This window comes from Setaria viridis, chromosome 9 (genome assembly GCF_005286985.2).
Source record: "Setaria viridis chromosome 9, Setaria_viridis_v4.0, whole genome shotgun sequence".
Taxonomy (NCBI): domain Eukaryota; kingdom Viridiplantae; phylum Streptophyta; class Magnoliopsida; order Poales; family Poaceae; genus Setaria; species Setaria viridis.
Genome location: NC_048271.2, coordinates 14706414 through 14831531, shown reverse-complemented (window position 1 = coordinate 14831531; position 125118 = coordinate 14706414). Strand labels below are relative to the sequence as shown.

The 125118-nt window shown below is 47.6% G+C and overlaps 10 protein-coding genes, 1 non-coding gene and 1 pseudogene across 17 annotated transcripts; 8 read left to right on the top strand and 4 right to left on the bottom strand.

The window, feature by feature from the left end:
• Positions 1-21642: 21642 nt before the first annotated feature.
• LOC117840238 (aquaporin TIP3-1) lies at positions 21643-22929 on the top strand. The gene is made up of 2 exons (XM_034720707.1): positions 21643-21946; positions 22023-22929. The coding sequence occupies exons 1-2, from the start codon at positions 21799-21801 to the stop codon at positions 22661-22663; spliced, it is 789 nt and encodes a 262-aa protein (XP_034576598.1). The 5' UTR covers positions 21643-21798; the 3' UTR covers positions 22664-22929.
• Positions 22930-25006: 2077 nt separating this feature from the next.
• LOC117840863 (uncharacterized) lies at positions 25007-28662 on the bottom strand. The gene is made up of 6 exons (XM_034721398.2): positions 27992-28662; positions 27239-27358; positions 27066-27119; positions 26391-26554; positions 25571-25747; positions 25007-25492 (listed from the first exon to the last, which is right to left on the bottom strand). The coding sequence occupies exons 1-6, from the start codon at positions 28481-28483 to the stop codon at positions 25276-25278; spliced, it is 1224 nt and encodes a 407-aa protein (XP_034577289.1). The 5' UTR covers positions 28484-28662; the 3' UTR covers positions 25007-25275.
• Positions 28663-31416: 2754 nt separating this feature from the next.
• Positions 31417-34511, top strand: LOC117835963 (alpha-galactosidase). Of its 2 annotated transcripts, none has more exons than XM_034715300.2 (14): positions 31417-31706; positions 31844-31905; positions 32066-32122; positions 32234-32268; positions 32390-32493; positions 32620-32695; positions 32815-32873; positions 32994-33059; positions 33155-33262; positions 33364-33428; positions 33526-33608; positions 33719-33809; positions 33908-34101; positions 34200-34511. In XM_034715300.2, the coding sequence occupies exons 1-14, from the start codon at positions 31543-31545 to the stop codon at positions 34293-34295; spliced, it is 1260 nt and encodes a 419-aa protein (XP_034571191.1). In that variant the 5' UTR covers positions 31417-31542; the 3' UTR covers positions 34296-34511. The 2 variants fall into 2 exon arrangements, with proteins under 2 accessions (XP_034571191.1, XP_034571192.1); XM_034715301.2 differs by having other exon boundaries at positions 31422-31706; positions 33179-33262.
• A 5372-nt stretch (positions 34512-39883) lies between these two features.
• LOC117835319 (uncharacterized) lies at positions 39884-40760 on the top strand (the record flags this gene model as incomplete). Its single annotated transcript, XM_034714677.2, has 1 exon — positions 39884-40760. A coding segment is annotated over one exon (774 nt), but the record flags the coding sequence as incomplete, so codon positions are not given.
• Positions 40761-44671: 3911 nt separating this feature from the next.
• Positions 44672-51325, top strand: LOC117838494 (alpha-galactosidase). The gene is made up of 15 exons (XM_034718540.2): positions 44672-44984; positions 46311-46369; positions 48657-48713; positions 48802-48836; positions 49174-49277; positions 49441-49516; positions 49628-49686; positions 49778-49843; positions 49929-50012; positions 50100-50164; positions 50260-50342; positions 50431-50521; positions 50597-50646; positions 50761-50901; positions 51000-51325. Exons 1-15 carry the CDS (start codon positions 44770-44772, stop codon positions 51081-51083), a joined length of 1269 nt encoding a protein of 422 aa, XP_034574431.1. The 5' UTR covers positions 44672-44769; the 3' UTR covers positions 51084-51325.
• Positions 51326-57721: 6396 nt separating this feature from the next.
• Positions 57722-61043, top strand: LOC117840796 (WAT1-related protein At3g02690, chloroplastic). Of its 2 annotated transcripts, XM_034721333.2 has the most exons (8): positions 57722-58485; positions 58621-58668; positions 58782-58904; positions 59426-59575; positions 59935-60106; positions 60210-60270; positions 60356-60392; positions 60510-61043. In XM_034721333.2, the coding sequence occupies exons 1-8, from the start codon at positions 57889-57891 to the stop codon at positions 60585-60587; spliced, it is 1266 nt and encodes a 421-aa protein (XP_034577224.1). In that variant the 5' UTR covers positions 57722-57888; the 3' UTR covers positions 60588-61043. The 2 variants fall into 2 exon arrangements, with proteins under 2 accessions (XP_034577224.1, XP_034577225.1); XM_034721334.2 differs by having other exon boundaries at positions 57730-58485; positions 60356-61043.
• A 374-nt stretch (positions 61044-61417) lies between these two features.
• LOC117841214 (U6 spliceosomal RNA) lies at positions 61418-61527 on the top strand (annotated as a pseudogene).
• A 741-nt stretch (positions 61528-62268) lies between these two features.
• Positions 62269-66375, bottom strand: LOC117840263 (uncharacterized). Its single transcript, XM_034720741.2, has 6 exons — positions 65828-66375; positions 65110-65327; positions 64820-65021; positions 64651-64736; positions 64208-64299; positions 62269-62960 (listed from the first exon to the last, which is right to left on the bottom strand). The coding sequence occupies exons 1-6, from the start codon at positions 66329-66331 to the stop codon at positions 62692-62694; spliced, it is 1371 nt and encodes a 456-aa protein (XP_034576632.1). The 5' UTR covers positions 66332-66375; the 3' UTR covers positions 62269-62691.
• A 26970-nt stretch (positions 66376-93345) lies between these two features.
• On the top strand, positions 93346-98541 carry LOC117841035 (ABC transporter G family member 11). Its single transcript, XM_034721600.2, has 10 exons — positions 93346-94062; positions 95708-95997; positions 96083-96254; positions 96345-96467; positions 96563-96691; positions 96788-96982; positions 97092-97178; positions 97261-97533; positions 97732-97839; positions 97990-98541. Exons 1-10 carry the CDS (start codon positions 93628-93630, stop codon positions 98329-98331), a joined length of 2154 nt encoding a protein of 717 aa, XP_034577491.1. The 5' UTR covers positions 93346-93627; the 3' UTR covers positions 98332-98541.
• Positions 98542-100443: 1902 nt separating this feature from the next.
• Positions 100444-103475, top strand: LOC117840267 (E3 ubiquitin-protein ligase HAKAI homolog). Its single transcript, XM_034720748.2, has 3 exons — positions 100444-100798; positions 101606-101664; positions 102163-103475. Exons 1-3 carry the CDS (start codon positions 100481-100483, stop codon positions 103259-103261), a joined length of 1476 nt encoding a protein of 491 aa, XP_034576639.1. The 5' UTR covers positions 100444-100480; the 3' UTR covers positions 103262-103475.
• A 724-nt stretch (positions 103476-104199) lies between these two features.
• LOC117841213 (U6 spliceosomal RNA) lies at positions 104200-104302 on the bottom strand. Its single transcript, XR_004637236.1, has one exon. It is a non-coding gene; the product is annotated as a U6 spliceosomal RNA (small nuclear RNA).
• A 415-nt stretch (positions 104303-104717) lies between these two features.
• LOC117837798 (katanin p80 WD40 repeat-containing subunit B1 homolog KTN80.4) lies at positions 104718-111554 on the bottom strand. Of its 5 annotated transcripts, XM_034717566.2 has the most exons (19): positions 111340-111554; positions 110291-110421; positions 110072-110189; positions 109740-109966; positions 109453-109555; positions 109217-109287; positions 108513-108536; positions 108292-108366; positions 108055-108198; positions 107851-107974; positions 107491-107760; positions 106897-107412; positions 106755-106810; positions 106536-106661; positions 106340-106414; positions 106158-106270; positions 105383-105499; positions 105218-105301; positions 104718-105121 (listed from the first exon to the last, which is right to left on the bottom strand). In XM_034717566.2, exons 1-19 carry the CDS (start codon positions 111365-111367, stop codon positions 105043-105045), a joined length of 2481 nt encoding a protein of 826 aa, XP_034573457.1. In that variant the 5' UTR covers positions 111368-111554; the 3' UTR covers positions 104718-105042. The 5 variants fall into 5 exon arrangements, with proteins under 5 accessions (XP_034573457.1, XP_034573459.1, XP_034573455.1 ...); XM_034717568.2 differs by having other exon boundaries at positions 106897-107760; positions 109740-109783; XM_034717564.2 differs by having other exon boundaries at positions 106897-107760; positions 111340-111553.
• Positions 111555-125118: the final 13564 nt, after the last annotated feature.

Sequence of the window (125118 nt, the reverse complement as noted above, 5' to 3'; positions counted from 1 at the left end):
TGTGAGCCAGGCTGAGTAAATGTATGTGTAGCTAAGTTAAGATAGTACTCCCTCTGTTCAAATTGTAGGTCGTTTTGATTTTTTAGTTCATAGATATTATTATGCACTAGACATGAATCTAAAAAAGCTAAAACGATCTACAATTTGGAACGGATGGAGTATTTGGTTTGTTTGCTTGGATGAGAACCTATGTACGATGAGATGAAAAATAGATTAACAATCATCACATGATATATATATTGCTGCAAATATACTTTTACAGATCTTAATTCAACTTATTAATACTCCTAATTAGACTATATTTAATACTCCTAATTAGTATCCAAACATCCGATGTGATAGGTTCTAAAATCCAATAGTCGAAAGCATCACTAGCTTACACTCTAACCCAAATAGCATGGGGTACGTGGAATCCAGTGTGAATCAGTAAGGATCACATTAGTATCACGAGGGAAAAATGAAAATAACCCCTAGTGGTGGGTAGTGAAATAGAATACGAAACCGTACTGAGCTCCTAAGCAGTGGGAGGGTAAAGTGGTCTTTGACCACGTGCTTATTGAAGAATGAGCCGACGACGCATAGGCAGTGGCTCTATCAAGGAAATGGAACCCTCTAATTTAGGCAGGCAACAAGTAGGTATACACATGAATTAACTTATCAACTACTCGAACATTATTATAGGAACCCGTACTGAATATTGCCTAGGATCCCATAGCAAATACGCATTTCCATTTATGTATTTGCTCATATAATCGTACTAAAAAGGATGAAACTATTTTCATTGTTAAGAAGTACGTGCAACACATCATCAGGAACTTGCATCCCATCAGGCTAGATAGGGCAAACGCAATCAATGACCCACGACTCATGCGCATAGTTAAAGATTTCCAAATGGGCCAGGCCCATTGGGTGGCCCGAGGCCCGATACTAAAAACCACGGCACGAGCACGGGCCCGGCACGAAGTGAATAGTGCTAGGGCTGGCCCGGCACGATGATAGTGCCAGGCCTGGGCCGCCTCCCCGGCACGCTAGGCCAGCACGAGCCCGGCATGATTTTTGGGTCGGCCCGATGTGGCCTGATCTAACTACCATATAAATGCAGAACCCTACCTTATCCTTTCAATTTTCCCCCATTTGGCCATCCACCCGTCCGCCTCCCAGGGTCCTCCCACAGTCCCACCTTCCTGCTTGCTTGGGACGGTGGCCGCCATGCCCACCGCAGGGGGCCAGCCGCCGCCGCCCGAGGCCGACGCGGGGGGCCGGCTGCCGCCACCATGGGCCGCCGTGGGGGGTCGGCCGCCGCCGCCACCACCGCTCGGGGCCGACACGGGGGGGCCGCCGCCGCCACCGCCGCCGCCAGGGGCTGACGCGGGGGGCCAGCCGCCGCCGGGGGCCGACTGTCGCCGTCCTCCAGGGGAACTGGAGCCGGCCGCCGCTGCTAGTGCCGGGCCGGGCACTAGCACGACATGGCCCGTCATGTTGTGGGCTGGCCCGGCCCGATAAAAAGGTCGTTGGGCTGGGCCTGGGCCGCCTCCTCGGCACGCAGTGCCATCCCAGCCCGGCATGAAAACCCTTCGGGCCTAATAGTGCTGGGCCTATTAGTGCCGGGCCAGCATGGGTTAGTGCCGGGCTAGGGCCAGGCGGCCCATTTGGAAAACTATATGCATAGACAATGAATCGTTCTCTGTTTTTTTTTCAAGCTACATCCATTTAGCGTGTTTGCTCTACCATGTGTAAAGATGGCAATGGGTAAATTCCCATCGGGTATGGCCACCCTAGACCCATCCCCGCTATAAAAATTTGAGACCACCAGAATCCCCGTATCCGGCTGTGGGTGGGGAATTTCCCTAGACCCATACCCGGCGGGTCACCCGTACCCGCCAATAGTTTATTTAAGCACATGAAAATCAGCACTTTAGCAGCAACCACCAGTCACAGAACACATAAAATTAAACAAATAATATATAATAATCTCTACTGCAATCACCACTCACATAACACCATCACACAAGTTATTCTATCATTACATTGCATAGCCAAAGGATGTAGGAGCGACCCCATTATTGGGCTTGGATGCAGGAGCACTGGCGGCACCGACGCTATTCTTAGGATCCAATGCAGGAGCGCCGGCGACGACGTCTTCAGCTTGGGCCTCTGGATCTTGCAGCTTTAGAGTGTCCACGGCGTCGACGAGCTCGGGATCCGATGACTTTAGTAGGCGGTCAGCGTCATCCTCCTCCTCCACGATGTCCCTTGATGGAGTGAAGGAGCTAGTTAGTGCGGACTGTGGAGTGAAGGAGCTGCAAAGCATATGAAAGGGAAGCAAGATTGTCACCGTCCGTTGACGCTGCCGTGCTCGGTCGCCGACATGGCGTCGAATACGGCGATTTCTAGTCGCTTGGATTTGGAATGGAGCGAGGGGGCGGGGGCTTGTTCGGCTCTTCTTGTAGCCTGTTGTCTTTTTGCGGCGGCCGGCAGTGGACAGGGGTGGGAATGTGGGGTTGGGAGGGGTTGGGGAGAGGATTATATACTTAAGGTTTCACCTTATGGGCTGGTGCCTGGTGGGCTTCTTTACTTTTGAGCTGGGCCACGAGTTAACGGGTATGGGGACTACTGGAACATACCCATACCCACGTACCCGATGGGTGAAGGGTTTGGTCCATTTATGTACCCATGGTAGTGTGTTTAGTCCATATTCAAATCCTAATGGAGAAAATACCCATCGGGTATCGGGTCGCGGGTCCCCATTGCCATCTTGAACCATGTGCCTTCGTAAAACACTACGAGCAATCGATATCCAACAAATCAGTTAATTCCTTGCCAAATAAAGTAGAATGACACGATCAATATATACACGTGATTAGACATGGTATTTGGACTGTGTCCTACCGGCAGCATGACTCTTTCATGCCTCGTGCGGATTCGAGTCCAAACTTTTAGACACGCTAGACACGCTGGGCCATACTGGCACAGCACGATAAAACCTTGGGGATGTATAGACAACATCCGAGTGAAACACAGGTGCTATACACTCAAATTTTTTCGACCGTCGGATCAGCAACCGACACCTCTGCTTCATCTCCTACCTTCTGATGCTACTTCGTCTCCTACCTCTCGATGCCGATGCCGCTTTCATCTCCCCTGAGCTTCCTGGCCCCTACTGCTGCCCCCACATGGCTCCACCCTGCCGCGGGCGGGCGAGGATCTCTCTGGAGCTCCGTGCCGACCACCTTTCCTACCCATCCCATCGCCACCTCCCAGTCTTCCACCACCGCCGCCATCGTTGCAAGCGTGGATAATTCGGTTCAAAATGCTCGGGCACGATTTAACTTTTCCCTAAACTTTTACCTAGATCTAAGAACGACCCTCTGCATATATGCTCCGACCATTCATCTACTAGTGGTCTAGCGTATGTAGATTTAAAATTAGTGGAAAAATGATCTTGATTATATATGGATATTGCAGGTGAACTTTAAAATTATCCATGACCAAGCTTTATGGAATGACATAAACATGATATCTATTCTAACGATTTATCATGATGTGTTATGTTTTAGATCATATTAAAATACCATGTATGCTTTGAATGGTTTGTAAATAATGGTTTAAATCCGGTGTAGCGAACATGGCCTTGATAAGCCATTTGTTCATGATTTTGGTGATTCAATGATAACATGATCATTAGAACTAACAAAGTGTTTAGAACATGCCTTGAAGATATTCTAGATCCTAAGGAATCAACCACAACCGAAGACAAGAAAAGAACCAAAGAAATCCATGAAAATAGCACCATCGGATGTTCCGACAACCCCTAGAATAGCGTCGGAGCAAGCATCGGAGCAATTGGTACGCTTCAAAGAAATTGAGTCAAAGATAGACCGTCGGATGTTCCGATGACCTCTTTTCTAGTAGCGTCGGACGAATTCTGAGAGGCAAGCTTGAAAGATGAAGAAATCTCTATAGCACCGCATGATCCGATGGTAGGTCAAAGAAGAGCGTCGGACAAAACATATTTTCTTTGATTCTTTACAGAAGGTTTTGGACAAAAACCCTTCAGCACTGGATGATACGATAGTACCATTGGATGAAGCGTCGGATGAATTTTGGATGAGTTAGTGAAAAACTTGGACGCGGGGAGTCCAACGGCTAGTTGCACTGGATATTCCGATGCAAGCCAAAAATAGACCATCAGAACATCCGATGGTATACTTTTTCACTAGCCATTGGAGTAACGGCTTTTTGAGCCCTTGGGGCTATTTATAACCCCACTACTCGCCGATTTGGAGTTGCTGGAGTGTCTAGGGATGCATTGAAGACCAAAACTCATCAAGAACATATCCCAGCCACCAAAAGTGCTTAAGTGATTTATCAAAGGCTTAGCACAAGCTTAGGAGAGTGATTAGTGCTAGGATAGGCCTAGAGAGAAGTGAGTGCAAGGTGTGCCAACCTTGTGATCAGGTTCTAGAGTGAACCACCGCTGTACAAGAGGTGTGCTAGTGCCTTGGAGCCTTGGTGGCTCACTGGCAAGTCTTCGACCCTCCGGCTTGGTGTGGAACGGCGTCAATGACCTTGTGCGGGGGACGTGGAGACCCCCTTCCTTCATGGAGAAGCTCCTTAGTGAAGACGGCATCAAGGTGACCGAGGGACTTGGAGTGAGCCTTAGTGGCCGAGCCTTTGTGGCAAGTCAAGGGGCACCTTGGGAGAGACTTGATGATCGGGAAACAATACTCTTGTATGAGTGCTTCAACAGCGTGGACTAGTGGTGGCTTAGTGCCTACCGATACCACGGGATAAATCCTTGTGTCAAGAGTTTGCTTCCCTTCACCCCTCCTTACGTTTCCGCATTTGTTTTTATAACTTGGGTGACTTTACTTTCCTAGAGTAATATCTTGATAGGATTAGCTGTAGGTTACAAATTTATTTTGGGATGAGAGTTTCGCACTAGATCAACCGTATATTGCACATCTAGATAGCATGATCTAGTTTATATTTTGATGCAACTAGTGATGCAACATGTATGGCTACAATGTCTACTTGAGAGAAGGACGTCATCATCAACAAGTGAAGATCATGAAGATCAAGCACAAGAAGAAGAAGAAGGAGAAGGAGAGGAAGCCCAAGCAAGAAACACTCACCGTCATCCGTGAATGGATAAGTGATGGAGAATCAAGTTCTTGTAGCTCAAGTGATGAATCAAGTAAGAACTTCACCACTCTCTTCATGCAAGGTCCCTCATCATCGTCATTACAATTTTGCCTTATGTCCCGAGATATGGAAAGCGATGTAAGTGACGATGAATCCGATTCTCCTTCTATTGATGATCTTCTTGAGTTAATCCATGAGCAAAAAGGAATCATTAAGAAACAATCTAAGCAAATAAAATAACTCAATACTCTCAATGATCTTAATGCTACCTTTGCTACAAATTATGAAAATCTATTGTGCAAATTCAATTTGCTTAGCAAGGAGCATGAAGAGCTCAAATCTAAAATTGAGAGCATTGAAAATGAAACTAAGGATTCCTTGGAGCTAGATGAATCATCTATCCTTTGTGCAATTCCTATATCTAAGGTAGATGTTTCAATTTCTTGCATTGATATAATTAATGAATCTTGCTCACCATTTTGCAATGAGAAATGTCTTGAGAATATTGTTGTAGAATCATGTGATAATCTCATTGCCAAGGAGAATAATGAGCTCAAGCAAGAAGTGCAATGGCTCATGAGCAAATTAGCCAATTTGAAGGGCAAGGACAACGTAGACAATGTACAAGATTCTCAAGATAAGAAGAGCAACATCCAACCTTCTCAAGATAACCGTGACCACATGGTGAAGAAGTTTGAGAAGGGAGCTACCGTGACTTGCTTCAAGTGTCATAAAGAAGGCCACAAGTCCTACAAATGCCCTCAAGTGAAGAAGATGAATTTCACCATCAAGAGCCCCCTCATATACACCAAGCCCAATCGCAAGAACAAGGCCAAGAGCAACACATACGTCATTAAGAAGAAGACCAATGGTAAGGTGATTGCACATAAGGTTGGGAAGATGAAGAACGAGTGGGGTGGGAACCGACCCATTTGGATGCCAAGGAAGTGATCACCAACATGAAAGGGCCTCAAATGGGTTGGGTTCCAAAAGACACGTGAAGGCTATAATCAGCCACGTGGAATTTGGAGGCTTGGCTCACAAGAAGATGAAGGTTCAAGTCTAAGGAGCCAACGTCACAACAATTGACATATATGCCTAAATCCCCCATCCAAAGGTAATGGTAGTTAGAACCCAACTCAAGCATCATTGTAGCTCCATTGCTATGTCTAGGATTGTATTGTGTTTTCATATGATATATGTCGCAATGCCTAGTTGTTTTCATATGGGAGGTTGCTTGTGTATCTCTCTAACCCATAAGCAAACTACATGGTTTGATATATATGGCTCTTTCATGATACATGCTCTTTCATTTAGTATCTTTTATATCATGAGCACATTCTATAGGGTTAGCTTCCCTTGTTGTCAAAAACAATGTGCATACTCTTAGTTGGTGATTCAAACACTAAATGCACATATTTAGGGGGAGCTTATCCTATGGTTTGTGATTTTGAGACTAACTTGTTTTCAAGCTCATCTTGTGTAGTCTCTTAATGGCGCATTCTCGATCCGGTGCATCACTCTAAGATAATGCTATTTCACTCTCAATGTGAACTAACAACTCTATAAGAGTGACTATAGCAATATTAGCATTCATGCTTACCGAGTCATGACCTTGCGAGCTTACATTTCATATATAAGTTCAAAGGCAATGCACTCATACATTCCTTATCCTTGTGGTACCTCATGTGTTTCCCTTGATATCCTCTTTCAAGTGGTGCCATCAAGGTAAGAATTCCCTCGGAGGTATGCATTGCTTATTCTTCCAAGTGGTATGCTATAAGCTTCATTTGCTCTCATATCTAGTTGTGCACTTGTTTTTCACACTATCTTGTTGTGCACGCACATCGGGGGAGCTTAGCTTGTATCATGCTAGTTTCACGAATTGTTGATCCATCCTAATAGTCTTGCAAGTGGTATCTTCATTGGTATCATCTCATATGGATCATGGTTCATGAAGATATCTTCCTAGGCTACTATTGTTTTCTTTTGAGCTATGTTTGCAAGGTCTTTAGGCTTACAAATGGAAGAGATTGCCTTTTTGGCGATTTGATTCCAAGGGGGAGAAATGTGGAATCAAAGTAAGAGCTAATGCAAGAACCTATGTGTGAACATACATAGGGGGAGAAATACAAGAAAAAAGGAGAAGTGCATCAAAGGGAAAGGTTGGATGATGGTAAGCATCCAAGCAAGTGTAAGTGGTTCAATTGATCAAGTCAAAAACAATTTTATGCTTACTTTGATTATGTTGTCATCAATCACAAAAAAGGGGGAAATTGTACAGAACATGGCCTTGATAAGCCATTTGTTCATGATTTTGGTGATTCAATGACAACATGATCATTAGGACTAACAAAGTGTTTAGAACATGCCTTGAACATATTCTAGGTCCTAAGAAAGCAACCACAACCAAAGATAAGCAAAGAACCGAAGAAATCTAGGAAAATAGCACCATCGGATGTTCCGATGGCCCCTAGAATAGCGTCGGAGCAAACATCGGAGCAATTGGTACGCTGCAAAGAAATTGAATCAAAGACAGACCATCAGATGTTCCGCTAGCCTCTTTTCTAGTAGCGTCGGACGAATTCTGAGGGGCAGGCTTGAAAGGTGAATAAACGTCGAACGATGGGTCGCAGAGCTCCCAGCCGTCCTTTGGAGCCTAAGGACAACCCCGAACCAGTCGACAGGGTTCACTCCCTTCTTCCTGGTGTACGGCGCTGAGGCGGTATTGCCATCCGACCTCGACTACGGTGCTCCAAGGGTAAAGGCGCTCGACCCCGATCAAGCTGCGGAGGCTCAACAGGACGCGGTCGACCTACTCGAGAGGAAGATTCAGGGAAGAACCCTCGAGGTCGTCGACCTCGTGCTCCAGAGGACCCAAACAACCAAGGACAAGCACAAGCTTTCTCCTACAGCCAAGGTGATCCGACCGGGCGCTTTCCGACTGAAGGACGATGACGGCAACACTTGCTCCTACAGCACCCTAGCCCGAGCACTCTAGGCCTGGGTTGCTCGAGGGCTCCACGAGGGTGTGGCACCACCCCCTCTTTACTTTTTGCGTAACCATGCACCTCACCCGAATGAAAGGGCGCGCCCGAATGAAAGGGCATTCCGTCCTCTAATTCACCCGAAAAGCAACTTATGCTCTAGCTTGCGGACCGATCGGACCCTGCCATGGCAACGGTTATGAGCAGCTGAGCCTCGCGGGCCATGCTCGGGTCCTTAATGTTGTAGCCTACGGTCAACGGGCTGGTCTGAAAGGAAAAGGGCGAAAAGCAGAAATTGCTTAACAGCAAAAACGAGGATGGGTGGGACAAGCTCCCCATCACAATCACAAACGAATTTAAAATTGTTCACTCGGGGGTTCACATTCCCCGCAAATTTCTTTCACACACAAAGAAACTAACTACCCCTTTTCTACTGCTCCCCCTCGGCCGGGTCAGTTGGCGGCGCAGCTGACAAGGATGAGGGCTCTCCAGTCGCAGTCGGGTCGACGCTCGGGTTGGTCTCTATCGGGACAATGCCCGGCTCCACCCCGGCCTGCACCACTGTATCAGGATTGGTGTCACCCTCCCGACTCGCACGTGCGGCTATCCACGAGCGGTGAGCCTCCATGACCCACGTCGCGGTCACGTGCGCGGAGATCGTTCGCGCGCCCGGGGCCAAGCTCCGACCTAGTGCCCGGATCTCCTCGAAGCTCCTTCTGCCAGCTTACCCTCTGCAGATTGCCTTGAAGTCCAGGTCGAGGTAGTGGGTCACCACCGACATAAGCACCCTCAACGCCCCGTGGAACACACCGTCAGAGATAAGCGTTTGGACCATGTCCGAGACCACCGCAAGCTGGACGGCGGGCCTACTGGTACGCGGGCCCGACCCGAGCACCTCAGTGACCACCACCTGCGCTATGTCGCGGAGTTGGTTGAGCTCATCCGTGAGGGAGGACCGTTCTTCCAGGGACCGAGCCAACGCCTCCGTGTTCCAATTGACTGTCGCCTAGGTCGTCCTCAACTCCCTCTCCAGGACTACACAAGAGACCAAGTCAGCGGAAGGAAAAAAATGGGTATGACCCCGGCTCAAACTCTCGAGATGGTGGGACTTACTCTCCATCGCAGCGACGACCGTGACGCGCCCCTCCTCTGACCACTGCAGCTTTTGATGCAAAAGGGCATTCCTCTCACCCAGATCTTGACTCGCGCTCTCAAGGAGGGTATGCCCCTCTTCCAGCTGGGTCACCCTCCCTTGTAGCTGAGCGGCCTCCTGCTCGGCATGCGCTCGAGCCGCTCGCTCTGCCCCCAGGGCCTCCTACGCCGTGGCGAGTGCCTGCTCAGTGGCAGTCGCCCACTCGGCCGCCCGGCGCTCCACCTCCTGGCGCTCTCGAGCCGCTACCACGGCCTCTGCCAGGCGAGACTCCGTCGCGGCAAGCTCCCACTCGGCAGCAATCTCATGCTCCTCCACAACGGCCGCACATGCCACTTGGTCCTGGGACTCGCGATGGGCAGTCTCCAGCTCGCGAGCAAGATCACCGACCTGCCGCAATGCCGCTGCGTCCCATTCCTAATGACCATGCTCCTCCCGGAGGAACTGGGACTTACTGGCCAATATCATCTCCAGGCTCTGCAAGATAAGGGTAGGCGCACTAAGGCAACAGGCTGAATAACAAAAGACCAGGGACGAAGTTAGGATTGCAGAAGGCTTACCTCTCCGATATGCGACAGGTCGACGGACATGGCCCGATTGGTAAGGTCAGGTTCCTCCAAGGCCTCCTTCAACTTCGCCACGACGGAGGTGAGGCCTAACCGCACCGATAGCCCGCCGCTCGCAAGAAGGTCCCAGAGTTCCCGCTCTCTTCCATCGCGGAGCATGAACCGGGCCTTCCCCGGCTCGCCCAGCTGAGGCCACACCAGGTCGTCAGCCGCCTCCGACCCGCTTGAAAACCTGACCGCCATGGTGCCTAGTGATGCCAGGATCATCGCCGCTCTTGAGACAGCGGGACGCTCGAATTCGCCACCCTGGTGACCTCCCCTCCATCGGAAGGAAGGACCACCACCGAGATGTCGCGGCCTGCCAACAACGGCTCTTCCTCCATTCCAGTCGCCTCCAACACGCCAGGCGGGCTCGGGAGGGTACTCACCCAAGCATGGGCCTAGGCCAGCTCGGGGGACATGTGAACCTCCGCTGCTTCATCGGCAGCCTCGACCCTGGGTTCTCCGCTCCTCTCCAAATCCAACCAGGAGGGCGAGCCGAGGGTGTACGCCCCTCCTCCGGGTGAAACGGAGAGCACGGGTTCCTCCTTCACCTCCTCCGCGACCGATAGTGGAGGGAGTGCCACGGTTACCGCCACCGCAGGATTCGCCATCACCGCAGGGGTCACCGTCGTTGCAACCACCAGCGCAGTCGCAACCGACGGGGAAGGAATGAGCCCCATAAACATGGGATGGGCCGACTCCAGTCTACTCATCCCATCGCTTGCACGACCCGATGCAGGTTGGGCATCCACTCCATGTGTTTGGGAGGTGGCGCGATGACCAGAGGAGCTGACGACGGATTGCTGCAAAAAAGAAGAAACGGGAACGGATTATTCATGCCGAAAAACGCGTTCACACGGGCGAGAAAGGCTACAATCACGTACATGACCGGAGGAACCAGGAAGTCCATTGAACAACAATCACTCGAGGGCTGCCGCCCGAACTGCTCCAAGACGATCGAGGGTAGGGGCACCCCGACCGAACCACGGTCGGCCAGTGGACGGCTGTGGCCACCGACCCGTGGCAGATCCGCCGGAGCAACCGGTGGAGCATCCCTTTGCCGAGGACCAGGTGTGTCCACCGACTGTTGGGCCGCAGGCGTATGACCGCGTCCCTCTAGCCGACCGTCGCGCACCGTCGTGCTCGCTATCGGGGACTACGACGCCGGCGGCTGTGGCGGAACCGCCCCAAATTAACCTGACTAAAATGCACTTACATCGCCTGACACACGATCATGCACTTTAAGCAAGTCAACTTTGTCGTCCGTCGAATTTCATACGATAAACCACTTACTCATGATCGAGAAGCATTGCTCACACGAAGGTGAGTGGCACAGAGATTACAACATTCCCATCATATTAACATAGTTTAATAATTTATTACATCAGAGTTTACAAAAATTCAAGCAAAGTTTGCAAGGTTGTAAACAACAAAGAAGTAAAACAAGCGGAAGCTACACGACGATACATAATACCATGGCAAAGCCGACCATGATATCCATTTCAACGATCCATGCTGTCTGAGGTTGGTTTCCACTCAACCGACCAACTCGGAGGGAGTTGGGTCGGCCAAGTCAAACTGGCAACCATTTCCTCGAACTCAGCACTACCTGAAAACATAGCCACATGCAAGGCTGAGCAACTAATACTCAGCAAGACTGACCCGACAGGTGATAACTACTTCACCGACTCCTAGACGTGCAAGGCTTTTTGGCTGTGGATTTGTTTTTGCCAAAAGCATCTAAAGTTGGTCCTTACTTTCAATATTTTAGCCCAAGTTCTAAGTTCATTAACCAGTCTAGATTAGGCTGATACTAAGCAAGCATTGTTTCCAAACAATTAAAGGACAAGTATCAAGATTAATATCATCATCATGTTCCATCTTTACTCAATGCGGAATAGCGATCAAGCAGTCCTAAACTGTGAGAGGCAGACGAATCGATTTGAATTTATTAACCATGCATGGCGAACCTAATCCCACGAAGGGTCGCTTCACTTGTTAGCCATCCCCATCGATCCCTAGGCACGTGTCAGGGCCAAACTTCCCTTGGCATGCAATGCTCCACAGTCCCGGCTTCTACCGTACTGTGACCGCACTTGCACCCACATGATGCACCATGGGAACCTCGTTCCAGGGACAGCAGGAGTATAAGCCACGCCCCAGTTCAATCAGGTACTAGGCTTCCCCATCCCATACTAGTTATGAGATTATTACTTTCAAACACTTAATCACGAACGCCGACACGTTTTGACCTTAGCAACTTCATTACTACACAGACGGGGCAAACCACCACATTGGAACCATTCCCGGTCCCGTCCGTCATCCTTGTAGTTGCAGTATGAGTAAACAAACAACTCCTATAACTCACGAGTGACACGCAATCACTCGACTTTTACCGAGTCCTATTTAGCACAGCAACTACTCGACCTTAGCAGAAGTGTTCAGATCAAAGGTACTAAGTTCATGCATCTACGGTTTCAATCAACTCCTACAAACATAAATGCACAATCATAAGTATCAACATATTGCATAAATTTAAAACAGGGAAGCATGCACCGGGGCTTGACTTCAGGTTCAGAAAAAGTTAGCGGGTCTTCGGGGTCTTGATCTACCTCAGGCTCAACTTCCGCGTGATGTAGTTCTGCGGCGGGTTCCTCTTCCGGCGTAGGGTGGAGCTTGTAGGTTCCGTCGGCGATATTAGCTTCTACACGACATGCATATGCAGAAAGTTTAAAATTTCCATGCTTTCGTATGAAGGATGTAAGATATGACTTATTGCTAAGATGAAAGTGCATTTCGACCGCATTTGCTGAGATGTGTTGTGGTTTAAAACTCGGGGTTGACTTTGATGGTGATTGTGTACATATATAAGATTTCACAACTTAGACTTCACAAGGAAGGTGCGGGTCGCTTTTAGGATCATTTGGGGTTCGTTTGGAAAGTCATTTATTTCTGAATGTTTTTTGTACCTCTTCCAAAAATTACCAGTTAAGTTTACTAGGATTTATATTTCTTTATTTATTTAAAGCGGTTCATCTTCCAAAATTCATTTTCACAACCAGACAGTAACATATGACACTGAGAAATTTACAGCACCTTACTTATGTCATCAATGAGTTACTGTAAAAATTTAGGATCCATTGGACTAGTAAAAAAGAAATAAATTATTTTATTAACCAAAGGTAGCGTGTACTTAACCATTTTTATCTCAAAACCTACAGTGATTTTGAGGGTGAAACTTAATCAGTGGATTTAAGGTGCATTGCAGAGACTTAGGTGAATTTTTCATGAGTTTTAGTGAAGGACAACTATTTCCCATATATTAAGCCTATTTCTCTTTCTCTAAAAAGAAAAGTGTGTTTCTTTCTGTTTTTGACCAGGTTCTATATTTTATCTACAAACTACACTTCACAACTGACCTATTCCAAAAAGTTTCACATTTTTATCTGATAGCTTCCATTACTTATGCAACACGAAAGATTTAGCCTTAGATTATAAATATAAACCTAAAACATTGATTTAAAGTTCTACTCCAGGGTCTTAACTATTTTTCTAAGCTACCATACTCAGAAACATACACCACAGAGTTGGATTTATCTTTTTAGCATTTTTATTCGATTTACTATGATTTCAAAGGCCTAGGCAAGAAATAAAACTATAGGGTATTATTTTCAACAGTAACATGGGCAAATTATTTTTATAAGAAACTAGACAGTTCACTGAGTCCAACAAAATTTATTTGGCATTTTTCTGATTTTTCTACGATTTATGGTGCATTTACAAAGTTTAATCTAATTTCTACCAATTTAAACAATAAATCGAGGCAAACTTACGAGCTAACCCTCGCGTCTAAAGTTTAATCATGTAGGGGTCCCTAGTTCTTACGCTAAGTCCCCAGGAAAAAGATGGGAGACGCAGAGAAGTCCTTGCGGCAGCCGGCCTCCTGGGACTTTTGGCATCACTGTGTTTCAGCATTTTGGCCAACTTTGGCTAAGTTTTTCAGTGGCTTCCAATTTGAATCATGCCAAGATGTAATTGAAGGAATTGTTCTTTGATCTTAGGACTCCATCTCCTAGTAAGGACCTTTCTCGGGTTCAGTTCAACTTTTAGGGGGAACGGGCTTGCCAACATGCACGCTCTGGGTGTTCTTCCAGACTTAGCGCAGAAATGCATTTGTGCTGGTTTGACCGATTTGGCTATGTTTGATTGCATTTTTGATAACCTTTTGTGCATATTTTGGCCTAACTCTTTTAATCAAAGTTGTAACACACTTCCAGCACTACAACTTCGATTTGGGGTCTGACTCGGGTTTAGATATAGAATTGTGAGATAACAGGTTGCAAATTTCAGGAAAAATATGAATTCTAGCACTTAGGTTATTTGCAGGATTTTGATGTACTCCTGATTTGATTCTTGTTTTTGACCTTCTCCCACTCCAAATTAGCCAAAGTGGTTATTTTCAGAATTTTGATGTACTCCTAAATTGATTCTTGTTTTTGACCTTCTCCCACTCCAAATTAGCCAAAGTGTTATTAACAAAAGTTGTTCGAAATTAAAATATTTAGAACTCCTATTTGGGCAAAAATTCCAGTTTGTATATAAAATCTTAAGTTTCCTAGTTAACTCCAAAATGAGCTTTTTAGGGGATTTTTGGACCTTTCACTACCTCTACCTAGTGTCTAATGACTTTCTTAAGTTTAACTACGCCTAATTAAGGTAGAGTTGTTACAGCGGCATCACCAAATGGTGTGGCGACGACCGCACCCGCTTCGCCTCCCGCTCGTGGGCAACATCCCCGCCTGCGGCGCGCTTCCTTGACTTGGGGCATCGGAAGGTCCCCTCGTACCACACGCTTCGCCAGAAGGCGCGGCAGCGAGCTCACGGTGCCCAGTCGAGAACACGATGGCACCCCGCTCATCTCGTGCCCTGAAGAGTTTGAATCACCTCCCGACCCTGAGGGGTCGGAAGACTCAAGCTCCACCTCTACAGCTGACAGGAAACCGCCACCACGAACCCGATGGCTGATTTCTTGCTGCCTCGCCTCCCGCCTCTGGGCCTTCGCAACCTTCTTCTTCTTCCTCTCGTCCGCTGCTGTCTTCTGGGTAGCCTGACAGGCCGCGCCCTCCGACCCCTTTAGGAGGATCGGTCGGGACTTGTAGCGCTCAAGCCCCTGCGAGGTGAATGGCTCAAAATCGGTCGGAAGGTCTGGATGAGGAAGAAGCATGACGTGAGGAAAGAGACATACCAAGTCGGGAAGCCTTCAAGTTTGGAAGGGCTCCGGCATCCCACTGAGGGTCACGTCACCTCCCAACTGAACAACTTGATCGAGGTGCGCCTCGATCTCATTCTTCGGCAACTCCACTGACGACACGTGATCGGGATCCGACGGATCAGAATACTTCTACATTGGCCATGTCCTGTGCCCAAGCATAGCAATCCACCAATGGATGAAGGTGTCGAAGTTCCGTAACCCATTGAGGCCCTCCTCTACACGTTGCCGCAGCACTAGCTCGAGGACCTCCATGTGTTTCTTCTGCTTCGAAGTGGGTCCCCACACCCAGCTCTCCTGTCTCGTCGGCCTCCCTCCGGTGAACTTCGGGAACGGCGCCTCCGTCGGGTTCCGGATGTAGAACCACTTGTTGTGCCATCCCCAATTAGAATCATTGGGAGTGTACGGTGGATAGGCGACCTTGGGCTTCCTCTGTAGCGTGAACCCTCCGATCGGGGCTGGCAGGCTCGCCTTCCCCCTTTCCTCGGACCAGACTCGCCCAGAGAAGAACTTCACGAAGAGGTCCACGTGCGACTCCATTCCGAGGAAGGCCTGGCAGACGGTGACGAAGCCGGCAATATGCAGCACCCCGTTGGGGTTGAGGTGCTGCAACTCCAAACCCCAGCGGTGAAGGAGCCCGCGCAGGAACCAATGCGCGGGGTATCCAAGCCTGCGCTCGTGGAAAGCAAGGAAGGAGATGACTTCGTCGAGCTCAGGTCATGGGACGACGGTCCCCACCTCTAGTGCTCTCCAACCTGCAACTGCATTCGGCAGCAGCAACAGCCTTCTCACACAAACCTTGAGCAAATTCTCCTTCACGATGGTCGGCCTCTAGTTCAACATCGTGCAACATCCGCCTTTCCCCCTATTTAATAGGGAAGGGGTCGCGGAGCCCTGACAGAAAGGAGGCAACTAACGGAACGCGACCCTACGCGACAGGGCGTGGCCCGGGAGGGGCCCACCTACTTCTGCAACGAAACCGCAAAAAACAAGGCACGACCGCACGCAAGCGCCCCTTCGCCTTTTGAGGCACAGGAGCGGAGGGACCCACCATCAGAGCCTCCATCGAACCGAGGCCAGTAGGTAGTCGGGTCGGTCAGACAGAGTGAAGGGACCCACCGTTAAAGCCTCCATCGAACCGAGGCTAGCGGGCCACTCGGGTCGGTTGTACGGTTTAGGCATCCAACGGGAGACAGGTAAAAAAAGTGGAAATCTAACATGTAGGACATGACGACCCCGTCACGAACGACAGATATGGATTCCACTCGGGCCTATCCACTGAGGGTGCCTCGAACCTATCACTTGAACCATCGAGATAAGCAACGCTAGCTTAGCCCCTTCGGTTGCAGAAACTGCGGATAGGGTGATGCCTAAAAGTTCAACCAAGGTAACATCACCGACCCCCCGTTTACTTGCTCTATAAACAAGCACTCATTCATTCATCCATCTCATGCATGCATGCATTCATTCATGCATCATACATTCATCTCATACATGTAATCATTGCAATCCAATTGATTTGCGTCGCGTCACAAAGCAATAGCGGTTCATTCAATATGAGCTGCGACCGACCAGGGTTCAAAGGCTGGCTCGCGAAGGGCTTGAGGCCGCCTCACATCAAACAAAGTCAGGAGGAAAATGCAGATGAAGCCCAAATGGCCTTCTCCTGACTCGCTCACAAGCAGACAGGATCATCTTAACCTTCTCATTCGATCCTGACCTCGAGCCATGCCCACCGAATCTCCATGGAGGGGAGACCAGCAGACCACCTGAGTCAGTCTCCGGAACGGCTCGGGCATCTGCCAAGAGGCGGGTTAAGGAGCAATAGAATGCCACACGAGTCCGACCCCGCTACGAATGACAAACTCGGATTCCACTCGGACGTGCCCGTTGGCGAGCTCACCGAGCACATCACTCAGGCCATCGAGGCAAGCGATGTTAGCTCAACCCCTTCGATCATGGAGACCGCAGACGAAGTGATGCATGAAACTCGACCGACGCCGATCGAGCCCAACAGGCCTCAGGGGCTCAGGCCGCCATATCCCGACTAGGGAATACGACCGACGACACAAGTTGCGATCGGAATGAACACAGGCAGGCACCCCGACTTTCCAGAAGGACCACATCATCCCAACCGACAGGGACACCAAAGTCTGCGGCACCAGAAAAGAGTACCTAAGTGCTCAGCCTTCGACTGACTCTCCAGTTAGCCTCAGGCTCGGGGGCTACGCCCACCGGGTGCGCTCATGCGTACCCGGTGGAAGCCGGACTGGCAACAGATCCCCTCCTCGGGAGAAGGGCGCTAGTGTCCACTCAACTCGCTTCTGGTCAAGGGGGTACCAAAGTGCTCAACCTCTGACTGACTCCTTAGTCGGCCATAGGCTCGGGGGCTAGACCCACCGGGCTCACTCGTGCGAACCCGGCAGAAGGTGGACAACAAGCAAGTCCCCTCCTCGGGAGGTGGGCACCCTCTGCAACTCGGCGCGCCCCTGGGGCCCACGCCAGTCATCTCCTTGAGAGTTAGGCGTCAGTATCTATCTGACGCGCCCTACAGCCTCTGTCGATCATCCCCTCAAGAGCTGGGCGCCTTTACCTACTCAGGGGCTAGAACGCCTGAACCTACTCATCTGCCCTACGCAATGCGACACACAAAGGGAAAAGTGTCAAAAGTCCGGACAACAATCTGCCTCAATAGCGCGATGGGAACAAGAATCACATGTCGAATATAAGCTTTCATTAAGCTAAAAATAGGAGCCCAAAGGCTTTACAATATCATGTAAAGCGTACGAACATAGGAGCTCAAAGGCTTTACAATATCATGCAAAGCGTGCGAACACGAGAGCCCAAAGGCTTTATAATATCACGCAAAGCGTGCAAACACGGGAGCCCGAAGGCCTTACAATATCACGCAAAGCGTGTGAGTACAACCCAGGGACTACCCTATGACACGGGACCAAAAGAAACAAAAAGAGCGCATGCAATGCAAGAAAGCTACACTCGAAACCTCTCTCGTCGACCCGTCCTCGCCGATTCTTCTTCAATCTCCTTCTTCCAAGGGAGGAGCGCCGAGGGCCGAAGAAGGTAAAAGAACAGAAGCAGCTCAGCTGCAAAGTTCTCTCCTCCCTCTGTGGTGACCAGGATAAAGAAGAAAGGGCATAGAGGGAGTGCGAGAACCGTGTGCCGGACACCTGGGTAAACTGGCTCGAAGCCGCGCGCAGCTACCGACACCTACATATTGCCGCCGTGCACGCGACAGGTCAAGATGATGACCTCTGGAGATCGACGGCCTAGGGTACGAGCGCGGCATGGAGGACAAGGAGGCCATGCTTCCCCTTCCTCCTGAGGCGGTGCCCTCGTCCTCTCATCCAACCTCTCATTGCACAACGGATCTACGTTATGAGATTTCCTCTCGCATCATGGCACCCGAACATGCCGGAGGAGGCTGCGATAGGGAGGAGGAACACCTATTACAAGAGATCTTATGGCATCATGAGGAGCGGCCAAAGCCACCTATGGTGAAGAGCAAAAGTCTCAAACCTACTGGATCTACAACCCGAGCCATGGGGACTCTAGATGTGGAACCCCTCCTATTTATAACCGAGCGGCCGGTAACCATCCGGGAACGGTTACGATGCGCGTTCATGGACGCACGATAAAAGTGCCTGGCATCAAAGTGACGGTTCAGCAACCGCGCACTAAAGGTGCCTGGCTTTGAAGCGGTGGTTCGACTACCACGCAATAAAAGGCGTTGGAAATCGAGGTGAAGGTACCGGGCCACGAGGCAACGGTACGATCCCCACGCGGGAGCTCGTCCTTATCATCTTGGATATGAGGCTGGGCCCACAATGTGGCTTGCCCACTTTGCAAACAAGACAAAGACAAACAACACCCCCGTGTGTTTCTCCCTGACAGGACATTCTGACCGAAAGCCCCTTCATGGATTCAACAAAGCCCAAAAGGGGCTCAGGGGCTCCTGACGGGTCCATAGACCCGGGGTCCCCAACGGGATAACCTTCCCACAACACTTGGCCCAACAAAGGGCACCGCAATAACGTACACCTGGGCCGGGCCGGCTACGCGTAGCCAGGCCGAGGCCCCGATCCGGCCACCGGCTGACTCCTCCGACCAGGAAGCCTAGTCGGCACCCCGACCAGAAGGAGCCATCGGGGGTGAAGCCACTGTCCGACCCCAACTGAATTCTCCCGACCAACTCCTCCCGACTGGGGATGCACCGTACCGCCCGTACCGCTCTCCCTGAGCGACTCGATCGAGGCCGACTGGGACAACCGATCGGGGATGCCCGCCTGGTGTGGGCTCAGGGAGCAGGTGGGATGGAAAACGAGGAAGCGCTCAAGTCAGCCGACCGTATGCAGAACCGTACCGCGGCACGCCCTGCACACGTCTTGCACAGTGCCACCGTAAACCTACTCGCTACGACGAAGTGGCCTGACGAGGAGAACAGGGACCGAGGATGGAGGTCATACCGCACCAGGCGACGTGGGCTTCAACAAGACTAGGCAGCACCTATACACTCACTGTCTTATCTTCTCCGACTTGTAAGGTTGTTCCCTTTACTATAAAAAGGGACGGACCCTCCACTTCTGGGCACTCGGACGTTCACACATGCACTCTTACACTTTCACACTCTCACACACTTAGCGCACGTCTGAGCTCCTACCACTCTCTTCCACTGAGACGAGAACAAGGCCAGGACTCAGGCACCCCCCTCTCATACTCCTCTCGTTTGTACCCCCACTGCAAACTTTGAGCACCTGAGCTCAGGAATAAAGTCAACCGACTGACCCCGACTGGACGTAGGGCGTGTTGCCCGAACCAGTATACATCCTGTGTCATTCTGTGCTAAGCCATATCCGATCTAATGCACGGTAAAACTACAAATATTTACTTGTCGGCCAGATTTCGCACCGACACTTAGTGACCGAGCCTTTGTGGCAAGTCAAGGGACACCTTGGGAGAGACTTGGTGACCAGGAAGCAATACTCTTGTATGAGTGCTTCAACAACGTGGACTAGTGGTGGCTTAGTGCCTACCGATACCACGGGATAAATTCTTGTGTCAAGAGTTTGCTTCCCTTCATCCCCTTCTTACATTTCCGCATTACTTCTTGCAACTTGCGTGCCTTTACTTTTCTAGAGTAGTATCTTGATAGGATTGGCTATAGATTGCAAAACTTATTTTAGGATGAGGATTTCACACTAGATCAACCATAGATTGCACATCTAGATAGCTTGATCTAGTTTATATTTTGATGCAACTAGTGGAAGCCATAGGTTAAGGTTTTTAAGTTGCCTAATTCACCCCCTCCCCCTCTTAGGCTACGAGCACCGACTCCTTTCAATCTAGCATGGAGGTTTCGGCGACTACATGAGCGGGAATGTTGGTGGGTGCCACGGAAAGGCTTCGGCTTTGCTGCCGTTTGGCGGGCGGAGTTAAATCCGCTTGAGATGTGTTGAGTTCGGCATGTGTTGATGTCCCAATCCAACCGGCTGATGTGTTGTTAAGTTGAGTTAACTGCGATGGCGTGGTGCGGCATGTGTAGATGATCCAATCCAACCTTCCGATATTCGTGTTTATCTCGTCCAGTCTTAGGGCCTGTTTGGCTCACTAGTGTTAAAGTTTAACACCCGTCACATCGGATGTTTGAATACTAATTAGAAGTATTAAACATAGGTTAATTACAAAACTAATTGCACAGATGGAGTGTAATTCGCGAGATGAATCTATTAAGCCTAATTAATACATGATTTGACAATGTGGTGCTACAGTAACCATTTGCTAATGATGGATTAATTAGGCTTAATAGATTCGTCTCGTGAATTAGAATAGGGTTCTGCAATTAGTTTTATAATTAGCTCATATTTAGTTCTCCTAATTAGCATCCGAACATTCGATGTGACACTGTTAAAGTTTAACACCTCGTATCCAAACACCCCTTTAACTTTATCTTCTTTTTGATATAACTTCGTTTAAAAAAGTTTTAAATCCGAACTCTAAGCGTGAATGCACTGCATCAACCAACCGATCGAACAATAAGTGCACTTCAAGGCACGGCCATACACACAGCTTCAGCATGCAGAAATAGACTAGCTAGCATCATCCCATCATGGCACTGAACAGTGAACAATACTTGCTTCATGCATCGACCACGAGAGCCTCTGGAACGAAGTGGCGGCATGGCGACACGAGCAATCGCCATGGCGAACGGATAGAGGGCAGCGCGTACGCATCCGTGGGGAAAACGCACACCTACTCGCCGTGATGTGCCCGTGACCTGGCGCGCGGGCCCCACCGGTTACGGATCAGCACGAGAGCTCCGAGCTCGTGAGGCACGCATGGACGGTCGCCCCCCGAGACGTGCCGCCCAGCTGGCCCGCGGCGCCTCCACGTGGCGCGGCCGCGCGCACGGCCTGGCCACGTTATAAGCCACGCGCGCCGGCCGTCGCCGCACCTCCTGACCGGGCGCTCGCCTCTTAACGCTTGCTACCGCGGCGAGTCGGCAACAGCTAGCACACACTTGGTCTCGGCGAGTGACAGAGAGAAGCACAGCAGAGACGAAGGAGAGGTAATCGAGGTAGCAACCAGCTGCAAGCTAGCAGGTAGCTTTGGATCGGCGCCGAGATGAGCACGGGCGCGCGGCCGGGGCGGCGGTTCACGGTGGGGCGGAGCGAGGACGCGACGCACCCGGACACCATCCGCGCCGCCATCTCCGAGTTCCTCGCCACCGCCATCTTCGTCTTCGCCGCCGAGGGCTCCGTCCTCTCCCTCGGTACGTATGCATGGTCTCATTGACAAGTGATGATCGATTATATGCACATATATACATGCGGTGCCCGTGCATGCAGGGAAGATGTACCACGACATGAGCACGGCGGGCGGGTTGGTGGCGGTGGCGCTGGCGCACGCGCTGGCCCTGTCGGTGGCCGTGGCCGTGGCCGTCAACATCTCGGGCGGGCACGTGAACCCTGCCATCACCTTCGGCGCGCTCATCGGCGGCCGCATCTCCCTCGTCCGGGCCGTCTTCTACTGGGTGGCGCAGCTGCTGGGCGCCATCGCCGCGTCGCTGCTCCTGAGGCTGGCCACGGGCGGGATGCGCCCGCCGGGGTTCGCGCTGGCGTCGGGGGTCGGCGACTGGCACGCCGTGCTACTCGAGGCCGCCATGACGTTCGGCCTCATGTACGCCTACTACGCCACCGTAATCGACCCGAAGCGGGGCAGCGTGGGGACCATCGGGCCGCTCGCCGTGGGGTTCCTGCTGGGGGCCAACGTGCTGGCGGGCGGGCCGTTCGACGGCGCCGGGATGAACCCGGCGAGGGTGTTCGGGCCGGCCCTCGTCGGGTGGCGGTGGAGGCACCACTGGGTGTACTGGCTGGGGCCCTTCCTCGGCGCTGGGGTCGCCGGGCTCGTGTACGAGTACCTCGTCATCCCGTCCGCCGACGCCGCCGCGCCGCACGCGCACCAGCCGCTCGCGCCGGAGGACTACTAGCTAGCCGCCGGCCGCCGCGGTGGCGTCTCCTTCCTTAGTCCGATCGGGTCTTGTGTTTGTTGTGCATGTGTCGGGACAGTGTGTGCGTGTGTGTTTGCATTATATTTTGTGTGTCGTGTGAACCAGTTAATAAGGGGCCCGTACGCTACGTACCCTGTTGATTGCCCCCGTGTTTGGAGACGGTGAATCAGGCGGTGTACATTGCACGGTGTGAGTAGCAAGCGTGTAATAAAATCCGAGGTAAAAGGAGCAACACTACTTGTATATCTGTGTGACTCTTGTCTGAGTCCTTGTTTACTTCCCTCCAAACTCCCAACTTTGACACTATGCAAAAAGAAGATTCCCCATCACATCAAACTTGCGGTACATGTATGGAATACTAAATGCAGACGAAATCAAAAACTAATTGCACAGTTTTGTTGTACTTTGCGAGACGAATCTTTTGAGCCTAATTAGTCAATATTTGAACAATAATTCACAAATACAAACGAAACGCTACAGTGTCGTATTTATGGCAAAATGCTAATTTGGCACCTCCCACTTGGGAAGTAAACAAGGGCTGATTATCTGCTGGATGCTTCTGGGCTCTAGCATCGAAGTCTGCTCTCCTAGGAGTACCTTGTCGTAAGCTTCTCTAGATTGCCCGTTCCATCTTCCTTTTTTTGTTTTTGACTGACTGACTATGTGTTTAAGTGTAACCTTGTAGCAAGATCACCAATGGGTTAGGAGAAGCTAATAAGCAACGGTGTACCCAGACAGAGGAGCCGGCTAAAACCCATGGCTTATCCACGCCATGCGGTCCGAATGGGGAGCAAAGGGCGGTCCGAATGGGGGAGCGGAGGTTATATCGGATATGTATATAAATGTGGTAATTAATATCACAATTAATCTATTGGATATGTATATAAATATGGTAATTAATCTATTGGATATGTATATAAATGTGGTATGCGTAGAAAATTATATGTACAATTAATCAATTGGATATGTATATAAATGTAGTACAAAGTTAATTATCTATAGTTAATTACCCATTGAATATGGGTGAGCTTGGGGAAGGTGAGCTTGGGGAGGGTGAGAGTGGATAATAATTATTTAGATTTGGATGTGAACAAGAGGGTGCGGTTGGATGTTGCCGAAGACCAATAACCCTCGTCTACGGCTCAGCAGAGCTGCCTTCTCCCCCGCGCCGCCCTTCAACCTCATCTCCAGCGGCTCCCGCCCCCGGATTCGCCTCCACGATCCACTGCCGTCATAACCCAACTCCGCCTAGATGCTGGCCGCGACGCCCCCGCCGACTCCATCACCGACGGCCGGCAGCACCCCACCGTCTTGCCACCCCACCCACGACCTGCCGCCGCGCTAACGTGGCGACCTTCCCCGTCTCCTCCACCATCTCCGACAAGCTACAGGCATGCTCCCGCCCAGTCCCTAGCCCACCGCTTGTCCACCTGCCACCCCCGGCTGGCGATGTCCCTGCCGTCGCGCTACGTTGCCCCGCAACCCGCCTCCGCCGCCAGACCTCCCTGCCTCCTCCCCCTTTCCTAAGGCCGCCAGCCATGAACCTCCCCTCAGCAACCCCGAACCCCCAAAACCCGAAATCCTAATCCGGATGCTCACCGGCGGGGACGCCGCCATGCCGCGCCGCCCCGACAGTGCGCTAGAAGGCGACACGCGGCTATTTTGTCGCCGCCGCATTCCCCGGACATTTTCGGGCTTTTCTTCATGCGCTCATGAATAAAACGGTGAGGCGACCCGCACGGAGGACCTTGGATGCGGGGCCCACGCGGCTCAGGCGGCGCGTCGAGGGACGGGCATAAGAGCAAGGAGAGTGGCTAGTATGTCGGATGCGATCATACCAGCACTAAAGCACCGAAGCAGTTCCAATTCTTCCCCAGCGGCGGAACAAGAGTGGGTTTGACCATACCTCCCATTAGCAGGCCTACTGCTGGCGTCGGCTGGGCATGAGTTGGGGAAGAATTGGAGTGTGGGTGACAGCAAGCAAAGGGGAGAAACCGAGCAAGGGATGTCTGAACTCTGAACGAAGTTAGGAGAGGCCACATGCCCTCAAACAGTCTGAATCAACATACATCTGAGTTTTTTTTTTTTTTTTTGATAAAGACATACATCTGAGTTAGGAGTAAGACGGAAGTCCCCTTCATTCAGACAGTCTGAATGAGACAAGTTTTACCAGGAAATCCCATTCACACAAGCCCTCAAACAGAAAATCGGATTCAAAAAAATGCAAGCCCAACATACCAGAATCGGGGGATTAAAGCAGATTTCTCAGTGATTTCGCAGGTTACAACTTCATGACTGGAGAGTAAAATGAGGCTGGTTAGATAAACAGAATAAGATATATGTCACTATCTTTGCAGCAAGGCTTTGAAGAATCTTATACACATTATTCTAATTTTTCAACATACATCCAACACAGGCAGGCGCTTCCTTGGCCACAAGTCTATGGTAAGAGTGGGAACAAAAAAATAAAAAAAATTCATGTACAGGTAAAACGTCAATCTCTCGTTTTCCTCCAGGTAAATGCAGGCTCCAACACCGTCCTGATGGGACGGACTGCATCCAGTTTGGCAAAACATGAACTCTAGTAGGGGTCAGTGGAACTTATGGTACTTTGCAAAATGCCTGGCAACCCACGGCGCGAGCTGTGTGTTCTCGGGCTCCCTCTTGTTCTTGTTGTAGTAGTCCGACCACAAGGCTGGATATATTTCAGGGTTGAAGCCGTCACGGTATACACAAAATGGTAGCCAGCCTTCGCCGTTCATTCTCCGTTTTCTTTCTCGGGGGTATGCCAAAGGAGCTTGTACGTACCTACATTGGAGGGGATTTATATTGTAAGAGTTAGGATAAGCATTTTGCATCTTGATCTTACAATGGACGGATCAGTACCTGATCCCATCGACAACAGAATCCCAACAGAAATGTGTGTGCCCAAAAACATGGCAAGCTGATCCATCTTTTCTGTTACTGTGTATATCTCTCAGCCTCCTCTCCAGGAAATCAGAGCCGATGACCTTTGGAAGGTATGGGTAATAAAGCATCCGTTTCTCCGGACACAACTCTTGCCTGCAGAATTGTACAAAGGACATCACTTTCGGACCATGAGCATATACATGCTATGCTGAAATTTTAAAGTAACACAGGAAACCCCAAATATAGTGGGGGTAAGAGAGGCCAGTAAGAAGACTTAGAATATGCTTCACATAGCAGATGGTTGTGCAATTTTAATGTAATTAGACAGTTCTCTTTTCCTCTATGTTACAGAGCATAACACGCCAAATGGCTAGTTCAGACAAAACTGGCCAAATTGAAAACCACTGCTGCAGCTATAAACTTTGTTGTTCTAAACTGGCACTTCAACAAGACAACAAAAGGAGTACATTTGCTAAGAATGGTACAGCAGTTTAAGGTGTTCTCATCATAAATAAATAACAAAATACGACAAGAAAGACACTGCAATTGCTAGGAATGATTACTAAATAAGAACGAGACACACAGTGAATTTTTTAATAGAAGGAATGTTACCCCTAAATTAAGCTCCATTGTGCAGGTGTCATCAACTTACAAATATTAAAGAGCTTACATAGATTAGATCAATTGATGTACACTAAGTAATGCAATCAAAGAATACTATCAGAACTAGGGATCAAACAAACTACAACAGGCTTCTGAACTGGAAGGTCAAGATAGGAGGAAAAAAAGAACTCACCTTGGTACAAAGTGTGAAAATGTTAGTATCTGTTTGCTGCTATTTTTTACTTCTTCAATAGCATCATGATTCTTGTCGTTCAATTTGTCAAAGTAAAGAGCAAGAGACTCATCATCATTTGCCAGGTCTGAAGGCCATTTACAAGCATGGAAATCTTTACAAGCCTGATCAAACAAAACCAGAAATTATCAGTTCATAGATACAAGGAATTTCAGGATTTATTGTGCCAAGTTCTTTAAGAAGAAACTAAGAAAGAGGGCAATGATGGCATGCCTAACCATTAAACTGTGCTTCAGTGTGTGTGAATGCAATATTTCTCATTGTACAGCATAGTATGAATACTCAGACAGTGAGTTTGTTAGTGGCCGTGATGGAAGACCTGGTTTGTGGTATCCAATTGCGCAAAATAAATCAAGTGGTCCTCTTGCTAATATGGAATCCACATAACATTGTAAAAAAGGCAAATCTAATTATGGTATTGCCACACAAGGTCAAAGAATAGGTCCTGGGTCATGTCAAGATGTAAAACACAGATGATGGAATTTCATAGTTGACAGCTCATCATCTATACCCAGAAAAAAACAAAATTTAAACTGCACTAATTGACAATAATTGGTAACACTGTAACAGTTATTAGCAAATGAGGAATATGTATTGAGGGAAAGACCATCATACCATCTCTAGCGAAGGAACGCGCACACTGTTAACGTCCTTCTCCTTGTCAAAGCTCTGGAGAGTCGAGACAACCAATTAAGAAAGATGAGAAAAGCAGGATAATCCTAAGAATGCAATGCATTGTAATATGGCTTTAATATCCACTGTTACTGAAGCAAGGAAAACTAAACGACCTTGTGATACCATGAGAACAATGGTATGATTCCCAAGTCACCTATCATTCTTGGGCCTGTATCCACACCCAGCTCACTACACGCATCAAGCAATGCAGTCAGTTTCTCCAGCGAATCCATCTGGAAGGAACAATTTGAGTAACTGAGAGAGCCTCAACAATGATACAGGAATTCTGTATTGATTCGATAAAAAAAGGTAAATGCTGTACTCAGAAGTAGAATATCGTGTACTTAATATACGCTTTAGCTAAGAATACAACCCCATATCATCCCTTTCAGCTGTGTACTAGCTAACTAGCTAACAATCTGCACAAGTTACTTAAGAGCTCTCTCTCCCAAAACCCAAAAAGTAATCTGTAGGTAGCAATTATCTAAGTGCAATGCTAACCCTTTCTGTCAGCATATAAATAAATACATTCATAAATGAAATGTAGCTCAGATGGACAGGAATGCTAGAAAGCATTGAATAAAATCAAAACCCCATTGGTATACTTTGCCACATCTAAAATTAGGCCTCTAAGCAGCTTACTAAACAGGGGCAAGCGCCAACCAGGCTGCTGCTGCTGCTGCCAAACGTTACAGTGTACCGTTGGATCAAATCCAGCTACGGCTAGCTGTATCGATGGTTCAGGGTGGACTAACCTACGCCGGAACAGCTACGGCAGGGCATTTCGTCAAACACCTTGCTCGCAGGGCATGGAAGGCGGATGGAGGAGCTGGGAGGGGAGAAGGAGCGGAGGAGGATGGACTCACGTAGCGTCCGCCCTCGCGGCGCAGCCAGAGATCGTGGTTCCCGGGCACGTAGAAGACGGCCCCGAACCGGTCCCTGAGCACCTCCATGGTGCGCGCGAAGTTGTCCCTGGTCTCGGCCACGTCGCCCGCCACGACGAGCGCGTCGACGCCGGGGCCCTCCCCGGCGCCGACCTCGGCGGGGAGGCGGCGCACCCAGTCCATGTTCTCCGGGTAGTCCGTGTGGAGGTCGGACACGACGAAGACGCGCGTGGTGGCGGCCGCCGCCCGCGCCACAGGCACCGCGGCCTGCGGCGCGGGCGCCGCCGCCGCCGCCGCGCAGCAGCGGACGGGGGCCGCCGAGCGGGGGCGGAGGCAGCCCGGCACCCGGCGGCGCCTCCGGCGGCGTTGGTGCGGCGAGGACGGCGGCGCGGCGGCGGCGTCGAGCAGGTGGTGGTGCGCCGCGGCGGCGCGGGTGGAGGAGGAGGAGGAGGCGGTGGGCAGATGCGGTGTCATGTCGGGGCGAGGAAGGTAGCTAGCTGCGCGGAGCTGTGGGGGTCGGTCGCTGCCCGCAAAATCTGAAAAATCCTTTTCCCTTTCCCCTCGCCTTCCCCTTTTTTTTTCAACGAGAGGGGCAGTTTGGCGAATTTTGCGAGGACGTGGGGTTGGGGGCGGGCGGGCGGTGGTGGTCGCTCGGCGCGCGGGTGGATATATACGGCATCGCCGCGGCGAGATGCGCTGGGCCTAGCTGGGTGTCCTCAACTCGCCGGTGAGTTGGTGGGGAGGAAGGCGGCCGCGGTGGGGTGACGACGTGGCAGCGCCGCGGGCGGTGGGTGCCTGCCTGGGTGGGGGCGCCGAGACAGGCAGCTGCGGGGATGGACTGGATAGTAAAATAATAATCCGGGTCATTAGCGGCGTCGCGATGGTTATCGCTGCGCTGTGCGGGCTACTAATAATCATTTGCCGCCGCGCCGCGCCACCGGCGCGACCGCTGACTGACACGGGATCATTGCGGTGCGCGTTATCATCAGATGTGATGAGAGCAGCCGTTAAGTTAATGGTTGGCGCGGCCCCGGATTGGCGGTGGCTGGCAGGTGGGACCCGTCCCCACCCAACCCCCACGAGGCAATTGCGAAGCTCGCAGCCTTCCCTTGCTGGCTTGTAGGTTATTGTTGTGGTTGTGGCCTTGTGGGGGTGGGTGCAAATATGGAGTGGAGCAGTGCATGGTCAAGCAAGCGTGGCAGGAGTACGCGTGCAGTGTGCGTCAGTTGCCGCACGATTTCGTTCACGGAACTCGTGCGTCAAAGGAGCGGCACACATCTGAACGACGTGTTGCAGGTGCCGGTTCCATGCTGTCGACTACTTTTCGGTACAGACAGAGAAGCTTGATAGCTCGATATAGAACCCGGCGGCTTTTCTTAACTTAAAATGGGCTTAGGGTACAACCCGATCGAAGTCGACGCACGTTCAACACCCTGCCAAACTGATGCTAGAAGCATTTTAATTCTGGCGAAGTCGTGTGTCGCAGGCTCGCAGCGTTAAAGGAAGCTCAACCCTCGGGAAAAATAAAAATAAAAAGGCGAAGTACACTTTTGGCTCCAAAGCGACTGGGGCGGTCACGCTATCGACCCCATAAAGTAATCATGCGAGATTAGGACCTGCCCGGCAGCTGTGTTCATACGTCAAAGAATGGTTCGCGTGCTCGTGCCCCCATTAGTATTCTCCCATTAGTATTCTTAGATTCTGTTTGTTTGGAATTAATCCACCTAAATTAAATTATATAAGTTGGATTATGCAGCCGTTCTCTTCTACCAAACTCTATGCTTGACACATGCAACAACGGCCTCTTGATAACTTCGCGGTTTCCATCTGGCAAAACTTCGTCATACCACAGTGCAAGCACTCCCTATACCTCATGCATCATCACCACCTTCCTCCGGTTGCATTGTTGCATCACCGGAATATTGTGGAATTTGCCGCTTGTGCCTTCTGCGACGCCTACGAAGATCAACACCACCTCCTGTTGCGTTGTCCCCGAGCAGCTGCTGTCTGGCGCGCCATTGGTTGGATTGCCGCCCTGCACTTGACCTCCTACCGCAACCTCTGGACTCTTTCTGATCTGTCTGACGACGCTGCCCCGGCGGCACTCTCGGCAGTCACCACGGCGGTCCTTTGGAACATCTGGAAAGCATTACATTGATGCGTCCAAAACACTTTGCAATGTTGCAGCTGATCTTTCCTATGGGCACACAGGTTTAAACGAGTCGAGCAGCTATTTTTACTTGTTTTTGTTCACAAGCCGAGCTGCTCAGCTAAAAGGCTAAAGGTCCAACATAGCGCCGAGATGTGAATTAGAAGAGTATACACTACACTAGGGTTAGAGTGTAGAAGCCATTACCTTGCGGTGAAATATTTGTATGACTATATTAAAAAAAGGTGAAGAAGTATATGGTCAAGGTCCGTACAGACCGTTAGTTGATAAAGATAGGTTCGTTTATTTCAATCGATATGTCTTTTATTGCTTACTCGGATTTCTATAATAATTGCTATCTTATTTTATTTATAAAAATTATTTAAAATTATTTATTATATTTTAAATTATACACGTGCCACGGCCCACAAATCATTATGGAAAAGGCTGACGAGATCGCCTGCACGGAGTACGTACGTTCGGGAGCTGCCCGTAAGCTCCCGCTACGTGTAATGGGTCAATCATTGGCGTGTGACGGGCATAACATGATCAGATCGTTGCGGGTTCCTCGTTGGCGCGTGGCGTGTGATCGCGCCCAACCAAGAACGTATAGTGATTGGTTTGAGACTTCCAGTATGCAGCTGCTTGAGCTCTGCTCGAGTTATCCTATCTTATCCCATTATCCCAAAAGCAAAAGCCTCGATGTTCCGTACGAGATAGTGACGTCATGCGCCGGGAATCCGCGAGCTCAGCTCCCGAACCCCGATACGTGTCTAGTCCTGCGCAGATCCGTGCGAGCCCTTTCCGCGAATTTATGTATGATCACAAACTTTGTTATGGTAATCCATGACTTAACGGTATCCTGCCATACCCTGCTAGCCTGCTACGCACGAACTGAAAACACACAATGACGCAAGAGACGAGTCCACATCACGTCGCGTCCTCCGGATAACGTTGCGCTGGCCGCTGGGAATCAAACCGGTGGATCGATTCCGATTCGTCTATCGTCCTGGGCCAGTGGGCCGCTTCTCTTTACCCGTGGGGCATCCTTGACGGGGCGCCCATGCCGAGTGGGCCCATGCTTAAAAAGCCCACGTGTACACTCTGCCCGCCGATCACGTGTGAGGGAGCCTGGGCGCTTCTGTGCTCCGGTGTGCCCATTTCCGACAAGGCGAAGGCGACACGTCGGTCGGCGTCCGTGCTGGAAAAATTCGATAAAGCGCCCCTCATCAATCATCAGTCGCGGGGGGTCTATAAATGGCGGGGGGAGCACAAGTGTTGGTCCACGAAGGCAAGGAGCGACGAAAGTCCGAGACGAAGGCACGAGTGACAAAGTCTTGATCTCGTGCGGAGTGAAGGTTTTTCTGGTTCGGGGAGGGCAGCGATGGCGGGTGGTGGCCGTCGTACTGGTCCGTCGCCGGCGAGGCTGGCGCTGATGGTGCTGCTTCTCGCGGCGGCGGTTGCGGCGGAGGCCAAGGTGGTGCACGTGGAGGAGCCGCACCGGCGGAGCATGCTGGCCAATGGCCTCGGCTCGGCACCTCCCATGGGGTGTGACCTGCAAGACCTCTATCTTCTTCTTCTTCTTCTTCTTTTGTGGTTCCTTGTGTAACCTTGGCATCTTGCCAAGTGTGAAGTGTCAGCCTTCGTCGCGCGAGAGTTGATCCGAGTCTGATTCCTGACCGCAGGTGGAACAGCTGGAACCACTTCCAGTGCGACGGCAACGGCGAGGTGGTCATCAGGGAGACCGGTACTTGCTCAGCTTCGTTTTAGGCCCCAGCTCGTGTGTTTCAGTAGCAGTCGAGCTCGCCTTCTGATTCTGAATTGAGCGGCTGGTGAAGTGATGATCTTGCTCTCTCTGTTTCTTTCTTTCTTGCTTGATTGATTGCCTCCCATGTCTCGATCATCAGCTGACGCACTCGTGTCGACCGGGCTCGCTGCTCTCGGCTACAAATACGTCAACATCGGTGCGCCAGCTCACCCCACTATAGCCTTCCCGGTTCTTCATCCTTTCCTTTTCGGCAAAATAATAATAATTCTTGCTTGAACTGGATAATCATGTGTTCTTTGTCTGTCAGATGACTGCTGGGCAGAGCCAAAACGTGATGCAATGGTAAGCACAAGCCGATTCGCTGGTGTCTGAACTTTTTTTTTTTGGAATGGTGCTGGTGTCTGAACTGAACTGAGCAGAATTAACCTTGCATGTTGTATCTTCGATCGCCGGCGGGATGCAGGGCAATCTGGTGGCCAATACCAACACGTTCCCGCACGGGATCAAGGCGCTCGCGGATTACGTCCACAGCAAGGGGCTCAAGCTCGGGATTTACTCCGACGCCGGGTGAGAAGCGATGCTCTGTCTCTGCTCTGGTCGTCAAGCGATCCCTTCGTTTCTCTTTCCTCCTGCACTGCACTTGGTGTAAAGTGTAAACCACTGTTCTCTTCTCCCGTGCGCAATTCTCTGCAGGTTCCAGACCTGCGCCAAGGTCCAGCCGGGCTCCCTCGGCCATGAGGAGCAGGACGCCAAAACTTTCGCGGCATGGGTGAGTGTACAGCACCATCTGCTGATACTACTACTTTTCATCAAACAGGAGAGGATAATGTGTGATTTGACGATTCGAGTACTGTTTCGTGTCCCGTTTCCTTGGCTCTGTCCTCGCAGGGAGTCGATTACCTCAAGTACGACAACTGCAACAACGGCGACCTCAAGCCGCTGGAGAGGTGCGCGACACAAATGGCCTGCCCTGAGCCTCCTGACTATCTGAGCGTCTCCCTGCCTGACAGTCAGATGTAGGCAGCCGAGTGAGTGTACCTGCTGACAAGTTTGTGGCGAGTGAACAGGTACCCTGAGATGAGCAAGGCCCTGATGAAGGCGGGCAGGCCCATCTACTTCTCGCTGTGCGAATGGTACGTTGCCACGGACGACGTCACTGTCCTCAGTAATCTAACCCTGAATGACTAGAATCCATGGATATCATGCACTGTTTCCTGACATGTTCCAGTGATCGATCGTATTCGTGGTTCAGGGGCGACATGCACCCGGCGCGGTGGGGCGCGGCCTACGGTAACAGCTGGAGGACCACCAACGACATCGCCGACACCTGGGAGAGGTCAGGCAGCGTTCGTGTTCATCTCCATGGCCGTCGTGTTCTTCTTGCCGCATCGCCACCGTGCCGATTTTGTTTACTTTGTTGCCTGCGTTTCACTTCAGCATGATCGCAACGGCGGACCAGAACGAGGTGTGGGCGGAGTACGCGCGCCCCGGCGGCTGGAACGGTCCGCCCGGTTTCTCCATGCCATGTGCACCACTCATTTCAGATCCTAGAAAGTGTTCTTCGATGCCATGAATTCGTCGTCTTCTTCGATGGTGCAGACCCGGACATGCTGGAGGTGGGCAACGGGGGGATGAAGAACAACGAGTACGTCGTGCACTTCAGCCTGTGGGCGATCTCCAAGGTGACATCCATTTCCTCCGCATTATTCTATCGCAGAACAAAAAAGTTAGCATTTCCTTCTCTGAACCTTTCCGTCTCATCGATGATCGAACCCATCCGATGCGTGTTCAGGCGCCGCTCATCATCGGCTGCGACGTGAGGCACATGCCGCAGGAGACGTACGACATCCTGGCCAACAAGGAGGTGATCGCCGTCAACCAAGGTGAGCGCTGAGACCATGCTGTAGCGTTTCCAGCTTCAGTGGCTCGTGTTCAGTTTACTGACGGGGAGGAGCTCCTGCCCTGTCCCGGCCTGGGACAGATCCGCTCGGCGTGCAGGCGAAGAAGGTGAGGATGGAGGGGAGCAGCGAGATCTGGGCGGCGCCGCTGTCGGACTACCGGACGGCGGTGGTCCTGCTGAACCGGCACGCGACGGACGAGGCCACGATCACCGCGCGCTGGGACGACATCGGCCTCCCCGCCGGCACCGCCGTCGAGGCCAGGGACCTGTGGCTGGTACGTAAACGCCGCGCGCGGTTCCGCGTTGGCTCGTCGGGACGTACGATCGCCGCACAGCGGATTGACATTGTTGCTGTTGTTGTCGTCGATCGCAGCACAAGACGCTGGACACCGCGTTCACGGACAAGATGGCGTTCGACGTCGCGGCGCGGTCGTGCAGGATGTTCGTGCTCAAGTCCAGGCTCCGGTAGAAGCAGAGCGCGGCGGCCCCGGTCCCGTGGACGGCGCACGATGCCGGTCGGCGGAGATGACGTGGCGTTGGTAGATATTGGGCGATTTGCTCGTACTGCTACTTGCATAAATGCCTATTAAGGATCAGGGATTTAAGAATGTGTTCCTTTTAGGGGACGATGATATACTTGTAGTACTGTACTATACATTTTTTTTAGACCTAGTACAGTAGTATACATGACTTTGCACACTGGTACCGGTGGGCCTTCTTTACCACGGCCGACGATACCTTGAAGCAAAAAGCCGGGCTGAATCCGGGCCGAGAACGCCCGATTTGGCGGCCCATGGGCTGTTGAAACGAAGTTATACGGCGGGGCTGACGACAAAAGAGCGTTAAGAGCATTTCGGCCGCAAAAGTTCAGGGATTACGCCGCTTTACGTTGAATTCCTGCAAATTTCACATGAAGTACTGAAATTCCTCCACGTAATTAGATTAAACCACGCGGCGTCGAGTGCTAACGTACCCAAATTTCTCGGGCACCAATCATAGTGCATCTCACTGGGTGATATAGGTCAAGATTGAACTCCTCAAAATACTCGAAGTCCAACGTGACAACTAACCACTGCTTGAAAAAAACAAGGGCAGCTCGCACCAAACGACGTCCTCGTCGACTGTCGTCACTCTGTCAACCACCACTCGGCTAGGTGACGGACAGCATGCTGGCAATCAGGCCAGGCTGTCTTGTTCTGAATTTTCTTCTCAGAAAAAAGAAGGCGACGAGACGGGATAGAGGATCCCAGTCCGCACAAACATTTTGTGCAGAGACCGATCGATACAGACATACAGTGCCGAACCATCTCCACCGTGCTCTGCTTCCCAGCCCAGCAGTGGCTGAGTAGTCAGTGGGCCCAGGACCCCAACCACATCCCACTGCTTTCATGTCTTCTTCTCGCGCGCCATCGCGTCGCGTACATGCTGAACTTATAAGCTGGCTGAAAAGTTAAAACGGCTGATTTGTTGTAAGAGAAAAATACTGTTCAGTGGCTGATAAGCCGACTGAATAAGCTGAAACGAACAGGATATGTCGAGGCTAAACAAAGCAAAGGAAGCCTAAGCCCTAGGCTCGCTAGCTAGTAAAACCTTGGAAACATTTGATGTGACAAGAGCTAAACTTAACACGTCCTAAACTAAACCTCACCTTATCGATATCGCTGTCTTGTCATCCATCACTTTTATAGCTGATCCGGCATTTATGTTGTGGGATGACGCTCTTCATGCTTTTGCTTATCCTTGCAAGAAACGTCGTCCATTTGCGGATAAGCAGCCCATCCAATCCAACCCATTGCTAATCGCCTGTCACTAGCAAGTTAAGGCTGCTGTGGAGGTCAAGGACAGAGACGGCGAAGGCGAAGACGACTTGTGAATTGTGATGATCCTTTTCCGTTCCGCTCACTTATTGAGCTCGATTGGGATCCAAGCGATCGAGGAGGACTCAGGAGATGATCGAGGTAAAAGCGTGCTGACGATGATGCCGACCGCGCGCGTCGGAGTTTCTAGCCCTGGCCGACACTAGCGCATAGCCACTAGCGTTTTCTAGCTCGTGGCCAATCATTGCCGATCATATATACCATGGACTGTAGCATGTACGTGGATCGATCCCTTGGCCACGAAGCCATGGTCGGTTCGATGGGATTGTGGGCTCAGGCGCCAGGTGTTGCGGGCACAGCCGCACAGGGCACACCACCTATAGAGCTTCGTTCGACTGTTCAATCGCTACCTGCTCACGCTGGCACTATGTGGATGGAGGTAGGTAGGCGATCGAGGCTAACCAACCTCGGCCGGCATGGCTGGAAACATCGTTTCGTGCACACACGTATGTGCATGATTGGAGCTAGCAGGCAGCTAGCTTGGGATCAGAGAGACGTTCCGCTGAAAATTGAAGGTCAGAGGGATCTCCACGCATGACAGAAGCTGCCACTTGGACATATAGCTACTACGCAGATCGGCATCGGCTGGGTCCGGCGGCAGTGCGCAGGTCGGCCGCCCACACCACACGACGTTGAGATTTGCAACGTAGGCAGAGTAGGATGCACGAGTGCTTCGATAAAAGAGGGAGATAAAGAGCAGCCGCGCCGCGCGCGCGTCAAACCGCGCGCGATCGGCGCCTCCTGGCCCGGCACGCATGGCAGCCAGCTCGCAGCAGCCTCGTCACCAATCCCGATCGTTGCCGGCCATTATCGCGTGGAGCTAGCGCTGGCGTACGTGTATCATCCTAGCCCCATTCCTTGGCCTTGAGAAGCAGCACATCAGTACCGCGTGCTTGAAAGACTAGTAAGACGCAGCTCCTAGTCTCCTACCAACCGGCATCGTCGTCACCTGTCAACCACTCGATGATGGAAGACACGCCGCAGTCAATCAGGACAAGTTTTTCGCTTCTGAGCATTTAAGGGTCTGTTTGGTTCTAACATATTAAAGTTTAACATCCGTCACATCGGATGTTTGGATATTAATTAGAAGTATTAAATATAGACTAATTATAGAACTAATTGCACAGTTGGAGTGTAATTCACGAGACGAATCTATTAAACCTAATTAATCCATGATTTGACAATATGGTGCTACGGTAACCATTTGCTAATGGTGGATTAATTAGGCTTAATAGATTCGTCTCGCGAATTAGCACAGGGTTCTGCAATTAATTTTATAATTAGCTCATGTTTAGTTCTTCTAATTAGCATCCGAACATCCGATGTGATACTGTTAAAGTTTAGCAGCTCGTATCCAAAAGGTAACAGGGAGATACGAAGAATCCCGCTGAGTACAAACTAAAAGCATTTCGGGCAGAGATACACAGGACCGTCACTCTTCACAGTGCATGTATGCTTTCCAGTTCCCAAGCAGAAGGCTCGAGAGTCAAGGGCATGTTGCTCTTGTCTCGTTCAGTCCTTCCCCTTTGCTTTGGGACACCGCATTATTCCCGTCGCAATGCCAAACAAATCCAAGGGTGGTTACTAGTGGCTTCTTCCATTCTGGTCAGTTTTTTTTCCTAACAGAGAGCAATGGGACAGTTGGCTAGCTAGCTAGCGTTGCCTTTCAATAAACTCTCCTTGCATCACTTTGTGCAGTTGTAGCTGTGGGGGCTGGCCACATCGCGGCATGATGAGTTCATGGCTGATGGGCATTCTCTCAGAAAGATGCTGAAACTTTATTATCCTTGGGTTGGCTGCTATGAGAGTTTCAACATTGCGCGCGGATGAATGGATGATAGAGCCATAATTGATTGCCGGTTACAAGCAAATCGATCCAGAAGTGGTACGTAGCCTCTGAAGCCGAACGACAGAGACGCCAGCAAGCAACGATGAAGAACGAAGCCTGGTACGTACGGTGATGATTACCCTTTTTTCCCGTTCCCTACTTCCCTTGTGCTCGAGCGGGCTGGGACATACAGGTGTTGAGCTTCCAAGCCAGACAGCGTGCATACGATGAGATCGATGGCGCCTCCCCGACACTAGCCAGACCGGTCTCAGCGCCAATCATCACATCGAAGAAGCAGCGCAGGCGTACGTGTATGAGGCCTGGTTTGGTTCCATTTGCTTATTTTTAAGCAAGTGTCACATCAATGTTTAGATACTAATTAGGAGTATTAAACGTAGACTATTTACAAAATCCATTATATAAGTCGAGGCTAAACGGCGAGACGAATCTATTAAGCTTAATTAGTTCATGATTTGATAATGTGTTGCTACAGTAAACATTTGCTAATGATGGATTAATTATGCTTAATAGGTTCGTCTCGCTGTTTAGCCTCCACTTATGTAATGGGTTTTGTAAATAGCCTACGTTTAATACTCCTAATTAGTATCTAAATATTGATGTGACACTTGCTTAAAAATAAGCAAAGGGAACCAAACACCCCCTGAGTGTATCCTTAATTGGTTCCTTGGCCTTGAAGGCATGGTCGGTTTGATCATCATCAACTGTTTAATCATGGCCACTTTGATTGAAGAATCATGGGCTCTTGCGTGCCAGGGTTGTGTTGCATGCACAGTAGGTGTATAGTAGGATGCACGAGTGTCTGGATAAGGAGACCGATGACGTGGTGCAGGCTCAAGCTTCCGTCGAGCGAACTAGAGTCAATTTGAGCGAGCATGCGTCGCGGCCCATGTCGGACAAGGACACGGCGCCGGCGGCTTGCTCGAAAATGATGGGTCAGTGAGAGGATAATAATACGCGCGAAAAGGCTAATATCGCTCCTTCTCGGATGCAAAGTTTTTGTGCAGTTTTAACTTTTATCTAAGCGCTGGAATGGAGATTTGAACCTGCGTCGTCGTTCCGGGGTGCATCCGTGCATGCCATGACGCACGGTGCGCGTGTACTCCGTGTAGCCGGCTGCCAAGGCCGCGCCGGACCGGCGGACCGTCGCGGCGCGTATGGCAACCACCTCGTAACGTATGTATTAGCCGGGCTCCAGCCCGGCTCCGGCCGGGCGCGCGCGCGTTCCTCTCGATCGCTCTCCTCCGATAGCTTCCGCGGCGCCGCGGCACGCGCGCGACGGCGCGAGTGCGAGAACCCTGGCATCTCTGCCGCCCTGGCGTGTCTGCCGCGCCGGGGCCCGTCCGGGCGGGATGGCAGTGCCGTACGTCACCCGCTGCCAGAAGCAAGGGGCGCGCGCGCAGCGCATGTGTTGGTGGAGGGGCGGGGTCGGCGCGCGCGGGCGCAGGTGCGCCCTTGCCATGCAGGCGCCTGCGCGCCGGTGCCGACTCGGCTCTCCGCTACAGCACAATCGGCGGCGCTGCTACGAGACGGAAGCCCCAACCAATCAACCCCCAAAAAAGAAGGACGCCGACCTAAAAGAAACTACAATGTACAATCCCCTCCCACTCCTAAGGTTTCGTGCAAGCAATCAAAGCGAGTCACGCTCCAGTCATCAGCATCGATTGGTTTCGTCAGTCGTCACCCTGCTGGATTCGTCACCGATGCCAACCCATCCGGCCATCCGGCCGGCCGGCCTTTGCTTCGATCCCCAAGGATCAGGATCAGATAGGGGGCGTGTGGCAGCCTGCTCCGGCTCAGCCAGCCCATGAGCCAGGTTCTGACCAGCTCAGCCAGGCTGACGAGATGCAGAGATGTTGTTTGACAATTTTGTATTTGGTGGGTCTGGCTCATTTAAAACTTTGTTTATTAACTTGTACAAATTGGTGGACTCACCTTACATCCTAGCTGTGGCAGACTTAGGGCCTGTTTGGTTAGCATTGCTTATAAATAAGCAACTTATAAATAAGCAAATAAGTTGCTTATAACCCAAACACCCTTGCTTATAGAGTTGCTTATAAGTTGTTTATGCATAAGCAAATAAGCAAGTTTGGAGCTGCTTATTTTGCTTATGGGGTACTCTTTACCCCCTACCCTTCCCACTTTTCTCTCTCTCCTCCCACTTTTCTCCTTTCCCCAGATCCCCTTCTCTCTCTCCTTCTCTCCCCCGGCCCGGCGCTCCCACCCCGCCCACCGGTCCCTCCCCGCCGCCGCCCGCCGCCGCCGCTCCAGCCCGCCGCCGCCGCAGCCCCTCCCGCCCGCCGCCGTCGCTCGCGCGCGCGCCCCCGCCGCCGCCCGCCGCCGCTCCCGCCCGCCGCCCGCCTCGCGGGCCTCACCGTCCTCGAAGGCGAGGGCAGCCTCACGCTCCGCACCGTGGCCCTCGACAAGCTCGACGGCGAGGCCTACGTCAACATCCGCAAGGGCAAGGTCATCCCGGGGTACGAGCTCTCCCTCACCCTCTCCTGGGAGGCCGAGGCCGCCTCCGAGTCCGGCGCCGCCAAGGTCGCCGGCGCCGCCGAGGTCCCCTACCTCGCCGACGAGAACGCCGACGAGGACCCCGACCTCCGCGTCACCGTCCGCGGCGACGAGACCCCACTCGCGCGCCGCGCGAAGGACGCCTTCCTCGCCCGCGGCAAGCCCCTCGTCCTCGAGAAGATCCGCGAGTTCGTCGCCGCCATGGCCAAGGGCGGCCCGGCCAAGGACGAGCTCGAGTCCAAGAAGACTCCCGCCAAGGCCGGCGCCGCAGCGCCTGGCGCCGCCCCGGCTGTGAAGAAGGAGGAGCCCCCCGCTCCTGCGCCGGCTGCGAAGGAGAAGAAGGCCAAGGGGAAGGACAAGGAGGGGTTCAAGACGATTGAGATGACGGAGAAGTTCTACTGCCGCGCCAAGGACATATATGAGATCTTGATGGATGAGAACAGATGGAAGGGGTTCACACAGAGCAATGCGAGGATCAGCAGAGAGGTCGGTGGGGAATTTAGCCTATTTGATGCAGTAGGCAAATGTGAGGGTAGAGGGAAATGGGATGGCAGGGGCAAATGTGTCAATAGCAGTCTCATTTATTGCAAATAAGCAACCCAAACCAAACACCTAAGACTTATAAATAAGCAACCACAATAAGCAAATAAGCAACTTATAAATAAGCATCCATAACCAAACAGGCCCTTACCACGCTCGCCCATGCCGCACCTCACGCCGCAGCTGCTTGCCGCGCTCGCTACCTCCGCTTGGTGCTCGCGCCACCAGTCACGCACCGCTGCTCGCCGCCCACCACGGCCACTTGCCTGCGCCGCACAACCTGCTCCCACCAGGGCTTCCTAGTCAACGAGCTCGCCGCCACCACTATCGCTGCGAGGAGAAATCGGGGAGCGCGAGCGTCGTCATCCCCCTCGGCCCTCACAAACTTGCTGCCGCCACCACCAGCAAGGGAGCCGACATTGCTGTAGATGCCGGCTCGGCCCTCTTGACACTGCCCCTTCAATTTCTTCCTCACTGAGCATGGGGCGACGGTGGCGCATCAGCGAGGCTGCACGCATCCATACATCGTCATTGGTGTGGGCTGGGCGGCCGTAGGGGAGCTCCGGCAAGGGGCACGATGGGTAGAAGTTGACAGCCATGTGATGCTCCTGCTCGCCCATCGTCTCCTTCATGTAGCTCGGCTCCAGACCCAGGCTCTCCAAGAACCTGAGCTCCCGAACCTCCGTGCAGTAGTTGCTCATCATACGCCTGCGTGCCATCAATCTCAGAAATACAACTACTACTTCTTTCAATAATCGAAGAATTTTAGCTTGTGCTTGAGCTCGTCCCTGGTGGGTGGCGGGCCGGCGGTTCCAGGAGGTATGAGCTCAGCTCAACCGCGAGGCGCATGGCAGGAGCTTGGCCAGCGGCGGCTTGGCCGGCGGGGTGGCTGAGGGCGCAGGTGGCGGGCACACAGGCAGTCTCCAGGACGAAACGGTGATGGTGCTCGGCTGGAGGCCATGGCACGGCAGCGCTCCAGCGTCGAGACGTGCAGGGCTGGGTCGCGAGGCACCGGAGATCACCGTAACGCTACTGCTTGGGCCGACAGAGCCTGCACCGCGTGGAACGGTCGATTTTGGCGTTCCACGCTATGTAGGCTGGCTGGCCTTTTTTTTCACCATCTCAACCTGATAAGTGACCTCATCCAAGCTACCAAAAAGCTAACCTGCACCAACTAGGCTCATCCGGGCTACCAGACGAGCCATACACTAGCCCCGCCTTGCACTTCTCACATGGATCGGAGTACGCTGCAGCTCAAACGTGCGGGAATGCAGTGTTGTCCTGTCGAAGGTACCAAGACTCCGCCTGTCACTGGTTTGGTTGGCCCCTTGCCTTCTGTAGATGCTAGCATCGTGCCATTTTCCGTGACATCAAAACCGCAGTGAGTCTAATTCAGGCAAACTATGGAAGATCGGGAATGGGAAATTGATTCGTCATTGAAATTCGACTGATTAATTAATTAATTCCTTGTGATATTCCACTAGCGTGGAGACTGGTGAAAAGCAGGACTCTCCGGCAGTGTTGAAATTCTAGCAGATTTTGTACCCCCTTTCGCGGATTTGTTGTCAGGGAAGCGAAGTCGGCGTACGTATCTATCCGGTGCTTACAATCACCACCAAGGGATCAACGAATGATGGAGCACCCTCCAATAGCTGAAGATCATCACGCTTTCGGCGTTGATGCTCCCCACGATCATGCAGATTACAGAGGTGAAACCACACTCCCAAGTGCACTCATAGATCCACAAGTGATAGACATCAACAATACTACTGTAATGTTTTTCCTCTTCATTTTGAGCGAGATGATAAGCATCGAGTTGATTGCTACACCACCACATCGCTCTCTCTCTCTCTCTCTCTCGTCCAATAATGCAGTGCGCAGCGCAACGTTTTCAAGCAACCAAATAAAAAATCACCCAATCCAAGGCCTTCTTATCTATCTGCACATTTGCGGCTGGCGATGGGACTCCTCCCACGACGCTACCAAGTCAACAATGCGCTGTTCTGCCATTTTTATCCAAGGTGTTGTTGGCCAACTCCGTTTTTCTGTGTTTTATCGCAGCATCTGCCCCCCTCTCCTTTTCGTTTCACGTCACATCCGCTACAAGCTAGAGACCACCATCGGCACGCAGTGGACACCTCGATATGGTTACTTACTCGGATTTGTTAATGGGGAGGAGGAAGGATTAGAGGCCAAGCGATCAGGTGATCAAGTGACGACATCGTCCACTAATGCGACTCGGAGCGGCGACCAGGGGCCGGGATCACCGATCGATCACTGCCCACTAGCAGCTCTGCTGCAGCGAACCCCATCATTAGCCACCGGTAATGATGGTCCGAGCTCTGAATCTCTCTGAAGGTCTGAACACGCTCCATGGATATCCGGCTCTCCAGGAGCAGCAGATGGGATCCGTGGCTGGAGAGTGGGGACAGAATGGCCTTGTCCCTATGTCGTGCGTCAACGTCCGGTTTTACATGCCCATCTTCAGCGCCGCCGTGTATGCCCACTCGGGTGGCCGCCATGGCGAGTGCTTTTGGGTATGCACGCATTGGAGTCCTATATATGAAACGATGATCATCGAGCATTACCAGTGGTAGCAAAGCTTCTGGTTTTATTTCGTTCAAAAAAGCTTCTGGTTTTATCATCAAGCATTAGTCAGGGGGATTAATAAACATAATTGGTCCCCGGAAAAAATAAACATAATTGATTAGAAAAGTGGTTATAGTTTGTTCATTATTTTTATAAAGTCTGCACTAACTTTTTGAGCACCAGATTCACATGGAGGTCGGTACACAGTGTGTTGGTCGAAACTGGCATAAAAGGCTTGATATACTGAATAATAAAAAGCAAAAAGGCCACCTAAGGGAAATGTTTGCATTAGAGATAATTTAGTTGACCACTTTCAACCTCTCCAAAAGATTTTTTTTTTGAAAATAACATCTCCAAAAGATCACACACTAAAAAAAAGGTGAACCCCGCAGCACACCTGCATGCATGGCGCCGAAAAGGAGAAAAAAGGTCGGAAATTGTTGCTTGAAAATCGTCGCTTTTGCTCTGGGTGCGCAGGAAAGGGGATGGGTGGGCTTTTCCCCGAATTAACAAAGTCACTAGTACTAAGTACTAACCATGAGGTGATGAGGATACAAACACAAAAGAGATGATGAAGTTATGAACTGGTTAAGTGGTTAGTGATCGCACCTCCTGAACAACCTTGCCCATTTTTATAAGCAGCTGACGTGCGCTTTGCCATACGATGGGGGCCTGGCCCTTGCTTTGATTCATCCGTCCTCTGCCCGAATTAGCGGATGAATTTGTCCGGGCACGAAAAGCACGTACCTTCTGTACGAATTCCTTTGACGTCCTGGGCCTTTAGTAGTGTTCTATAGTGTTGCGGTCCTAAAGCTTCTATTTCTAGCGAAAGTGGTTAGTATACCTGATCACAGATTAACAGATGCAAAGCATGTTTGGGATTGTCATTACATTGGCCAAACTTTGGTCGTAAATATTTAAGAACCATATGGATTGAAACCGCGAAATAGTTTTGAAGATTGCAAAACTCGATAAAATACTCTGTATTGGAGAACAAGATAATACTCTGCACCCATGGTTACATATACTTGATTAGCAGGGTATCCCTCAACGACACGACTGCCCATGATCCCGTGAACTGTATGCGTGCCACCGACTCCAAGTATATGAACCCTGAAACATGCCAGGACAGTGTAGGAATACGAGATCAGAAGATTTTGCGTGTGCCGTGGCCCATGGCATCACTCGTCCCGTCCGGCCGGCCGTCCCTGAAACTGTACGGTACGCTGCTACTGACGGCTGGGCCCCATACTGATCAAACGATCGATCGTTCACGCCGACGCGCGCCAGCTAGTGCTAGACCGATTGGTGGACGCAAGAGACGAGCTGGCCCACGACACAAGTCAAGCAACGCAGAACAAATAATAATAATAAACGAAATAAAGAGGGAAAAAAAGGAATTAGGCACTGACACCGTGGGACCCATCACGGCCGTACCCGGGGCTATATAAAGTCCCCGCCCAGTAACCGCGTCCCCAATCCGACGACGCCCCAACCCCTCCTCCACAGTCCCCTTCCCGTATTAACTGACGCTCGCTGCTCTGCATTAGCAGCAGAGCTTGCCTGCCGTGCCGGCCATGGCGCGCGGCCCGAGCTCTTCGTCGTCGATACTGCTGGCGCTCCTCGTGGCGGCGGCCGCGGCCGCCACCGCGACCGAGGCGGCTAGGCTCCCCGGCAACTGGACGGAGGAGCTGCGCGGGGCCGCGAGGCGTGCCCGGCACGGGCACGGGTACGTGTGGCGCCACCGGCGGCGCGCCTTCGAGAACGGCCTCGGCCGGACGCCGCAGATGGGGTACGTACGCACGCACGCCTCGCCGCCGGCATTGCGGCCTCCCCGATGCCCGCTCTGCATCACTGGTTGCTGCTTTGTTACATCGAGTGTTTTTTTTTTTGGTTGATCTTGTTCGCCGTGCTTGTCGTCCGTCGCTCGGGAGTGGCACGACCAGCCAAACTCCTGAGATGGGCGGAGGACGGTGGCTGGGGCGGAGATAGCGAGGGGAAAGTGAGGCGAGCCGCTGCTGGCGGAGCCGAAACTTTTGGGGGGAGCGAGGGAGGGAACGGACATGTCCTTGGCTTGCGTCGGAAGCGAAACGAGAGACGGTGTCAATCCCGTTCCGGAGAGCTCTGCTTTCGACGCCGGCCCATTGTTAAAGCCCCTTTTGTTCCTTGCCTTTCCCTGTCCGTCTCCGCCGATAGATTCTTGCTTGTGGACGCCGGACGGCAGGATTACTTGCTGTTTAGGACGCGGCCGAGGAGGAGGGAGGATTGGGTGAGCGCGGGCGCGGCGCACGTGGCTGACCCTTTTTTCCCCGTCTGCCCTCCGTCCTTTTCACCACGTACTGCCTCAATGCGCGCAGAAAATTCGCAGGCTACCACGTCGAACATCGACTGATCATGTCGCGGTTAAAAATTTCCATTGGGCCGTAGCGTGTGACGCCGTGGAAGGGAAACTCTGATGGGGAAACCGGTGGTAGATAGGAGAGGTCGGGACTAGGGAGCACGTCCACGGAAATGGCGAAAAGATGCACCCTTTTTTGGTGCTTTTGGCGGCAGAGGCCTCCCTTTGCTTTCCCTTTGTTTTTCCCCCTGTCGCCTTTCCTGCCCGTCTTTGGAGCCTCTGCCACCGTGCCGGCATGATTCAACTGCTCGGTCTCGAGTGCGCAAGCCAACTTGTCCAAGTAACCAGTGATAAAGTTTAGCACCTTTATGCACTAGTCCATCCAAACGGAATGGTTAATGACTTGTGAAAAGACAAAAGGAGAGGGAGAAAGGAAAAGTGAGGAGATAAAAGGGCAAAAGTGACATTTCATAAACTTCATATCCATCTCACCGTGCATGACGTACCAAACGATAACCTACAGGTCTCCCTGTTGTTTAAGTGCAGTATTAATTACTTTGGGTTCGGTAATTTCTGTGGATGCGCGGCTAGTATTTCGCATGGCGAGTTTTTTTTTGAGCCACTGCTGCTGTTAACCATGACCGTCAGAGTCAGACAACAGCAGCAGGGGTCAAGCATGTCTGCAAATCATGCTCGCATCACGTGTGCTAACACTGATTTCTGCAGTAAATAATCAGCTACTAACTCTGGTCTCTCTGGTGACGAAATGCGTGGGGTTAGGTGGAATAGCTGGAACCACTTCGGCTGCGGGATCAACGAGAACCTCATCAAGCAGACAGGTACGCCTGCTCCTCCTGCCCACTCCACAATCCACCCCCTTTTCACTCTCGGCTGATTGCTCTCCTCCCCAACGAAATGAACATCACGTAAAAATTGCCCTAAAAAAAGATCACATAAAAAAAAAATCTTTTGCGTGTTCTCAGAAAGAAAAAAAAATAGGCGAAAAAACTTTTGCATGTTGGCATAGAAAAAATGGTCTTATCCGCGAGGTCGAGTCTGTGCGGTCTATCCCTTTCAGCTTTTTGGTGCCTGTTTGTTTAGCAGATCCGATCGGTTAGCACCCTGTTGTCATGTTAGCATCGGAAAATCCGGCGATGCGCGCTTGTGCACGAGAGAATTTTGTTCGGTCGCGATCGCCTTTAAACCCCCCTTTTCTTAAAAAGGACGACCGGCCTTTTTTTAGTTTGTCTGATTTAGAGGCATGATGGAGCCTGTGTCATTGTGTCCAAGCGTTTGTATCAACGTCACCGATAGTGGGGTGGCCTGTGGCCAGAAGCTCACAACGCTCCAAGGAGAAGAGTGCAAGAGGTGTCGGTGATACGTGTGATGGGAGAATCTTGCATGTCCTTCCCGTTTTACACGGCATTACTGATTACTGAAAAAAGGAAGAAGCTGCAAATGATCCATGAAAGCACAAGACGCTAACTTTTAGCTTGAACCTAAACAAAAATGGTAGTAAAATCTCTGGAGCACATGAGCTTCACAAGGACCAATTGGATTCACGTAGGAGGAACGAGGGAGCCACCCACCACTATAAGCAGGGTATTTTGGCCCCGTGGTACTGGTAAAACCACCCTGCAGACCGTCCTGCCGTCACCGTCAGCGACAAGACGCGGATCAGCAAGCCAGCCAATCAGAACACGGGGCGCAAGGCTTACCGAGGCTGACCGGCCATCGGATGCCGCGAGTTCTCACTTCTCACCACCGCGCCCGATTGATGTCGGCCGGGAAAAGTTCCAGTTCCTGCAGAGTTGTTGGGTGTCACAGCTCGCGGGCAGCAAATCGAAGTGGCGGGTCATGGACGGGGAAGGAAGACGACAACCAGATTCGCTGCACCGCACATTGCCAGATTCTCCCTACCCCCCTCTCGTTCCTCCATGTCCATGCCCTTCAAATTCATAGCCAATCTTTATTCTTTCAGCACCGGCCGGATCAGATCTGGGATGCTTTTGCCTTTAACTCCTGCTCAAATTGTCTGCGCCAATGAGTAATGACTCAGTGCGGTAGCTCAACTGTTGTTCAGCTACATGCTTACTTCAGAACTTCAGAGTTCGGACGACCTGTTAAAACATGTTCAGGGTTAGTATGTAAGGAAGGTGGGTTATCCAGCACAAGCATGAACAATGTGAGTCCATAGCTATTGCAATAGCATCCTCTGAAAAATGAAAGGAATTCAGTTTTAAAAACAGAAAAGTAAGTTGTAGAAGAAATATGAAGGGACTACAAAGGGAGAGGTTCCATTGCCAGAATAAATTGCGCACCAAAATTTTATATGCTACTTTTTAGTGAGGAGAACCCATACCCATAAGGCTGATACGTTGACAAAAGGGCTCCACTGATTCTTTCGCTTGTCCCTTGGCAAAAGAATTAAAAAACTGAATTAATCATGGATATCTACGACATGTGCTGCGCAGATCTCTGAACAAATCTAGATAAGGTCTTTGCGATCGAATACATTAATCGCCTCATCAGTTTTCGCAGTCTTTGTGGTCCAATGGACAGCACCAATCAATTGACTAGTGTCACCATGGTCGAAAGAATCTACTCCCCCGTCCCAAATTACTATTCCTTTTATCTTTTCTACGTACACATATTTTGATATGCACTTAGATATATACTTGTATCTATAGTAAAAGTGAGTATCTAGATAAGTCAAAACGAAAGTAATTTAGGACGGAGGGAGTACATGGTCGTTGATGGATGAAAGCATTGGAAAAGGGACGCTTGGGCCAACAAGTTGGGTCAGGCAACGATAGGTGCAGCCTAACTGACCAGTTCAAGCAGGAGGAGAGCAGATACAGATCATGTACCTGCAACGTGCTCCTCTTGGACTGTCTCTATTGACCTATAACTGTGACTAGCGCTTGAACCACTTATTATGGGTAGTCGATGCAGGACAAATGGCCCGTGATCACACTGTCGTATTAGGATAATGCAAAGGAGTTGTTACACTGTAAACTCTACTTTCAACACTATTTATAAACTTGCCATTGTTCCGTACATATTTGTCTCAGAGAAAGTATGTGGCACCCCTAATACTGCTCAAATTGCTTCACTTTTATTCAGCTGATGCATTGGTCAACACTGGTCTGGCGAAGTTGGGCTACGAATATGTTAATATAGGTATGGATTGCGATGTAAACCCCATCTCATATCATGCATCCTGCACAAAGTAGCTCTTTGCTGAAAGCCTTTCCATATCTTCTTTCAGATGATTGCTGGGCGGAATCTGACAGGGACTACCAGGTAAGAAGATCAAATTTTCCTACAGATGCAACACGCTAACCACTAACCACCCCCATCATTTTCAGCATTAATATCAGTGCAAGCAAAAAAAAAGTGGAGAAGAACTTCTAGAAAGCACAAAAATACATAGAGAGGAATTCATAATAACCATTAGATTATGGAGAGCTTAAAAAATGTTTGTAGAGTGGACTGTTGCAGATATAATGAGTAAATTTGAAGTGATTGTTTTTGCAAACTTTTGTGACCCAGTGGCTAGATCAGACTCTACTTTTTTTCCTTCTTACATAATGACCTTTAATACCATTGTTATTGACAAAGTTGCATTACTATTTCTCAGGGTAACTTTGTTGCAAATAGACAAACCTTCCCCTCTGGCATCAAGGCACTTGCAGATTATGTGCACGCAAAAGGGCTGAAGCTTGGCATCTACAGTGACGCAGGGTATGCTAGGCTGCTAGCTATAAAAAATCAGTTTTATGATAACAAAATAGCTCATTTATTATCGTCTTGGAGTAACTGTAGTCGTTAATACCCAAGCGAACCAATAATTTGCAGTATCAAACTGGTTGTGAACCTTATACTGAATTGCCACTGTTTATTGCAGAACACGGACATGCAGTCAAAAAATGCCAGGATCACTTGATCATGAAGAGCAGGATGTGAAAACATTTTCGTCTTGGGTAAATCTCTTTCTCTTTCTTACCTGATGTTGAATCAACAGTGACAAAGTGGCTGATCATTTGATGATTCTGACTTCCTGATGTTCTTCTAACTCTCTTCTCTAACTCCAGGGTATTGATTATCTGAAGTACGACAACTGCAATGATGCTGGCAGGAGTGTAATGGAGAGGTAAACGAGAACGGCACCTTAAACTGTGTTGTGATTGACGGATTGGGAATTGTACGCCAGGTTGCTCATTAACTTCTCATGGCTGTTGCAGATATACTAAAATGAGCAATGCCATGAAGACCTATGGAAAGAACATCTTCTTCTCATTGTGTGAATGGTGAGTTTCCTCCTAGCAACACCTCTGTCCAGAGGGAAGATGTGTTACTGCTGCTGATTTCTTCAACTGTGTCTCCTCTATATAGGGGAAGAGAAAATCCTGCTACCTGGGCAGGAAGCATGGGCAACAGCTGGAGAACAACTGATGATATCGTTGACAACTGGGGCAGGTGCTGCTCATTTCGTTGTGATCTACTTGGATAACTAATTAACTACTGAAATTGTCCGGACTGACCATATTTACCATGATATTTCAGCATGACATCTCGTGCAGACCAGAATGACAGATGGGCTTCCTATGCCGGACCTGGTGGATGGAATGGTAAGTAAGAGTTTAGACATGAGATGATTCTGTTCACGCTTAACCATTTGTGAACTACCAACTGATGAATGGATTCTCTTGCATTCCAACATCAGATCCTGACATGCTTGAAGTGGGCAATGGTGGTATGTCTGAGGCGGAGTACCGCTCTCACTTCAGCATCTGGGCACTTGCCAAGGTACTAAATTTTCTGCAAGTTAAAAGTGCTCTTTCAATGTTAAATGTTCTGCATTTTCATCACTGCAAACCTGTCTTGCCTTTTGCAGGCTCCTCTTCTGATCGGGTGCGATGTACGCTCGATGAGCCAGCAGACAAAGGACATACTCAGCAACTGGGAAGTCATTGCTGTCAACCAAGGTAGAACTTCTCTTGCATTTTTACCTACACATTGTATGGGTTTTCATTATATTGATGCAACAATTTTCTAAACAGATAGTCTAGGCGTCCAAGGAAAGAAAGTGCAATCCAACAATGGCTTGGAGGTAGTATTCCACAACCTCTGCATTAGTGCCTTCCATGAAGCTCTTTGTTCCACAGCAAAACCACAAAGAGCTTTAGCAAGATTCTGAAGTTAACAGCGCTGTGTTCTTTTGTAGGTTTGGGCCGGGCCACTCAGCAACAACAGGAAGGCTGTGGTTCTCTGGAACCGGCAGGGCTACCAGGCAACCATCACCGCGCAATGGTCAAGCATCGGGCTTGCTTCATCCACTGCTGTCACTGCTCGTGATCTATGGGCGGTAAGCTTGCTTTCTTCAGATCCATACTGCATATCATAATCAAGTGAAGAAGGTTGATGGTCCAGACATCATATTTCAAATTCCATTTTCTTGTGCAGCACTCGTCCTTCTCGGCTCAGGGCCAATTATCAGCTTCAGTGGCACCTCATGACTGCAAGATGTATGTTCTGACACCAAAGTAACTTATACAAGAGCTAGTCCGTAGTGTGGGATGCAGCCATTCAATCAGGATTCAGGAAAAGGGTATGCATGGAAGGATCCGTAGAGAAGGAAATGAGATCCCATTTGGTTATACAAGACAAGAGTAATATGCAGATATAAGATATAATCTCTAAGTGTATTTAAGGCGTTGTCAAATGTCAGCGCATTACTAAATGCTTGTAACGGAAGTTGCAGCAATAATAAATTGGCTTGCCCACAACTATCTCTATGGCTATGTGAATTTCAGAGAGGCAGAAATATTCAAACTTCTGACCTCGCCATCATGGTTCCATTTAGTTGAATTTGGAAGTGCCATCCCGATTTCGTCATTTCTTATGCTACTTAAATGTTACGACCGGCATCGCTCATTGCCATCTGAACTGAGCAGAAAATTTTCATCTGCAAGACTGCAATAAAATTGTAACGGCGGGTTACACGCAGAACCAAATGCATCTATAACGAACTAAAGCCGGCAAGGGAGTGCAGCAGGTCTCCATGTAGTGGTGTTTGTCAGTGTGCGTGTGTGCGTGAGGTACTGAGGGGACGCGGATTCAGTAACTTGCCTTCGGCAAGTCACCGTGAGCCTTAGCTGCCTACATCCACCGTTCAAACGAAATCCAACGGCCAGCTGTGATAATCTTTGATAATCTTATCCTTTCCACAGGCCCCGCAGGAAAGTCCTGCTCGCGGGAAGGAAAAGAAAAGGCGCGGGCGGCCGACTCGCCTCCCGCGCGCTACCGCCGACTCGCTCCCGCGTGCGGCCGCGGAGGTCCTCCCCCGCGCGGACGCGGAGCTCCTCCCCGCGCGGAGTCCGGAGAAGAGGAGGGGCGACGCCGCGGAGGAGAAGCTGGAGGGGCACGTTAGGTGAGGGAGGGCTGCCGCCGGGCGTAGCGGAGGCGCGAGCCATCCGGGTCGGAGGAAGAGAAGCTGAGGGTTGTCGTCGCCGCCTCCGCCTCTCAAGAATGTTTTGTGCTATTAGAAAATGCACTTGATTGCCTTACTATACAGCTAGAGGAAAAACTTAATATATCTACTAGTGCTGTGAATGAACCATGCAAGGGCCAAGAAAATGCTGACACCAATGTACAGCAAAGAAGCTTGCTAACTGCTACAAATTCAAGAAAAAGGAGGTTCAATCAAACAATTCAAAACGACAAGCAAAGGTATGTCCAATGCAATCTGAACATTTGTATATTCTTTTGTAAAGTAATTAGTTGAATTTGTTGCAGCAACAAAAAAAAAGTGATGATGTGCAACCCCTAGCGCAAGTGGAGAATGGTGACAGCAATAAAGGAGCAAATCTGGACCTTCAAGAGTACAATATCATTGTCAATTTTACCCAGATCTTGACAGCTTCAATTTGTGAAGTTCATAATCTTCTTGACCAGGATCTGTTCTTCTAGTACTTGCAAGCTGGATAGATGGTTGACATAGTATTTTGTAGCCTAATTATAGTATTTTGGACAGGCTAACAACAGCATTTTGTGGGTTATTTGTATAAGTGAAATAGCCTACTCTTAGAATGGTTGTTCATCAGTAGCACTTGTTGGTCCAGATTTAGTGTCTTGTCTAATGACATGTAATGGTGGTTTGGAACTAGAACATATTAATCTAGTCGGTTGTGAAAAAATAGCATCTGTTACACACTTGTGGACCTTGCATCAATTTCTTTTTAAATCTGAGTTGACAACTGTGTTATAATTAAATTTGAATTTGGTTCATACTTTGTACTCCCTTTTTTTTGCTATTGGAATACCTGTTGAAATATTGGGCTGAAACAATAGGAGCCCTTGGATGGTGTTTAAACGCTGTTTGCAAGGAGGTAAGGCTCACCGTGACTTACTCAAGGTAAGTCATTGAATCCAGGTCCGTGGGGGAAGGATGAACTGGAAGAGAGGATACCCCGATCAACCTTCGTGGGAGAAAGGGCTATGCAACCGTCCACCACCGTTTGGTTGTAGATAAATTCTGCAGTTTTCCTAACCTTGTTGCCCATCCTTTTCAAATGGTGTTTTAGGCCGCCATCAATATAAACACACAGTTAACGTTAGCGGTGGAGGCAAAGGTGGCGGGTAGGGCCCATGCCCCTCACCCCAAGAAAAGCACAATTCAATGTGTAAAAGAAGTTTAAATTTTGAGTAATTTTTTTTAAAATAGCACTATACCCACCTCTAACACGCACAAAAAATCAAGTTTATAGCCCTGCCCCTATGAATAGTCAAAGCAAGAAAGTTTGGCGTGCCCATTTGTGGCCATGGCCAATGGTACCATGTTAGGAGAACTTCTATTTTTATGTCATAACGTCATGTCCCTGGATGGGAATAAAGATGCCATAGTTGAGGCCCTGAAATAAATCTTGGTACTGTACATTAGTTTTCTTAGCTGATAAAACATGCAGTAAGATCGTTTGTTTGAAACTCAGGAAAAAAATTATTTTTATATGTCAACACAGAGACAACTGGAATCTCTTGGAGCACAAGGGCAGGTTTTGAAGACATGCTCAAAGAAATGAAAAGAAAGGTAGAACTATTGTGCCAGTGCTTGTAGAATACTTTTAAAACAGGCACCAGCATAAGCTAGCATAAATTACAAGTTGAAAGTGTGTCTAGGTCCTAAGTGGGTTTTGGTGAATTGAATGACAAAACGATTAAAGGACTAACTTGTTTGCTTAAGATTGTGAGCATCCTCATATTTATGATGTGATATTGTCTCATAAGTTGAATATGTATTATATGGCTCACAATAAAGAAAAGCAAGCGAGTATGTGATCCCGTGATGCAATTATATGATCAATGATAAGCAAGGGTGAAGTAAAACTTGGGGATATGTTTTATGGTTGATCTATAAGTCTCCAAATCATGTGATAGCTTGATTGACAAGCAAAAGGATCATTAAGAGAAGAATAGTGATATTCACAAATGGATATTGCGAGACTTCATGTGCATATAATAAAAAGACATGAGCTTATGTGTTACATATTCGTCTTGTTATTGGAAGTTTGCAATTCATGTGACATTCTTTATCAATCAAGAACAAGCGACACCTGGAGGGCGTTCACCGACGTCTTCGTCTACCAGGCCGGCGGCGGCCCCGCCACGGCGCCACCGTCGCTCGACCTCCTCCCGCGTCCCTACCCGCACGACCTCCACGCCGGCCGCATCGTCGGCGTCCTGTCCCGCAGCGAGCACCACTACCTCGTCGCCATCCCCGAGAGGCAGTTCGAGCTGAGAAACGCCACCGGCCACCACAGCTACGACCTCCACCTCTTCTCGACCGAGACCGGGTCGTGGAGCACCAAGGCCGCTCGTGACATGAGCTTTTTCGACTGGGACAACCACAGCAGGGTGTTCGCCGTCGGTAGAGGCTTCCTCGCCTGGGTCGATCTCCGGCATGGCATCCTGCTGTGCGACGTGCTCGAAGAGGAGCAGCACCTCAAGATGCGTCACATCCGTCTGCCCCCGTTGCTGCCTTGGAACAAGGTGGGCGACTCCGACCTGGGTTACGATGAGGATCAATTTCAGGACGTGACCTGCAAAGACGGCTGGTTCTGGTTCATCGAGAGGGAGTACCCTGATGATCAACTAGTGGACGGCGATGACGACATCGACAGCGACCTCCCGTGGCTGCGATGGACGACCACCGTGTTCAAGAATAGGATCTCTTCAGGGAATTGGGAGTCGTGCCACACCGTCGACTCCGATGACCTCTCACCCGTCAATGCGCGTGTGCCTGACCTATTTCCGGAGGTGTGGGACAACATGGAGAAGAAGCTAACCTTGGACAAGGTGGGAACCGTCAAAACCCCCACGCTGGACATGTACAACGATGATGCCTTCTACTCCCTCCGTTCCAAATTGAAAGCCTATATTTATCTAATATATATACAATGCAGACAAAAGCATAATAAACTTCCAAATAAACCTAACCAAAAAATTAATAGGAAGGTCCAATCCATGCTTATATTTATGTACAAACACAACATAGAGTTACCAAAACCGAATTAAAAGCCCGCCATATCCATAGCACAAACCTATCATTTATGTTTGAGGTCAAGTTGCCGCAATCTGCACAGGCCGCAAGCAAGTAATTGAGATGATGAGTACGATGATACCCGCACTGCTGGCGATCATCTAGCTATGTAGGATAGTTGGGGGCTGGGATGAGGTCGGCTTCATTTGGATGTGTAGGACAACTGGTGGATGGTGTTGGCTGGCAAGGTGGGCACAAGGATGGTGCCGAAGCCACATGTGTGGTGCCATCGGCGGAGAGGGGCGGCTATGATAGGTTTGGCTGGCTAGGTGGGCACAAGGGTGGATAGGGCAGGGGGGCTGGTGGGGGCCTATGCCCCTATGGCGTGAAATTTTCTATTGAAAATTTTTAAATTTGATCAAATTCTAAAGAAAGCTAGCTACTGATAATAGAAAATTTTAAATTTGATCAAATTCTAAAGAAAGCTAGCCACTGATAGTTCCTTACAAAGAAAAATAATGTTCTATTTGGTAGACCTCCATCTGATTCTGATTCTCTACGGGAGCTGATTTTCTGGGAGAAGTGATTTTGTGGCTGAAAGTGATTTTATTTGATTCTCTAGCATAAACTCTTGAAATTAGGATGGAGAATCACTTCACAGATTCAGGAGAAGCTACTTTTTCCAGCTCCTAGCCTCTTAGTTTATTTCAGAGAATCACTTCACAGAATCAACAGAGAATCAATTCTTTCTAAAAAACCATTTGGCAGAGCTCTTGCTGGAATTAGCAGAGAATCAGCTCTGGGAGCTCTGCCAAATACACCCTAAGTTTCTTCCGTACCTATGTGGTACTCATGTTCGTTCGTACATCGAGAAACCCCTCAAAAGAATGGTTTTTTCTTGATCTGATAGAAAGGCTACGGGAAGAATGATGGATGGAGTTGGCAGCTTGCAAAGGGAGGTGGGGGAGGAAGGAAGAGGAGGTAAGGCCATTTTTAGTAATCAGTTTCATATCACCATTTCTAAAACTGCTACGTCATTGTCAGGATGAAACCATGAATGAAATAACCCATACACTACAAAATTTCATTTCACCATTTCCAACGCTAGCCATAACATTAAATCATGAATGATGTGGAAACTTTTAATTGGATGAAGGATGGGATGAAATGAAACTCTAGCTCTCAATGGACATGTGGAAGATTTCATCGTGTTGGTAACTGTGTAAAGAGAGTTTCAGCCCCATTCTCATGAAACTCATTTCTTCTCTCTCTTAGTAACTCTAAAATCATATCACCATAATTTGCTATGTGGCTCATCATTTATGGAGAATAACTCCCACTGAGAATGGAGAGGGTTTTATAGTGCTAACTGCTAGATGTCATGAACAGGAAAGCAACCAAGAAGCTGCGGCGTTTACAGGAGCGCCAAACGAGACGCACGGCGCGTGGGCCGGATGCTTCAAGCGGAGAAGTGAGTAGTATTGAGCCGAGCTTGTAATAAGGTCTAGTAGATGCCTTTGAGCCCAAGAGCCCGTGAGCTCTGTCTGTGAGGATATATAATCACCGACTATAACTGACTATGAACTAAGAGGCCAATTCTAAATCGCTCGTCGCCTTCCTCGCAGTTGAGCCGTGTTCCTCTCAACTTTCTACCTAGCATAGGTATCCGCTAGCGTTAATTCACTATCCTTTAGGTACGCCGTTTGCAGGAGACTGAAAATACATGTGACCATATCGTGCGTGCTTGTTGGCTAATTAGTAACCAAGCGGAGAGACACGCTACGCTGGGTCGCCCATAATTGTATTCTTTATGATCTATGAGAAAGAATTAATGATCTTTTGGTAACAACATCTACCGCACTACACGTTCCTGACGATGAACACGACCACGTTCGTCGGCACGAACACCAGGCGCAGTAAGTGACGATGCCGTCCACGGGGATCAGCTAGTTCTTCGCCGGCGGACGAAGCTGGCACTGCACTGGAGTGAGGTCATTGCCGGTGTCGAGCACCACGGCACCACCCACAGCTGCTGCCCGGGGCCAACGATTCCCACGCGGGAGAAGCATTCACAATTGCCGAACACCACGGGGCCATGGAACGCAGCCGCTGAGGCCACGAACCCCGCGGATCACGTTCACCGGGTGCAGCTCCAGCCGCGTCACCCCATCCGCTGCTAGGGCCTGTTTGCTTGCTGCCTGCCAGGCAGCTCGCCGCCCAGGCAGAGCAACGCCAGCCGCAGGCCGACGAAATCGGACGCCTGAGCTTGCTGCCTGAAGCAGGCAGCTTTGCCAGGGTCGGACGCTAGCTCTCGTGCCGCCCCATCCATCTCCTCCGGTAGGAAGTCATGGCCTGTCAGCGTCTACCCAGAATAGCTACAGTAGCCTGGCCATGTGACGTGACAAGAGGATGAATGGGCTAGATGTGACGTGAGGGCTCAACTGCCATGGCTGCTGATTTGGAACGCAGGTTCAATTTCGTTGCTAGGAGTGGGGTGGTACAGGGGTTCATCATTTTTCCTCCAAAATTCACCACCACAGAGGACCAGGAACTGGGATTTCCAGGTTTCCTGGTTGGCACGGCGCGAACGAGCCCAGAGTCCAAACTCTCCATACATGATACACCACGTTCGAGGCGCGAGGCACCCGTGCGACGGTGGGAGTGGCGCGATCGAACGCGAGCTGAGCTGAGCGCCTGAGCCCCGCAGCGTCACGACCTCACGGGTGAACTGAACCAAACGAAAAGATCCCACGTGGCCACGTCTCCGCTGCGCCCCCACTCCTCCCTCTCCGCCCGAGGCCTCCGCCTCCGGCCACGATGCCCGCCGCCGCGCGCCCCGCGTCCGCCAGCCTCCTCCTCCTCCTCCTCCCGCTCCCTTCCCCTCCCCGCTTCCCGCCCCTCTGCTCCACCCGCAGCAGCCTCCGTGCCCTCGCCCCCGCACCCACCCGCCGCTCCGCGGCCGTGCGCGCGCGCCGCGAGTCCTCCCCGCCCTCCCCTCCCGCCCCCGCCGACTCGCTCGACTGCGTCGGCACCGCCTCGGACGTCGAGTGCTTCGTCGACGCCGGCGCCGAGGGCGCCGCTCCCCTCCTCCCCGCGCGCTCGCCCGCCGCGTCGAAGGTCGACGGCGATGGGGAGGGCGAGGCGGCAGTCCCGGCCTCCCCCGCGGCCTCCGGGAAGGAGCTCTGGGAGTGGGCGTCCCTGGTGTCGCCCTTCTTCTTCTGGGGCACGGCCATGGTGGCCATGAAGGGGGTCATCCCCCGGACGGGGCCCTTCTTCGTCGCCGCGCTGCGCCTGCTCCCGGCCGGCGCGCTGCTCGTCGCCTTCGCCGCCGCGCGCGGCAGGAAGCAGCCCTCAGGCTGGGAGGCGTGGCTCGCCGTCGCCGCGTTCGGGCTCATCGACGCCGCCTGCTTCCAGGTGCAAAATCGCAGCGCACATGTTTATATTAGAGCTGATGAAAGCCGTGCGTGATCTTTGAGCGTGCGGATCAGTGTGGCTGTGTATGCGGTTGTGGAATTATTAAGCCGTCCTTGTTCTCTTTTGCTTTCGCAGGGCTTCCTCGCGGAGGGGTTGCAGAAGACGTCGGCTGGGCTCGGGAGTGTAAGGCGAAATCCAAACCCCCTGTGCTGATCTTATCTCCTCAGGCAAGCACTAGGATTGTCCTCCTGTGCACTGAGCTGGTGGTCCTTACGGGACTGAAATCTCCATTGCAGGTCATCATTGACTCGCAGCCGTTGACGGTAGCTATCCTCGCATCGCTGCTCTTTGGAGAGTCTATTGGCGCGATAGGAGCTGGGGGGCTCGTGCTGGGTGTGGCCGGGCTTTTGCTTCTCGAGGTTTTGCTTTCTGCTGATGCGAGTTTCAAATTCAAACTTTTTCTATGCATTGGTTACACTGTAGGGACTACTAGGGAGGTTAGCAATATTGAGGCCTGTATTTATAATGGTGACAAGTTACATTGTTGATATACTATTCTCTCCATTTCAAGTGCATACATATATCGTTGTAAGGTGACATTTTATGAAGCGGCGTTTGCTCTTTACTCATTCAATATTTTGAGCCACACCTGCGTTATGGACTTCAAAATCCCATTATTGAGTCTAAACAATTGTCTTCGGCAAATGTTCTAGATTCTTTTCCACTGTTACTATGTCGAAGTAATTATATAGTAACATCACCTATCATGGGTAAAACGTTGGAAAGTGGTTTCCGGTCATTTTGAACTTCATGAAATTCAACCATGACACTAAAGCCTTCTTTAAAAATGCTTTCGTTTGTGGATTGTCTATAGCACTATAGGTGCATTTCTGTCTCCTGCGTTCTGTCCTTTCATTTTTTTTAACTTTTATTTCACTAGGTTCCAGCACTGTCACTTGAAGGAAATGACGCAACAATCTGGGGAAGTGGGGAATGGTTGATGTTTCTCTCAGCTCAAAGCATGGCAGTTGGAACTATCATGGTCCGCTGGGTGTCGAAGTACTCTGATCCAATCATGGCAACAGGATGGGTATGTTATCCAAAGATGATAGTTTGTGTCACATGTGCTAAAGCTCTACTATTGTTTATGTTGCTTTTTCAGGGTCTACTTTTGCAACTGATTATGTATATTTGCTGGAATTGCTAATTGGTAGTTTATTTGGTGGAATGCAATGTATATAGCCATTCATTGTTGCAGAGCTTATTGTGTATTTCTGATATATTACTCATGTAGTGGGAGGCAGATGCATAAACTGCAACTTAGAATTGCATTTGATGTAATGGTTCCATCAGGAATGAAGATGTTACCTTTCCTGCATGTTATTGAAATTTTCAATGGCCCTAAAATGTATACATCATTATTAAATGCTAACGTCCTCATTATGACAGCACATGATCATTGGAGGGCTTCCTCTGCTGGTTATTTCTGTTCTTAATCGTGATCCTGCTCTGAGTGGCCATATTCAAGAGCTTACATGGAGCGACATTCTAGCACTTGGCTACACATCTATATTTGGCAGTGCTATCAGCTATGGTGTATACTTCTACAATGCTACTAGAGGTATGAGTGCTTCCTACTAGTCCAATGCCGTTACGATCGCTGGCATTATCCATGATTCACCCTAAGTTATCATGTATCACTAACTAGTTTCTCATTCTTGCAGGTAGCTTAACCACACTAAGTTCTCTCACTTTCTTGACCCCCATGTTTGCATCAATATTCGGGTAACTCATGATCCTTACCTAACTTTGATGACCATAAATGCTTTTGTTATCTTAAACTCATCTTTGCCACCTCCTTGCTGTTCAGGTACCTCTACCTGGGTGAGACCTTCTCACCTGTACAGGTTGGTGGTGCACTTCTCACACTGGTTGCCATCTACATGGTTAACTACAGAAGCATTGTAGGCGAGAAGTAAGAGGCTATCTCATACTTGTGTGGTGTCTATCTCTATCACATACAGATGGTCGGGAGCTGCATGCAGCACCTAAAATCACTGTCGGAACCAGACAGCAATCTGAACATTAGTCGTGAAGACTGAGGCAAATCATACTGATTGAAGAGAGCTGCGCTCCGTTCAAGGTTTACACAATTGGATATTAGTTCGAGCAAAACCAATAGGTTCTATCAGCTTCTTCAACATGATTAGATTGACCGGTTAGATCATGGCACGCAGCTGGTTTTCGCAAGGATATAGCAATAATATTTTTCTCAGTTTTTACATTGCACGCCTATGTGGAGCTGAGAAATTAGAGTTGATAGCAAGACATTGTTCACGCTGTATATGGTTCTCAGTGAGGGGGGAGTTGGCCCCGTTGTACACGTAGTTGTAAGCATGGAAATAGTTGATGGATGGATGGAAGGCAGGCTTTGAGTATGTATCTGTAATTCTGTATCGCTATCCAAAAGCTTTCTTTCCTTGACTGATATGAAGCAAATTCATTTTCTGCGAAAGAAACTATAAAGCTGTCTTAGCAGATGGTGTTTGATATGCTCAGTTCTACCGTGTTTCTGTCATGTCTGAATATTTATTACGCCAGGGTCTTTACGTTTGACACATTGTCATGTTTTAATTCTGCTTATCAAAAAAATGTTTTAATTCTGACTTCATGTAAGAATCCTGCCTGGGCCTGTTTGGGATAGCCCAGTCTACGTTGGCTGGGCCGGGATTAAAGGGACCCAATCACAAGCCTGACTAAACAAGAACGCACGGCAGAACGGACCTACATGTGCACGTTACTCCGTTTGATGCGAATCGGACGAGTTTCCAAGCGGACCCTGGATCCGGGTGTAAACATTGGTTTAGTGCCAAATCGAGAATAAAGATTAGGTTAGCTTAACTTATAAGCTTGCTCACATGACTTTTAAAATATCTCTTAGGAGACATCCGATAAAATTGGAACGATACAGAAAAGATTAGCATGACCCCTATGCAAGGACGAAGGATGACACGTACAAATCGAGAAATGATTCAAATTTTTTTAGTTGGTTCAAATTTGCAGTGTTTCACAGTTTCACAATTTGCATAATGCCCCGTGTCAATTAAATGGCCATCGGCGAAATACCTACTCGCAAATTTGCCTGACAGTTCAACTATAGCTCTTATGTAGAATACCCTGTATTTCTTTCGGCAGACATCTCTAGACATGATGCTGTGCACTTTAGGCATATATATAAAAGGTACCTATATGCGAGTAATTTTATTCTGATGAATTTCCTAAAGTACGCAGAATATGCTGCCTGTTTCTTTACTCATTGTTTTCCACTTGCAGCCCTTTTCACAGTGAAGGTTCACATTCTTACCAGTGACCACCGAGACACTGAAAAATTTTCTATTTAAATATTCAATTAAACTGGAAAGTCTCTTTTTCAGAGGAACACATTCACAAATCTAGCAAAGCTTCAAAGACTGGATTTCCTATACTTTCGTCCGAACTTGCTTCATTGCACTAAACAGTACTCCCTCTATTTCAAATTGTAGGCTGTTTTAGCTTATCTATATTTATGGATGTTTATATGCATCTAGACATACACTACATTTATGTGTATATAAACATCTATGAACTTAGAAAAGTCAAAACGACCTACAATTTGGGACTGCGCTGTATATGTTTGTCATTTTTTAATGGCCATTTAATTTGGGGGTTCCCACAAAGGAAGCTACGCAATAACCTTGCTGTTATTGCCTTGCCTATTTAAACGATTCAATAATACAGCAATCAGAATGAAAACAGGTAGATACGGCTGCCTTACTGTAGAAGAGACTGAAATTGTCATCAACAGATTCAGGTCCGACAGGAGTCTGCGTAAGCAGTTTCATCCTGGACTGCCACTCTAAACTTCATAGGGCAACAGCTACAATATGGATCCAGCCGCAACATTTGATACCATATTAGTTGCAAAACTTCTGTACAGATCAGCTACATCTTCTGCCAAGAAACAAGAAACAGAAAACCATTCGAGTCCTGACATGTCGCTGCAATAAACTCAGGGAGTATAAAACCTATCCTGCAACTGTTAGACTCACTTATACCAGCACACTATACTGTAAACTTTTTTGCTACTGTTGTTGGTGGTGTAAGTAATTTTAGTAGTTTCAAGTCTGCACCCATGTGGTTCTTTGCAAGCTACTCCAGATCAGCGGTTCACATGGGGTGAGTGATGAAGAAATTGAAGTCATGGTGCTGGACTCCAAGCTGCTTCAGCCAGGAGTCCGCTGCACTGAAGTAGAAGTCCATCTTTCTGTGATCTCCTGCCATGGGGTTGGTCCAGAGAGAACCCTGTATCTTGTGTGCTGCAAGGCCAAATGGAGGGAGTGATACTGTGTTGCTCTTTTTATCCATAATATGGCCATTTTGTTTCCCACTGGTGACTGGATGACAACCACCGTTGGTCATGGTCTCAAGTGCCTGATCTGTGAACAAGAAACATAACAGAGGTTACCGTGGATTGAAAACAGTACTAAGGTCACCACTGGTGGATCTGTGATAAAGTATATAGTATCTAATAGTTTTCAAGAAGTCAAAGTCTTAACATGCAAATCGTTGTCAAGCTCAAAGATCTGGCTTGATTTGGACTCTAGTATCATTTTTTTTCTCTTCTGAAGTGGACAGCTAGTTTGCCTGGGTGCTTTTGCACATATTGCAATCCAAGCAAGCCTGCTTTGAAGATGTGTCTTCTTCCGTGTTATATGCCTACTATTAGTCATTAAGAAACCAATGCATGTCTAAGAATAAGTAATAAAGCCATGGTACATGACAAGACAGTCTTCTTCCTCCTCTTTACTGGGCAAAGAACTGCTGCCACCAACCTTTTGTTTAAGCAAGTGGTTTCCTTAACTATGAACTTGAACGCTAAGACATGTAGCCTTTTAGAACCAAAGTTGACGATTTAGATGCCAAATAGTAAGCCAAACAAATCCTTAAAGGAAACTCTCATACTCTTGTAAGATAAGCCATCAACTGATCTTAAGATGGCATATGATACTGACTGGTATGCAGTAAAAAGCACATCATTAGAATATATGATATGCATCTTTCGAGAATAGAAATGGAACTGGAGCATCACTTGCACCTTTTCCAAATATACAGTTCATTGCTTGAAAACTAAAGACCACTCAATCAACCAGTCTCTACTGTTTAAAAACATACATCGATGACTCAGGGAATTCTTTTCTTCAGTACACAGAAATTATACATACTCTGTTCTTGTGAATGATAGTAATGTTGTAAGGCATATCATGTGATTTGACAAAAGAGAATCTTTGAGAAAATGATAACTTTACATCCATTAAGCACAAATGTTCTATATGTGAATGAGCGCTAACTCAAAATAGAACAGAAATTGGACGAGAACATGTTTATAAGAATACTGCATTAGGAAAAGACAAAAGAGCTGCCATTATATCGTGTGGTCATGCTCTTCCAGGCACAACCCAAGTGTAAAATTTGAATCAGATGCCTACACCAACATCCTAAACAACATTAATGGAAATAAACTAAAGGCCCAATGGTATGAAGATTGTTGATATTAATACTAATATCATCAATCGCAATGTTCATGAAGCATTGGTATTGAAGCCTATTGAGATAATGAAATCTTTGTGTCATGAGAATTGATCAAAATGGTACAAACTAATCTCCAAAATGCAACAAAACATACCTTGGAACGAGGAGGAAATGGTATGGTAAGTTAGGAAGCATGCAGATAAGTCCTTCACGTTGCGCTGGTAAGGAATGTGGTAGATAGGATACCTAGTCAAAGTAGCAGACATGAATGACAGTGGTGACCACTTTCTTCACTGAAAATGAAAACAAACAAGAATTGACTACTGACCTAGAAACAACAGCTACTATTTAAAAACAAAGGACTATTGAAGCACTCAAATCTATCATCAAACTGCTAAGGCAGAGATTGAATGCGGCACAAGTACTTCAATTAGAAAATTATTAGCATGAGGAGAGCAGAACAGGCATGACCCTGTTTTACAAAGTCCTAGATAACAGGACAATGCCATTTTTTGTGCCGATCATTATCTAAAAACCATCTGCCAATTTTTTATTCTTTAAAAATAACATAAGCAGTGGATATAAATTTGATCATACCAGGCAACTGACATCCAGCTAACAGGCGAAAGATCAGCACTCTTCAGTGATGTTAACCCAGGAAAGCCCTGGGATAGTTCGTAAACCTAGAAAGGGCAATGATCATATAAGAATCGCGATCGTAAAAAACAGCCAAGATAAACTCACAGCAAAGGCCATAGAAGTTCACCTTGTCAATGAGCGGGACCCTTCCATAAGGTGAACCTACTTCAAAGAACTCAAAGTACAAGTGCCCTGGGCGCTTCCTATTGGCCCCTAACACATCACAGTTGAACAATGATTCATCAGATGTCGAACTCCAGGATCTCGACATCTTCTCATTGTCCTCATCATCACTCCACAAATCCATGCCATTATCTTCACCAAAGCTCCTATATGAAACAGAGAATCAGATTGGCTTACAGCTCAAAATCACCTTGAACTCGAAATTCAACACTACTAAGGATCTCTTGTTCATACCTAGATGCAGTCAGGACCTTGTTGGTATATAGCTGTATCCCTGATAGGTAGGGAACATAGTACTGAACTACTCTCTCCCCTCCTGGAAGCTGCACCGCAACTCCAGCGCCATATGCACTCCACTCGTAGTACTGCTCCCAGAGGTCTGCAAGATTGAAGTACTCCACGCTGTCCGTCTCAGCATGGTGCCAAGCATCAGTCGACAATCGTCCATTCGTCTGGGTCAAAATGAACAGCGTCTCACTTTCAGAGAGGACGATGATTAATAGGCCTACAGCAGCTAGCGACCCTAATATGGTCAATCACCCAAGAGCATTAATAAAACAGTTGAAGAGCAGGCGAAATTGACTCGACGAAGTTGAATTCAAGATGGCAGGAATCGGTACAGCTGCATCACAATCTCGCAGCTAGTAAAACATGCTATGGTACTATCCTCCTGATTAAGGGGAAAAAACAGTGCTAGCAATACTGCCATCGACAATTTGAGATGGACATTTGCCATCAGAAAACGCAGAAAGGTGCACCAGTAAAAGACGAGCCGTAACGAGTAAAAAAAAGCCCATCTTTCCCCCCACCACACTACGGGGTGCACAGAAACGAGTAAATGACAAATCCGAAACTCCCGAGACGCCGCAGATCGACGCAGGCCGTGACAGCGGCGGCCCGAGACCAGCAAGAACATCAAAGGCGAGAACTCGACGGGGGGCAATTGCGTCACCTTGGGGAGAATGTGCGTCTCCACGGTTGGCGTGGTGCAGTCCAAGAAGCGCTGCAGGTTGGACGGCGGCATCCCCTCCTCAACCCACTGCCCGCCCATGGCCTCCTCCCCTGTCCCCACCTCTCCACACGGCCGCCCTTCTCCCACTCTGTCTCGAGCCAACCCAAAAGGCCACAACAATTCGCGGCGCACAAAATCGCTCCGGGAAAACCAAGAAGAACTCCCAAGAAACCGAACCGGCAGGAGGAATCCAACCGAACCCGTCAGCACTCTGCACCTCCGTGCTACTCTGCAAGAACAGAGGTGGTGCGCCGGGGGAGATTGAAGCGCGGAGGAAGAGGACGGGACTTTTATTCGGACTGCGGTCTGCGGAGCAAGGGGAGCGGAGGAAGAAGAGCGGGGCTGTATCTGTATGAAACGGCTTCGGTTTGCTTTGCTTTGCTGTGTGTCCTTCTCTCCCTTTGCTGTGTCGGACTCCAAACCAAACGCTCCTCGCGATCTCATCCCCACGTCACGTAAGGGAGGGAGGCCCGGTCCCGTGGGCTGGGGATGAACCCGGTAGCTCGCGCCCCGGACCCGGTATATGATTCCTTCAGCGGCCAGGGACTATGGGTATTGTGTTATTTAAGCTACCATATATGGCTTTTCTTAAGAGGCCATTTATGGTGCGAGTGGCAACCATGGATTGCCAATAGATGTCAACTTTTAGAATTTTCTATGTAAATCTATTGAGATTATAAACCATTTCGAAGAAATACAATCAGCAGATTAAAAATTTCCTACATACGAGAGACTCTTGCCTTCTCGAGAATCGAGAAGAACCACTAGGTTTGAGTAAACCATGGTTTCAAAATTTATAGTTAGAGATAAGTATTGATGTTATTCATTTTTTTGGATGGATGTGTGCTGATGTGGTGTGTGTTTACATCAATCTGCGTCTTTCTTATAGCTAGAAAAGAAGCTTGGTTTGTTTCGTCTGCAATAATGATAAATACGTGATGGCTACGAGACAATGGCACGATCTCCCTTTGGTATTCAGAATTTATACTTATGGACAATATAAAGGTGGAAATCATTTTCACAAGGAAAACGTGTGGCTAGGCAACGTGCACAAGCAAACTGAATGAAAGAGACGTTCTCCTCTAACCATGTCCTGCAAAAATCACAAGCAAACTAAAGGAACAGAGACATTCTTATCTCCATATCCTCCTGTTGCATAAATCCAATAACCCGTTAACGTGCAACAGTATATCTGTAAAATATTGCTTTCCAGCTCTGGCTCGTTGCCATCGTGTCATGCCCCCGGGCGGCCGGGCCCACTCGCTTCCAAAGAAAGGGGCCACTCAGCCGAATGAAAAAAAATAAAAAGGCGTAAATGCATGCTAATTTTTGTGGATCCGATAGCCCGTTCATTGACATACTTCCAACTTTGTCACACCGCTTCAATGTGTCCAGTTTTGCAAGCCAGGACTTCCCTGCGTCACACACTTGGCTTTTTTGCAAAGCACCGCCATGCAATGATGCAGCCACATGTTTTTTTTTTTGAAAAGTTGCTTGGCCTTTATGCAACTGGCAAGGGCTTTTCCAATTCCCTTGACCCTTTACTCTAGCAGACTGAAACGCTACTTTAGCCTTTTGTAGGGATGTTTCATCCCAAGCGCACTCTTCTGTTTGCTTCAGGGAGCTTTCTGGCTTGAGTTTAAGCAATCTTGGCCGATGCCTTTTCTTCTTCATGGTCAATGTGTTATTTAAAGAACTCTTGGTAGCGAGTATCGGGTCCATGTGAGAAAACAAAAACTGCCGGACCGTAGACGTGTAAAATTCGGTCGTGGTTGCATAATTGCATCTGCATTTTAAAGAAGGAAATAAGTATCAATACAGATGGATCCTGAGATGATATGGATATTGATTAATTTGATTGAATATCAATTTGGAGGATATGCAGGTGTAGAATTTATTAATAAGAGATTTGCATTTATCAATTGTGTAGCTATAAATGTACATGTGTATGCAGGTAATTATAAATGTTGAATTGCTTATATTTTGTGAATACGAATTATCCGCGGTATCAACACAAAACCGGATGAATTATGCCCATATGGACAATCTCTTTTTCTTGTAAAAAAAATAGAGAAGCTTTTGGGTAGTTATTACTTGGTAAAAAGGTGAATACACCAGGATCCTAAAAATCACCAAAGGTGGGTGCAAAAGTTGAACAGTCCCCTCACCACAAAGCAGCAGCATGTTCCCCAGCACCCGTGCTGGGTTGGTCCCATGCTGAGGCTGCTATCCTCCACCAAGGGTGCAGAACAATTAGCTGTCTTGACCACAAATTCGATGGAATTTCTTGGCTGGATGCATGGTTTGGCGGTGGGCATGAGACCCCTAGCTTGTTGGCAGTTGGCACACTGGCCCATCCAATTCCAATGACATCTCCAAGCTGGAACCTGAACCCTTGCCCTGTGCCAAGTCCCAAAATAAAGCCAAAAGGGAAGAAAATAATGTTGTTTCGAGTGACAGGAGTGGAGGTCCCTTTAAGTTTTCTGTGGAAGTCAAGAGGGCTCTGGCCCACCCGTTTGATCCTTCCAAGTGTGGCCTGACGTGACAGGGAGAAGGGTATCTTCACTGGGGATCACTGGTTTCATTTCCTGCAGGAACCATCTGATCCTGGAGAAAAAAAGACCACATTCGTCGTAGCCTCTATGCTACAGTACTAGGAAAAGATGCCGTCCACAATAATTTTATAGTGTGGTAGGGGAGTAGCATCTTTATTCGCGTGCCCTGCCTGTTTGTGCCCTCCATCGCTCCATGTCCGGGCATTGGGGAGTCCTTTCCTGTGAAAGCTTGCTTGGGGGATTGGCTTAATGGTGTCGGCCATTAATTAGTGGAGAAATACAAACATTGCTAATGAGGCATCTTGATAAATGCAAGCATAGTATGCATCAAGAACATTTCATAGGCATTGATAGGCTATGTTACAGAGGCATTAGATATTTCGCGCAAAATCCATGAGTTTGGGAAAGCACAGTTTTAGGCTCTTTTACGCCTTATTAGGAAAATAGAAATAATTCAAAGTCAGGAAAAAGGACTCCCACATTTATGCGGGCCAAGGCATTTTCACGTAGATCAAGCTCAACCTTATTTAGGATTGTAGTTGAATGTTTCTCATTTTCATAGTATGGATTAAGCACGCACTCCTTGTCCTTTGATGAGTCATAATTGTTTGACACTGGGGCAGAGACTACTTCTCTTTTGAAGTGTAGCTTTTGGCTGGTATGCTTTGTCCTAATATATTTGCAAAAAAAAAAATACCATACAACTACGATAACATAAACTATTATTCTCAATAAATCTACGCAAGATTTTTGTCTTCCTAGTCCAAGTATTCTAAAAGATATCAGTAGCCAAATAAACTTGCAAAAGTTTGACCCGAACAATATTCAAATAAATAGGCAGCCAGGTTTTTAGGCGTGGCCGGAGGGAGTACGTAGTGCCTGCGACTATTCCAAGCTCAAGATCAAGCTGTCGCCATTTGTATGATTTTCTTTTCTGCAGGATAGCATTTTTAATCCTAGACTCTGTGCCTAACTTAAAAGTTTCCATCCAGACCGTTATCCAGTGCAACACCCCAAATTTTGACTTCTGGCCGGCGTCGGATGATCGCCATGGAATTCCGCGCACACTGCCAGCAAGCATCCGATGCCCTCCGCCCACGATAACAAAACTGACTCTCCAGGGCTGTGCGGTTAGGCAGCTCAGCAGGAAGAACATCCTCACTCGCTCAGCCCGTCGACGCCATTAAGACGAGAGTGACAGCGTTGGAGTGACGTCAGCACAGCTGTCTGCGTGTGCCAAATCATCACCAGTCGTCACATGCCTATTAGTGACCTTCAATTCTGCTACAGGGGTTTTGTGGGACATCCTGAGGATATCCAATCCCTTTGCGGGCGATCTAACATCCCAGCTTCAAAATTTCGGAGAATTCTGGCGCCTTTTGTCGTAAAGTTGCGCGTCAAGTGTCATTAGTGGAAAACGACGGCGTCCACCCGGTGCGATGATCGTGGGTCTAATGATTGTGCTTTGAGAAGAAACTTGACAGGAGGACTATGAGTCTGTGACAGGAATTTGATCGAATTTTGTAGCTGCATCACCTGCTTGGAATCCTATAGAATTTTGTCTCCATCCACCTTTTATCTAGCATAGTCTCTGTGTGTGTGTAGCACGGTGATTGTTGCACAGTGCCGCGCATGCATGCATGTCAGTATATGAAAGAAAGTGCCACTCATGTCAGCTACTCGGTGGCGGATGTGATCACCCCCAGATATTTCTTTTCCCGTTGCACTGAAGGCGAAGCGAGAAAGGGATTATCTGATCCGGAGGCCCGAAAAGATCAGACAGCGGCGAACACAAGGTTGGTGTGCTCGGTGGGCTCGGTAGTGCGGTGCCCACTCCACACTTCCACAGCAGCTGGGTAATGGTCATCGGTCATGGCGTCCCCTCCCCTGGCGCGAGTGCCGAGCTCTCGCAACCGTGCGCATGACGTCCGCCCGTCAGGCACGGCACATGGAGATGAGATGATGTCTGCCTAGGTTGGGTTTTTTTTAGGGGTAGCTCCGTCCCATGTATTCGTGCTGGGACGACGGGCAGTAGGTTACCGTGTGCCTATTGGTACATTACATTCAATTCATTTCGTGTCATGTTACGTTTCATTTGTCATTCATTCCCATGCATAGCCATGTCCGTGTGCCTAGTCGTCCACGGCGTACGTCCGGCCGGCACTACGTGTATATCTATATATTTATTATATATACATCTATCGACGACGCAGCCCGGGCGCCATGCACGGTGGTGACCCAATTTTGCACGGCTATCGATCTTCGGCGGCGTACGTTCGTAGCACGTACTCACGTACCGTGCTTTTTATTTGCATCGCAACAGCATGCACAGAACGTACGTACGGGCCGGCTGCGGGCTGATCATGATGACCTGGCTCGACGGCGGACATTGTCAAAGCCGGCGAGCACGAGCCCATGTGATTCTTAACTCTCCGTGCTGACCTTTGCTAATAATCTCCCGGTCCGGTCTGACTTCGTGTCGTGGCATGTGATTAGCTAGCGTTTTCCCTGATGATCTACTAGGATGTGTGTACGTGTTAGTACTGATCAATTTGCCCTGTTGCTGTGGCAGTACATTTTGTAATTCTTTTCTATGAGCTCGTCGTCGGTGGAGGCTTGCTACGTGCAGATGTAGTGTCACTCGGTGGCCCGTGGTAGTTCTAACTACTATGAGCTGATGAGTGATGATGATGAACGTTTCAAGGCCGCCGGAGACTGTGTCAAAGATTGATGGTGTCAAATGCACGCGTGGCAGAGCGCGTCAAATGCAGTGCAGCGTTTTTCGTTTTGTAAACACACGAGAACGTGCCTTGAATCCGTACGTGTTTGAATCGGCTGCTGTATGCATATGCATGGTAATCACACGAGGCAAGCAAGAGCGTTGAAGCGATCGGTACCATGGGTGTGCTGGATTATATAGTACTATATTTTGGATGTTACCCTAACCTTATCTTACTTTGTTTGACGAAAAAGAATCGGACCACAGTTTGGAACCACACGGTTTCCTGGCGATACTTACAAAATTTGCTCTATTTCGTACGACACCAACACAAGGAAAAACGTATCACCTCGCAAAAAAAGAAAAGAAAAGCGTGTACCCACAATTGGGCCATCGTCCTTCAATTCTCGCCTCCGAATTGGGCCATCGCCAATCGTCTTTAGGCTAGGGCGTCTGTCTGTTGGGCTTTATTTCTGTTCTATTCAGGCCCAGCACTGCAAGTGCAACATCTTCCTTTCCTTCCCACACTGATGTGGCGCTTGGTAGTATACTGGGTGGGTATGGTACCAAAAACTCAACAACAACTTGCAAAATTGTTACATGATTTTCAAGCTGTAGAGATAGTATTATACCGTCTGCAAGAGGATGAGCGACGTACTATTAGCAAATGGGACTATGGGAGTGAGGATAACTCCATTCCGAAATGAAATAAAAGCAGTGGGGCACGAGTTGATGGAGAAGGATCATGCCATCATGCATGGTTTCCCTGTAGGAAATGATTCCGGCATCATATGCTAACATTAATTTCAAGAGGAATTATGGAAGGCTATTAACGTTCATCCTGCCAAAACCTCCACTGTTTGGGATAACTGAAAGGGACCAAATCCGTCTATCTGACAGTCCGCCGCGTCAGTGGAATTGATGGGGGTATGGGCGTGAATAAATTTCAGTGGGAATGCTCAGGAAATCCATCGACCATCGGCCGATTGCACTCGTCAGTCGTCCTTAGGTTTTATGGATAATTTCTCTGCATAGGAGGATGGATAATTCCCAACTAGTACGAGGAAAGAAAAACAATGGTCCGAACAGTGACGCTTCACACGTTTGACATGCATGGCCCTGCGAGACGGGCCGGAGTCCGCTCTCCTCTCTGGTCCTGGGCTCCTGGCTGCTGCCGGCCGTCGCGGCATGCTCGAGCGGCGGCGCTTGCTTGCTTGGCCCCCTCGGTGGATTGCCAGGAGTAGCAGTAGTAGGTGCTGGCTCGCCGTTGCAGTGGAAGCAAGCAGCATGCCCTGGCTGCTGCCACTCTTACAGGTCACGCGACGACGGCATGAGCAGCAACAACGCTGCGACGACTTGACTGCGCCACACGCACGTACAGCCGGTTCACCTGACAGGCGAGCAGCAGCAACACCAGTACACCACCCCCACATTACTACTGTGCGTAGCTACCACGACTGCAGGGTGACATCAGTACACGAAGCTACTGATGATCCCATGTGACGTGAAGCATCGCCTGTCCGCCTGCTGATCTCCGGAGTCCGGAGCCCACATCGCCATCTACGGATCCATGGATGCCGGAGACCAAGGAGGTGTTGGGATATTATACACTAAGTTCTATCAGATGTTCGGATGCTAATTAGAAGGATTAAACATGAGTTAATTATCAAACTAATTGTAGAATCCATGTGCTAATTTGCGAGACGAATCTATTAAGCATAATTAATCCATCAGTAGCAAATGGTTACTGTAGCACCACATTATCAAATTATGGATTAGTTAGGCTTAATAGATTCATCTCGCGAATTAGACTCCATGTGTGTAATTAGTTTTGTAATTAGTATATATTTAATATTTAATTAGCATTCAAACATCCGATGTGACAAGTGCTAAGCTTTAACAAGCGGAAACGGAGCCTAAACTATGTACAAGACATACCTGCAGCCTGCAGAGGGTGGTACGGGATCGTGGTAGATGAGGTATGTAGGGACGATGAGCGACGACACAGCGAGTGTGGCGGCAGGCCGTACGTGTGTGTCTGTGGCTCTGTGCATGAGTGGAGTATCCTTACTGAAGATTTGGATTTCACTGGATGGTAGTGCAGTCTTGGATCAGTAGAGAGCCTGTACTGTTCAGTAGTCAGGCAACAGGGACGGCGAGTTATAGTAGCAGCATTAGTGTGAGAAATACCTTACCTACCCTCGACAGTAGTATTACGTGCTACTGCTTTGTTCTCTGTAGTAGCACGAACAAATGCTGCCGATCGGGAAACACCGTGTTTTTGAGGCCTGCTTGGTTGCATGGGACTTCACGGGACTAAAGTCTAGTTTCTCCATTTTGACCTCTTTTGGTCCCTAAACTTCCAAACGGAGGGATTAAGAGGATTAGTCCTCTAGTCCTTTGGAGGTGACTAAAGAGGACTAAAGGTTCAGGAGGACAACCCCTGCTCCTCATTATTTCCATGTTCCCCACCCCTCCCGAACCCTCCGCACATTTATTAGGGGTATTTTGGTCTTTGTTCATCTGATTTAATGGCCTTTAGTTCCTGAATCCAAACAGGGTAGGGACTAAAGTTTAGTCCATGGAATAAAGGAATCAAACAATACCTTAGTCATAACTTGCGGGCGCGCAATGTTTATTAGGTGCACCTTTCCCTTTCACGTGTGCGTGCGTGCCCGCAGAAAATTAACGCTCCCCATATTCTCTCACCGTGACCCTTCCGCCTTCCCATTCTCTTTCCTCTGATCCAATCCCCTTGCATCACCGACGCGGCGACGCTAGAGGCCCCGAGATTCTCATGTTGCCAGCACCCGTTAGGACCCCATGCTCCCAGCGTTACTGCCGCCGCCACCGCACCACCAAAGAGGAATCCCCGAGATCCTTGTCATACGGGGTGGAGGAGGTGCTCCCACTGATCTGAATCTAGATCCAGAAGGGCAGCCAGCCGAGGTGGGGGAAGACATCGGAGGCGGTGGAGGTAGTGGTGGAGTCTCTACGAACCAATAACGAGAGCTCGGCGCTGGTGCAGAGCTCAACGGCGTGACTACGGAAGGGAAGTCGGCATCGAGCGCCAGTGCGGCCATGGAAAGGGTGATGACCTCGAGCGTGATTGCAGCCGTGGAAGGGTTGACGGCCTCGACCGCAGTGGCAGAAGCAAACCCATGATGAGCTGCTGCTCCTTGCTTCCCTTCCCTAATTTGCGATTGAACTTCTATATGGATTTTGTGCAATTTTTTTTGACAAACGTGTGATTGAGGATGCTGCCTAGTAGGGAAAATGAAATGGACAATGCATGTTCATTGTTTGCTTAATTTCGTTGGCTAGATTTTGATTGGTAATTGTAGTATCTACATTTTTGCCTTTTCCAAACAGGTTCTTAATTGAAGGAACGTGCGCGTTGGATATTGAACTGAAGACCGTTAATGTTGTCTTCATTATAGAGCTACAAACATTTAGTCATAGTATCCTTTTATTCATTGCACGCACTAGATAGTCAATGATGTTGCTTTTCAAATTGTATAGTGCAAGGGTGTTGGGGTAAATACTTTTTTTTTAAACTCTCCATCCCCTTTCCGAGTCTAATTTTGTATGATGCATTAAAGTAGTGGCTAAAGTACATGATATGTAAAATTAAGATTTGTATTTATCAATAGATATCAAGTAAGGGTAAACTATTTAGTTGGTTACTGAAGATACTCTACTGGTTTTGCTTTTTTTTCCTAGAATTGTTGCTTTGTTCTGGAAGGAAAGAGAATTTTAACATTGGAAATCATGTATAGTTTGTTTCCTTGTTAAATGATATAGCTTCAATCAGTTGTTGCCACTACTTGAGCAAAATCCTGTAGTGCATTCATGTGACTTGTTATGAATAACAATAGCTTCACTTATGTAGCTAGTATAGAAAAAAATATATATCAGTTTGCACTGAGGGTTTTATATGAAGTTCTTTTGAAAATGATCTCAAGAAAAGGTTCACTAAACAATTTTTTTCTAGATAACTTTTGGTAGAAAGCTATGCAAAATAAGTTACGTGGAAAATATTTTGAAGATAAGTTTTATGCTAGATTTCTATTGAAACGTTCCACATTTTGGAGATATGTTCTATGCTAGATTTCTATAGAAACGTTCTTTTTCCTATCCAAAGTTTTGTGCAATATAAGTCATGCACATAAGTTAGACACAAATATTATATGTTATGCACATAAGTTATATACCAAAAGTTATGTCACTCATAAGTTTTTTCTTAAATGCATGATTTTCCTGAAAGGATTTAAGATGTCGACTAGAGGGGAGGGTTATATAGTCGAACCTGAAAATTTCCACAGCTTCCAACAAATTTATCAATGACTTGTGAAGTTTCCAGAGATTGTTCCGGAAATCCGCAACTTGCGGAATTTTCGGAGAAATCTACGGATTCTCCGAAGATTAGAGAGATTGCACTATACCTCTATGAAAGACTTGCTCAAATGTAAATCGTCGAAAATAGGTGAAGTAACAGGATATTCTAAGCCTTTGATACAAGATAGAACAGCTAGAAACTCCCTAGAAAAGTAAATCGAGTATAAACCCTAAAAATATGTTCTATGCTTGAATATAAACGAATTTAAGAACAACAAGCACAAGAGACACAAGGATTTGTTTACCGAAGTTCAGCTTCACACCTTGAAGCCTACGTCTCCGTTGAGGACCCATGAAGAGTAGGTTTTTCTCACCTAAGCCACTTTCCTCACTCTAGCAACTACAAAGATCAAGCTAGAGTCACTTACTCAATTGTCGGGGTAATACAAAGTTCCCGTAGGCAGCCACAATCCTTGGATGCTCCACGGGGAATACCTAGCCGGCTAGGAGCTTGAAGCTCCAAGAGTAACAAAAACAAAACCACTAGCTTGACGAAGAACAAGGTGCTCAAGGGATGGGAAATCAGCTCACTAGCACTCTCTCTTGCCATTCCCTTGAATCCCTTCTTAAATCCCCACCAAATCTTACCAAGAAAGCCAAAGGGAAGTAAAGAGGGGCTTGAATGCTATTCAGAAGCTCAGCACGAAGTTAGATCAAGAGAGTGACTGTGGGAGGGTGTGAGGGGGTATTTATACCCCTTCACCCCAAAACTAGCCGTTGGGGTTAAGTTCTGAAATTTTTCGGAAACTCCGGAACCCCCGGATTCTTCCGGAACAATTTCCAAAAATCTCTGGACTTTCAAATTTTTTTTGGAAACTCTGCAAACTCCAGAATATTCCGGAAGAATCTCCGGAAAATTCTGGAGCTCTCAAGTTAGCACCAATCTAAGTAACCCAATGTGATGTGCAGGTGCAAATGTGTCTCTCATAGGTTTGTTAAGTCATCTTGAGCATCTTTTGCAACGTTAAGATCAGAGATTACGCATCTCTCTTAATAGTGCGGTATTCCTATACTCAAATTCAAACCAAAAAATACATTGAGCCTTCAAGGTATTCCTTTTATCTATTCTTTCCTTTTGAGGGGTCAATCACAAGTGCTCCATATCCATCATTCCTTTTAAACCTGTTTATGCACTTAAAACTTCATTAGACACTTAAGCTTGCATCACTAATTCACCAAAACCCACTGAAGGGGCTAAGATAGTCTTCAATCTCCCCCTTTTTGATGATTGATGACAACATGCTTAAGTCTTACAAATGAGATTATAATGTATCAAAAATATAAAGGATAGAGTAAGAACATGTGCAACTCCCCCTTAATTTGTGCCATAAAGATTTGAATTCCAAAAGGACCTTTAAATGTCCTTTGGCACAATATAAGTGAAAATATGGAAGATGCACATGTCCCTTACAGCAGTGGGGTGCAAAGAGTGTGTGAAACAAGTTTTTGTGATGCACATGACAGAATATACACTTCAACAAATAATCATCGAGAAAAATGACATAATGTCCGGAGATTCCGTAGAAATCTCCGAAATTCTCCGCAGGTTACGGAATTTTCCAGAGAAATGTCCGGAATCTTCGTACATTCTGCCATACTCAAATAACATCCATCACATAAATTTTTCACACTAGCACACAATCATCCTTAGATAAATAAAAATAGTTCTAAGCATTCAAAGTACACCCATTACAAGTTCTCATGCTTGCATAGTCTTACACACCATAAAAGATAAAGTTTGATACATAAAACCATAAATCCATCCACAAATTCACTCCCCCTTTGGCATCAAGCACCAAAAAGGAAATGAAGTCCATCACAGCAGCAGCAGCTACTCGTCGTCGTAGTCGTCCTCCTCCTCCTCGTCACCGTCATCATCGTCTTCCTTGTTGTCCTCCTTTTCTTCCTCAACAGGTGCAGCGCGTGTGGAGTGGTGAGGGTGAGAAGAGCCAACAGGTGCAGGCAGGGTAGAAGAAGGAGCAGCAACACGGGCTTAAGTGGCATCCAAGGTGTCCCACTCGACGAAAGGATCATCAAAGTTTAGCAGCTCATGAGGATCAACAGGAAGGCCTTGGGAGGCCTTGAGCTCAATGATGTCATGCCTATTCTCATTTACCTCTTAAGCCATATGCTTGCACATGGTGAAAATGCTCCTAAGCACCCTCTTGATCATATAAGCTTTTGGCCTGCGGGAGTGCCTAGGAGGAGAGGAAGCATAAGGCTCATCATCATGGCGTGGAGCTCGGCTAGAAGACCCGACAAGAAGATGAGAGGCTACTTTAGGATGGGGACCATCACCATCATGAGCACGAATATGAAGTGGCTCATGAGCACAATCCTTTGAAAAGGTGATCTTAGTGACCCTCTCAATCATAAACATGGTGTATGGAGCATATGAAAGATTCTTCCTTGAGTCTGTCATGGCGCTGCGAAACTCATTCCATATGTAGTCAAAGATGTAAAAGGGCCTTCCTTTAGGAGCCACGTGGTTCAAAAGATTTCTCGCATAGAAATGAAGTGCGATGGCATCTCCTCCCTTAGGGTCAATTGTGTTCCTGAAGAATTAGTTGAACATGATTGTGTCCCGCAACATAGAATTGTAGAACATGAAGGGAACATTGTTAGACGTGACTTTGAACTCTACATGGATTGGGTCATGCCTCTCATCCTTTGTTTCAAGTCCCAAAAGGTGAGAAAAAGTCATGTAATCAATGAAATAGTTCTCGCCCATGGTAGTCCAATGAATGGAGTTTATAAATAGAACATATAAGTTATATAAAGAAGTTATATAGCAGGCATAAGTTATACAAAAAAGTTATATAGCAAGCATGAATCATGCAAAGAAGTTATATATCTTAATGAATAAGTTTTTCTTCAAAAGTTTTGCATGGTATAAGTTATAGAACAAAATTTTTGCTAGTTATATGTATGTACACTAGCTATAAGTTTTTTGACATAAGTTAGATACAAAAGTACTAGCTATAAGTTTTGTGTGGAGACCTTTTGTGCGTATCAATAAGTTAGGTTAGAAAAATGCATATGGTTTTTATACATAAATTATGTAGATAAATTTCTGTCATGTCAATAAGTTAGGCTGAAAGATGATTTTATATTTATAGTTTTGTGCATAAGTTACATATATCAGTTTTGTTTAGTCAATAAGTTAGATCAAGTGATTATTTATACATATTTTTCATATAAATTATGATCAGAAATTATCGATTGTATCTAATCAAAGGATATAACTTTATAGAACAATATTTTTTCACAACCTTTTTGTTCATAATTTTATCATGTAATAAGTTATGCCCACAAATTATATGTATATATCATTTTGTGCATAAGTTATTAGTCAATAACTAGGTTACAAGTTATCTATATATGTTTTATATTTTTCTCTTGCAAAATACACTTGTTTTTTATAAATGTTTTTCCACGAAACTATGTGTATTATGTAAGTTTGTGAGGGATAATCGTACCCACGGGTCCCCACCAACTAGATACCGGTCGAACCTGATAGGTGGGCCCGCCCAACCATGCCGTGCGGGCTCAGGTGTGAAGTTCCGTGAATCACAAGCTTGGATGCTGGGCGAACCGATTCAGCCCGGATATCACGGGATACTTGTTGTAAACCAACTTAGATTGATTTTATTGTAACAACCGATTAGGATTAGATCCTATCCAACTTGTAACCCTAAGTCTTCATCCTATATAAGGCGGCTAGGAGTGCCTCCCGAGGGTAACACACCAACTCTTCGCACCTACGATCAGCAATACAATCCACCAGAACACATGACGTAGGGTATTACTATCAGGAGGCCCGAATCTGTCTGAACCCTGCGTCCCTGTGTTACCATTCGAGTTCTTGATCTTACAATCTCCCCTGCACACAAATCTACCACTTGGGTAACCTCCTGGTGGACTACTGGACACTAAATCTAACAATTTGTGGGTTCTCTATATAGTTGTTTACACCCATTATATATAACTACTTACTCTTTGGTTCTCATGTTTTGTAATTTGCAGAACAAGCACAAAATGACATACTGCACCACATACACAGGTCAAGCAAGGGAAAAATGAGAGACATCTGCCCTGTAGAATATGTCTACAAGTTTTACAAAAGAATGTGTTCACACAACATTTTTCTACATATTTTTATCATGTCAATAAGTTTGGGTTAAAGATTATTGGATTTTTTTGCATAAGATAGGCGGATAAATTTTGGTCATATCAATAAGTTAGGTCATGATATTATTTGCATAGTTCTTTGCATAAATTATGTAGATAAATTCTATCCATGCCAATAAGTTAAACCCAGACGATTGGTTTTTATATTTTTGTGCATTGCCAATAAATTTTAGTCATGTCATTAAGTTAGGCATGTGATATATATATATATCGTGTTCATAAGTTATTAGGTATGTCAAACTTAGGGATATAACTTTACCTGACTATTTTTTTACACATTATTTTTAGGGCAAACTTGAAATGATAGGAGATGCCGCATATACCTAGGTCAAGCAAGACTTAAAATCATTCTTGTATAAGGCAAAGTTATTTATGACAAATTGTATACATATTTTTTGTTTGCTTTAATGCTCTTTTGAGTACTTTTTATATATAAGCAAACATATTTTTTGACGTATTAAAAATATCATTGAAACTAACTTTTTACCGCTACCTCCCCCACCCAATCCCCCCCCCCAACCCAACGGTCCATAATGTTTTGCGCGCTAAAAGAGAATTCCATGAAAGCGCGCATAAAGAAAATGGACCTTGCGTAATGCTCGCACGGAGCAGGCACGTGGAAAAAAGGAAAGGGAAGTGCTAGCGCTCGAACGTCCGATAATTTTGTTTTATTGGATGCTCCGTCGCAACATTAAAAAATAACTATCGAAACATCAAAAATCAACACTTGCAACACCGAGGATTGCAACACCTTTACGTGCATGAAACATCCCGAATTGCTTCGTGCAACATTCAAAACAGACACATTGCAACAACAAAAAAAACATCTCTTACAACATTGCAACAACGAAAGAAGAAGAGATGAAACAAAGAAAACAACTATATGCAACATCATGAACAAGTTGGTGCAACACCCGATTGCTGGCAAGTCAGACTGTTGCAAAACAGATGAAACATCAAAAGTCATCGTTGCAACATCCAAAAATAACTATTGCAACACCATGAGGTACCTATTGCAACACTCAGATCCACGACAACCAGCCTGCCGCCGAAGGTCGTCCACCATGGCCACCGCCCGGTCCTTCCCCGTTCGGATCTCGCCGGAGTCGGGGAGAGGGCCACCGGATCCGGTGCAACACCCGATTGCTGGCAAGTCAGACTGTTTTGCAAAACAGATGAAACATCAAAAGCCACTGTTGCAACATCCAAAAATAACTATTGCAACACCATGAGGTAACTATTGCAACACTCAGATCCACGACAACCAGCCTGCCGCCGAAGGTCGTCCACCATGGCTGCCGTCCGATCCTTCCCCGCTCGGATCTCGCCGGGGTCAGGGAGAGGGCCACCGGATCCGGGGCGTTGGGCGCTCCCGGTTGGTTGAGGACGCCGGAGTGGGGGGAGGGGCGCCGCCAGGGTGGGGGACAAGGTTCCCGGATTGGAGGAGCGCGCCACCGCCGGGGTGGACGAGGAGGACGCCATGGTGGGGGAGCACACCACCGTTGGGGTGGGGGACGAGGCTACCGAGGTGCGGGACGAGCCTACCGGGGTTGGGGAGCGTGCTGCTGCCGGGATGGATGAGGAATATATCGGGATGGAAGGTTGAGGAAGAAAAGAGATGGGGAAGAAAAAACGGTAGAAGAAACGGAGCGGTGGGGAGCGTCCGATCGTCCGGACGCCCTGACCATAGCGTTTCCCAAAAGGAAAATGCGCGCTCCACGCGAAAAGAGAAAGAGAAACCGGCAGCCAGGGGGCGCGTGCCCGGGGAGCCGTGCGGAAGCAGCTTCCAAAAAAGGAAAGCGCTAGTATGCCACGCGGGTGTGCGACTGCGACATCCCCTTGTCTGAAAGCGGTGGCTGCTAATCGTGGTGGCGCGTGCACTTCTCGTAAGCCAAACACAGCAACACTAGGAGAAACTATACATGCATCTCTGACCGCTCTTATAATTAATCAATCATGGAAGAGGAGACATGTTCTTGATGCGTCTCGCTGTGAAGCATCTCTAGCTCGGTTCTTGCATGCATCATGCTATCGTGCTTCATGCATGTATGAGCTCGGTCGATCTGCCCATACATACATGATAGCGCGGGCACATTGATAGCAAGATACAGCAGTATAATTCCGCCCCATGGTTTCTCTTCTCCGATCCAGCAGGCGGGCGCCGTGGGCTGCTGCCAATGCAACAGGAAAGCATGGATCCAACAGTGGACAGCAGGAGCCAGCAGTCCTGTCCTGATTCAGTGCTCGATTCCCCGGCGGCCCGCAGGCAGCATGGATCCAATAATCCATTCCTTTTTCCGAGGATTCCTAGACCCACCGATCGATATAGTAATGGGTCCATTTCCGTATATAAAAATCCTGAATCCTCTTCCTGTATTATATTCCATCTGGCGTAAATGATATACTCCATCAGCTGATCGTAGATGAGCAAGCTTCTGCTTCGTTTCTCTTTTGACGCAGCTGCGCCGCACTAAATGCGTGCGTGCGTGGACGGCCACCATCCCACCTGCCCCCCCCCCCCCCCCCCCCCCCCCCCCTCGTGCCGTGCTTGAATGCGGTGGAGGAGGGCAGCGTCCATCCGCGCGCGTTCGTTCCATTTCGTTTGCACGGGAGGTCGGGGATGGGGAGATCCAACCGGCCACCGCCTCACTCCCTGCTGAATCCATCCGTGCCTGCCTCCAGTAGTGGTGAAAGTGAAACCAACCTGCCAATGGCGACGCTCCCCGCTCCTCCCGACCGCTGGGGGTAGCGCATGCAGCCATGCAGGGGTAGATAGATGTAGATCGCTACCCCTAGCTACTTCTAGTTTTGATTGGTAGGAAATTCGATTACGAAATGCGTCCGTGAAATCCTCTCGAAACTGATTGAGAGCAACCCTTAAATAGGTGTTCGAAACGAGTTTTTACAAATCTTGCATGAATTTCACGGGAATCGGGTCAAAAAGACTGCTCCTCCACACGGTCGGTCGTCGCGTAAGATGGAGCGAGCGTTTTCCGTTGGAATCGACCTGCTATACCTATACGGCTGCGCGAGGAGGCATATGCATGTTTGCCTGATCTCCAACAGGCCACATGCTTAAGCTCGCCGCAGAGAGCATCACTGGTAGCTAGGTTTACCGAGGAATTGTGAATTGTGACAGCGTGGGTCAATTTCAACGAAGGTTTACCGAGGAAGTCGCCGAGCTTTTCATCTCTTTCGATTCAATGAAACATGCCAGATTTGCCTCCGGACGCCTACTATATATGCACCACGATATGGATCAGCCGGTTAATTGCGTTCTGGGGTACCAATAAAAGTTGGCATAGTAACCACTCATGGGTTCTTTGATTCCTTTCGCTTAGTTAATTACCAAGTTCCAGGATCAAAGGGTTGGAGGGACGGGACCAAGGAGCAGGGCGTGTTTAGCAGCACTCTACTTCAGGAAAATTAGCTCCACTCCACCAACTCCAAAAAATTCGTAGCCAAACACGGCTAACTCCACCAACTCCAGCTCCACAAAAAACGTGGACCTAGGGTCTGTTGGCGCCTTTTTCGGCCAATACACGAACGCGCTAGCTCGCGCGTGAATCAAGTGATCACCTCGTCAGAGCTCCTGCTCCCGCCGGCCGGTCAGACCGGTCAGGCAGGCCGGTCAGGCCGGTCTGACACCAGGGCGCCGCGAAAGCCTACATCCACCACCTCGGGAGGGACCCCGTCGGAGATGGTGAGCCTAGGGTTGCTCTGAGATAGGTAGACCACTCAAAACATCCTCAATCACCGTCGAGACGAAGGATGAAAGCAAGGGGGTTGGAAAAGCTAGCATTTGGAGATAAAAGTAAATAGATGTATTTGTCGATTGGGTGATGGCCCTCAATTGGCCAGGGCCCTCTATATTTATAGGGTGGGAAGTCTTTTCCCGCAAGGAAATCCTGCTTCAACTCCAATTCGACCAGAACTCCTAATTTTGACTCGGACTCGGGGTGACCGGTCTGACCGGTAGGCACGTGTCGGATCGGCTACAAAAACCCGGACCGGTCTGACCGGCCGATCTCAGCTTGATCGGTTCGCTGCCACTTTTGGGCGTCAACACATGCCCCCCTGTTTCTTGGTAAAGCTTGCATACCAAGAAATAGATTAGGTCTAAGGACGATGAATTCCACTTGCCATTCCTTCTAATGGCAATATTTCAAAATATCAGCCATATTGCTTCAAACGTTTTGTCAAACAGTCGGATGATACGTACCGTTGAGAGCTCTAGGTAGCTGAAATCCACTCAATGTCTCTACCATATAGGAGTTTCCACAAAGCACACTTGTAATCTTATATGGCCCTTCCCAACTTGGCGACCATTTCCCAAATTTGTTGCCCTTAGCCCCTATAGGCAAAATTGTCCTCCACACCAGATCTCCTACCTGAAATGCCTTGGCCTTAACATTCTTGTTATATGCTTTAGCCACTCGAATTTTATCCCTTTCAATCCTACCCAAAGCCTGCATCCGCTTGTAGATCATTTCATCAATATTATCCATCATTAAAGTATAATAGGTATCAAAATCAAGATCATTCTGCTTAGCCAACCTATATGCACCCAGATTTACCTCAACGGGTAAAACGGCTTCTTGACCATAGACAATCTCAAAAGGAGTAACTTTAGTTGCGCCATGCATAGAAATACGATGAGCCCATAAAGCTTCAGATAATACCTCATGCCATCTTTTAGGATTGTCTTCTATCTTCTTCTTGATGAGCTTAATTAAGATCTTGTTGCTAGACTCGGCTTGACCATTGGCTTGAGCATAATAAGGAGATGAATTGGGCAATTTAATACCACAAGATTCCACAAATTCACGCACTTCTTTAGACATGAACGAAGTCCCCTAATCTGTAGTCAAAGTCTATGTAATACCAAATCTATGTATAATATACTCCTTAATAAACTCAATCACCTTTCGATGTGTCATATTCTTAAGGGGAACTGTTTCAGTCCACTTGAAAGTAATCAGTAGCCACAATCACAAAACAATATCCCTTCGACAAAGAAGGATGAATCTTGCCAACAAAATTCAATCCCCATCCTCTAAACAGCCATGGTTTGATAATTGAATACATCAATGAAGCACGCACCAACTGAACATCCCCGAACTTCTGACACTTTTCACAACCTTTATAGTAACGAAAACAATCGGCTATCATATTAGGCCAATAAAAGCAAGCTCGCTTATTTCATCACACGAGCCAATTGATGCGTACCACAAACTCCTTCATGCACCTCTGCCATAGCCAATTTGGCCTGATCAGAATCCAAGCATTTTAAAAGTAACACATCAATCGTCCGACGATACAACTCACCATCCACCAAAGTGAACTTAGTGCCCACCGTCGGACTTTTCTGTCAATTGAACACTTAGGATTCTGTAAATAATTAATGAGAGACGTTCTCCAGTCATCCACTCTATCCTTAGTAAGTTCAGGACGATCCATGGCCGAAGTAGGCTCTTCACCTGATAGACCGATTAGACCGGCTGGCTGGGCGGTCAGACTGGTCCAACCGGTCAGACAGGTTTCGGAGGTCAGTTGGACCGGTTTGTCCAGGACATAACACTCAGGCTTGTAAAGCGTCGACTTTCTTTCGTGAAAGTTTCTTTTCTGAATGTTATAGCCAGATGCTTGTTGTGCTAGAGGATTAACCCTTGGATTCTCTTCCCTTGGTACATGATATATAGTAAATTCATCCATGCAAGATATGATATCTAGACATTTATCGAGATAAGCATTTAGGACTCCATCCAGACATTGGCATACCTTGGATACTTGCTGTACCACCAGTAAGGAATCTCCATAAGCTTCAGCATGTTTTACCCCCATCTCTTGCAAAATCTCCAAACCAAAAAGCAAAGCCTCATATTCGGTTTGATTATTAGTACACTTGTGATCCAATCGGCTAAAAAACTCAAAAACAGCCCCGTTTGGTGAAATAAGGACCACACCGATACCGCAATCGCTCTTGCAAACCGATCCATCAAAGTGCTATTTCCAAGGGGTAATAGCGATATAACCGATATTTAAATCAAGTTGCTCATTAATTCTATGCTCAACAATAAAATCAGCTACAATTTGACCCTTCATTGACTTCAACGGTTCACAAACCAGATCATATTCAATGAGAGCATAAGCCCTTTTGCCGATTCTACCACTCAAAGTAGGTTTTTGCAACATGTAGTTAATTATGCCGGTTCGACAAGCCACTATGTAAGTATTTGATAATAAATAATACCTCAACTTGGTACAAGCATGATATAATGATAAGCACAATTTCTCAATAGAAGTGTACCTTGTTTCGGCATCCAACAATCTTCTACTCACATAAGTAACAATATGCTTCTTCCCTTTGGTCTCTTGAGTCAAAACAGTCCCAATAACGCCCTCTTCGGCTGCCACATATAGTTTAAAAGGAACACCACGCTTTGGCGCTTGAAGAACGGGTGGTGAAGACAAGTAATTCTTGATTTCCTCAAATGCTTCTTGCTGTTTTGCCCCCCAAGTAAAATCAGTTTCATTCTTCAACAGAAGTAAAGGAGTAAACGTATTTACCTTCCCGGACAGGTTGCAAATAAATCTTCTCAAATAATTCACCTTGCCTAGAAACTTTTGCAACTCTCTTCTACAAGTTGGAGCTTGTAGTTTTCTAATAGATTCAATCTTTTTAGGATCAATCTCAACACCTTTTTCATGCACTACAAAGCCCAAAAACTTTACAGCCGATACACCAAAAGCACATTTGAGTGGATTCATCTTTAAACCATATCGACGCATCTTCTCAAATGCAAGCCTTAAATCAGCCAAATGGGATCCTGGCCCGACCGATTTTACCACAATGTCATTAATATATACTTCCAGCACTACTCCAAGCAAATCATGAAAAATCAAATTCATAGCCCTTTGATAAGTAGCACCAGCATTCTTCAAACCAAAAGTCATAACGATCCACTCAAACAAACCAACAAATCTTGGACACACAAAGGCCGTTTTGGATATATCCTCTTCGACCATAAAGATCTGGGTATACCTAAAGTTACCATTAAGAAAGCTAATCATTCTATGTCCAGATGCAGCATTAATAAGTACATCAGCTGGAGGCATAGGATATTCATCTTTTGGTGAAGCTCTATTAAGATCTCTAAAATTGATGCATACTCGGAGCTTACCCGTGCCCTTCTTCTCAAAAGACACAATAATAGAAACCCAATCAGCATATCGATAAGGCCTAATAAACTTAGCATCAAGCAACTGATTGATTTCTTCTTTCACTCGGTCATAAATAATAGGATTAAAGCACCTAGCAGGTTGTTTATGAGGCCTAAAATCATGCTTAATAGGCAGCCGATGCTCGACCAGCTCGCGGCTTAAACCAGACATTTTAGTGTAATTCCATGCAAAACAGTCGACATACTCTTCTAATAACTTTATTAAATCGGCCTTGAAGACAGGCTCAAGATTTTTGTTTACAAATGTCGGTCTTGGTACAGTACTATCACTAATATCTACCTCCTCCAACGGACCGGCCGACGTGAACCCTTGTCCTATATTACTCATATCATCAAGGTCCTCAATGGCCTCACACATATCGTTCTTCTGCGCCCGATAGTGTTCTAGCCTCTGCTGCAATCACTATAGATTTACATCCATCACATCATATGTAGTAAGTTAGCCGATCCTTAACCGGCTTTAATATAGCAGCAACAAAACCATCCTTTGTGCAACTAATGTACTCGCAATCAGAAAGATCTACATCAGATAAGCACTTGACATTATCATGCACACCTATGGTGGAACTATCGGCCACAGCAACACAAGCCGACGTATCACCATGCACAATCTCCACTTCGTCACCGATCCATTGGATTAAGAATTGATGTAAGGTAGATGGGACACATTGATTTGCATGAATCCAATCAAGACCCAAAATTAAACTGGAATTACCTTGGGTCTCGGTGACAAAGAAAGCGGTAGCCAACGTCTTGCTCCCAACGGTGAGCTCCATAGAGACAATGCCTTTAGCTCCCATAGGCTTGCATCTTCCTACACCGCCGACAATCATGTTGGTCTTGATCAACTCCTCATCTGAACCTCCCAATTTCTTGAACAAGGAATAGGGCATTAAGTTGACAATTGCCTCTCCATCAACTAATATTCGAGAAACTATCTTCCTATTGATACGTCCTTTCATATATAGTGCTTTCAGATAACTTTCAATAGCTTTAGGCTTCTGGAACACAGCTTCCTTAGGCCCAAAGTCAAGGTGAGCCAAATCATCTTCTGAGATCACATAACCATCCATCGACATATGAATCATATTTATATCCAAGTTCATGCACTTAGGTGAAGTACTCTAATCAATAAGCTGTTCATCGTCCTCTGATTCACGGACTGATGCCAACTCATTGTCATGAGCCATAGGGACAAAAGAAGCAAAACCGGGCGGCAATTCTGGCTCGACCGGTCTGACTGGTTCCTCGATCGGTCTGATCGGCTCGGGTGCTGGCACAGACGCCTCAACCAGTCTAACCAGTTCCTTGGCCGGTCTAAACGGTGGAGCTGGAGCATCAGCCTTAACTCTCCACTCCTTTTTCTGAGGTGCGATGGATCTGTATCTGCTGAATGCCTCATCCCTCTGTTTTTCTAGCTCCTGTTCCCTCTTTTCTTGCAGCCTCAGCCTCTGCAACTTCCTCCTCTATGTGCGATTCAACCGGAAGGACACCTCCTTGGCAAGAAGTACTTGGAGTTCGACCCACTGCTGCTATCCTCATGACCATTAGCGGCGGGAACCTTCTGAACAGATGACATAACCAGATTGCTTGTGCCAATCGGTCCTCCCGTATTAGCTTCAACGGGAACTTACATAGACCCAATCTGGATAATAGCTTTCTCTCTGCCTTTCCCTATGTCTATTTCCATCTTCTGAACCTCCTCCTCTCTCTATTTAGGATGATACACTTGCTATGGAGGAGGTGTCCTAGGCGCCTGGACAGACCGGTGTGACCGGTCGGGTCTGTGCAGCCTGACAAGATGAGCAGGGTGCCCAACGGTCTTGCATAGGGCATGAGATCCTGTCCAAAGCTGACTTCCTTTATTCTCCTCATCCAGGATGGAAAGATGGCTGGTGCACGGACTGGTAAGATACCCACAATACCCCATTATCATCCCACACCGAGCATGAAGGTTTTGATGCCGGAGGAGCCCAAGATGTGGAGGGGTATTGCCTTGGTTGCACTTGGTCACTTCTTGTCTTGTAACCGCTCTCGGTGGTGAACCTTGTCTCCCTTAATGAGTAGGTGACCTCATTCTCTTTTTTAATGGTTGATCACTTATAATGGCCTTTTCTTTAGTATACTTGTCCAGAAGCATATCAAATGTGATTTTTTCCCTGGGGCTGCTCCTATGATCTTTTGCCATGTTGAGCTTCCAAGTCCCAATTTCTGGACGCTTCGGTTTCAACATTCGGGGATGGTCCTAGGGCTGATCGATCTGACCGGTCCCCTGCACCGGTCTGACTGGTTCGATCTGGCCAGCAGACTCGAGCGACTTTTGATCATACGCTATGGACGTCGCTTGCCCCCCGTGTCTAGAAGCTTTTATAGTAATTTTGAATTACTCTCTGCCGTCTGGAGTCTTTTCATATACCACCTCCCTTGTCAACTCTTTTTTCCTGAAATCGGGCTTTTCTTCCCCGATCACCACATTCTTGCCTTTAGTCGCTTCGGCTTGATGCGGCCGAACCAGTACCTTGGGATGTTGTATGTCCATTGTGTTGACAGGGAAAGGCATCTTATCCACTTGCATTTCGTGGAACGTCGAACGGCTTTCGTTTATAACTGATTGAACCTGTCGATGAAACATATTGCAATCATTAGTCGCATGGGATAAAGTATTATGAAACTTGCAATATGCTTTCCTTTTCAACTCTTCAAGTGGAGGCGTAGTATGAGATATTTTCAGATGTCCAAGTTTAAGCAATTTATCAAAAATATGATCACACTTGGAAACATCGAAAGTAAATTTTACTTCTTCTTGCCGACTCTTGTGGGTCAGCTTAAGAGACGCACAAGAATAAGATTTAGCTTTAGAAGGCCAAACAAATTCAGTAGCATAAACTTCATTATCAATGTCGCTCGAACTATCGGAATCATATTCAATAGCATGCATATTTGAACGACGAGATTTAAAGCTATCTCTTTCTTTAGCTAATCTAGCCTCTTGTACCATGGCTCTCACATGCACAATTGCAACATTAATAAATTCTTGGCCTTCCAACCTATCTCTAATAGATGACCTTAAACCCTTAAAGGCTAGATCGGCTAAATCTGATTCAGAACGTGACAAATTGAAACAATGGTTTTTAGTTTCCCTGAATCGTTTCATGTAATCAGAAACAGATTCATCTTTATTTTGCCTAACCGATGTCAAATCTGTCAATTTCAGTTGAAAACTCCCATTAAAGAAATGATCATGAAACTTTTGTTCTAACTAATCCCAAGAATCAATAGAACCAGGAGCCAACGAAGAAAACCAAGCAAAAGTCGTACCCATCAAAGACCAAGAAAACAATTGAACTTTTAAAGCATTATAAGTACTAGCTTCACCCAGCTGAGCAAGATATTGGTTGATATGTTCCCACGTAGTACGGTCATCCTCCCCATTGAATTTGAAAAAATTAGGTACACGCCAACTAGGAGGAAGAGGAACATAATCAAAACTAGAAGCATAAGGTTTTTGATATAGCTTAGAATTGCCAATATCGATCCCAAGTTTACTTTTTATGGTTTTAAAGCAACACTTCCCTGAACTTCAGATTTTCGTCCCACGTACTTGACGGTTTCTGCATTGTAGCTGCCGTATTTACTTCATTCACAGGAGGTATGCCTTTGGAGGACACACTAGTATTAGAAATAGGAGGCGATGTGTATCCGATCGTATGGGACGATGGTACAAAAGGTCCAACGTCATCAATATGGTTAGGAGCAACCAAACTAGGCATAACAGTGAGCGGTATCGGTGTTTCAGGAACAACAGTCAGCTGGCTAGCCTGACTGGCCTGACCGGTCTGATCGGTATCCCCCAACTTGTCGGACCGCCTCAGCTGTGATCGGCTTTGTTGATCGGCCTGGAGGCGGCGTTTATCCCAAAAAGAAGTCAGTCGGCATGCCATCTTTCTTGACGCCCATAAGATATTGCATCTTGACATATTCTTGGAGCGTCGCGATGTTTCGCCGCTCCTCCTCATTGAGATCCTCCACGGAAGCCTCGATGATGTTGTTCTTGTCGATCTCTGTATTAGATCCTATCTTGCTGAGGTTTTCCCGAATGGTTGTAGAAATCAGATCTGTCTTCCCCAGCAGAGTCGCCAAAATGTGTTGGCGCCTTTTCCGACCAACACACGAACGCGCTAGCTCCCGCGCAAATTAAGTGATCACCTCATCGGAGCTCCTGGTCCTGGTCGGTCAGACCGGTCAGGTAGACTGGTCAGGCCGGTCTGACACAGGGGCGCCATGAAAGCCTATGTCTACCACCTCGGGAGGGACCCTGTCGGGGATGGTGAGCCTAGGGTTACTCTGAGATCGGCAGGCCACTCAGAACGTTCTCAATCGCCATCGAGAAGAAGAAGGAAAGCAAGGAAGTTGGAAAAGCTAGGGTTTGAAGATAAAAGTAAATAGATGTGTTTGTCGATTGGGTGATAGCCTTCAATCGGCCAGAGCCCTCTATAATTATAGGGTGGGAGGTCTTTGCCCGCAAGGAAATCCCGCTTCAACTCCAATTCAACTAGGACTCCTAATTTTGTCTCAGACTCGGGGTGACCGGTCTGACCGGTCGGGGCCACCGGTCAGACCGGCGGGCACGTGCCGGATCGGCTACAGAAACCCAGACCGGTTAGACCGCCTGAAAGAACCGGTCTGCCCGGCTGGTCTCAGCTTGATCAGCTTGCTGCCACTTTTGGGCATCAACAGGGTCAGATCCACGTTTTTCCTAGAGTACCTCAGGGGGTGCTCCAAAAACATCACTTTCAGACTTCCTTGTGGAGTTGGGGTTATTTACCCACCTTTGCCACTCGTTACACAATGTACCGGTTCGCTTCTAATTTTTTTTCTTTTCGCTCATGGTTCCCCTACTCGCCGAACCTCTCTGCCGCGGCCCCCTGTGGCGGCGATGGTCCGCGCCGCCCCGATCCCCTGCAGCGCCATGGCTAGCCCGCGCCACCCCCGCCCGCCGGCGCCGCGCTGTCCGCGCCGCCCCAGCTGGCCGCGGCATTGCCACCCCGGCCCATCGGTCGCGCCGCCTTGGTCCCTTGGATCTGGTAGCCTGCGGGTGCGCCGACCCGCGCCATGGCCCCACCGAAGCTGCCCCCACGCCGTGGCCTCGCCGCCACCGCCGCCCCCACGCCGTGACCCTGCCACCCCCACGCCGTGACCCTGCCGCCGCTGCCCCGCGCCGTGGCTGTGAGACCGTTGCCACCGAGTGGAGGAGATTGGTGGGGAGGCGACCAAGGTGAGCGCGAGCAGAGGAAGAGGAGGGGAGAAGAGAGAAGAGAGAGGAAGAGGAGGGGAGAAGAGAGAAGATGATGACATGTGGGTCCATTTATAATGGGTGAAATTGACTATTCACAACAAGTCTTCGTATTTTTAGAGCTGGAGCACTGCAATCATCCAAACACGTACGTCAGCTCCATGTTTTTCTGGAGTTAGTGAAGTGGAGCTGGGAAAGTGTGGAGCTGGTGGAGTGGAGCTGATTTTTGTGAGGTGAAGTGCTACCAAACACCTTCTTAATTGCGCAAGGTTTTACAAGCCGTACGGGATCCCTATATTCTTTTGGTGTTTTAAAAAATATTGGGCCAACGTTTAAAAGACGAGAAACGTGACATGGTTCCACATTGCTTAGGACCAAGGGTATGATGCGCCGCCAAATTTGACATTCTATTACCAAGTTTCACTTTCTTGTCATTATTTTTTTTTTCATATTGCTTCTTCTACGAGTTTCAGGGAAAAAAAGTTCATTCGTTTTAAATAGGCGGTTGGATGCTACAACCCACCATACAAGAGCCCTCACCCGAGATATGTTTCAAGATTCTCGGCAACCGAGATGAGTCATCGATGCACGCTGCCCACATCTACTTGTTACGTCTCTCACATTCGTCTCTTGCACAACAGTACGTCACCACTGCCAAGCAAACAAATACGAGTATACGACAATGGCTCACGTATAGTAATCCATAACTTTTTACTTAGCCAAAACCTCCGTTGTGCGGATACAGACGGAGCGCCCAAAGTCAGATCCGTTACAAGTCTACAGCACATGAGTACGGTGCTACTACAGGACAGCTACCGGTAACTCACTTTCCCCTCATCAACCCCGCCCCGGTCGTGGCGCGCATCGCGTGCCGGCATGCCGCCGGGGCGCACCCGGGCATGCGGTTCTGCACCGCGGCGGCATGCGGCGCATGGCCTCGGCAACGCCCTCTCGCCTGCATCGCATGCATGCTTGGCTTGCTCCCACCCCGACCCCGCGCTGCTTGACCCGAGGTCAAACACCCTGCGCCCTTCATAACTTCCGCTCCGTCTCCCCCCTCTCGTCACTGGAGGAGTGTATTCACTAACCACTGGCTGCTGCTCCATTTACTCCACCGTATCGACCCCCTGCTTCCCGCTCATAAAACTCGCCACCCCAAGCAGAGCGGGCAAGCGCCCGGCAACAAGCCAGCCAGGAACCGCCACTCCTCTCGCATGAATTAGCTTCAAGGACGAGCGAGAGAGAGAGAGAGAGAGAGAGAGAGGATAGCCATTCTTGTGCAGGCAAGAAACCAAAGAAAGGCGAAGGCTGCCTGCTTGTCGCCTGCTCCTCGGAGGTGCATGAGGAAGGGGGGAGCGGCTGTCGGGGCGGCGATGGTGGGGAGGGAGGCGGCGGTCGCGGCGGTGGCGGCGGAGCTGGAGGACTCGGCGGGGAAGGCGGCGGGGGCGGCGGCGCCCGCGCTGAGCCCGCTCAGCGAGACGCTGTGGCGGGACAGGGCGGCGGCGGGCGGGGTCCTCCTCGGTGACGTGTCGGCGCGACTGGCCTGGCGGGACCTCGCCGTCACCGTCGCGCTCGGCACCGGCGACACGCAGGCCGTGCTGCAGGGCCTCACGGGCCACGCCGAGCCGGGCACCATCACGGCGCTCATGGGGCCCTCCGGCTCCGGCAAGTCCACGCTCCTCGACGCGCTCGCCGGGCGGCTCGCCGCCAACGCCTTCCTCTCCGGGACCGTCCTCCTCAACGGACGCAAGGCCAACCTCTCCTTCGGCGCCGCGGTACGTCACCGACGTCGTCTAGCCTGCCCGCTGGCCTTCTCGATCTTGACACTGATTGACTCTGGCTTTTGTTTGCATATCAACATTCTTTTACCTTAAAATACAAGACTCTGCACGCATGCTGCACCTTTAAAAATTGTCCATCTCGATGCATCAAATGGCATTTTCTTGAGCACGTGATCTGCAGAGAGCTAGCTCTACAACTATGCACATGAAAACTGAAAAAAAACCCACAGAAACTGTGTAATAAAATGTTTCAGCCTTGTCTTATTCGATGTTGATCTGATGGACAAACAGACTGTAGGTGTTTGGTTCCACGGATTAAAGTTTAGTTCCTATCACATTGAATGTTTAGATACTAATTAGAAGTATTAAATATAGACTAATTACAAAACTAATTGCAGAGATGGAGGCTAATTCGCGAGACGAATCTTTTAAGCCTGATTAATTTATTATTAGCACATATTTACTGTAGCATCACATTGTCAAATCATGGATTAATTAGACTTAATAAATTCGTCTCGTGAATTAACCTCCATCTATGCAATTGATTTTATAATTAGCTCATGTTTAGTCCTCCTAATTAGCATCTAAATATTTGATGTGACAGGGACTAAATCTTAATCCGTGGAACCAAACACCCGAAGTTTTTTCCCTTTCCAGAAACAACGTTTTTCCGTGTAAAAAAAATTGCGACTGCCCATGTGTCTCCCGCGAGTTTTGGAGTGGATTTGGACATGTCAAAAAGTACAACATTCTAGGCAACTAGCTATCAAGTGGCTGGTGTACTGCCTATTTGGCAGCACACACAGCATCACGCTTTCCTTGTTCTGAAGCACCCTGGTGGTGTCTCTTTCCCACAGCCACATCGGTGATCTTGAATTCTCTTTTGATCTTCCTGCATCACCTCACCTGAACACCCAACACTCTCAAGGAGAAAGAAGCGGGTCACTCACTTATCACTCTTCAGTCATCATAAGTCACCTGCCAAGTTCACTGCATCGGATTCGCATTCGCATCTGCTCGTTTTCAGAAGATGCCATGCCGAATCAGGGTATCTCGGCTCAACTCCACTAAACTCTTTCGGTTGGGGTTGGATCAGTAGCCGTCTCCAGTCAAGATCGGGCGATCTGCCTTCACTGCCGCTTGTCTGTTTTCGGATGGAATCATTCTGTTTTCAGGTGTGCGTTTGGTGACGGAGTTGAACACTCACTGGTTGGTGAGGAACACGCCAGTTATGTTTCCTGGAAAGGGGAATTGGGGTTGGGGTGTAGTTAACCTGTTTCCTCGGCACTCTTAAGCTCATGATCTGTTGAGACCTTCCTAGTCTTTTCATATCGTTTTTTGGCTATAGTTTAATTGAAAAGATACCACATATCCTCTAAAAAAAAGTTGATTTTCATATTTATTGTACCTTAATCGAAAAAAATAAAAAGCACCAATAACCACTAGCTAGCTCTAGTAACAAGAAAAATGTACAGATAAGTTCACAGCTGTACAAAAAAACTGACGGTCCCTAATTTCAATATGTGGCATGCTTCTGAACATTGGATCGATGTGGTTTAAACACATGGTCGAAATTCACAGTTTCACACCATGAATTTGCATCTTGTTACTGAACACTACCCTCAATCTGAAATTTCAGGCCTATGTGACGCAAGATGACAACCTTATCGGCACATTGACGGTTCGGGAGACGATCTCATACTCGGCGCGCCTCCGTCTCCCTGACAAGATGCCCTGGGAGGAGAAGCAGGCCCTGGTAGAGGGCACCATCATCGAGATGGGGCTGCAGGACTGTGCCGACACGGTCGTCGGCAACTGGCACCTGAGGGGCATCAGTGGTGGTGAAAAGAGGAGGGTCAGCATTGCCCTTGAGATACTGATGAGGCCCAGGCTGCTCTTCCTGGACGAGCCAACCAGTGGTCTCGATAGGCATGTACTACTACATTTCCCATGTTGATGTATCATGTCTGTTTTGGCCAAAGTGACAGATTTGCAAGAATTTTCTTTTTTGCAGCGCTTCAGCATTCTTCGTGACACAGACACTGCGTGGGCTGGCGAGGGACGGCCGGACGGTCATCGCGTCCGTGCATCAGCCGAGCAGTGAGGTGTTCACGCTCTTTGACTGTCTGTATCTTCTATCGGGAGGGAAAACTGTCTACTTTGGGAAGGCCTCTGAGGCTTGTGAGGTAACGATCTGAGATTGCTCTTGTTTTTAACTGTGTTTCTGCTATGCAAATGGGATCTTTGAACCATCTACTTTATCGTTCATTCTGCAGTTCTTCGCCCAAGCTGGTTTCCCGTGCCCACCAATGCGCAACCCCTCGGATCATTTTCTCAGGTGCATAAATTCGGATTTTGATAAGGTGAAGGCCACTCTGAAAGGATCAATGAAGACGAGAGTAAGTTTCAGAATTTTGTCAGCTCCCTAGTATTTGCTGTGCTATGTTGGTGTACATGCCTTGACTGAATCATGTCTCTCCTTTTGCATACGTAGTTTGAAAGGTCTGATGATCCGCTCGAGAAAATCACAACTTCGGAGGCAATGAGGAGGCTGATCAACTACTACCAGCACTCACAGTACCACATCAATGCGCAGCAGAAAGTAGATGAGATGGCCCGGGTTGTAAGTACTTGATTTTCTTGAGTGATTTGTGACAATTAAAACTCTGCTAGTCCATTCCAGTAGAATTAAGAGGATCCATGTGGATTGCCATCTCAGAAAGGAACAGTGCTGGACTCAGGAGGGAGCCAAGCTAGTTTCGCAATGCAGGCGTTCACACTCACGAAGCGATCATTCATCAACATGTCAAGGGATTTTGGATACTACTGGTTGAGGCTTATCATCTACATCGTCGTGACACTCTGCATTGGGACTATCTACCTAAATGTTGGCACTGGATACAGCTCCATTCTGGTAAAAGTTCTTTCTACAGTTGACACTTACATTGTTCTTCAGTTACATCTTAGGTCCTGAATTCAAAATCTGATGTTGGCGATCTGATAAATTTGATGAAAACAATTAGGCTCGGGGCGCATGTGCTTCCTTCGTATTTGGCTTTGTCACATTCATGTCGATTGGAGGGTTTCCATCGTTTGTCGAGGACATGAAGGTTTGTGGAACCACTGAAGAATCAATGACATTAGAAAAGTTCTTCAGGTCCTAACACTGCTAACTGAATTTTCCCATTTCAGGTCTTTCAAAGGGAGAGGCTCAATGGGCACTACGGTGTGCTGGCGTTTGTCATCAGCAACACGCTGTCAGCGATGCCGTTCCTGATCCTGATCACCTTCGTGTCGGGCACGCTGTGCTACTTCATGGTGCGCCTCCACCCGGGCTTCATGCACTACCTCTTCTTCGTCCTGGCCCTCTATGCCAGCGTCACTGTTGTCGAGAGCCTGATGATGGCCATTGCCAGCGTGATCCCCAACTTCCTCATGGGCATCATTATCGGCGCAGGGATTCAGGTAAACTGAACATCTCAACAGCTTGAACCTCTCCATCATTTGTTGGGCACTGTTAGGAAAAGGAACATGCCGTGCACCCGAATTTGGGATTAATTCTGACACTGTGCATGGAACCACACACCATAATGCTGATGCTTATATTCTCTTCTGATGATAACAACACACATTTAATGGGAAACAATCCTTGGAAATGGACAGGGCATATTCATGCTTGTATCAGGCTACTTCAGGCTTCCACATGATATCCCAAAGCCTTTCTGGAGGTACCCCATGTCATATATCAGCTTCCACTACTGGGCATTGCAGGTAAAAAAAAAAAAAGGCCAGACTCATTTTTTCACAGTGATTAGCAGAAGTTACCAGTTAACTCAATTCAAAATCAAATACTACTAATCTATAACAAAGATCAGAATACTGAATGCGAAGCATGGACTGCGTTCTCGATCGATCTTGCAGGGCCAGTACCAGAACGATCTCAAGGGCCTGGTGTTCGACAACCAGGACGACGAGCTGCCCAAGATCCCCGGGGAGTACATCCTGGAGAACGTGTTCCAGATCGACGTGAACCGGTCCAAGTGGCTGGACCTGGCCGTGCTGTTCAGCATGATCGTCATCTACCGCCTCCTCTTCTTCGTCATGATCAAGATCAGCGAGGACGTGACCCCCTGGGTGCGCGGCTACATCGCGCGGCGGCGGGTGCAGAACCGGCGGCAGCGCAAGGTGGAGCTGGCCGCCCGGTCGCCGTCGCTCCGCGGGTACGTGGTGGACGTGGCCAGCCTGCCGGCCGACCACCCCTGAAGCAACGCCGTGCAGGAGACCTGAAGAATGTGGTGGGCGACACAAAAGGCGAAGCTAAACCTAAACTGTACCGTACTGTGATAAGAATGCGTGTTGTTATAGTAGCAACTGCATGCTTGAAGCTGTATTGGAGTGTTCTTTGATGGACTACTAAGATCGATGTATATCAGCAGCTGGATGCATGGTTTGGTCTCTTCTCTTTTTTTTCAACCATTGTTCATCATTTTCGGCCGCGTGCATCGAGATCTCAGGATACAGAATGGCACTATATCATGGTGAAATAATCTCTCGTGGACCCAAAGATACTGCGGTAGCAGTGTGTGGGGTGTGAAAAACAGTGCTATAAATGGCAACAATGCACAGGCAGCTCGTGTACTGAAGATTTTCGCCGGTGGATGGATGGATCACTTCAGGGCAGCATGCGCGTACTATTCACTGTTCACCGTAGGACAAGAACAGTGGAGGAAAGGACACGGCATGGTTATGGCCATTAAGGCCAAACTGTTTTGCCACCACCGCTAATTCATTGCCGCCGCTGATCCAAACCTGGCGCGGAATGGCTCTGTCACAGAGCGATCAAACAGCGATTAGCAGGAGCTAGCAGCCGGATCAGGGCAGGACGACGACGGGCTCATCGTTGTCTAGCTATTACTCCCACCTCTGATCTCTCCCAGCACGCCTGAGCTCATCGATGCCTGCTGCGGATCACATGGCGAAAGTTATTGCAGCGGCCAGCGAGCAGTAACTTGACGCGATCCTTTCGTTATCCCGCTGCTACCGCTGCAGCCGTATCGCGGATTCGCAGCAAGAAACTGCAGGTGACGCCAGAATCCACATGAACTCGGCAAGTTGGGCAAAGATTCGCAGATATTTTTTCGCGAGCAGGGTGCAGGGCGAAAAATATCTTGGTGCCATGGCTGGGGTGCTGGCCGAAGATTAGGTGCTGGGAGTTACTCCAGCAATGGCGCTAGTACTTTGGCTGCATTGACAAGCGAGGGAGAGGTGAGGTGAGATGCTGCCTACCGATGTGGCGATGTCTGATGAGCTCCCCTACGGCCCTACGCGGCAGGGCATTCCGGAATTCAATTTGCATCCCGTGGCCTTTGTTCCTTTGGTGCTCGCGCACGGCAGCATGGCATGTGGATCCATCGACAGGAGGCGGCCGGAGTTGGTATGCAATTTATTACTGGCATGCCGTCTTATTAGTCAGCTACTAAGGTACAGACGTACGGCACGGTCGGTGGCCTGTTGTTTTCTTCTGGGGTTGTCTGCGGTTTCCTTGGATTTTTCACTGACCGGCTGTAATTTTGTAGCACAAAACCTGCATGAGCTTTGATTTGCAAACATCAGATCAGGATTATCCAGTGACCAGAGAGACAGGAGATGATGGGGCAATGTTCTTCTACAGGGAGGGACAGAAGGAGAGCTGAAGGCCCAACAGGCATCGCCAAACTTGAGCTCAGCCTGTTCGTTTCAGCTTATCAGCTGGCTTATCAGCCACTAAACAGTATTTTTCTCTCACAACAAATCAGCCGTTTCAGCTTTTCAGCCGGCTTATAAGTCCAGCTAAAGTAAATAGCTGCAACTGTTGGCTGCCGAACAAGGGACACGCAACAGAAGCCAGCTTTGCATTGGATGCGCACGATTATGTTAAGAGGAAACTGAATCCCGTCCTGATTGGAAGAGGAGAAACATTCTCCAGATGAACAGGGAGTTGGGTCGCGTTCAGCCAGAGTTTGATTACTGATTGATTGAAACGATCGACAGACTCGGGACGAGATGAGACGGCCGGCCTGGCCGCGTGGAGGCCACTCACTGTTCATTGTTCAGGGAGTTGCAGTGATTGAGTAGACGAGCAGACAGCAGTGCTCATTGTTCAACCGGGCAAATGCCTCGGTCAGATGTTGACCCCAATTTATCGACGATGATTTCTTGTAAATTCAAATTTTAGCTGCAAAAACAAAAAGGAAGCCACACAATACAAAAAGAAGACGAAAAGAGTCGGTAATCAGTGCCCAGGCGGGCCGAAACTGCAAGTATGATTAATGGGCCGGCCTCCCGAGTGGCTGAGTCCACATCCAAACGAGCAAATAAACCCACCAAAAAAACCCACCCGAGAAGCGTGGGGGAAAAAAAAGAAACCCTAGCGATGCTGCAGATTCGCCTGAGCAAGATCGGCTCGTCGGACTCCGGCGCCGCCGCCACCGGCGCGGCAGCCGCGGGTGGCGCCTCCGCCGCGGCGGGGGTGGCTGCGGCGCTGGGCGGCGGCGTCCCGGAGTCGGTCACCGTTGCGTGCCCCGACCACCTGATCATAGCGGACCTCCCCGTCGCGAAGAGCCTCGGCGCCGTCACGACCTCCGCCGCCGCGGCCGCGCGCGCCATCGGACGCCGCTCCCGCCGCCCGCTCGGGGAGCGCGTCCACATCTGCTCCCGCTGCGAATTCCCCATCGCCATCTACGGCCGCCTCGTACGAACTCGTAAACCCTAGCGTTTTTTTTTCTGTTTCTGAAGCGGCTATGAAACCGCGAACTTCAGCCGCACGTATTGCTGCTAAGCTAAATTACAGGTTTACTCAACAGCGTGTGACGCTGTAGCCATTTCCCATTTATCACGGAGTCAGCAAATTTTGTGGTTTAGCAATTAACACAGGGACGCCACTAGCTCTAATCTTCCTCTGTCGGTAACATAACTGTAAAAAATGGAGCAGCAGATGTACATTGTCTTTGCGTTATGCTCCTTTTTTAGGGTTTTAGGATTCTGAGAGTTGGACCAAAACACCAAATACATTTGTAGGATCTAATTGGGAAGGCAGACAAGGGAAGCTAAGATTTACTGTCCTAGTTTTAAGCTGTATTGGATTGAATGAAGGCAGTATTGCTGTCCTCTTACAGTGCTAGTGCATCTATTTGCTTAACGGATCACACACAGTTTGCTTTTAGTTGATACTTACATTAGCCTAATTTATATAATGTTAGATGAACTATTCATATATTTGCACCAGGAAATAAGCTTTTGGTATCGGTTGTTGGTGTGATTTTTTAAGCTTGAATTAGTTATATCTAGTTTGTTTGCCTTTTTTTTTCTGAAGTACTTCGTAAGCAAGTCAAACAACCTTGTTTACTGTTATGTTTCAATATTCCGTATTTTATGTCCCTGTGTTTCTACCTGTTCCCCGAATAACTGCTTACATGTGGCCATTCAATTCATAGTTCCTTTTCTAATATATGAAGTTGGGCCCTATAGTAGTGTAGTGACTTATTTTTTTTGGTTTCAGATCCCTTGTGAACATGCTTTTTGTTTAACCTGTGCAAGAAGTGATTCCAGCTGCTATCTGTAAGCATTCTAACTCCTAAACTTTTCCTAACTTGCTCTTGTCTCATTCTCACATTCATGGTATTTTGTTTTACTCAGTAGTTCACACCTTCACGGTTAGGGTAACATGCAGTAGTTCAGTGCTTTATCTACAAAAAATGATAGAGCTTGCTCTAGTAAATTTGTTTGTTATATGGACTGATTGTGATGTTGCTTTTCTTAAGATATTACAATTTATGTGCATATGCTTGCAATGGTGCAGTACTGTTAAAATCGTTTCTAGTTATTGCCATGCACACATATGAGATGTTCTGTATATTAGAACTGATAGATATGAATATTGGTTACAAATTGACATATCCTATACCTGTACCATTGACCACATAATCAAATATAGTGCAGGCAATTTCCTGGGAATGTTGTGCTTTCAATCCTTAATTAATATGGATAGCTGCTGTGTCTCTTATAGAGTTTAGCTTGGTCTAAGTCTGTCAATTTGAAACTTCTGTTCTGCTGCAGATGTGATGAGCGTATTCAGAAGATACAGAGTGTGAAAATGATGGAAGGGATTTTTATCTGTGCTGCACCGATGTGTCTCAAATCTTTCCTTAAGAAAGCAGATTTTGAGTCTCATGTGCCTGAAGCCCATGCTAACCTCCTACAAACTAATGTAGAGAAGGAAGAACGTAACGAGTCAGATGCTCCTAACATCTCCCGTGCTTCTGCAGGGGATACTCAAAGACAATCTCAAATGCCTGAAATGTCTACTGCACGAGCTCCTCCAAGGCCAGGCGTTTCACCCACTTCAACTCCTCACATGCAAGATCGTGAAGAACGCTCCCGTTACCACCAGTCCAGGGAGCAAACCCCACTAAGGCCTCCAATGCTTTCAAAACCGCCATCATTCCATGGTCGCCACTCGTATCCATCAGGGGACACTCAGGCCGAGAACAACCCACCTCAAGGATTTGACCGCTACAACTGGGCTTCTCAGTCACGCCAGGAGAGCCCTGGTGCGGCAACTCCACTTCGCCAAGAACCAGACCATAGTACTCAGGACAAGCAACAATTGATGGCTAATGCACCCTTTATGTTTCCACCAATTCCTCCTCATCAGGCAAACTTTATGATGCCCATGAATATGAATCAGCCTATGATCCCCAATGCGCCATTCAATTACCCTCTCCAGCAAGATGGAAACCCCCAGTATTTTGCTGCCCCGTTCCAGATGCGACTACAAGATACTGGGTCAGACCAAGGTTCCATGTCAGGCGTTCAACCTCCAGGCGGTCCTATGAGCTTCCCTGAGGGGCTTCAGCGCCCATGGGCTATGGGACTGATGGGTGGTCCATTTCAGTCAATGGCCCTTGGGCAGGGAATGGCTGATGGTGCAGGTGATCCTCAGGGTGGTGGCGGTATGGCCTTCATGCAGGCTGGTTTTGGGGGCATTCCAGATGGCTCCATGAATCCAGGCATGTCAGATCGAGGCGATGGAAGGGGTGTTCTAGCACAGATGCCTATGCAAATGCAAATGCAAATGCAAATGCAGATGTCACTTCCCCCACCTCCACCTACACAGCCTCCATCAGGCTCACAGCAATCTTTTAACAGGACTTGATGTTTTTTGGACGAACTTAAGGTTATATTGCCAAAATTGCATATTAATCCCTGCTGAGAAAATTGTAAGTTTGTCGTTTTGGCATGTAACTTATGAGAATTGGATGGCTCAGTTCTATCCCCTCGGTGCCTGCCCAGCTGTTGGTGGATAGAAGCTTGTATTATGCTATAACTGGTCCTGTTTGAATGAAATGTTTGCAATTTCTGAAAATTTAGTTCTGGATTGTTTACTGTGTGCCATTGTACAGTCAGTGAAATACTGCTATTTTAAAACAAAATGATGCTGTGATAGAAGTTTCAACTTGCGGCTAATGGTAATGTGATCCAATGTCTGCACGCTGATCTGCCCATTGTTTGGGGTACTTCAGTTTAGTTGCATGTTTCGCCGCGTACAGTACATGCCAAAAACAAGGCAGCAAGGTGATTGTGTAAATAAAATAATAAAACAACAAAGGGCTCAATTTGCTTAAATGTTGCTGAACTGAGCAGAGCACGTACAGTACATGCCCGTTTGTGCACAATTTCTAACGTGTGAGAACTGAGAACGCATAACGCCCCCAAGGACTTGAACGTAGCAAAATAAAAGATTCAAGGTGGAAAATACAAGTGCTAAGGGACTGACGCGCATAAATCACTTTAATACAGGCCGTGTGGATGAAAAGATTGTGATGTACTGCGCTAGGGACCTAACCGCAAGAGAGCGATAAACCTAAAAGGGGCAAATCGAACGCGCCAGGGCATATCTGAAAAGGTGAAAGGACCAGAGCAGAAATCTCAAAAAAATTTGGACCATTTCTCGATTACAGGCCGTGTGGATGAAAAGATTGTGATGTACTGCGCTAGGGACCTAACCGCAAGAGAGCGATAAACCTAAAAGGGGCAAATCGAACGCGCCAGGGCATATCTGAAAAGGTGAAAGGACCAGAGCAGAAATCTCAAAAAAATTTAGACCATTTCTCGATTTGTGCGTGTCATCCTTGCGCAGGGGCCATGCTAATCTTCTCTGTATCGTTCCAATTTTATCGGATGTCTCCAAAGAGACAGTATCGTCTCCGCGGCTCAGTTTATAACTTGGTCTGCGCGTCCTTGGCTTGGCGGTACGGTACTAACATTGGCTCTGCTTCCGGTGTTCCGCTTGCTCGTTCCCGTGCAGCCGTGCTGTCCGCTCCCGCACCCGACGGATCCGGCCCGCGTGTGAGCTGCCGCTTACGGCCCGCGGCCCACGGGCTGGCCGTGCTGTCCAAGAAGTGTTCAGCATATGTATGATATTACTATGAACGTATTCTGTACAGGATACTGATGGCTGCGAACCAGAGACAGCAATGGAAGGTTTATGGAACCTCTTCACGGCACAATAATCACAACGAAATTTGTCTACAGCTATGCCTAACTGCACATATGGTAACACAAAGTCGATAGTAGAGTACGGAATTGCTCAGCTAACCAACAAGACAAAATGGAAAGAAAAACTCTAGCAAATTGCCAATATGCAAGTTGAAAAGAATGTACAGATGTAGAACCTCTGAATTCTCTATATATTGTAGAAAGGGAGGGGAGAAAGATAAAACTTAGAAGCTTCACTCTGCTATATCCTACTTTGTTCCCACCAAAAAAATTCTCTGCTATATCTAACTGTGACACCTTTGATTTTCTACACCCGTGTGTAATTTCTAATATATTTCGTCTGTTATAGTTGCTCATCCTGTGTACCTATATCTTTTATGACCAAAGGAAAAAAAGGCAGGGGGTTGAAAATTTTGCGACTTGTTGTACGGTCGCTGTTTACATGCTTGACAGTTGCAAGATATCCTGAAGAAAAATGGAGAGCTCCTGAGCTGATCTCCCAACCTCGCCTTGCCGCCTGCGAAGGGATGCCCGGAGGCATCAATTATTTCAGTCGATTGAACTGGATGCTGTTTAGGGATTTCGTGGGATACTCAGTGCCATTGAAGTTTACCTTGTCAGCGACTTGAGGCTGGCGTTTACCTTCTTCAGCTCTTGGAAACATAGACTGCACCGCTCCAACCTAGCAAGATATGCGCTAATGAAGCAAGTCCATTGTGTACACATGATATGAGCAAGAAGCAGGATCCATTTCAATGAGATGAAATGAGGAAAATACCTCTGCTCTGCCTCAAGGTCTACACCAACAGGCGGCGTAGCTGACAAAGCTGAAGAAATAGTGGCACCAAAGCTCTTAACAAGACTGAGAATCATCCCCAAGGCAATGTTCACATGCCTGCATCGAAAATGTCAAAGCACATCGATTAACCGTGAGCTTTCACTTTTCTAACATGTAATTGTTTATATTGGCAGTCATTTTCCATACTACTGGCACCATATACAAACTGTGAAAAACAAAATTTAAAACTGTGGAACGTCAGTTAGAGATTGCACAATCCATTGTATGCACCGATAAATGATGCCATTGGTGCTACCATCAGTAAAGGGAGCCATGTCAGGATCAGCATTCTTTTTTAGAACAGGTACAAGTTTGGACCCTTACATAATAGCTAAACCGATTGGTTGCAATCCAAAGACTAATGCATGGAACCATGGGACCCATGACTCAAGTGAATTGAAAGAAAAAACATAATTGCGCAAATATTAGATACTAGCGATGCAGAATTTTACACAAGTGGTCATAGCCAAGAATACAATTTGACTAAAGCCTGAACCATGAATATTATGTCATATTGGTGTATTCAGAGTTCCAACCCTTTCAGAAAGGGAGGTGGTTATAGTCAGATTCTCCTTACATCACAAGGTCCAACTCTCCACAAAGCATTTAGTCAGTTTGAACTCAAATAATCAGAAAATGTACAATAGTAAGGTTAAATCTAAATAATCCCACAATTCTAATATTGCATAAATTAAGAGGAAATATGAGAAATTACCAGTCATATTTGCTTTCAAGAAGACTGGAGGAAAGCCGCAAAATAGAAGCGCAAATATCTAAACTGATACAGTTACTATTCTCCATTAGAGCATTAATTACACCAGTAGTGACCTAGAAGAGTAGATGTCAGAGATTGTAATGCATGGAACTACAACAAAGAGGGTAGTCGAGAGTACAGACAGCAAAATCCAATATTCTCCATGTAGCATCAATAGATCCCTTTATATCATTTCTTTGCCAACACCGATAAACCACCTGCAAACATCAGTATATCACATAGTAACTACCATTACTCAATATATATAAAATGATTGTCTCACCAGAAAATGAATTCTTGATAAGTACTCAGTAGATCTTATTCTGGACCTCTTTATACCTCTAGTTTTGTTAGCCGAGACTTCATTACATGAATAAAATCTTGATGGTTTTCCATTAGACCATACATATCATCTTCATCACTAGCTGAACCAATAAGTTTTCCAGGAAGTGAAGGGTGCAGCCTCTACAGAAAATAGTAAGACAGGGAGCATTATGTGTACATATCAACTAAACCAACATTGACGTCCAAATGACACAATGTCGCAAGTAAACATACCGAGCCATATAATGTTGGTTCACACTGGATGCTATCATAATGAGAAGAGTAAGGTCCTGTTCCAACCACAGCTTTGGTTATAATTATGGAGGAGGCTGAAACCAAAAGAACAATGCTAGGTTGCTAAATGACTTAGACTTACGATGTCTAACAGCGTGCCTTTCACTTGATTCCCTCCATTTGCTCGTTCCAATCACTCCATTTCTGTCAATGTCGGCAAATTCTGGATTCCATGCAGCATCAGAATTCCATTTGTCAAAACAAGACACGCCGTACCAGCTACCAGCTTCATTAGACTCAATTTTTTCAGTGCATACTGAACCAGAACGGCTATTGTCCCCAGCACCTGAAGATTCTCTTATAAATTTCCTCTGTGAACTAATAGGCTTTGACAGAAATATATGCTCACGGTCTTTTGGGCTTTCTTGAGCCCTCCTTGTATAGTCAATATCTGGATTAGCTCTCAAATAACTTTCTGGGATTATTTTCTTATATCTTACATCATCAGTGATTCTTCTGCAGCCACTTTCGTCAACCATCCTTGACCTCCTTGAATCAGTTATAGGTACCAACTTGCCACTTTCTTTGCCATGATTAGCAGATAAACCTACTTTTTCTATATTTTGAGGCTCAATAACTGGTAACTCACCTGTGGCAGCTTCATTGAGAATGGGATCAGCATTCCCCTTTGAGCTATGCCTTGGGGCAAGAACAGGTATGAAAGATGATTCCTTACCGCCATACCCTGAAATGTGGGACATTGATTTATACATGGGAGCTGCTGGTACAACAGTGGCTGGCTGTCTCTTCAGGTCATCAACGAAATTTGGGTTCAATCTAACTCTAGGAGAAAGCAGAGGTGCAGAATCAGATCTCGTGAGCCAGAGATCCTTTTCTCCAGGTGGCTTTGCCAATCTCTTCCTTACCACAGAAGAAGAGGAGACAGGAATTTCTTTTGAAGCAGACATTGAGCGTTCAAGCAGAGTATCCGAACTAGTTTCATTGGCTGTTTCAAGAAGCACAAAATTATATCCGCTTTTAGAGTGCAGAGATAACACAGATACGTTGTAAGAAATGTGGTAGCTGCTTTAAGTACCTGGGCTTCTGGAAACTGATAGTCTACCAAACACTGATGGTATGCTATTATCTGATTCAATTAGCCTATCTACAGTTCCATTTAAGTGTGATCCAGCACAACTATCAGCATATGGCTCATGTTTCTGAAAATTTATTTAAGTACCATGTCAGGAAGAAACAACTCAATCCCTAATTACATAGTACTATGCATAACACTTCATACCATCAAATCCACAACCCACACACCAACACAGTTTTGGTTATATGAGCAACCAAGAAGCTTTCCTTCATCAACAGTTAGATCGGCCAATGTGGACCAGCCTACATCAACCACATCATGACATATGATGGGTTCCCAGGAAAGAACCTACAAGCAAAGTGATAATATGTAATGACCTTTCTTCCACTGTTATCTCCTTAAGAATGAAATGAGGGCATGATAAATCAGTAGGGCATCTACCTTTAAGCTTTGATGTAATCCACAAAAAAGTGTTTTACCATCACTGTTGAATTTCATAGAACGAACTATACTAGCCTGAAAATCGAGGACAGCTGCCATTAAGCAATCGATTATCTGATTACGGATCATGTGCTTTGTTTCCAACAAGCACTCTCATCCATTTCCACACACGAATCCAAGACATATGATGGTATGAAGAAATTGATGATGAGAAACCATACCGGCTCAAAGTATTCTCGGCTGTTCTGCATTAAGCTGTAAAAGGTTAATTATATCCAAGAAAAGAGACAAGGCAGGACAGAAAAATTAGCTTCTTCTGCACTAAAATCAAATACAGCAAGTGTGGTTATGTACCCCTATTTGGCCTGCGGACAATCTACAGAAGATTAAAAAAACTACAACCAATATACCTATTTTAGGAAACCTCAAATTTAAAAAAGTTGTTTCACAAAGAAATTATTAAATTACATAAGCTTAATATTAGCTACTTCACCTCGAAAATTCTTTGTATGTCTGGCATGCTGCATTATTGGTCGCTTCTGTTTGGCAATTGGTACTATTTCATGACCCCAGACATACAAAAAAACTGGTGCTACATGCTAACTTTATGTGTTTCTTGAATCCTTCTAAGATCATATTTGGGTAGACAAACCAATGCTTAAAATGATTCATAGTAGTTTAAAAATTCATAACGGTAGATCTTAGTTTGAATATATTTCATTTAATCCAAGCACATGATCAAATCACCTAGTGCTTAAATACAACTTGTTAAAATTGCAACCTTCAAGAGATAGGCAGATAGCTTTCCTAGGTGACTATATAACCTTAGGTTCAAGAGCTATGCTGATTCATAATTTGAACATTGGATAGCTTGAATTTGGGACATGAACAAATTTACTAGTCATTATATATAGATATATGGTACCTCAGGTCCAGAAGAACCAATCAACTCAAAAGTCTCAAGATCCCAAAATTTAAGAGTCTTATCAGTTGAACCTGCAAAAGTTTTGAAAAGAACAGCACGGAATATGTCACTTGGATATCCAGATGATGTACAAATAAGAAGCATGAGGGACTAACAAGTCCACAATAAAAAATAAAAAGTTTCTATTAGAAAAAAATGGAGAAATTGTCATCCTAGGGAAATTCATGAAGACTAACCTGTAGCCAATAAGAACTCATGGGGGTGAAAATCTAAGCAGTTGACTGGACCTTCATGAAGACTAAAGTCATGCAAGAGTTTTCCAGCCGTCAAATCCCAGATCTAGCAAGGTATTTTAAACACAGTTTCAGTGATCAGGAAATATGAGCTATATTTTCTGTTAATAATAGTATGAGATTGTCCATCTTGTTGACAACAGCCAGGCTGTGAGCACACCTTGAATTTTCGGTGCTATGATTTTGGAAAACTTTGCATTATATTTAATGTACATGCTCACAATTTTTACCTTCACTGAGTTATCAGCCCCTCCAGAAACAATCCATCGACCATCTGGAGTAAATTTAAGCACATCAATTAGCCGGGTATGGCCCTTGTATGTGTGAATGCATCTCTTTTTTCGTATATCCCATATTTTCATGTTTGTGTCTGAAGACCCAGAGGCCAAAAATTCTCCAAAAGGATGGAAATCAAGCGATGCACAATTCGATCTGTGCCCAGTGAAAGTTCGGACAACTGCGCATTGTGCACAATACTCAATCAAAACAGAGATAATTGCATAACACAATTGCAGTTTATGTTTTCAATGCAAAATGCACCAAGCATCAATACTGGTCATACCTTTTGCCTCCTCAACATCCCATATTTTTATTGTTCCACTTGCAGCACCAGCACCTATGGTAAGTTCAGAAGAGTCAAAGCTCACTGACTCAACTGGACTTGTAAGGCCTGATAGGCTCTGCAATGTACAATGACAATCACTTGAAGTAGATAGTTGACTGCCAAAAAAGCAAGAATGACATTACACACGAACCAGAAGAGTATCCTATAGGAAATTACCAGGAGGGCACTGGGTTTCCCTACAGCCCAAAGATTGACCTTCAGATCCTCCCCACCAGTGATGAGGATCCTTGATGTCCGCCTCCCAAATTTGGCACAATTCACATTGGAAGCATGCGCAACAAACTCCTCTGATCATTATCAAAGAAACAAGATATATAGACGATTACATCCTACCACAAAATTATTTTAGTGGTGTCATGATTTTATTTCTGTAGCTGAACCATTCATTCCATGCAAGCACATAAGACCTAAGTTCTCAATGGAAACAAATAACAAGTATGACATCTGGACATCCTGAACTGATCTTCCCAACTCACTGTCCATGCTATGCTACCACCTACTTCTTCCAACAGTACAACACATAAGTGTCATAATCTTAAGTCAATAGCTGAACGCCTGAACCATTCATTCCGTGCTAGCACCTAGGACCTAAGTTCTCGATGGATAGGATAACAAGTATGACATTCTGAATCGATCTACCCAACTTTCATTTGATAGGTGTGAGGAATCAGAACATACAGCATGATACCGTTTACAGCAACTGGTACAACCCATCAGACAAATGCCAAATTACAGAGCACGGAAGTCACATTTTCCTGGCAGACAATAGAACAAGGCTCCTGTCTCTGGCTAACCCAGACCACCGAAATTAGTTTAGCTTTGATCTTATGCAGAAAACTGTATTATTCTAGGTCTGAAACTTCACGATACTGTTTTGAAATTTCATTCTATCCCCAACTTCACAAGTAGCAATAGCAAGGCAGCTCGGATGGTCTTGAATAGGTTCCTAGCTGCCATCGCAACTCCTCAAATCACAGGCTCGCAAGTTGCAAGAACAAAAGTACAAAACCAACATGAACAGTGAACACCAGAACAACCCGAGACCCAGTCACCCAGAAGCAGGCACGAATTCGATCACTGCGAGCGAACCCAAGTACACAACCCAACCGAAACCTAGCGCTACACCGATTGAAACAAGCAGGCAAGAGCTATCCGATTTGGAAAATTCCGATCCAGAATTCCTAAACCGGCAATTTACAGGATACGTAGCTTATAGGCTCGCTTGGTGGCCATCTGCGACGGCCGCCGTCATCAATAGCATGGACACCCGCTGCGGGGGAGAGAAGGACGCGGATTGCCTCGCTCGCTCTCAGGATCCTCCCGCCCGCGGCCTCTTCGCTGGCGCTAAAACTTCGCCGCAGTTGTTAGGTGGAGTGGGTGAAGGGAGAAGGAATGTTGAGGAAGGAAATCGAACAGCTAGGAGAAAATTCCTTATATCGCAACGGATAAAACACTATAAAATTTTACCTCCCTTTGACATTGAAATTCTTTTTTCCTTATTTGATATCGGAATTTATTTTTCATTCCTTTACACTTATATTTCTAATTTAATATCAGATTCATTTTTCATTTCTTTCGTAACACTTCTATTAGTTTGGCTCGTCTCGGTGTTTTAGACTGGCAACCCGCCTAGGGGTACCCTAGGTAGTCTTTTATACAGTGGGTGTCGTCGAGAATCAAGGAGTCGATGGTGACGCAAGGAACACGATTTAGATAGGTTCAGGCCGCTAGATCGCGTAATACCCTACGTCCTGTGTGTTGATTGTATTGAACTTCTTAGCTGTTTTTTCTGAAGGGATCTCTGCCCGTCCTTATATAGTCGGGGAAGCAAGGTTACAGGGTGGAGTCCTAGTCGAACATGGTTACAAAATTCTACTCCTAATCGGTAGAGTAGTTTCCTTATCTATTCCGATTAGTCTTCGAAGGTATGTGGAGGCTACGTTACCCAGCAGTGTAGCCTTCCATATCTTGATCTTTGTCCGAGTACGTCCCTGAATGGGTCGTACAAGGCCTACTCGTGGGCTTGGGGATGTACGCCTGACAAGCCCCCGAGTACTTTGTAGTCGAGAGGAAAGCTCCGGGTACTTGAGGATGTTGCCTGAGTTCTCCTTGGTGCTTTCTGAGTTGTAGACGTGGCCGATCCTTTTGAGTTCTTCGCGACTGGAAGGTACTCTCAGCATCCTTTCGAGTAACCTTTTCCTTAAGACTTTTTATATGGTAGTGCGATGACAATCGCACTCCATATGAAGTAGCCCCCGAGCCTTAGGTTGAATCGAAGAATCAGACTGAGGATCAATCCTGTGATTTTGCTCTAATCTTTAGTAGTCTTTCAGAAAAAAAAAAGAAAACTTTATCCATCGGGTACGGTATCCGCAGCCCCTGAGCACTTAGACGATTATTTGTAGTTGATGAAGTGGTCAAACCTTTGGTTAGAGTATCCGTTGGAAATTATGGTGGTAAATCTGATTTATATCTGACCGTTGCTTGATTGACGCTTGGAATCCGGAGGTGATGGAGATATAACAAGGGAGCCAGTGGTAATTATCAGTGCATCGTTTAGATCTGTTTTTTGCGCTCCTTTCCCGCGCATCCTAGAGCCGCCGCTCTCCCCGGCGCCGCCACCGCCATTGTTGCCTTGTCCTCGCCCTTGAGTGAGATCTGCTACCGATCCTTCCCTCCTTCACCTTTTTCGAGACTGACTAATGCGCGTCAAGAAGATGGGGAAGAAATCAGAGAAAACCTAAGGAGAAGTCGCGGCCACCAGTAAGGGGAGATCTAAATCCAAGAAAGGCAAAGAGCTTGCGCTGCCGGAGTCGAAATGTTACCCGACAAACCAGACTGCTCCGCCGCCGCCTGGGATCACCTGGCAGCACTCTGTGATGAAGGAACCAGCGGTCCAGGCTTTGGTCGATGCTAGGCTATTTCAACCAAAGTTCGAACTTGAGTGGAGGCCTGCCTTTGGTAATGCGTGGCAGTTTGAGGAGCACCCGAAGCAGACGGTCATGCTTGCACATTTCGTCGAGAGAGAACTAACAATGCCCACCTCCGACTTCTTCAGAGGTATTCTCGGGTACTACAACCTTCAGTTAGTTCACTTGAATCCCAATGGTGTGCTCCATATGGCTATCTTTGTACACTTGTGTGAGGTGTACCTAGGTGTCCCTCCTAGTCTTGATCTTTTTTAGAAAGTTGTTTCGCTGTAAGCCACAGCCTAGTGTAACTAGGACAGACATTTTTGGAGGGGCTGGGTTTCAGCTGAGGAACTCGAATGCTTATCTCGAGTATGTCTTGCATGACTCTCATGGCGATCGGAAGAAAAGATGGTTTTATGTTGGGAATCATGATCCTGTCTTGCCAGTGGTCACCGGTCACGCTCCAAAGCATGCAAATAACTAGGAGAGCGAGCCCGAGGACACCCCTGAAATTGCTGACCTGCTGACTCAGATTTGCCGAGTTGAAGTCTTTGGGCTTGACTGGCATCAATGTGGCCGCCAGTTTTCTCAAATGGAGGGTTCAACCTTTGCAGCAACGAGCTCGCTCAGGCTCGGAGTACTCAGGTTTTGATGACCCGTCATGGATGTCCCCTAATGACATATCTGATGATAATGTGGAGGTGTTGTTGGGGAAGTTTTTAAAGAACTATCAAGAGGTACCAGTGCTTAAAGGAGTTCTTCGTCAGTTTGATAGTTGGTATGGACCAACAGAGGTATGTTCCTTTGCTTGATTTGTGTATTTCGAGGTATGGTAATACCTTCAAGTAACAATTGTTTGTTTGCAGTCTTGGGTGCTTTTCGGCTTCTTGCCGCAGCCTGAGGGCAGGGAGATTGCTGTTGTTGACACTGATGATGAACCTTCTCCTCCTGCCAAGAAACGGCGAGTAATTCGAAAGAAAGCTGCTGTGCAGCCTATTTCTTCATCGAGTTTGACCTCGAGGGTTCGCAGAGTGCCAAGGTACGTAGTCGTGTACTTAAGTATTTGAAAAAATGTTTCTTTGCAGAATGTTGATGATTTTAGTCAGTTTGGATGGCCGACGACTTGACCAAGGGTAGTGATAAGGCTACTTCTGGTGAAGTAGTCACGGTTGCCAAAGACGCGGTTGTCAGTATCGTGGCTGTTGAAGAGCTGCTTGTGGGGGTGCCGCTTGTGAACTCGGAAACAGCAACCTCCGAGCATGCAGCATCAGCATTGCCAGCCTCCCGAGTTGATAGCCCCTGAGCAGGTTTTCAGGGTTACGTCTTCGGAGGTGGCAGATGTCGTGAAGACACCGGTGGTTGCTGCTAGTGCCTTGTTGTCTGATGTTATCGCCAGTGGTGAGTACTTTGATTATTTTGGTAGTCTGTTCGTACGTAGTTTCATCCTTGATTTTTCCAGGACTCGGCGAAAAAGTAGAGGTCGTGCCTCCGACAGCTCCTGTGGTGCCGAGTACTCAACCGGCAGTTACCGAGAAGAAACATGTGCGATTGCCACCGCGATCATCTCGGTGAGTTTTTATGTGATCTTTCTTTTGATTGTATTTTTTGAACTTCCGAAAAATGGGTGATAACCTCTTGTTTTTGACTCAGGGATGCTGAGGATACCATTCCTGTGGACACTGGGGTCGAGGCTAGTCTTCCGACTACACTCTCTGGTCCCTTAGTCGATTTGTCGATGGATAACGCACCTGAGGTTGAAGACACAAGTCGTATTGGTGCCACTATCTCCATGCTTCAAGAAGTTATCCGCTCGATGAAGGTCCCAACAGTTCCCTCGAGTTCTGGGGGTGTGCCGTCTTCAACGATTGTTGGTGGTATCTTGGCTTTAGTTGATGCGACTAAAGTGGTTGAAGTCGACGCGTCGGGTATGTTGATGGAGTATAGGTGTTTTGAAGTGGATGTCTTTTGTATCTTGTAATGACCCATGAGTTTTTGTTATCAGAGGATGTTGTGGGTGAAAGTCTGGAGCCTCAAATTGCTAAGAATACTGAGGGTCCAGTACTTGAGCTGCCGTCGGAGTCAGAGTTTCGAAGAGCCATCCAGAGCTTTCAGGTGTGTGAACTTATTATCTTTTGACTAATTGAGTTTTGACAAGTCTTGACGACTTGTTTTGAGTTGCTTGCAGGACCTGTATGACAGGGCCCAAAGAAATACTTGGGCCCTTCAAGAGCGTAATGACACCATGCAGCGAGTGGCGCAACTGGAGTAAGAATGTAGCCGACTTACAGAGTCCTTGAGAGTTCATGAGGAGGCTGCAAAGTCTTTTACAGTAGAGCGAAGTGACCATGAAGTCCTTCAGGAGCGATTGGAGAATCGCTATAAATCTTTGAACAAGAAATATCAGGGTGAGTACTCGTGATTGTTGAGTATGTTTGACTATAGTGGTAGGTTCTGATCTATAATATTTTGGTACAGAGCTCAAGAGAAAAGAGGCTGCTGCAAGTAGTCAACTTCTTGATTGGAGAAATGCTCATGATCGGGTAGCTGATGAGGCTGACCATCTCCAGGCATCGCTGGCTGAGGCTCAGGCTGCATATGAGCATGAGAGGAACAGGAAGAATCAAAATGAAGTTATGCTTGCTATGGCGATGGTGGCTTGTAGGGACCATGGTAGGACCATAGAGAGGCTACAAGGCGAGCTCCAAGAGTTGACTAATGCTGCATAGGATGTAGTCAATGCCATCTCTCCGCTTGAAGATGATGTTGGGCCTTGCTCACTAGTCGAAAGGCTGAGAGCTACTTCGGGTAAAGTTGCTGGCCTCTGTAAGGTTGTCTGCAAACAAGTCCTTGCGGTGGTCAAGTCATATTACTCGAGAGCAGATTTGACGGTAGCTGGTGATGGAGTTGCTCGGAACTGCACAGAGGATGCCTATGTGCAGTATCTTGAGGAGGCTAAGCCGATTGCTTCGAAGATGTCCGAGTTTGTATCTTTAGAAGAGCCTTAGTCTTATTGAACTTTTGAGTTGTAACCTGCCAAGAATTTTTTGGGAGTACTCAGAACAATTCTCTGAATTTTATTTGAAGTCTGAGTTGTGATCGATGATCTTTTATCTTGGCTAAACTTTGTAGTCGGGAAGAACAAGTCCAAGTACTCGAGTAGTCGTAGTATCTGATGCGGTCGTCAATTATTGGTGTTGCTGTTAAAAGTACTCTGACCTTTCGAGGAGTGCACTGGTGAACTGTTTGCTTTTGTCTGTTGCAGTTGAATGCCTTCACGTGAGTGGGGTCAGAAAGCGCCTGGCTAACCCTTGTCAGCGTTTCAGGCTAATCGTCATGAGCGAGCAGTAATTTTTGAGTAGGTGGTGGTTGTGGCGCTTGGCTATAAATAAGCCACTAGGGGCTCGACCAAGGTCATGCTTCTCTGGTGTAGCAATGGATTGCTTTAGATTGCTGTTGTTTTATTGTAGAAAGCTTTCAAAGAGTGCCTTGGTGCTAGAAGATTCCTCGTAGATTAGAGTCTCCTTCCCTCCACATACTCTTGCGCTCGTAGGGATAGCCACGATGCTAGAAAAATCCTCGTAGGAGGGTTTGCCGCGTGCCTAATCTTGCAGCTCGTGATCCAGCTGAGTTCACACTGGAACTCGCGAGCGATGGGTGATGAGTGCCGCGGTCTTTATCCGGCTCTCTGATCAGAGGTGGAAGTGTGGCGTGCAGTGTGGAACGGCGCACTGAAGCTAGCAAGGGAGCAGTCTTGGTTTTTCTTCTCGCTTATGTTGCGTTGGGGATTCATTGTTGCCGCTGTCGAGGGAGCGGCGGTGAAGGAGTTCATGGGGTTGTCAGGGAGGAGGACCAGGATATGGCTGCGTACTGTGCAGCTTCCTTGCGTGCGGGTCCTGCCTTTTGACACTGCTTACACCTTGGTGTTCTAGTAGTCGCTAGGCCTGTGTATCCTTGTGATATAGTAAAAGCCTGGAACTTTTGTGCAGACTACCAGTAGGCAGTTGCTTGTAGTCGTTGCTGTGCTGTTGTATTGAATTTTGTGTACCCTGACTCCGTTGAGTAGTCGCATGTAACTTTGGAAATTATTCAATGCAAAGAATGCAATCTTGAGTTGTTGTCCGATGATTGTGTCGGTCTTGCTTTGAGTAAAGAATGACTAATGATGTAGTCGCGGCTTTGTGAAGCCTGCTTTAGTCTTTTGAAGGCAAGTTTGAGAACTCGAACCGGAGCTTCAGTAACTTTGGGTACCTCTACGGGCTGTGATGATTTGGAGTCTTGATCGACTCGAGGATGAGAGCTCGCAGAGCTGAAGTACTCGAGTGGCTGTGCGTAGCCGACGAGTTGTGATAACTCTAAGATGCTATGATGAAGTCAAGTCAGTCGGAGCGTTGGGGCTCGGAGAGCTAAAGAGCACGAGTGGCTGTTGATAGCCGGGTCAGTGGCAAAGATGGGAATTTTGCCAAACAATTTTGTTATTAACTCGCATGAAGACCCGAGTGTTTATTTTGTAGTTTGCTATGGGTAATAGTGACATAGATGTTCTATGTTCTAAGAGTTTGCTATTTCTTCTCCTGAGAGATCTTGTAGTCGATACAATCCAGGTCCTATGACCTCAGATATGACGTTTGGACCTTTCCATGGCGAATTGAGCTTGGGCAGCCTTGATGTGTCCTGGATGCGTTTAAGACCATGTCTCCCAAGTTGAAGGAGCGCTCTTTAATGTTGCGGTCGTGGTAGCGTCGTAGCCCGTCGAGATATCTAGCTGACTGTATTAGAGCTGCACATTTTGTTTCTTCCAGACTATCGAGGTCCAGGCATCTTGTTTCTTCTGCTATTCCTTTGTCATATTGTTCGACTGCAGGAGACTGCCACATGACGTCTGCAGGGAGGATAGCCTCTGACCCATATACAAGGAAATAGGGAGAGAATCATGTAGACCTACATGGCTGATTGCGTAGTTCCCAAAGGACATTGGGTAGTTCTTTGAGCCATTTGCCTCCTTTTGTGTTGCCGATGTCGTGCAACCTTTTTTTGAGAGCTTCGAGTAACATGCCGTTGGCACGCTCGACTTGGCCGTTGGCCCTTGGGTGAGCAACGGATACGTATCATACGTCAATTCCGCTATTCTCGCAGTATTCCTAGAACTCATGGTTGTTGAAGTTAGAACCTAGGTCGGTGATGATACCGTTGGGGAAACCGTAGCGGTGTACAATTTCGTCCAGGAAGTCGAGGACTCGGTCTGCCTTAGGGTAAGTAACAGGTTTGCTTCAATCCATTTGGTGAATTTGTCAATGGCTACGAGTACTCGATTGAACCCTCTTGGCATAGTTGGTAGTGGTCCTATCATATCAAGCCCCCAGCAAGCGAAAGGCCATGTTGGAGGTATCGTGATGAGTTTGTAGGTAGGGACATGATGTTGCTTAGTGAAGAACTGACAGCCTTGGCATTTGCGGACTAGCTATTTTGCGTCGGCCAGTGCCATAGGCTAGTAAAAGCCTGCTCCGAAAGCTTTGCCCACGATCGTTCGCGAAGAGGCATGTTACCACAGATTTCTTTGTGTATTTCTTCTAAGATTTCTTGGCCTTCTTCTCGTGTAACACACTTCATGAGAATCCCTGATGATGTGCTTCTTCTGTAGAACTTGTCTCCGACTAGAACATAGCTTTTTCCTCATCGCGATATTTGCTCAGCTTGGTTTTTGTTGGATGGCAATTTGTGATCTTTGATGTAGTCGATGAACGGTGATCTCCAGTCAACTCCTATCATCCTCTCAACTGGTTTCGGGAGGTTTGGTGATTGCTAGGATGACTTGTTTCGGTATGGATGGCTTGTGGAGCTCGTGTACAAAAATTCCTGCTGGAACTTCGGCACGAGTTGAGCCTATTTTTAACAATACGTCAGCAGCTACATTGTTGTCGCGGACAATATGATGAAATTCCAAGCCTGAGAACTTATTTTCTAGTTTGCGAACTTCTTTATAGTAAATGTCCATGTTTTCCTTGTTTCGATCCCATTCATCACTGACTTGGTTAATGACGACCAGCGAGTCGCCATATACAAGCAGTCATTTGATTCCGAGAGAGATTGCGAGACGAAGACCATGTAGTAGTGCTTTGTACTCGACTTCGTTGTTTGAGACTTCCCAAAAGATTTGGAGAACTTATTTGAGTTGTTCACCTTTTGGAGAAATCAAGAGTGCTCCTGCGCCGGCTCCTTCAAACTTGAGGGAACCGTCGAAGTACATGACCCAGTGTTCTGGCCGTTCGACTGGCGTTGGTACTTGATTTTCCCTCCATTCAGCCATGAAGTCGACCAGAGCCTGAGATTTGATAGCTGTTCTTGGTTTGAAGTCTAGAGATAGAGCCCCGAACTCTACTGCCCATTTGGAGATTCTACCCATAGCATCCCTATTCTGAAGGATTTCGTCGAGCGATAAGTCGGTGATGACGGATATGTTGTGTTCTTGAAAGTAATGTCGTAGCTTCTGTGAAGTGAGTAGGATTGCGTAGAGCAGTTTTTGTATTGGTGGTATCGAGTTTTGGAGTCCGAGAGTACTTCACTGATGAAGTATACAGGTCTCTGGACTTTGTAAACGTAGCCTGGTTCAGCTCGTTCGACTACTACTGCGGTGCTGACAATATGAGTGGTAGCAGCTATGTACAGGAGCAAGTCTTCGTTCGTAGATGGAGTAGTGAAGATTGGTGGTTTTGACAGGAAGTCCTTGAGTTGTGTCAAGGCTTTGTCTGCCTCCTCTGTCCATTGATTCTGCACATCCTTAATGCCAGCTGGAGCTTGCAAATTTGTGATGGCAGATATTTTCTCCGGGTTGGCCTCAATGCCACGGTGGTTGATGATGAACCCGAGTAGTTTTTCGGAGGGTACACCGAAAACGCATTTAGTAGGGTTGAGTTTACATCGGAATGCTTGTAGACTTGAGAAAGTTTCTTCTAAATCGGCGATTAGATCATCCAAGTCTCTTGTTTTGACGACTAAGTCATCTATGTAAGCTTCTATGTTGCGGTGTAATTGCTTCTTGAAGCACATCTGTATAGCACGCTGATAGGTCGCACCCGCATTTTTTAACCCAAATGACATTATCTTGCAGCAAAATACTTCAAACGGGGTGATGAAAGCTGTTTTGACTTGATCTTCTTCTTTAAGGCTTATTTGATGATAGCTTGAGTAGCAATCGAGAAAACAGAGCAACACACACCCAACTGTGGAGTCGACCACTTGGTCGATCCTAGGTAGTCCAAAGGGATCCTTTGGGCAATATTTGTTGAGATCTGTGTAGTCAACACACATCCTCCATTCGTTGTTCTTCTTGCGAACGAGTACATGGTTGGCTAACCAATCAGGGTTAAAAAACTTCTTTGATGAACCCTGCTGCGAGTAGTTTGGCTAGCTCTTTTTTTATTGCGTCTCTTCTGTCTTGAGCAAACCTTCGTAGACGTTGTCTTTTCGGGGTAGCCTTGGGATCAACATTTAGTGAATGCTCAATCAGTTCCTTTGGCACACCGGGCATGTTAGCTGGCTTCCGAGCGAAGATATCGTGGTTAGCCCAAAGAAAACTAATGAGCGTAGTTTACTATTTGGGGTCTAACCCTGTTCCAATTAGAGCTATCTTGGATGGGTCACTAGTTTGGAGATCAACGGTTTTGAAGTCCTTCTCACTTGCTGGTTTGACTTTTGTTGATCCCATCTTATTTTCTAGGATTTCAAGTTCTGTGGGATTAAGTTTCTTTGAAGTCGAGAAAACTTGTTGCATGCTTCTTGGTTCTTGAGAGGTTGCTGCAATTTCAATAGCTTCGGTGTCGCATTCGTATGATTGCCTTAGGTCTCCTCGTAGCATTAATTCTCCCTTGGGTCTTGGCATCTTGAGTACCAAGTAGACGTAATGTGGTATAGCCATAAACTTAGCCAAGGCTGGTCTTTCGAGTATGGCATGGTAAGAGGTTTCAAAGTCGGCGACTTCGAATCTGATATACTCGGTTCGATAATGTTCCTTAGTGCCGAAAGTTGCTGGTAAGACAACTTAGCCTAGTGGTATGGCTGCATTTCCTGGGACAATCCCGTAAAACACTGAGTTTGTTGGAGTGAGCATGTCTATGATATCAAGGCAAATATTTCTTAATATTTTGGCAAAGATGACGTTGAGTCCGCTTCCACCGTCAATGAGTACTTTGGTCAATCTTGAGCCTGCAACAATAGGGTCAAGTACCAGAGGGAATCGGCCTTGTTCTAAGAAGTTTGTCCATTGATCCTTTCTGTTGAAGGTTATGGGTACCTCAGACCATTTGAGTGGTATGGGAGCTGCTGGCTCGATGGCCATAATTTCTCTGAGTACTAGCTTGTTGGACCGTTTAGATGCGGTACCTGGGATTCCGCTAAAAATGACATTGACTGTCTTGGAGGCGGTCTGAAAATCTCCTTCGCCTTCTTCATCCTTATCGATTTTGTTTTTGCCCTTATCCTTTTTCTAACTATATTCTTCGGGAGGTGGTGGTGCGGGTAGATCTTGCATTACTCGGCGCATGCTGTAGCAATCTATTGCTGAATGTTTGCTGTTTGGGTGCCATAGGCATTGCTTCTTGAGAAACTCGGTGAAGGTGGGTCCCTCATCGCGTTTGCGAGATCCTTTCTTCCCTGAGTTGGTCATAGTATTAACAATATTGTCGGGTTTTCGTTTGCGGTTCGGATTACCCGAATAGTTGTTTCGAGTATCAACATTTCGATTCCTGTCTTGTTCATGACTGTTGTTATTGTTGTCGCGACCGCGGTTGTGATGGGAGCCGAATCGCTCACGCTCTTTATCTTTTTCGTCTGCCCATTGTTGTACCATGACTTTGAGATCTTTGACGGTGACTGGTCGTCGTCTACCAAAGTCTTGGTATGCCAAAGTCTTGGTATGTTCGACGATCATAGAGGCCATTTTGAAAGCACTCGATGATGTCTGTTTCTGAGATGTCGACTATTATAGCCTTCTTTTCGAAAAATCGGCGCAGGTAGTCGCGGAGTGTCTCGCCTTCTTTTTGTTTAACTTAACTTAGATTGATTTTATTGCCTGGTCGGAACATGGAGCTCGCGTAGTTATTGGGAAAAGTTTTTGTCAAATCTTTCCAAGAGTCAATGGTCTCCGCTGCCGTGTTGATGGCCCAAGTTGCGAGGAATAGATGGGATTGGGGATTTCTTATCGAGTAGTTTGTAAGCTTGCTCTGCGAGTTGCACAATTAATCCATTGCCTCATTGCGCGAGTTGAGCTGTTAATTCGTTGTTTCTGTCATGAGGTATGAGAGTTGATATGAGATTGATTGAGGCAATTGCTACGAGTGGAGTGTTGTGTTCTTGGGCTTGTACTGCGTCGAATGCTCTTTCGAGGTTCATGATGGGGATGTTTGTAGCTAGTAGTCGTCGACGTTTAGCCCGAGTAACATTGCGTGCCCTTTTTTGATTTCTCTGTTCAGAAGTTTCGTCTTGCGGGGCGTTAGCTGATGACTCATCTTCTGAAACGTTGTCGAGTTGTGCTATTTGTCGAGAAGTTCTCTGTTGGCTAGTACCCACGTCATTGTTTTGTGTGATGACGAAAATTTCTGTCTAGGTAGTAGCCTTCAGAGCTTGATGTTGCAATCTCTGTAGTACTTTCTTCGTGGTTTGAAGTGAGCGGACGCCTTCTTGATACGGGAGGTTGCCTATGTGAGCGACAAGGCGCGACTCGTAGTCATGGGTGAGGAAGGATGGCTTCATCCCCGGCCAATAAATGAATTTGCCTTGTGGGGTTGAAGTAACTACCAAACCTTGAGCTGGGCCTGATAATGGAATTTCTTGGACATAGTCCGAGTCGTAGTCGTAATCTTTAACTGTTCCGAGTTCGGGTCGGGTTCGAGTGAGGAAACCTTGGTGGACCTCAGCTGAGTTGCGGAATCCGTACGGGAATCGTCTTCGGGTTGAAGTCAACTTGCGGGGTAACTTGGACTTCAGTTGGTGCAGACTAGTCCGAGTCGAGGTCGAGTCCGAACCGTAGTCGAACTCGTTGTTGTTGACGATGAAAACTTGGTTTTTCTCGACGAAATCTTCCGTTTCTTGCTAAAAAAAGTTTTTGTCGAGATGTTCCTTCTCCTGGATGCCAACGATGCGGCGCCAAAACGATCTAGTGTTGTCAGCGATGCAAAGCTAGGATCCAAAAACAAAGGTTGGGCCTGCCTCAAAGGTGAAAACAGGCTTGACAATGACTGACGCCATCGATGTCGCGCGGAGAAACTCGGCGACTCCCCCTACCTGGCGCGCCAGCTGTTGGTGTTTTAGACCAGCAACCCGCCTAGGGGTACCCTAGGTGGTCTTTTGTATGGTGGGTGTCGTCGAGAATTAAGGAGTCGATGGTGACGTAAGGAACACGATTTAGACATGTTCGGGTCGCTAGATCGCGTAATACCCTACGTCCTGTGTGTTGATTGTATTGAACTTCTTAGCTATTTTTTCTGAGGGGGGTCCCTGCCCGCCCTTATATAGTCGGGGAGCAGGGTTACACGGTGGAGTCCTAGTCGAACATGGTTACAGAATTCTACTCCTAATCGGTAGAGTAGTTTCCTTGTCTATTCCGACTAGTCTTCGAAGGTCTGTGGAGGCTACGTTACCCTGCAGTGGAGCCTTCCGTATCTTGATCTTTGTCCGAGTACGTTCCTGAATGGGCCGTACAAGGCCTACTTGTGGTCCTGAGGATGTACGCCCGACAACTGGTAAGTCCCACCTAAAAAAATATTTTTACCACTCATCTTATCTAATGATATATGGTGAGTTTCATGCGGCTGATCAAAATCAAGAAGTCCTTGTGATATATGGTAAAATATATAGAACGTGCAACAATAAAATTAAATAATTTACTGTGAAATATCCAAAGGATAATATAATAGCTGCACATTATGTTTGCGGATTCTGACAGTTTTAGCCAAATAATTATTCATTGAAATTTTTAGAGATTAATATTCCTCACAAGCATTGAGCATGAACATGCATTCTCAAAAAGAAACATTACATGATTGATGTCCTGTATAGAAAAAATGTTTCTATAGGCTACCATGTATGTATATGACAGTACAAGAACCAACTAGGCTAGGGTGCCAGGTGCATCATGAGTTCACGACATGGCTGTGCTCTTGGCCCACTGCTTTCACCCCACTGGTCATTGAGACATCATCAGCCTGTCACCAGCCTGGATACCATGGCACACTCGAACAGCTCGCAAAGGAATCGTTCAGGATAAGAGTAGAAATTTCAGGATTATTTTGGTACATGGTGATAGTGAATTTGATGGAAGTTCATAATAGATCGAGTGAAAGTGTCAAGAAAGGAATGAAAGATAAATCCTAGTGTCAAATAAGGAATAGAAGTATCTAGAAAGGAATGAAAAATAAATTCCGGTATCAAATAAGGGAGGCAAAAATTTTTAGTGTCACGTATGAAATCAGGTTTCCGGTGCCATAGAATTTTTTCAACAGCTAGTACTTTTCCTCCGTTCACGACCTCTTGTTAGGCTTTCCAGTTTCTGCTTGATTTTTTTAGCTTTTCTAGTTCTGTTTTGTCAATAGTTTTTTATTTTGGAGCCATGGAGAAAAAGGAAGCTCAGGTGACTGACAAATCTGACTGAAAAAGAAAAGTAGCCGTATGGAACTAAGAAAATTCGTTATAGAGTAAAAACTACGCATTTCGCCGGTGAGCTTTGATGTAAATACTCCTTATTGTTAATCCATATCCTCAAGACATATTTATTTGCCCTTTACCTTTCTCCCCGATAGAACTTTGTCTACCTATTTCACAGGATAGCTAAAGGGTGTTTGATACCGGGTGCTAAACTTCAGCACGTGTCCCATCAAATCTTCGTAATTAGAAGGACTAAATATGAGTTAATTATAAAACTAATTGCAGAACCCCTAAACTAATTCGCAAGACGAATCTATTAAGACTAATTAATCCATCATTAGCAAATGGTTATTGTAGCATCACATTATCAAATCGTGGACTAATTAGGCTTAATATAGATTCGTCTCACGAATTAGACTCCATTTGTGCAATTAGTTT

Coding starts and splice junctions, on each gene's coding strand:
- LOC117840238 (XM_034720707.1), top strand. CDS start 21,799: ATGAGCACGGGCGCGCGGCCGGGGCGGCGGTTCACGGTGGGGCGGAGC. Junction 21,947..22,022: donor GGGCTCCGTCCTCTCCCTCG/GTACGTATGCAT, acceptor CCGTGCATGCAG/GGAAGATGTACCACGACATG.
- LOC117840863 (XM_034721398.2), bottom strand. CDS start 28,483: ATGACACCGCATCTGCCCACCGCCTCCTCCTCCTCCTCCACCCGCGCC. Junction 26,555..27,065: donor GCGTTCCTTCGCTAGAGATG/GTATGATGGTCT, acceptor TTGTTTGATCAG/GCTTGTAAAGATTTCCATGC. Junction 25,748..26,390: donor TTTTCACACTTTGTACCAAG/GTGAGTTCTTTT, acceptor ACAATTCTGCAG/GCAAGAGTTGTGTCCGGAGA.
- LOC117835963 (XM_034715300.2), top strand. CDS start 31,543: ATGGCGGGTGGTGGCCGTCGTACTGGTCCGTCGCCGGCGAGGCTGGCG. Junction 33,060..33,154: donor TACTTCTCGCTGTGCGAATG/GTACGTTGCCAC, acceptor GACATGTTCCAG/TGATCGATCGTATTCGTGGT. Junction 33,263..33,363: donor ATCGCCGACACCTGGGAGAG/GTCAGGCAGCGT, acceptor GTTTCACTTCAG/CATGATCGCAACGGCGGACC.
- LOC117838494 (XM_034718540.2), top strand. CDS start 44,770: ATGGCGCGCGGCCCGAGCTCTTCGTCGTCGATACTGCTGGCGCTCCTC. Junction 48,837..49,173: donor AATCTGACAGGGACTACCAG/GTAAGAAGATCA, acceptor ACTATTTCTCAG/GGTAACTTTGTTGCAAATAG. Junction 50,647..50,760: donor AATCCAACAATGGCTTGGAG/GTAGTATTCCAC, acceptor GTTCTTTTGTAG/GTTTGGGCCGGGCCACTCAG.
- LOC117840796 (XM_034721333.2), top strand. CDS start 57,889: ATGCCCGCCGCCGCGCGCCCCGCGTCCGCCAGCCTCCTCCTCCTCCTC. Junction 58,486..58,620: donor TCGACGCCGCCTGCTTCCAG/GTGCAAAATCGC, acceptor TTGCTTTCGCAG/GGCTTCCTCGCGGAGGGGTT. Junction 60,107..60,209: donor CTTCTACAATGCTACTAGAG/GTATGAGTGCTT, acceptor TCATTCTTGCAG/GTAGCTTAACCACACTAAGT.
- LOC117840263 (XM_034720741.2), bottom strand. CDS start 66,331: ATGAGATCGCGAGGAGCGTTTGGTTTGGAGTCCGACACAGCAAAGGGA. Junction 65,328..65,827: donor AGACGCACATTCTCCCCAAG/GTGACGCAATTG, acceptor ATTTTGACCCAG/ACGAATGGACGATTGTCGAC. Junction 64,737..64,819: donor GGGTCCCGCTCATTGACAAG/GTGAACTTCTAT, acceptor TGCCCTTTCTAG/GTTTACGAACTATCCCAGGG.
- LOC117841035 (XM_034721600.2), top strand. CDS start 93,628: ATGAGGAAGGGGGGAGCGGCTGTCGGGGCGGCGATGGTGGGGAGGGAG. Junction 94,063..95,707: donor ACCTCTCCTTCGGCGCCGCG/GTACGTCACCGA, acceptor CTGAAATTTCAG/GCCTATGTGACGCAAGATGA. Junction 95,998..96,082: donor CCAACCAGTGGTCTCGATAG/GCATGTACTACT, acceptor TCTTTTTTGCAG/CGCTTCAGCATTCTTCGTGA.
- LOC117840267 (XM_034720748.2), top strand. CDS start 100,481: ATGCTGCAGATTCGCCTGAGCAAGATCGGCTCGTCGGACTCCGGCGCC. Junction 100,799..101,605: donor TCGCCATCTACGGCCGCCTC/GTACGAACTCGT, acceptor TTTTGGTTTCAG/ATCCCTTGTGAACATGCTTT. Junction 101,665..102,162: donor AGTGATTCCAGCTGCTATCT/GTAAGCATTCTA, acceptor GTTCTGCTGCAG/ATGTGATGAGCGTATTCAGA.
- LOC117837798 (XM_034717564.2), bottom strand. CDS start 111,367: ATGGCCACCAAGCGAGCCTATAAGCTAC. Junction 109,556..109,739: donor GGGCTGATAACTCAGTGAAG/GTAAAAATTGTG, acceptor ATACCTTGCTAG/ATCTGGGATTTGACGGCTGG. Junction 108,537..109,216: donor TTGGTTCTTCTGGACCTGAG/GTACCATATATC, acceptor AGCTTAATGCAG/AACAGCCGAGAATACTTTGA.